The 101,765-nt window shown below is 44.9% G+C and overlaps 3 protein-coding genes across 6 annotated transcripts; 1 reads left to right on the top strand and 2 right to left on the bottom strand.

Moving 5' to 3' along the window:
• Positions 1-16,839: 16,839 nt before the first annotated feature.
• LOC121586692 (oxysterol-binding protein-related protein 3-like) lies at positions 16,840-50,723 on the bottom strand. 3 transcript variants are annotated; one of them, XM_041903610.1, is made up of 22 exons: positions 49,257-50,723; positions 30,708-30,888; positions 30,293-30,409; positions 29,483-29,536; positions 29,207-29,320; positions 28,946-29,122; positions 28,517-28,613; positions 27,816-27,916; positions 26,108-26,212; positions 21,938-22,106; positions 21,641-21,774; positions 21,349-21,480; positions 21,134-21,230; positions 20,745-20,992; positions 20,377-20,514; positions 20,072-20,135; positions 19,819-19,897; positions 19,100-19,244; positions 18,470-18,614; positions 18,208-18,334; positions 18,001-18,123; positions 16,840-17,445 (listed from the first exon to the last, which is right to left on the bottom strand). In XM_041903610.1, exons 2-22 carry the CDS (start codon positions 30,771-30,773, stop codon positions 17,349-17,351), a joined length of 2,529 nt encoding a protein of 842 aa, XP_041759544.1. In that variant the 5' UTR covers positions 30,774-30,888; positions 49,257-50,723; the 3' UTR covers positions 16,840-17,348. The 3 variants fall into 3 exon arrangements, with proteins under 3 accessions (XP_041759544.1, XP_041759546.1, XP_041759547.1); XM_041903612.1 differs by having other exon boundaries at positions 20,745-20,989; XM_041903613.1 differs by having other exon boundaries at positions 21,650-21,774; positions 49,257-50,722.
• Positions 50,724-60,017: 9,294 nt separating this feature from the next.
• On the top strand, positions 60,018-64,027 carry LOC121586691 (TLR4 interactor with leucine rich repeats-like). Its single transcript, XM_041903609.1, has one exon. It carries the CDS (start codon positions 60,354-60,356, stop codon positions 62,937-62,939), a length of 2,586 nt encoding a protein of 861 aa, XP_041759543.1. The 5' UTR covers positions 60,018-60,353; the 3' UTR covers positions 62,940-64,027.
• An 832-nt stretch (positions 64,028-64,859) lies between these two features.
• Positions 64,860-101,206, bottom strand: LOC121586690 (cyclic AMP-responsive element-binding protein 5). 2 transcript variants are annotated; one of them, XM_041903607.1, is made up of 11 exons: positions 101,150-101,206; positions 90,340-90,406; positions 90,079-90,169; positions 88,253-88,362; positions 86,802-87,022; positions 84,674-84,803; positions 84,353-84,433; positions 69,760-70,116; positions 69,187-69,423; positions 68,635-68,743; positions 64,860-66,383 (listed from the first exon to the last, which is right to left on the bottom strand). In XM_041903607.1, exons 2-11 carry the CDS (start codon positions 90,391-90,393, stop codon positions 66,262-66,264), a joined length of 1,512 nt encoding a protein of 503 aa, XP_041759541.1. In that variant the 5' UTR covers positions 90,394-90,406; positions 101,150-101,206; the 3' UTR covers positions 64,860-66,261. The 2 variants fall into 2 exon arrangements, with proteins under 2 accessions (XP_041759541.1, XP_041759542.1); XM_041903608.1 differs by having other exon boundaries at positions 66,299-66,383; positions 68,592-68,743.
• Between the last annotated feature and the right edge of the window lie 559 nt (positions 101,207-101,765).

Raw genomic sequence — 101,765 nt, 5'->3', positions numbered from 1 at the left:
GTTAAATTGTTTTTTTCCTTCATCAATCTACCCACAATACACACAATGACAAAGCAAAAAATTAATAAAAAACAGTAAATATTACATTTAAGTCAGTATTCAGACCCTTTACTCAGTACTTTGTTGAAGCACCTTTGGCAGCGATTACAGCTTTGAGTCTTCTTGGGTATGACGCTATAAGCTTGGCACACCTGTATTTGGGGAGTTTCTCCCATTCTTCTCTGAAGATCCGCTCAAGCTCTGTCAGGTGGGATGGGGAGCGTCGCTGCACAGTTATTTTCAGGTCTCTCCAGAGATGTTCGATCGGGTTCAAGTTCGGGCTCTGGCTGGGCCCCTCAAGGACATTCAGAGACTTGTCCCGAAGCCACTCCTGTGTTGTCTTGGCTGTGTGCTTAAGATTGTTGTCCTGTTGGTAGGTGAACCTTCACCCCAGTCTGAGGTCCTGAGAGCTCTGGAGCAGGTTTTCATCAAGGATCTCTCTGTACTTTGCTCCGTTCATCTTTCCCTCGATCCTGACTAGTCTCCCAGTCCCTGCCACTGAAAAACATCCCCACAGCATGATGCTGCCACCATTCTTCACCGTAGGGATGGTGCCAGGTTTCCTCTAGACGTGACGCTTGGCATTCAGGCCAAATAGTTAAATCTTGGTTTCATCAGACCAGATAATCTTGTTTCTCATGGTCTGAGTCCTTCAGGTGCCTTTTGGCAAATTCCAAGCGGGCTGTCATGTGCCTTTTACTGAGGAGTGGCTTCCGTCTGGCCACTCTACCATAAAGGCCTGATTGGTGGAGTGCTGCAGAGAGTGTTGTCCTTCTGGAAGGTTCTCCCATCTCCACAGAGGAACTCTGGAGCTCTGTCAGAGTGACCATCGGGTTCTTGGTCACCTCCCTGACCAAGGCCCTTCTCCCCCGATTGCTCAGTTTGATGAGAAAACATGTGTTTTCAAAATGTAACAAATGTGGAAAAAAGGGAAAGGGCCTGAATACTTTCTGAATGCACTGTACATTCCCAGTGTTTAATTTGTAACTCGGGAGATGCAGGAACAAAACGTGAGCGCAAGAGAGGGGTGTTGGAGTTCTGGCCAGAACTGCATGAGAAAAAATGTATAATAATCACCTAAAAAAAATAAATATATATATATATTTCACCTTTATATAACCAGGTAGGCCAGTTGAGAACAAGTTCTCATTTACAACTGTGACCTGGCCAAGATAAAGCAAAGCAGTGCAATAAAAACAACAACACAGAGTTACATATGGGGTAAACAAAACATAAAGTAAAAAATCCAACAGAAAATATATATACAGTGTGTGCGAATGTAGTAAGTTATGGAGGTAAGGCAATAAATAGGCCATAGTGCAAAATAGTTACAATTTCGTATTAACACTGGAATGAGATGTGCAAAAGATGATGTGCAAATAGAGATACTGGGGTGCAAATTAGCAAAATAAATAACAATATGGGGATGAGGTAGTTGGGTGGGCTAATTTCAGAAAGGCTGTGTACAGGTGCAGTGATCGGTAAGCTGCTCTGACAACTGATGCTTAAACTTAGTGAGGGAGATAAGAGTCTCCAGCTTCAGAGATTTTTGCAGTTCGTTCCAGTCATTGGCAGTAGAGAACTGGAAGGAATGGCGGCCAAAGGAGGTGTTGGCTTTGGGGATGACCAGTGAGATATACCTGCTGGAGCGCAGACTACGGGTGGGTGTTGCTATTGTGACCAGTGAGCTAAGATAAGATGGGGATTTGCCTAGCAGTGATTTATAGATGACTTGGAGCCAGTGGGTTTGGCGACGAATATGTAGTGAGGGCCAGCCAACAAGAGCGTACAGGTCACAATGGTGGGTAGTATATGGGGCTTTGGTGACAAAACGGATGGCACTGTGATAGACTACATCCAATTTGCTGAGTAGAGTGTTGGAGGCTATTTTGTAAATGACATCGCCGATGTCAAGGATCGGTAGGATAGTCAGTTTTACGAGGGCATGTTTGGCAGCATGAGTGAAGGAGGCTTTGTTGCGAAATAGGAAGCCGATTCTAGATCTAACTTTTGATTGGAGATGCTTAATGTGAGTCTGGAAGGAGAGTTTACAGTATAACCAGACACCTAGGTATTTGTAGTTGTCCACGTACTCTAGGTCAGCCCCCCCGAGAGTAGTGATTCTAGTCGGGTGGGCGGGTGCAAGCAGAGTTCGGTTGAAGAGCATGCATTTAGTTTTACTAGTGTTTAAGAGCAGTTGGAGGCTACGGACGGAGTGTTGTATGGCGTTGAAGCTCGTTTGGAGGTTTGTTAACACAGTGTCCAATGAAGGGCCAGATGTATACAAAATGGTGTCATCCGCATAGAGGTGGATCCGAGCGTCACCAGCAGCAAAAGCGACATCATTGCTATACACAGAGAATAGAGTCGGCCCGAGAATTGAACCCTGTGGCACCCATGGACTTTAGTGTCCCAAAACTTTTTGGAGTTAGTGCTACAGGATGCACATTTCTGTTTGAAAAAGCTATCCTTTGCTTTCCTAACTGATTGTGTATATTGGTTCCTGACTTCCCTGAAAAGTTGCATATCGCGGGGGCTGTTCGATGCTAATGCAGTACGCCACAGGATGTTTTTGTGCTGGTCAAGGGCAGTCAAGTCTGAGGAGAACCAGGGGCTATATCTGTTCTTAGTTCTGAATTTTTTGAATGGGGCATGCTTATTTAAGATTGAGAGGAAAGCACTTTTAAAGAACAACCAGGCATCCTCTATCCTGGTAGGTTCGTTGATAATTTGTGTGAGATTGAGGGGATCTAGTTTAGATTGTAGGTTGGCCGGGGGGTTAAGCATATCCCAGTTTAGGTCACCAAGCAGTACGAACTCTGAGGATAGATGGGGGGCAATCAGTTCACATATGGTGTCCAGGGCACAGCTCGGGGCTGAGGGGGGTCTGTAGCAAGCGGCAACAGTGAGAGACTTATTTCTGGAAAGGTGGATTTTTAGAAGTAGAAGCTCAAACTGTTTGGGCACAGACCTGGCTAGTATGATAGAGCTCTGCAGGCTCTCTCTACAGTAGATTGCAACCCCACCCCCTTTGGCAGTTCTATCGAGACGGAAAATGTTGTAGTTGGGGATGGACATTTCTGAATTTTTGGTGGCCTTCCTAAGCCAGGATTCAGACACTGCTAGAACATCAGGGTTGGCGGAGTGTGCTAACGCAGTGAATAACTAAAACTTAGGGAGGAGGCTTCTGATGTTAACGTGCAAGAAACCAAGGCTTTTATGGTTACAGAAGTCAACAAATAACACCTGGGGAGTAGGAGTGATACTTGGGGCTACAGGGCCTAGGTTAGCCTTTACGTCACCAGAGGAACAGAGGAGGAGTATAACAAGGATACGGCTAAAGGCTTTAAGAACTGGTCTTCTAGTGCGTTGGGTACAGAGAAAAAAAGGGGCAGATTTCCAGGCGTTGTAGAATAGATTCAGGGCATTATGTACAGACAAGGATATGGAAGGATATGAGTACAGTGGAAGTAAACCTAAGCGTTAGGTAACGATGAAAGAGATAGCATCACTGGAGGCACCGATTGAGTCGGTCTCCGCGTGTATGGGGGGTGGGACAAATTAGCCATCTATGGCAGGTTGAGCTGGACTGGGGACTCTACAGTGAAATAGTACAATAAGAAATAACCGAAACAGCAATAAGCAAGGCATATTGACATGGGAGAGAGGCATAAAGCAATCACAGGTGTTATTCGAGAGAGCTAAGACAACAGCTGGTAATGTAGACAAAGTTTGGGCTGAGGCTAAACATAAACAGGATGCGGTACCGTATAAAGGAACAGTCCAGCAGGCATCAGCTGTATAGCTGAGTTATCATAAGGTCCGGTAAACAGCAATAGAAGAGTTCGGAGGTAGTTCGGGGGCTCCTACAGCACTGGCGAGCAAGAGGCATGGCTTGCGTGTGGTAGCAGGCCGGGGCTAGCAGATGGATCTTCGTGGTCGACGTCGTAACGGGAAGCCTGTTGAAACCACATCAGATGATTTCGTCGGCAGACCAGTCGTGTTGGATCGGCAGGGCTCCGTGTCAACACTAGGAGGTCCCGTCCAGTTGACAGAGAGGTAGATAGCCAGGAGATGGGCCTGGCTCGAGGCTAGCTCAAGGCTAATTGGTGCTTGCTAAGGGGCAATGGTAATTAGCCAACGACAACAGCCATTCGGTTGCAGCTAGTTAGTTGCGATGATCCAGCACTAGGGTCCAGTGATTCCGGCAGAAAATCCGATATACTCTGGGTCGATAGCACGCTGTGCAGACTGGCCGACAAATTGCCCAGGCTAGAGCTAGAGCTGGCTGGTGGGTAGTGCAGGCCACGGACAATGGTGTAGACCGCTAACGGTGGCTAATAGCAAGTTGCTAGCTAGCTGGCTACAACAGCCATTCGGTTGCAGCTAGCTAGTTGCAATGATCTGGCGCTAGGGTCCAGTGATTCCGGCAGAAAATCCGATATGCTCTGGGTCGATAGCACGCTGTGCAGACTGGCAGACAAATTGTCCAGGCTAGAGCTAGTGCAGGCCACGGACAATGGTGAAGACGCTAACGGTGGCTAATAGCAAGTAGCTAGCTAGCTGGCTACCACAGCCATTCGGTTGCAGCTAGACTAGTTTCAGCTTAAGGTTCTTGATAAAAGTTATAAAGAAATAATAGAACCCTTTCCACATTGGGTGAGGCGGGTTGCAGGAAAGTATATTTAGTTAAAGAATGAAAAGTAAAATTGAGAAATATATACAAAATAGACAAAAAACACAAATTGGCTATTTACACAAGGACACGACAGAAAACACGACCGCACTGCTACGCCATCTTGGACCTTTATAATAAAGCATTGCATGCATATCATCGCATTTGCGTAGTGAAACATGTGGCCTTTTATAAATGCATTTCATGCAATTCTACGTCATTTTACATGACTGGAGACATTGGCAGAATCTTTTTTAATACAGCACCAATGATCGAAATGGCAGGCTACTTTAAGACTGATAAACTGAGAATCTGAGATCAATAAGAACATGTGTGGAGACGCTTAATGTAGGCTACAATAAGAGGAAAATACAGTCTTAAAAATGCTTTCCAGTTTCACTGACTCACCCAATGACGTGCAGCTCACTCGCTGGTGGTGGCGGATGCGCTCGTGCCAAAAAACCATCTCGCTCTTGTTTTACTTTGTAAAATGTTTTGGAAGTTGATCAAATATGTTGGTAGCCTACAGCATAGAGTCTTCTCTTTTCAGCAGGAGCCATTTGCTTTCCAACCTGTGTTTTCCCTCGATTGTATTTGAAATATTGCGTAAGGCCCGTTTTGTCTGCATGCTGTTTGTTCACTGACAGATTGCCGTGCGTTCCCGACTGTAGGCCATTCCTTGTTATTGGGCTACAATCCACAAGAAGCTCTTGATAATCTGTGGCTAAATTACAGGCCTTCTCATGGTGTAGTAGGCTATTCTGAATGATTTCATTGCTTTCTGAACAGACAGCAGTAATTCTATAACTTTGGTAAATGTATTTCAATTAATCAGGGGTGCTGCAGTTCCTTCAGAACCCTCCGCGCGGCAATGACTCTATACGGAAATAAATCATAGTGCAACGCTGGAGGGATGGGAGTTGCAGGCTCAGGTCTATACACAAGTTTTTGAGCCGTTTCCGCTCTACTTCCTGAACTCCTCCCGTCGATGCAATCCACTTCCGTTCTGCCGGGCTGGGTTTGTTTTGCTAGCTAGCTCCGTTATGCCGACAAAGCACTGATATCGCAGTGACAAAGAGGATATAAAAATTACAATTACAACATGAAGAAAAGTGGTTCGGGAACGACGTGTGCGGTAGTTGGTTGCAAAAACTCGAGAAAGCACCTGAACGAGTGGTTAGATAGAGAGTGCTACGACCACAAACCAGCTACGAAGAGGCAATGTCCATGCGCTCCATTGTTTACATTTTTTCGCAAGCCTGATACCGACTCGGAATCAAGGACCTGGCTGAAGGCATTGAATCTAAAGAAACCACCCCTCAACGTTTTTGTTTGTTCCTATCACTTTGTTGACCAAAAACCTACCAAGGATAATCCTTTCCCAGAGTTGTGGTTGGGATACAATCGCCCTCCCCAGCCAAAGAGGCGTCAACTCACCCAGCGGACCACTGCCTCCCCCAGATAAAGAAACGCAGACTTGAGTCTGAGGGTAAGTTCAGCAACTTTAGCTATGAAGCTGACAATACTGTTAATTATGAAGAAGTTGTCATACATTAACATTGCTACCGGTATTTTGCTAAGGCAGTTGATTGTTTTGGAGATGGGACAAACAATGCCCACGATAGCTACATCATTAATTGTGTGTGTGTGTGTGTGTGTGTGTGTGTGTGTGTGTGTGTGTGTGTGCCTGCCTGCGTGTGCCTTAGTCTACATCATAAATACAATGCAAGGTGGCAGGCTGTTGTGATGATGATTGTGTGTGTGCGTGTGAGTGCAATGTTGTAGTACACATTTTTCCATTGTGATGTTTGTAGTGAGAGGACTCTATGCCTGCATTAATTTTGCTCCATCCATGTTTTCTCTTCCCCTTTTTAGATGCTCCAGAAACCTGTCAGCCTGTCTGTGAGGCCGAGCCTGCTACACCAAAATTTCGAGATGCCCAGACCCAATGGGAGGATCCATCACATATTGATCACATTTACTGTTCAACAACACAGTCTGTTAAAGTAGACAAGGCCACACAGTGCGAGGCAGAAATGGGTCCTACTGTGACCAGCACCACGGTCATTGATGATGCTAGGTCCCGGCTGTATACAGGAGTGCTTATGGTTCAATTCTTCACCCTGGTGACGGTGTTGTTGCCTTCTAGTAAGCCATCAATTACCCTTCCTGTTGTTGACCAAATACTTATGACGTTGATGAAACTAAAACTAAACCTAATATTAGGAGATATTGCTCACCGCTTCAATGTGTCTACATCCATGGCAAGCATTGTGATTAGTCACTGGATTGACGTGATGGGTGAACAGTTCAAAGTCCTGGTCCCCTGGCTTCCAAGAGAGACCATTCGTGCCACCATGCCCTTGATTTTATCCCAGACTGTTCCCATCAGCATGGCACCGAAACTGGACAACATCTTAACCATCTGTGCTGGCCTAGTTAACCTGAAGAGTCCACTGATCAGTGAGGTTTAGAATCTTGCCCTGTGTCCCTGTCTACCAACACCCAGCCATGTTGTTCATTAAATACAGATAAACACAACAAATACTGCGTGCATTGTATTTTTTAATATTATATATGAATATTTTCATAGTGATGTAATTGTGTGGGCTGCTTTTGTATTTTATTTTTTAATACCTGTTAAGATTAAACACGCAATCTTTCTTGTTGAAGCCATTTGTTTAGTTTCCTCAAAACAATTAATTAATCCAGTGTTAATTATGTACAGTATGAGTTTACTATGAATTATGAACTGTGTTAAAATAAATTGTAGCACTCTAAGGATTGAAATTACATCTAACTTTATTTTCACTTGTCGTAGTAAATATAATTGGTTATAGATTGGTCTGACTAAAATGTTGTGCAAAGACCCATTTGGAGCTTGTTTTCAATAAATGCTGTTCCTATGCAAGAACAATGGACAGAGGACCATATCTTGTCACCAGGTGGCCAAGGACAACACCCACGCCACAGGCCACAATCACTTGTTGCTCCCCACGAGTTTCCCTTGAGACACACACACACACACACACATCTCACTGTGGACGCACACTCATTCTCAACTCCCCTTCTACTGGTCGGGTGCCAAGGGCAGAGGACTCTGCCGTGCACCAATGGGGCATCTGCTCTGGACAGAGCAGACCCGCCTCCTACGCCTCGGGAACCAATCAAGGGACTAGAAGAAGGACCCCTTCCTTTATGTTACATTCTATAAAGTAATGCTGTAAGCTCTTTTTAATGGCCCTTCTCAACTGTCTCCTTAAGAGGCAATTGGTTGGGACCATGCATGTAGCTTGAAGCAGTACCAGCTATCTCTGTTTTAATAAACTGCCTTTTGCTTAAGCAAATTCCTCTCTGTCTAGCGTCGTTGGTTTTGTACTTCCTCTCCAATTATGTGTTCACCAACAAATTGGTAGCAGAGGATGGTTAACTAATTCGATCTAAAGAGTTGGTGCGAGAGGAAAAGGCAAATCATCGATTTAAAAACAGACGGAAGAGTGACCTGAAATCCAGGAGACATCAACTATTCGTCTTGCCTCAGGAACCTGATCAGAGCGCGCTCTTCTAAAAAGGTAAGCAGAGCCTGTTAAAACAAAATCTTGCATATTGTATTATAGACCAATACCAAATTTTGATCAGTAGTACTGAGCGTGAGTATGAATACTTGTTAAATAATTTCCATCCTAAATGATTCAAGGCATAAGTGAGATATCTGGTACTGTGATTTACGTATAAGTTTTCACAATTTAAAAGGTCCTATTTTTTGGATAGGTTGTGTGGAAGTGTGTAGTCACATGTATAAGTTTTCACAATTTAAAAGGTCCTATTTTTTGGATAGGTTGTGTGGAAGTGTGTAGTCACATGTATAAGTTTTCACAATTTAAAAGGTCCTATTTTTTGGATAGGTTGTGTGGAAGTGTGTAGTCACACGTATTAAGTCTTCACATTTAAAAGGTCCTATTTTTAGATAGGTTGTGTGGGGGAGAATGTTTTGACGTATGAGTGGATGAGATTTGACCCATCATTAGGTGGGGGAGAATCACCGAAATTGACCAGAGGTACTAAATTCCCGGAGATGCCAGCTATCTCTGTAATTTCACATTTAAAACGTTCCTATTAAATGGTTGTGTGAAAGGTGCAGTTAACCTGAGACAAAAGTCTCTAAGGGATCCAGTTGCTTCTGTGACTTCACACATAAAATCGGTCCTGAATAAGGTCGTGTGAAGGGTGGCAGTCGAACTGAGAATATGTTTTAGGACGCTCTGAGAACCTGAATTTATTAAGCATTGTAATTCCAATTGGCTTTTGGCTGTGTGTTTTGATGTATTATAACGTGTAATGGATGATGGGAAGTTATAGTGAGACTTATGAAACTGAATACTAATCTGTGGAATTGAGTGAATTTGACTTAGGCTTTCAGGAACCAGGGATTGGGGAGACTGATATTGGATCTGTGCATATTCTTGAACAAGAACTGAGACAATTGAAGCGTGTTGTGTGCTGTGGAGGAATTACTGCATTGGTATATGTGACTGGAATTCTGATTTTTATGATAATGATTGCATTACAAATTATATAAATTAACCCTTTATATATGAGGGTGTCATACATGAGATAAGTCTGTATTGATACCGATAATACATCCTTGGAAATAAAACACCAGGGACGGGATAAGTGTATAAAGATAGAGAAAGCAAGATGGCAGGGCCAAACCCAACCAAACCCAAATTCAATGAATACTTAGAACAACGAATGACAGGGAGAGTAATGCCAGGTACACCAAGGGAGGGAGGTCATATGCCCGCCCTTGATGTACAACAGATAGAAATGACTGATTATGTGAAGAAATTGACGGAATTTTCTGCAGCGCTCTCTTCTCAGGTGCGGAAGGCCCAAGAGGGGGAGCTGTCGGGAAACACGCCACCACTGAAGGTAAAAGTGGGAGACTGGGTGAGGGTGAAAGTCCACAAAAGAAAGTGGCTGGAACCCAGGTGGACTGGACCGTACGAAGTGAAGGAGGTTACTTCACACTCAGTCCAGGTCAGAGGTAAATCAGGAGCACCCTGGCACCATCTAACACATTGCACTCCAGCCCCCACTCCTTCCAGACCATTGTCTGAAGTAAGAGCTGATTTGAGCAGCGAGAACCAATCCTGACAACACAATGAAGAAACCCTTATGGGAACAACAATCTCACTCAGGGAGAAGGAGAACTTTTTCCCCCTGGGAGAGATTGGGAGTGTCTGAATGTTTGTATGTATGTTTTCTGATAGGAATTGGACTCTGCTGGGCACTCCTTATGAGGTGTTGTTGTGTGAAGCTATTTTGAATTACTTGTTAAATTGACTTGTAATATAGAAGAGGTGGCTAAGGGATTTTTAACAGTACCAACCATGGGAGGGGCAAATCCTCACAAGAGGTCCCAGAATTTACTGGGGACGAGAAATGCTTGATGTAATTAAAATGGAATCCAGGGATAGAAGAAATCTCCATTATATAATCAGGTGGAGGGAGAGGTATGGTTTTGAGGGACGTCTGGACGCAGATAAACTCGAATCCATGCTTAAAACAGATACATAAGGTGTGTAAAGGAGAAATAAGCAGTGAGAGAGAGAGAGAGAGTAGGAGGGGGCCAGTACCCACTGATAGCCTTACCTAATCTATTGGCGGGGAATGAAAGGGGCCCCAGCAACCTTAGATGTATACAGTAATAATAATAATATGCCATTTAGCAGACAGGCCATGAACACAGAGGACGTGGCCAGAGCGGTAGAAAGAATGACCCACCCCAGAACAGGAATAGTAAGGTTTGGGCTGCCGTTAGAGGGCAGTGGGTTTCAAGGGATGCCCAGAGGACACTTTTGCCATGGGCCGATTACGGAGAGTATGTTGGGAAAATAACTGAATTGTGTAATAGCCTCAGAGAGACATGCAATCCATCATGAGAGAAAGTCAGACAGGAGTGAGTGGAAGTGTTACAATTGTGACAAAACGGGACATTTTGCTAGAGAATGTGAGGAACCGTGTAGTTACTGTGCAAGGAAAGGGCACCAGTTAAGAAACTGTAGGCAGAAGGGGAAGAGAGAAATCAGGAGTCCTCATGACCTGGCTGTTTGGTTGTTGTTTTATAATTGGGTTTTTCAAATAGAAAACAACACACCTAGTATGATGTTTATAAAGCCTTGTTGTTTCAATTTTGGAGGGTTTTCAGCAGGTCAAGGGTGATAGGTCTTAGAGGAGCACACAGTGAATTTTATGGAGTTTTTTAGGTTTTGGCTGAGTTTGGGGTATATATGATTTCTTATGAGAATGAATGTCATGAGGATTAATGAACACTTGGGATAAGTAACATGTATTAAATATTTAGAATAATGGTAATGTTTGTTTGGTATACTATGGGATGGAATTTCAATTGCCTCTGAACTCTGTTTTAACTTTCTGATGTTAATTAATCATCCACACTGGTAAATTCTAAAAGCATGAGAGGAGGACTTTAAGATAGTTTATTTTACCAATAAATAAAAATAAGGGATGGCAATTGGATGATAAATTACCAATATTACCTAAGTGATTGTTAGGTAGGTGATAATATTGACACATGGGCAGTGACATGTGTCAAAAGGAGGGATGGATGGTAGAACAGATTAGACAACACTTTGTTGCACATGGGATTACTAAAAAAAAAAAAAAAAAAAAAAAAGATTTGTTTCTGTGCTCAAAATAATCACCAGGGCAGACAAAGGGCACCTCAGGGTGAGTATCCTCCGGCTAAGTACCCTTTCCAGCAATTGGAAATGGATTTTATAGAGTCATCACGGAGTGAAGGGAAGAAATTTAGAGTAACCCCAGATAAAGATGGGTTATCCCCCTTTGAGAAAGTGTTTGGAAGACCTTACAGAATGCCACAGTTGGCAGGACCAGACAGGCAGACATAGAACTAGAGAGCACCCTAGCAGAACACGTGAGAAGGTCGTTTATTAACCACACCTGTATGTCAGAGGTTTTGTGCCCCCACAGGTGAATTAAAGGAGAAGGTGACCCACTCTATCTAACCAGGAGACTGAAGCAGGCCTGGCGGGAAGGGCCCTACCAAGTACTGCCTTTGCCAGCAGAATAGCTGAGAGATCCATCTGGGTGCATGTCACACACTGTAAAAAGGCAAAACCAGCTACACCTGACGAACAAACACAGAGTTAGGAGAAAGATCCGATCACCACTAGGGCTCGGGGTTGGCTCCTTAACGAAGATTCCCTTACCCTGTCTGATCATCCCTGTGTGAGTTCGATAGAAGGTAAAGCAATGGGTTGGCCTCTGGCATCTGACATGTTCTCAGGGCGAGGTGGGGATTCACAGGTCTCCCGATGGTAGGTAGCTGTCTGATTGTGGGGGGCCATATTCCTAACACACACGGACCCTCCTGTTTCAGCCAGAAGTAGTAGTTAACCTAACACAAGTTGAAAAGGCATAGGAGACAGCTAGACGTAGGGAAAGGGGAAATACTAGGGACTTTAGGGAAGGACATCACCAATCTCCATACACAGTTTAGGGTTGTGAAAGTAGGGAATTATCAGAAATGGCAGTGCGACCCATATGAGGGTAGGTACTGTCTGAAAGTCTGAATTATGCTAAAACAGATTACAGACCTGACAAGTGAGATATCTTCTTCAACTGGGGCACCCTATAGAGTAAACCTCTCTGAGGGAGGTAGTGAGACAGTGCAAACTATAGACCTGAAGGAAGTAGTACAGATGGAGATGGAGTAAATAGATTTTAACCTGTGGTTGGAATGGATTCAGTATACGGTCTAAAGAGGACTGTTATGCCTGTAGGACAGCCAAACCAAGGTTAACAACTACTCCGTTCCCCTTGACAGGCTTTGACTCTCTGTCAGGTTTATCCTCCATGCAAGCCACCTGGGAATGTGGTGAAAGAGTCTTATGGTAACTTGCACTATCTGTTTCCCCCGATAACAAAGTCATCTGCTACTGACTCTGAGACCAAGCTGGATGATCCATGTTTTGCCTAGTAAAATACATACACGCATTTATTTTCAGTTCTTGCTCATTTATTACCTTATGTTTTTACTAACCACTGTGATTGTTTATTCCTCCTGAGGTGAAGGTAAAGGATTCCTGGGTGGCTGGTAGCCAACTCAGTACATGTTAGGTGTAGGGGAGGAATAGAGGGTTAAAATTATTATTTTTATTTTTTATTAACATTAAATGTTGTGATTTAATTTCCATATCCTGTTATTCTTAAGGGTGATTATACTCTGTTTAGAGTGACACCATAAAATTGTTGGGTTTTATTTTTAATTGGATCTGTATGTGATGAATAGCTTGGAAGGAATGCATTAATGAGGAGCACTGTACTGATATGGATTGTTTCACATAACAGGCTGATAAGAATACTCTCTCTTTGTTGTCTGTGAAACTGTCCTTGAACATGGGTACATGGAGTACAGTGGAATGGTGTCTTTTGGGTGCTGACTGTTGTACCATTAATAAAAACGTCGATAGAATTAACTACATACATTAATGTCCAGAAATTAGAAAACTGGACTCAACAAGGTTTTGAGGCTGTTCATGGACAACTAGCTGCAACTTCATTAATGGCTTTTCAGAATAGAATTGCTGTTGATATGTTACTTGCTGAAAGAGGGGGTGTGTGTGCTATGTTCGGGGAACAATGTTGTACTTTTATTCCTAACAATACTGCTGCAGATGGAAGTTTGACAATTGCTCTAGAAGGTTTGAGGACTCTTATTGGTAAAATGAAAGATCATTCTGGGGTTGATACCTCTATGTGGGATTCCTGGATGGATGTTTTTGGTAAATATAAAACCCTTATTTCATCTGTATTGATTTCTATTGCTGTTTTTGTATCAATTCTTACATTGTGTGGATGTTGTTGTATTCCCTGGGCCCGCACTCTGATTAACCGTATAATAACCACTGCTATTGAAACAATTCACAATGACCAAGCCCAGATGTATCCGCTTTTGGGAACTAATGATTTGGAACTGGACGATTTTGAAAGTGACTATCCTCCCTTATGTAATATTAAAGGTGGACCTCTTGATTGTCCTTTTGGGAATCCTGAATGTCTGTATGGTGTTGTCCCTGGGGGTGGATGGGCCTGTCATGATTACAAACCTGAACAGCGACAATTGGAGGTTAGCGATTTCAAAGACCAACTCTGATTGTTGTGTTCACTCACTAGAGGGGGACTAACATTGTTTAATTAACTGGCCATATAATTAGTATGCTAGAGGGGGATGGTTGAATTTTTTTACAATTGCATTATGCGTTATCATGTTTTGTTTTCTTTCCTGCATTATTGTTTTTCTTTTAAGACTGATTCAACTATGCTTAATGCCAACATAATTAATGGATCACGTCTAGAAGACGTGAAGAGGGGGATTTGTCGTAGTAAATATAATTGGTTATAGATTGGTCTGACTAAAATGTTGTGCAAAGACCCATTTGGAGCTTGTTTTCAATAAATGCTGTTCCTATGCAAGAACAATGGACAGAGGACCATATCTTGTCACCAGGTGGCCAAGGACAACACCCACGCCACAGGCCACAATCACTTGTTGCTCCCCACGAGTTTCCCTTGAGACACACACACACATCTCACTGTGGACGCACACTCATTCTCAACTCCCCTTCTACTGGTCGGGTGCCAAGGGCAGAGGACTCTGCCGTGCACCAATGGGGCATCTGCTCTGGACAGAGCAGACCCGCCTCCTACGCCTCGGGAACCAATCAAGGGACTAGAAGAAGGACCCCTTCCTTTATGTTACATTCTATAAAGTAATGCTGTAAGCTCTTTTTAATGGCCCTTCTCAACTGTCTCCTTAAGAGGCAATTGGCTGGGACCATGCATGTAGCTTGAAGCAGTACCAGCTATCTCTGTTTTAATAAACTGCCTTTTGCTTAAGCAAATTCCTCTCTGTCTAGCGTCGTTGGTTTTGTACTTCCTCTCCAATTATGTGTTCACCAACACACTCAAACAGTAGGCACACTGATATATTGCACAGCATAAAGAGATCATGTAAACAATGGACATCTGTTGGCATGACCTAAATAAGGCAGTTTATTTTGGTTTTAAAATGCTGCGATATTTACTGCAGAACTGTAACCTTCCCTCAACAAAATCATCAACAATTTTCGGGAGCATGTGGGCAAAGTAGAATGTGCGCAGCCTTATGATATGCCTCTGGACAAAGCCTTGGTCGTAGGGTACTTCGATTTCTAGGTGCTCAGTTTTGTTCCAGATCACCAACTTGGAGTGCTGAAGCCCTGTGCAGTGCATCCCAATTTGTACCTGCATGTAGTAGCCTTTTGGACCATTGCAGGCAATATGGTAATCTACCCTATCTCCGTTTGCCACAGTTGTGATTTCGCAGTTCTTTGTTGCCGTGTTCCCAAGCTAGCGTCGACATCGCTGTGTTTACACCGGCAGACGTTGTGCAAACAACTTCTGGCGGAAATGAAATGCATTTGTGTAGAGTTATGGCGCCAACCGGGATACAGCGCGTAAACTTGTGTATCGGAGCAGAGAGATCTTAGAAAGTGAACCTCATTCTAGTTATGTGAGAGATACAGGCAGTGTTGCCAACTCCTCAGTAAGGAAAGTAGCTATTGGCTGTCCTAAAGTCGCTAAATGACATCACCTAATTTGCATAATTGGCCATGTGCATGTAATTGTGATGGATGCTGTAGGAGAGAGGAATAACGTTGTGGGAGAGACAAAAAGTGAGTAAGAAACACCCTAAATATGTTTAGAACTACAAATGAAACTTTCTTCTGTCGATTCTTGTTTTTAAAAAATGTTTTACATTTACATCCGTCCCTGAATGTAAGCCAGGGCGGGATCAGCCAGCGGCGGCTTCCCACATGCGCGATTCATTTGCAGTCTGGACGCGGAGGGGTGAACATCTCTTGCTCTGACTGCAGCTGGGAGGGACTGCTGCGCGAGGACTGGGCCGCCTGTGAGTGCTTTGGGACGGGGGTGGGGCCCATGGCAGCACCCACTGCAGCACCCGCTGCTCGTTGAGAAGAGTAAGAACAATACGTGCTTTCACGTCAGAGTCGCCAAAAGTCTCCAATAACACCAGAAAAAGTCACTAGATTTGTCGCTAGTCGCTTTTTTGAAAATGTGTCGCTAGAGGGGTCTGAATACTCGCTAAATATAGCGACAAAGTCGCTAAGTTGGCAACACTGGATACAGGCGCACTTCTCACACAGCCACCCGTTGTTCTCTCACATACAATAGGTTACAATGTTGCGCAAACCTAGAACTCGGGCCGGCCCAACCCCAGGCAGCTCTTAGAATAAAGGCCCAGGCTGAAAATCTACTTTTTCACATCATGTTTTTTTGTGGTGGCAGGAGAATTAAGAGGCAACTCGAATATACTTTGATCGCTTTTATTATAATTTGTACATTGCAAAAATTGAAAATAATTGTTCATGCCATGAGAGTTACCGGATCTGACCAAATAGGTTCCGGAACAAAACAGTCCAAAATGGAGAGGTGCCGGATCCTGTTCCGGCAGGATCCGGCTCAAATTAAGCACAAACGAACACACGCCCACACACACAAAATGCCACAAACGAACACATGCCCACACACACACAAAGTAGTCATTCTGACTATAGTATAACAGTTCCACTGTTTTATTGTTCATCTTCATAGATATTGCTCTATTCTTTACTGATATACAGTATCATCTCATCAACAGCACACAGGCTTTAACATGAGGCCTTATTTCATACGTTCTGTCAGCCAATGGTTGAGGAGTTTTAAGACAGTATTGTGATTAGACAGAATCGTACAGTAGAGTGTTTGACCTTTAGAAAAAGTTAAATCCCCTAGTTACAAGACTCCATCAGTGTGCTTCTTTAGACTACATTAATACGAGTGGCATCACAACAATGACATCATAAAAGTGCGTTGAGGCACTTTAACCCACCAATAGTGAGTGAGGATTTGCATAATCATCTACAGCAGGTTTTCCTGAGTAGTAAATCATTCCATATTATAAACTGTTCTAATTACATTTGTAAGCAGTTTATAATAGCAATAAGGCACCTCAGGGGTTTGCGGTATATGGCCAATATACCACGGCTTATGGCTGTATCCAGGCACTCCGCATAGCCGTGGTATATTGACCATATACCACACCTCCTCGGACCTTATTGCTTTATTAAGACACTTTGGTGTCTGGACTGCATCCGAACTACAGTGACAGCATAAAATATACATTTGACAAATATCCAGAGAAAAGGATAACATTGAAAGAAGATACCCTGTACCTGATAGACTAAAGTAATGACAAAAACAAAACAAAAAAGGAAGCGCTCTTTTCTTTTAAACACAGAGTCAAGTGAAAGCTCTGTCTTAGGTTAGCTCCGTCTCCGCCTACAGAAGCAGGAAGCCCATATTCAGCCGTGGGCCCTGACACTCGGCGGTCCATAGTCACCGGGTCAGAGTGTTGTCTCCAAGTGCTGACCTAAGGTCAGTTTTTAGTTTTCCCTGTATTGGTTAAGGTTTGTTGTGGGTGAGAATAATCTGACCCTAGATCTGTGCTCCCGTGGGGTCACAGGGTTATAGGTAAGGTCAGAGGTCACCACAGCACAGGGAAGTCCTCTCTGCTGAACCCGGGGTTCTTCCGCTGCTCCCAGTATATATTGGAGCTCAGCCACGTGTCATCCTTTGATTTCCTGATAAATAAACAAAACAATAGTCACATACTTCATACCACACCCAGGGAGGCAGGTAGCCTAGCGGTTAAGAACATTGGGCCAATAACCGAAAGGTTGTTGGTTCGAATTCCTGAGACGACTAAGTTAAAAATCAGTCGATGTGCCCTTGAGCAAGGCACTTAACCCTAATTGCTCCTGTAAGTTGCTCTGGATAAGAGTGTCTGGTAAATGACTAAATTGTAAAAATGCTAACTGTATAACCCCCAGTACAACCTAAAAAGGAAAACTGTGAGATCTCATAAATCCACTGAGAACAACTGTTAATAGTGTTGTTTTGACCAGTCAGACAGTGAGGCTAATGGAGTGTTATGCACATGACAGACCAGTGAGAGTGTGGTAAGTTATATAGACAGACACAGACAGGTGCCATTCCGTCACACGTTTTCGATATTGTATAGGATACTGAGCAGCTAAGAAGCAAGACTGACTTGTTCTGTGTTTGAGGCTAAAAGTGTGAGCAATGAACTCCCTTGTCTGCTAAAGTTAGACAGAAAGAGACACACGGTTGCGTACTTGAAGAAGCGTGGTTTGTGTGTCACGTTGTTCTCCTCCAGAACTTTCCTCCTCTCTCTCTGGAGCTGCTCTATCCTCCGTTTCTGCTCCTCAGCCCCCTCAATGTTCCCTTCTTCCAAACATCTGAGAGAGAGCGAGAGAGAGAGTGTGTGAGCGTGTGTGTGTGTGAGAGAGAGAGAGAGAGAGAATCCCGAGGGTGTGTCGTACCTCTGGTCGAGACGGAAGCGTGTGTCTGTGGGGGGTAGGAGGGGCTTCAGGGCAGCGTCAAGCTCATTCAGCTCCACAGCAAACTGAGTGAAGCCATAGTACTGGTCCTGGTCCACAGGCATGGGGTCTACACACACACTTTTATTATTAAATTACACAAACACATTTTTTACTACTCTTCTGGCAAAGCACAACATATCAAGCTATAATATTTACTGTAGAATTGAGTTTTGACGGACAGTCCAAAGAGCCAGTCACTCACTTGCTCTCCAGATGCAGATAGCAGAAGGTGGGTCTCCTTGGTACACGCCCTCATGCCATTTGCCAAAGAAGGAGTGGATGACACGCCCCCCTGTGTCCGTGAGCACTCCCTCTATCTCGTTAACCGTTGAGCTCCACGATCTCGCCTGCGGATTAAATACGCAAAACGTATTAATAATAAACAAATGTATTAACAAACCAAGGACACAAAAACAATGTCATGTCACAATCGGAAACGCATCAAACCCTGTTAATCATGTTATAAATGATTTAATATAAATTCCTACAATTCTATACCCAACACATGAATCCATCCACCACTCATCAGCTTTCCAAGAAAATAGTATCCAGGATGTTGTTCCTCCCATCCCCCAGCAGATGGAGCTGTTACACTTGATAATACCCTCAGATAAACCTCCACCGAGTGCCTAAGGGTTCATATGTGTTGTCCAATTGACATGTTAGGCAACGTCTCAAATAACACCCTATTCCCTATATAGTGCAGTACTTTTGGCCAGAGCCCTATGGGGAGTAGTACATTATATAAGAAATAGGGTTCCATTTGGGACACACACTTAGTGTAGCTGTGCACACAGGTATGGTCTTCACTGTATATAGTCCCTCTCCTCACCTTGATGAAGGTCACTTTACACTGGCAGGCATCACTGCTGGTGTTTTTGATTGACATCTCTCCGTAGTGTTCTATCCAGCGCTGGCCACTCAGGATGTTGTGGATGCAGGAAGTTACCTTGTTCCACTCATAGTGGTCCCCAAACCTGAGGATGACAAACACACCTGTCACACACCCCTTTCACATGACAACACCCACCCCTCTTTCATATGACACCAGACCTGTCACACCTCTCTTTCACATGACACCAGACCTGTTACACACCCCTTTCACATGACACCAGACCTGTCACACCCCTCTTTCACATGACACCAGACCTGTCACACACCCCTTTCACATGACACCAGACCTGTCACACACCCCTTTCACATGACACCAGACCTGTCACACCCCTCTTTCACATGACACCAGACCTGTCACACACCCCTTTCACATGACACCAGACCTGTAAACACCGCCACACTCTCTTTTGCATGAAAGCAGTTCTTAGATGCACACACACACGTCCGCACCAGTGGAGGCTGCTGAGGGGGGGACGGCTCATAATAATGGCTGGAATGGAGTCATTCATGGAATGGCATCAACCACATGGAATCCACATCTTTGATGCCATTCCATTGACTCCATTCTAGACATTATTATGAGCCGTCTTCCCCTCAGCAGCCTCCACTGGTGTGCACACGGCCCACACACAAATTCTATAGATCAAAGAGACTCACGCTGGCAGGGTCACATGAGTGGTTCCCATGCGAACAATCTCCATGGATTTCCCCCAGAACTTATTCTTCCACTGGACATCTGAGAGACAGACAGGAGACAGACAGCGAGACAGACAGGAGGCAGCGAGACAGACAGGAGGCAGTGAGACAGACAGGAGGCAGCGAGACAGGAGACAGACAGGTGTAAGTAGGTCGGTGGGGTGGGTAACCCTCACAATAACAATCCCAAATAGAAAGGTGGTGATATGTTTACCTTGCCAAAAAGTGAAGTTCTTAGAGTCACAGTGACATGCTGACACAGGTGGGTGATGGCTCACCTGAGAAGGACAGGGGGTACAAAGTTACTGACAATGTTATGAGAGTTCAGTCATCCTACACAATGGTTGTGTCCCAAATAGAACCCTATATAGTGCATTAATTTTGACCAGATCACTATGGGCCCTGGTCAAAGGTTGTAGACTGAATGGGAATAGGGTGTAATTTGGAACACAGAAAATGAATTAGCCCAGTGATTCTTGGTTTACTGTATGCGAGTGACGTTAACTTGTTCCTGTTTACCTGTTCTGCTATGAACCGGAAGCCCTTGTCAGGTCTGTCACACTCGTATGTCTCTCCCAGGATGGGGTTAAAGGGTTTACTTCCTGCCCGGTGGTAACTGGAGGCGTACGCAGACACCGCAAACGTCGCCACATACACCTGCACAGGAGACACAGTGAGGGAGAGAGAAAGAAAGAGGTGTGTTACTCACCATGTGTAGGTAGAGGTTGCGAGGGTGTGTGGGTTCTCACAATGCATCATAAGAATCATGGAGCGAGTATGTTTCAATTCTCTCACCATGCGCTGCTATGGACTGTGCGTGTGTGTGTGTGCGTGCATGCGTGCATCATGTTTGCGCGTGCATGTGTACTGGCATCTTATACCCTCACCATTCTCTGGTACGGGTCCTGTGTGTTGTTGGCTGTATCCAGCAGCTCGGAGTACTCCACCTCCTCACACAGCCTCTGTAGTGTGTTGAGAGGCTCATTGAGCTGAACAGGCATGGCTACCTTGGACAGGTCCTTCCCTATGTTGTTCTTGAGGATGTTCCATAGACTGACACTGCTGCTGCTGGGCTGGGGGGAGGGGAGGGTAGTCCGCCTGCGGGCCACCTGAACACCACTTCCTCCTGAGCCTGCTGGGGGAGAGAAACGGGGTAGAGGTGCTGGTCTTAAAAATGGATGTACATAGGAAACTGGACAGACATTTGCTCACTCATACAAATTGTTATGCTCGTCATACAAATACTCATACAAACCCGCACACACAGACGGGATACCTGAGTCATGTCTCTCGCGTCCTCCCTCGTTGCTGTAGCCATTGTCCATGGAAACGCTGTCGCTGACATCGCTGATATATGAGTCATCATCGGAGGCCTGGAGACAGAAAACGTATTTAAACTGATTCAGGGTCAGATTATTGTTAATCTCCCTAATGGTTATGGTTGGCATTGGGGTTGGGTAATCTTCTCCCAGATCTGTGGTTAGGGCTCACCTCGTTCTCAGAGGAGCTGGAGGTCAGTTGGTACTCCTGAGCATCAAAGAACTCTGACATGGACTCAGGGATGGACGCTCGACTCTCATTGGACACCTGGTGGACAAGGGGGCGGGATCCATCTGGGAGATCCTGATTGGTAGAAGATGTTGATTGGCAGCGGAGGTTTAGGTCAGTCCCAATGGCATGTTTGGTATATAAACACCATCTCTTGAAATCAACTTGATAATACATTTTACAATACAATGATATGTGCAATATTGTGGAAAACAGCACATGCACACTCTCACACCTTACTCACCGAGCCATAGCCGGTCTTGAGGCTCATGACCTGTGCTGGAGGAGGGGCCTTCAGGTCAATAGTGTGTCTCACTCTGTCCCTCTCTGCTGATAGAGAACTGTAGGCTGACCGCAGAGTGGAGTGAACTAGAGAGGGAGACAGAGAGGATTGTGTGGGGGAGGGATGGAGAGGGTTGTGTGTGTGATAGTGAGTGAGTGACAGAGTTTTAACCACTATACCCAGCCTTCCTCTGGGAACTGTAAAATACCTATATTGAACCAGGAGTGTGATCTGAAACCAGGGACTCACTGTTGTTAGCCAGCCTGCAGAAGTCCTCCTGGAGGCGGTTGGCATCAGTAGGTGAGTCTGGGGATTCCAGGAAGGCAAAGGCCTCCTGGATGTTGGCTTCAGCAGTAGAGAGGTTTGGATGGGAGGTATGGAGATGAGGAGAGGCAGGTGGTGAGACACAGCCAGGAACCTGGTGGAAGAAAAGAGAGAAATCAGGGTTAAAGACAATTACAGGTGGGGCATTCATTTGGTGTCACACTGAACACAGAATACTTCTTTAAACAACAGTTGACAAGTACACTCCCCTACGTATTTGTACTCAACATGTACATAAAATTGCAGGCCTATGTAACACTCGTAGAATACACATACACTACTTGACCAAAAGTATGTTGACACCTGCTCATCGAACATCTCGTTCCAAAATCATGGGCATTAGTATGGAGTTGGTCCCCCCTATAAAAGCCTGCTTCCATTCAGCCACAGGAGCATTAGTGAGGTCGGGCACTGATGTTGGGTGATTAGGCCTGGCTCGCAGTCGGCGTTCCAATTCATCCCAAAGGTGTTCGATGGGGTTGAGGTCAGGTCTCTGTGCAGGCCAGTCAAGTTCTTCCACACCGATCTCGACAAACCATTTCTGTATGGACCTCGCTTTGTGCACGGGGGCATTGTCATGCTGAAACAGGAAAGGGTCTTTCCCAAACTGTTGCCACAAAGTTGGAAGCACAGAATCGTCTAGAATGTCATTGTAGGCTGTAACGTTAATATTTCCCTTCGCTGGAACTAAGGGGCCTAGCCCAAACCATGAAAAACAACCCCAGACCATTATTCCTCCTCCACCTGCATTGGGGCAGGTAGCGTTCTCCTGGCATCCGCCAAACCCAGATTTGTCCGTCGGACTGCCAGATGGAGAAGCGTGTTTCAACACTCCAGAGAACACGTTTCCACTGCTCCAGAGTCCAATGGCGGCGAGCTTTACACCACTCCAGCCGACGCTTGGCATTGCGCATGGTGATCATAGGCTTGTGTGCGGCTGCTCGGCTATGGAAACCCATTTCATGTAGCTCCCGACAAACAGTTATTGTGCTGACGTTGCTCTAGAGGCAGTTTGGAACTCGGTAGAGAGTGTTACAACTGAGGACAGATGATTTTTACGCGCTACGCACTCGGCGGTCCCGTTCTGTGAGCTTGTGTGGCCTACCACTTCGCGGCTGAGCCGTTGTTGCTCCTAGATGTTTCCACTTCACAATAACAGCACTTAGTTGCCCGGGGCAGCTCAGCAGGGCAGACATTTGACTGACTTGTTGGAAAGGTGACCACGTTGAAAGTCACTGAGCACTTCAGAAAGGCCATTCTACTGCAAATGTTTGTCTATGGAGATTGCATGGTAGTGTACTCGATTTTATATACCTGTCAATAATGGGTGTGGCTGAAATAGCCGAATCCACTCATTTGAAGGGGTGTCCACATACTTTGTATGTAGGCTGTCTCGTCATTTTCCAACAATGACGAGACAGCCTACAGGGAGGAGGTGAGGGCTCTGGGAATGTGGTGCCAGGAAAATAACCTCTCACTCAACGTCAACAAAACAAAGGAGAGGGTGCACCCCCCTATCCACATCGACGGGCCCGCAGTGGAGAAGGTGGAAAGCTTCAAGTTCCTTGGCGTACACATCACCGACAAACTGAAATGGTCCACCCACGCAGACAGTGTGGTGAAGAAGGTGCAACAGAGCCTCTTCAACCTAAGGAGGCTGAAGAAATTTGGCTTGGCACCTAAAATCCTCACAAACTTTTACAGATGCACAATTGAGAGCATCCTGTCGGGCTGTATCACCGCCTGGTACGGCAACTGCACCGCCCGCAACCGCAGGGCTCTCCAGAGGGTGGTGCGGTCTGCCGAACGCATTACCGGGGGCAAACTACCCGCCCTTCAGGACACCTACAGCACCCGATGTCACAGGAAGGCCAAAAAGATCATCAAGGACATCAGCCACCCGAGCCACTGCCTGTTCACCCCGCTATCATCCAGAAGGCGAGGTCAGTACAGGTGCATCAAAGCTGGGACCGAGAGACTGAAAAACTACTTCTATCTCAAGGCCATCAGACTGTTAAATAGCCATCACTAGCACATTAGAGACTGTTGCTGCCTATTGAAATCACTGGCCACTTTCAGAAATGGAACACTAGTCACTTTAATAATGTTTACATATCTTGCATTACTCATCTCATATGTATATACTGTATTCTATAATATTCTACAGTATCTTAGTCCATGCCGCTCTGAAATTGCTCGTCCATATATGTACACTACCGTTCAAAAGTTTGGGGTCACTTAGAAATGTCCTTGTTTTCGAAAGAAAAGCAATTTTTTTGTCCATTAAAATAACATCAAATTGATCAGAAATACAGTGTAGACATTGTTGTTAATGTTGTAAATGGCCATTGTAGCTAGAAACGGCTGATTTTTAATGGAATATCTACATAGGTGTACAGAGGCCCATTATCAGCAACCATCAGTCATGTGTTCCAATGGCACGTTGTGTTTGCTAATCCAAGTTTATCATTTTAAAAAGGCTAATTGATCATTAGAAAACCCTTTTGCAATTATGTTAGCACAGCTGAAAACTGTTGTGCTAATTAAAGAAGCAGTAAAACTGGCCTTCTTGAGACTAGTTGAGTATCTGGAGCATCAGCAATTGTGGGTTCGATTACAGGCTCAAAATGGGCAGAAACAAATAACTTTCTTCTGAAACTCATCAGTCTATTCTTGTTCTGAGAAATGAAGGCTATTCCATGCGCTAAATTGCCAAGAAACTGAAGATCTCGTACAACGCTGTGTACTACTCCCTTCACAGAACAGCGCAAACTGGCTATAACCAGAATAGAAAGAGGAGTGGGAGGTCCCGGTGCACAACTGAGCAAGAGGACAAATACATTATAGTGTCTAGTTTGATAAACCGACGCCTCACAGGTCCTCAAGTGGCAGCTTCATTAAATAGTACCCGCAAAACACCAGTCTCAACGCCAACACTGAAGAGGCGACTCCGGGATGCTGACCTTCTAGGCAGAGTTACAAAGAAAAAGCCATATCTCAGACTGGCCAATAAAAATTAAAAATTAAGATGGGCAAAAGAACACAGAAACTGGACAGAGGAAGATAGGAAAAAAGTGTTATGGACAGACGAATCGAAGTTTGAGGTGTTCGGATCACAATAAATAACATTTGTGAGACGCAGACCAAATGAAAAGATGCTGGAGGAGTGCTTGATGTCATCTGTCAAGCATGGTGGAGGCAATGTGATGGTCTGGGGGTGCTTTGGTGGTGGTAAAGTGGGAGATTGAAGAAGGAAGGCTATCACTCCATTTTGCAACGCCATGCCATACCCTGTGGACAGTGCTTGATTGGAGCCAATTTCCTCCTACAACAGGACAATGACCCAAAGCACAGCTCCAAACCATGCAATAACTATTTAGGGTAGAAGCAGTCAGCTGGTATTGTCTATAATGGAGAGTCCAGCACAGTCACCGGATCTCAACCCTATTGAGCTGTTGTGGGAGCAGCTTGACCGTATGGTACGTAAGAAGTGCCCATCAAGCCAATCCAACTTGTGGGAGGTGCATCAGGAAGCATGGGGTGAAATCTCTTCAGATTACCTCAACAAATTGACAACTAGAATGCCAAAGGTCTGCAAGGCTGTAATTGCTGCAAATTGAGGATTCTTTGACGAAAGCAAAGTTTGAAGGACAATTATTATTTCAAAAAAAAATGTAATCATCATTTCTAACCTTGTTAATGACTACATTTCCTATTCATTTTGCTATATTTCCTATTCAAACTCATTTCATGTTTGTTTTCATGGAAAACAAGGACATTTCTAAGTGACCCCAAACTTTTGAACAGTAGTGTATATATTCTTAATGTTGTGAAATTGTTAGATATTACTTGTTAGATATTACTGCACTGTCGGCGCTAGAAGCAAGCATTTCGCTACACCCGCAATAACATCTGCTAAACACGTGTATGTGACAAATACAATTTGATTTGATGTATATCCTGCCACAGTATTAAAAACTCCATGAGACAGTAGTACAGTAGTAGTAGTCAATGCAACACTTCTCTCAAGTGGTCGTAGGTGTGACAATGACCGGTAGCAGGTACTGCTTTGAGAGAAAGTAAAACAGTGTGTACCTGTAGTGTGGCTATGATATCTTTTTTGGCATCTTTGTTGTAATTTTTTGAACGCCATTTCCTGGGACCCTTCTTCTCCTTCTTGGGAATGTCGTATGTTGAGGCCTGATGTCCCAGAGAGAGAGACAGAGCGAGGGAAGGGACAGACAACTGTTACCATAGAGAGAAAACGTAGAGGTTAGGGTTATAGTCTTGGGGTTAGTTGAGGTGTGCATACCTGCAGTGTACTGATAGCAGGGGCAGAGTAAGAGGAAGTGTAGTGTAGGTCAGGGTTATAGGTCGTGTTACTATGAGGCTGATGGCGGGGGCAGAGTAAGTGTAGGTCATGGTTATAGGTCATGTTACCATGAGGCTGATGGTGGGGGCAGAGTAAGTGTAGGTCAGGGTTATAGGTCATGTTACCATGAGGCTGATGGTGGGGGCAGAGTAAGTGTAGGTCAGGGTTATAGGTCATGTTACCATGAGGCTGATGGCAGGGTAAGTGTGGTGTAGGTCATGTTACCATGAGACTGATGGTGGGGGCAGAGTAAGTGTAGGTCAGGGTTAAAGGTTGTGTTACCATGAGGCTGATGGCAGGGTAAGTGTAGTGTAGGTCAGGGTTATAGGTTGTGTTACCATGAGGCTGATGGCAGGGTAAGTGTGGTGTAGGTCAGGGTTATAGGTTGTGTTACCATGAGGCTGATGGCAGGGTAAGTGTGGTGTAGGTCAGGGTTATAGGTTGTGTTACCATGAGGCTGATGGCAGGGTAAGTGTGGTGTAGGTCAGGGTTATAGGTTGTGTTACCATGAGGCTGATGGCAGGGTAAGTGTGGTGTAGGTCAGGGTTATAGGTTGTGTTACCATGAGGCTGATGGCAGGGTAAGTGTAGTGTAGGTCAGGGTTATAGGTTGTGTTACCATGAGGCTGATGGCAGGGTAAGTGTGGTGTAGGTCAGGGTTATAGGTTGTGTTACCATGAGGCTGATGGCAGGGTAAGTGTGGTGTAGGTCAGGGTTATAGGTTGTGTTACCATGAGGCTGATGGCAGGGTAAGTGTAGTTCAGGGTTATAGCTTAAAGCTGAAATATGTAACTTTTTGGGCGACCGACCAAATTCACATAGAAATGTGAGTTATAGATCTGTCACTCATGGAAAGCAAGTCTAAGAAGCGGTAGACCTGTTCTATGTGCGCTATTTCTATGCTTCCCGTTCTTAAGTTTAGTTTTTGCGTCTTTTACGTTCGGTTTTCTACACCAGCTTCAAACAGCTGAAAATACAATATTTTTGGTTATTGGAAATATATTTCACAGCGGTTTAGATGGTACAATGATTCTCTACATTATACATTGCTTGTTTTGTCAAAAACTGAAATTAAAGGGGCTGACTACAGTATGTGTACTGGGTCAAGGTTAGGGTCAAGGTTAGGGTTATAGGTTAAAGGGCAAAGGTTATGTGTTACCATGAGGCTGATGGCGGGGGCAGAGTCAGTGTAGTGTAGGTCAGGGTTATAGGTTAAAGGTTATGTGTTACCATGAGGCTGATGGTGGGGCAGAGTAAGTGTAGTGTAGGTCAGGGTTATAGGTTAAAGGTTATGTGTTACCATGAGGCTGATGGTGGGGCAGAGTAAGTGTAGTGTAGGTCAGGGTTAGGGTTGTAGGTTAAACGGGCCGAGAACTGTGTGTACTGGGCCAAGGTTAGAGTTATAGGTTAAAGGACAAAGGTGATGTGTTACCATGAGGCTGATGGAGGGGGCAGAGTAAGTGCGGTGGAGAACCTCCATACTCTTCAGCAACAGGTTGAGTTCCAACAGGTAAGACTCACACTCCTCTAAATCTGAGAGAGAAGGATGACAGATGTATGAATGGCAGAAGTTGAGGGAGGATCAATGTAGAGACAGTAAAGGCGTCTGCATGCGTCCCAGTTTGGAAGAGTTTGTGCATATATTATGACGACATTTTGTGACGTTTGTGTTCGCTTTGGACTTTGGTAAGGATAATTTTTTCCTTTTTTGGGCACACAAATATTTTTCTTAAGCCAAGCTGAAGTTGGTAGCCGAAGTGATTGACCAATCACTTCGTCAGTGATTGGTCAATAGTATGGATTGTAACAGAGTATGCGAGCCGACTTCGGCTAGCCGCCAGCCGAAATGAAGCATGCTGACGCCTTAAGGCTGTGTCCCAAATGGCAACCTATTCACTATATAGTGCCCTATGGACCCCTGGTCAAAAGTAGTGCCCTATGGACCCCTGATCAAAAGTAGTGCCCTATGGACCCCTGGTCAAAAGTAGTGCCCTATGGACCCCTGATCAAAAGTAGTGCCCTATGGACCCCTGGTCAAAAGTAGTGCCCTATGTATGGTATAGAGTTCCAGCAAGTACGGCGAGGTCCATCAGAATAAGTATGGCAGACAGGTGAGAGGTTTCACCTCCATACCTCTGCAGCACCTATCCATGTCTTCTGAGGAGTGGAGCCAGGCAGAGACCTTAGCCTGCTGGACAACAGACGCCTGCTTAGCCAGACTGGAGCGGCACTATGAGATGGAGGGGGGAGGGATAGATCGAGAGATAGAGGACAGAGAGAGATCCAGAAAGGAGTGGAGAGAGGAGTGGAGAGAGGGAGATCGAGAGAGGGGTGGCGAGAAGGAGATCGAGAGAGGAGTGGAGAGAAAGACAAGGAGTTGGAATATGCATACAGATTCCTATCAAATACGCTATACAGTACAATAATGAAATGATGATTGGTCAGTTTAAAAGCTCCAGGAAGAGGTTGCTCTTAGGCACAGATGTAGGATCAGCTTACAATCCCCAAAATCCTAACATTAGCCAAAACGGATCATAGATCAGTGTCTAGGGAGACCCGTACCTGTCTCATGGAGTCGTTGAGGTTGGGAGAGAGGTGTGAGGAGGGGTGGAACAGAAGCCTCTCGTGGGGGTACATCGCAATCTCGTTCTGACGGAAGACGCGGTGATGTCGCAGCTTCGACACCCAATCATCAAACAGCTGCTGTGACTTCACTTCCTGAGACTTCTCAGACTTCACCTATAGAACAGCGAGATGTGATGTCATTCAAGTAGGAGAGAGAGAGAGAGAGAGCGTAAAACAGAGAGAGACAGAGAGAGACACCTTGAGGTGATAAATGTTGTTGTTGGTGTCCAGATCGATGGCCTTGGTTTTCTTCTTGATTGACATGACAGACAGCCCCACATCAATGCAGCCATGCAGCTTGCCCTTCTTCAGCTGGAAACAAAAGTAAAGGTCAGTGTGTGTGTTTAATTGACTAAATGAGCAAATGCTTGCTACTTCAATGACACATACTGTACATTAACTAAATTCTGTGTGTGTGTGTGTGGGGAGGGGGGGTGATGCATCTGCCTGACATACTTTTGAATAGGTACTTACATCAGCTCCACGTTTTGAGTACTTCAGAATGCCTTTTTCCAGCAAGAAGTATCTCTGTATAACAAGAGACACAATAGCAACTGTTTTAGCCGCCCGTCTGTCAAATTCAAACTACCTTAACGCATTACTGCTGTGGACAAAAGTTTTTTACATTAACATATTATCCATTCAAATGCTCCACTCAAATGTCACCTCCAGCTCAACATAACTAGTGTCTTATCGGAGCTTTAGATAAACACCAGGTATGTGTCGGGTAGCACACTTCTCCCATTTCCTCCCCATTTCCATGTGCCAGCCCTAATTGAGAGGTTAAGGGAGGGGCAGGGTGTCTCTCAAGTGTCTCTCCTTGATTCCTCACGTCCTCTTCTCATCTCCTTCAGTCCGTAAGAGGAGAAGGTCTGAAAAGATCCTCTGATTTTCTCCTCTAATGCATTTGGAGGATTCAAGGAAAGACACTTGAGATTTACCTGCAGTGAGAGGTAAGGAGTAAAAAGCCAGCTGACGTAGCTAGTTGGTTAGCTAAGCTAGCCACTGTAGCTAGCCAGTAACTCTTCCAGTATGTGTTGATGCCATTTCACAGGATTTGTTTTTGGACAGAAGCTGTAGATATCGGTAAGAAATGCTACTTCTGTAGCCAAATATAATATTCATATATAAAAAAAAAATTAAGCATTAAATGACCTGGTATGATGATGTATAAAATCAGTTACACAGTTTAACGCCGTTATTTTAGAGTTTTTGCCCAAAGTCAACCTTTAAGGGAGGTGCCCACCTTGTCAGGTGGTCAGGGGTAAGGCATGTAGTACCCACCTTTTGCCATCCTTTCATGGGCCATTTCCTCCTCTTGAGCAAGAATCCCTCCTGTTTCTCTGGCTCCTGGATGTTGCCAGGGTTACCCTTCAGGCCCTCAATGATCTCCCAGCTGTCCTGTAGACAGAAACTCATGGGGTTACACACGCATTCACACACTCACACACTCACACACTCACACACTCACACACTCACACACTCATACACTCATACACTCATACACTCATACACTCATACACTCATACACTCATACACTCATACACTCATACACTCATACACTCATACACTCATACACTCACACACTCATACACTCATACACTCACACACTCACACACTCACACACTCACACACTCACACACTCACACACTCACACACTCACACACTCATACACTCATACACTCATACACTCACACACCTGATGGCTGTCATGTTTGGACGAGCTGGCGCTGCTGTCACTGTGGGTAGGGGACATTGATGTCATCTTCCTGTGACTTGGCAGTTCTGCTCACAATCGTCTAGTCTCCGTAGAAACCACAGAGGTCACCAGGAACATCACTTAGCATTCCGACATCAAGAGACTGTCACCATGACTACCACTGTTAGAGAGGAAGAAGGGAGAGAGAGAGAGGGAGGTGGCGAGAGAGAGGAGAGAGAAACAGAAGAGAAGGAAGCAGTGAGAAAGAGAACATTCAGTTATTTAATTTTCTGCACGTTTGGAGACAGACAGGTGAGCTGAGAGAAATGAAATTGCATTCCACTGTGGCGTTGCTTTAGTGAAGCAGCAGGACATAACAAAAGGAGGTGTGACTTCTGAGAGAACAGACAAACTATTCTATGCCCTCATAAAACTAGGAGTGCTTTTAGGTTAGGCATGATAACCTCACGTGTTCTTTATGTTGGCATGATCTCTGACACACACACAAATGCACGCACACACAGTACAGAGTACACTTCCTGCAGCATACATCCTGTGTATGGGGAAATGCCAGTCTCTGTATTTGAACTAATGTATAGTGCCGTGAGCCAGTGGCAGCAGCACTGTAAAACCCACATGACCCCCAGCACAGTCAGTCATTGCTGCTGTGCTGACCAGCAGAGTCCACAACAAATGAGTCATCAATACTGGGTTACACAATCAGTCCCAGCCAAGTCCTTCAAATCACAGCAGAGGACTAAGCTAGCCAGTAGCCACACACTACACACGGAAATACTGGGAGAGACATGGAATTCTGCTGCTTGGTATTTGCTAGTAGCATACACAGTATTGGCACACAGTAGTCAAATCTCCACATTCCGTGATACTAAGGCTGGCACAATGACTGTATAATCCTGTAACCGACAATTGTGGATGAAGACAGTCATGAAAATAAAATAACGAACAGCTGACTGAGGACAAGACGGCCGGGCATTCGTGCGGTTGAGTGAGTTTCCGCAGTTACACATGGACTCTTTACAACGTGATGAGACTTTGTTGCTCCTTGCTGAAACAAACGTGTTGTAGCAAACAAGTATTTGGTTGCCTAGGCAACACCCCATTCCTGCAGCACCAGCACATGAGAAAATGTGCCTAGAACAAGCTGTTCAAACTATTATAACGGTGACCAGGACAGTCACAGCCCTACGTGATACCCTAGACCAGGGCTCATTCAGCCACGGGACAATTTTTTCTTGAGCGGATGGTCGGAGGGCCGAAACATAATTATAAATAATTAGTACTCTGCAAATTGATGCAAGAAGCCCAAACAGATATTGTATTTGACAAAAATAAATCATTTAAAACCTTGATTACATTGGTACACGATCACATGTCTATTTTTGAGTGGAAATACTTGGGAATAGACTACCTAAATTCAAATTATTTTTAGGTGAATTCCTAGTGTCATGGGGAAATAAAACAAACCGCGGGCCATTAGTTGACGATCCCCGCCCTATACTATTAAGTCTACTACATAAGGAGACAACAAGGCATGCTTGGTAGGTTCTAGCAGCGCAAAGTAGTGCGATGTGAGCTCAATGTTCACATTTCGTAGACAAAGGCCCCATGCCAAAATATTTCAATGTATTTGCATAGTATGAGTTTTTCCCTTTTTTACTTTTGTAGACATTACCTTGGCTTAGATTACAGCAATGCAAACACCTGGGTCGTATTTCACTAGACACCAAACTAAGGAAACATGGAGGGACTGGCTGAACTTGTTAAACAAAAGAAAAGCTCGTTTTTGTTTTCCGTTGCATAATGTTTTTTGACGGTGTGCACTAATGAATGCTTTTTGCAAGGCTGGTTTTGCAACCCAGTATGGTACAGGAACGGTATGAAAGTATGAAAATCTGGATACCACCCAACCCTAATGTACACAGCGTGTCAATGGTTAATGAGAAGTGAACAATATGTCCACATTCTTACTGTGATGTAACAACACACATTCCCCCTGTGTGTGTTAGAGACACTCCTTGATGGCAGCCAAAATACACACTCTGCACACTGTATAAGCAGTGTTTCCCCAACTCCAGTCCTCCGGTACCCCCAACAGCTCACATTTTTGTTGTAGTTCCGGACAAAAACACCTGATTCAACTTGTCAAGGGCTTGATGATTAGTTGTAGGGCTGTCCCAGATTAAAATAAATCTTGATCGACCGAAAGTAGTCTGTTCTTACAACCAATCGATCGGTCTAAAGTTTTTAAACTTTATATATATTTTCCATATATAGACACACCCTATGTGTTTTAATAAACTCAACTATATGCATTGAGCTTGTCTGACTCTTTAAGCTTACTGTTTGATGAAATAACACACAAATGACTCAAGAGGGAGCCAGAGATCTAGATAACCAGAAGAAAAAACCTTAACCTGACCCAACCATTCTCCTCCCGCTTCTGCTGGCTTTCAATCTGCCATTTCTCTCCTGAAGTTGCCGGTAATAGGCTACACGAGGAGTCGGCAACCTTTCTCATGTGGAATGCCAATTTATCTTACCATTCCTACCGATCTGCGTGACAGTTATGGTTTTCATATGCACATTTTTGTGGAACAGTTTCATTTAATTTATAATAACGTCATATATATCTCAAAATCATTGTAATGTGGTTAATCAAAATTATATCCAAATCTAAATTAAAATTATACAAACCTAATTAGGTAACTTCTATTGCCAATTATGTAAAAATAGCCTACATAAAGCCAACAAATAAAAACATTGCAGCCTGCAGGTAGAAAATATTATAATAATACATGTAAAAAATACTATAAATCACATTGGCTACGCATGACCTGTCTGCAACAAACTTGAAACATTGTATCAACTATACATTTGGGTCCAAAGCTAACTTGCAACATTGTATAAAATATTTTGGGCCCTCAGAGTTTCCCCCGCCAGTGAGCTCGTGACAGACACAGCTGTAGGCTATTTGCGCAAGGGATAAGAAGCATTGCTTGACTTGGGCAGGAGCTCACCAGAGCTGAGTACCGGCACCTCACATTTTTTACTGCTTGAGCTCCTGTTCCTCATAGAACATTAGCTCAAAAGTATTGTGGAGCTCCTGCACCTAAATATAAACAGTACCAGCACCCAAAATGAGTACCGGAACCTATTTCAGTCCAAATCAAGCACGGATAAGAAGTAATCAGGTAGGCCTATTTTATGACGTTTGCACTGGATCAGAGCATTACATTTTTCCCTTTCACACTGACTGGTTATCAAAAGGGAGAGAGCTGGATTTTTTTTTTTAAATGCATTGAGGAACTATTGTCATTCTCAGATGTAAAAACAGACTTTGTTTGCTTGCTGTTTTAGGTGAAGAGAACATTAATTTGAGAAGCTCCACAGCTTATTAGTGGTGGTGCGTTAAGCCAAATCAGAAATACTCTCAGATCCCAGAATGGGCACATTTATATGCCTATATTTGCACGCAGGCTAGGTAGCTTATAGGCCTACAGTGCACTCGGAAAGTATTCAGACCCCTTCTCTTTTTCCACATTGTTACGTTACCGCCTTATTCTAAAATGGATTAAAAATAATAATCCTCAATCTACACACAATACCCCATAATGACAAAGCGAAAACAGGTTTAGACATTTTTGCAAATGTATTACATATAAAAACAGAAATACCTTATTTACATACGTATTCAGACCCTTTTTGCTATGACCTCAGGTGCATCCTGTTTCCATTGACCATCATTGAGATGTTTGTACAACTTGGAGTCCAACTGTGGTCAATTTAATTGATTGGACATGATTTGGAAAGGCACACACCTGTCTATATAAGGTCCTACAGTTGACAGTGCACTTCAGAGCAAAAACCAAGCAATGAGGTCGAAGGAATTGTCCATAGCGCTCCGAGACAGGATTGTGTCGAGGCACAGATCTGGGGAAGAGTACCAAAAATATTATGCAGCATTGAAGTTCCCCAAAAACACAGTGGCCTATACCATTAATAAATGGAAGAAGTCTGGAACCACCAAGACTCTTCCTAGAGCTGGCCGCCCGGCTAAACTGAGCAATTAGGGGAAGGAGGGCCTTGGTCAGGGAGGTGACCAAGAACCCGATCGTCACTCTGACAGAGCTCCAGAGTTCCTCTGTGGAGATGGGAGAGCCTTCCAGAAGGACAACCATCTCTGCAGCACTCCACCAAATCAGGCCTTTATGGTAGAGTGGCCAGACGGAAGCCACTCCTCAGTAAAAGGCACATAACAGCCCACTTGGAGTTTGCCAAAAGGCACCTAAAGGACTCTCAGACCATGAGAAACAAGATTCTCTGGTCAGATAAAACCAAGATTTAACTCTTTGGCCTGAATGCGTCACATCTGGAGGAAACCTGGCACCATCCCTACGGTGAAGCATGGTGGTGGCAGCAGCATCACGCTGTGAGGATGTTTTTCAATGGCAGGGACTGGGAGACTAGTCAGGATCGAGGGAAAGATGAACGGAGCAAAGTACAGAGAGATCCTTGATGAAAACCTGCTCCATAGCGCTAAGAACCTCAGACTGGGGTGAAGGTTCACCTTCCAACAGGACAATGACCCTAAGCACACAGCCAAGACAACGCAGGAGTGGCTTCGGGACAAGTCTCTGAATGTCCTTGAGTGGCCCAGCCAGACCCCGGACTTCAACCTGATCTAACATCTGTGGAGAGACCTGAAAATAGCTGTGCAGCGACGCTCCCCATCCAACCTGAGAGCTTGATAGGATCTGCAGAGAAGAATGGGAGAAACTCCCCAAATACAGGCGTGCCAAGCATGTAGCGTCATACCCAAGAAGACTCAAGGCTGTAATCGCTGCCAAAGGTGCTTCAACAAAGTACTGAGTAAAGCGTTTGAATACGGGGGGGGGGGGAGATTTCATCCATGTTAGAATAAGGCTGTAACATAACAAAATGAGGAGAAAGTCAAGGGGTCTGAATACTTTCTGAATGCACTGTATATACTTCTATGCGTAATCAGGTGCGCGTCCTTACTCAACATTGACAGGAGCGCTCCAAACAAAAAGAAAATGACTAAATTGAATTGACAGAACACGTAAACGGAATGAAATAAACCAAAACTTGTTTCTCACAAGTGTAGCATAGGTTGTGCGCTCTGCAAACAATGTGTCCACTCCAACAATGAGAACGGTAAGACTGGAATAATAATATATTGAATGGATAAACATAAATTATTATAACCAAACAAACATTGTAAATTATAAATTAACGTTAAATGTACTACTGGTGATATATGTAATGGGGAAGTGATATACACTAACAATCAAATGCAAACAATTCACACAATTAAGTTATGAAAAATGAATGTGCACATTCTGGAGGGAGAGAGCACATTCTGGAGGGAGAGAGAACATTCTGGAGGGAGAGAGAACATTCTGGAGGGAGAAGTGTACTGTGCATCTGGGCGCTGCATGGTCAATCCGACGTCTGCATTGGCCATGCAGCATTTACGGTGATATGGCCTCTACAGAAGTCAGGGCATTTATACTTCTTGTAGTCGTGGAAAAGTACCCAATGGTCATACTTGAGTAAAAGTAAAGATACCTTAATCGAAAATGACTCAAGTAAAAGTTACCCAGTAAAATACCACTTGAGTAAAAGTCTAAAAGTATTTGGTTTTAAATATACTTAAGTATCAAAAGTAAATGTAATCTCTAAAATATACTTAAGTATAAAAGTAAAAGTATAAATCATTTCACATTTCTTATATTAAGCAAACCAGATGGCACGATTTTCTTGTTTTTAAAATGTATGTATAGCCAGGGCCACACTCCAACACATAATTTACAAACTAAGCATGTGTTTAGTGAGTCCGCCAGATTAGAGGCAATTTTTTTTAAAATATATATATATTTTTTATTTCAACTTTATTTAACCAGGTAAGCCAGTTGAGAACAGGTTCTCATTTACAACTGCGACCTGGCCAAGATAAAGCAAAGCAGTGCAATAAAAACAACACAGAGTTACATATGGGGTAAAAAACAAAGTCAAAAATACAACAGAAAATATATATACAGTGTGTGCAAATGTAGCAAGTTATGGAGGTAAGGCAATAAATAGGCTATAGTGCAAAATAATTACAATAGTATTAACACTGGAATGCTAGATGTGCAAGAGATGATGTGCAAATAGAGATACTGGGGTGCAAAAGAGCAAAATAAATAACAATATAGGGATGAGGTAGAGGTAGTTGGGTGGGCTAATTTCAGATGGGCTGTGTACAGGTGCAGTGATCGGTAAGGTGCTCTGACAACTGATGCTTAAAGTTATTGAGGGAGATAAGAGTCTCCAGCTTCAGAGATTTTTGCAATTCGTTCCAGTCATTGGCAGCAGAGAACTGGAAGGAATGGCGGCCAAAGGAGGTGTTGGCTTTGGGAATGACCAGTGAGATATACCTGCTGGAGCGCAGACTACGGGTGGGTGCAGCTATGGTGACCAATGAGCTAAGATAAGGCGGGGATTTGCCTAGCAATGATTTATAGATGGCCTGGAGCCAGTGGGTTTGACGACGAACATGTAGTGAGGACCAGCCAACAAGAGCGTACAGGTCACAGTGGTGGGTAGTGTATGGGGCTTTGGAGACAAAACGGATGGCACTGTGATAGACTACATCCAATTTGCTGAGTAGAGTGTTGGAGGCTATTTTGTAAATGACATCGCGAAGTCAAGGATCGGTAGGATAGTCAGTTTTACGAGGGCATGTTTGGCAGCATGAGTGAAGGAGGCTTTGTTGCGAAATAGGAAGCCGATTCTAGATTTAACTTTGGATTGGAGATTCTTTATGTGAGTCTGGAAGGAGAGTTTACAGTCTAACCAGACACCTAGGTATTTGTAGTTGTCCACATACTCTAGGTCAGACCCGTCGAGAGTGGTGATTCTAGTCGGGTGGGCGGGTGCCAGCAGCGTTCGATTGAAAAGCATGCATTTAGTTTTACTAGTGTTTAAGAGCAGTTGGAGGCTACTGAAGGAGTGTTGTATGGCATTGAAGCTCGTTTGGAGGTTTGTTAACACAGTGTCCAATGAAGGGCCAGATGTATACAAAATGGTGTCGTCTGCGTAGAGGTGGATCTGAGAGTCACCAGCAGCAAGAGCGACATCATTGATATACACGGAGAAAAGTGTTGGCCCAAGAATTGAACCCTGTGGCACCCCCATAGAGACTGCCATAGGTCCAGACAACAGGCCCTCCGATTTGACACACTGAACTCTATCTGAGAAGTAGTTGGTGAATAGGGATGTTATCTTGGCAATAGGGATGACCAGGGATGTTATCTTGATAAGTGTGTGAATTTGACAATTTTCCTGTCTTGCTAAGCATTAGAAATGTAAAGAGTACTTTTGGGTGTCAGGGAAAATGTATAGAGTAAAAAGCATATTCTTTTTCTTTAGGAATGTAGCAGAGTAAAAGTTAAAGTTGTTAAAATATAAAGAGTAAATAAAGTAAAGTACAGATACCCAATAAAACTACTTAAGTAGTACTTTAAAGTATGTTTACTTAAGTACTTTACACCACTGACTCCTTGCACTTCGCGGAGCAGTGCAGAGCTGTTGTGAAGGAAGTTGTCAAGGAAGTGAGTTTGTGTTTATACAGGATGTACTGCCCCCACCTACCGTCAACCAAGCATGTCAATGCGGAGCTATACAGAGCCCTCCACATGGTTACAACATTTGGGAGGCGTATGGCGATGCGGTACTGAGCTTGATTTGGCCTCAGCATGCCTCTGGAGGCTCCGTAATTGCGTCACACCCTCCATATGGAGCCTCCAACCACATTTTCTGATCAAGCATAAATTGGCTTTTAGTCTCCGTAATGGATTAGTTCACTGAGATGGGCACATACATATATATACGTACGTTAAATATAACATTAATAATTTAGCAGATGCTCTTATCCAGAGATACTTACAATAGGGAGTTCATACTTTTTTTCGTACTGGTCCCCTGTAGGAATCGAACCCACAACCCTGCCGTTGCAAGCGCCATGCTCTACCAACTGAGCCACATATGCTACTGTTCAACTACTCAACAGACTATCGACCAAACAATCGACTAATTGGGGTCAGCCCTAATTAGTTGACAAGTAGATTCAGGTGTGCTCGTCTGGGGCCACAACAAAAAGATGTACTGTTGAGGTTACTGGAGGACCACTGATATAGAGCGTGTATACTATGGAATGTTACACTGTTTGAGTGCCTATGGCTAGATGTGTGTGTGAATGCATGCATTTGTGTCTGTGTGTACGCAGTGGGATTTCCCCAACATGCTGTCTAGTTCCTCCAAAAGCTCTATAGAGTTTGTTTTGTGTGCGAGTGTCAGTGTATACTGTCTGGTTCCCCTCTCTCAAGAGTCAGTGCCATGCTTAGGACATGACTCAACAGTAGGAAGGAATGTTCCCCGTCCAAGACCCAATACTATAACACCTCCAACACCCTATGTCCCAAATGGCACCCTAATTCCTATTTAGTGCACTACTTTTGACATCCCTTCAAATTAGTCGATTCGGGTATTTCAGCCACACCTCCAAACAGGTGTATAAAATCGAGCACACAGTCATGCGATCGATCGATCGATAGATAGATAACTACTGAGTTTAGATATCATATCAACACATGCTGTAGATTCTTACATTGGACTGCATGGATACCCTTTACTATGGCAGAATACTCTGCAACTGCTTTAGGCCTGCTGAACAGCAACACTTTCACAACACTGCCCATTAAAAAGCTATGTCAGTGTACACACCTTCTACACAAGAAACCCTTCTCCAAATTGACTGTACTGTATCCAGCAGCAGTGTTACCCTCTGTTTCCATAGATACTAAGTACTAACTAAATAAACACTGAGTCAGACAGGGGGAGGGTGAGACTGGGAGGAAGGGGAACACCATTATAACACACCAATACCACTCCACAAAACCAAAATGCTGCTTTTCAGTTTTTCTGCAGGCATAAACGCAAGTTGCAACTCAAAATAACAGGCATTCAAGTACTCGCCTGGAAAGTGAAACAGTATGGATTTCCAGGCCAGTTAATTGCAGTAGAACTGGGTTGAATACCTCAACACAAAACCAAAACGTTGCTAAATAGCAACAAGTTGACCTATATTCCAGAGCACAGTCTTCATTGTGCTCTACAGAATGTTGACAACAATCAGACAAGAACAACACATCAGTTAATTTATTTACCTCAGCTGTTTGCTAAGTACTGTACACCCCTTGAGGCGTGTCTGGTTCGGCCTGGAAGTTCTAGGGTGGCCTTGTGTCTTATGTAACCAAGTCAATGATTAAAGCCATTATACCTTGTAAAATGACCTGGCTAAAGTTATGACAGGGTCAACGCTACCGTATTGTCACGAGAAACACTATGAGGATATATAAAAGTTATTTTATTTTTGTGAAAGCAGCTATTCAAACTTTGAATGGCCTTCAAGTTGCTGATGCGTTCACAAAAATACAATAAAAAAATTAATAAATCCCATAATGTTTCTTGTGACATTACAGTAGCATTGACCCAAACGCGTCACACCTGAGTGATAAAAGTTAGCCTAAACCAGTGATCAAATTTAGTTAACTCCGCCACAGTGTTGACAGAGCAGAGGCATCCCTGCTATGCAAAGCCAGTCAGCCAGGTAGCTCAGGACCATACAATGACATTTCCATTTACACAGCAATCTCCCTGATTAAGATGGGGAAGGGCGTGTTCATTTGGCATGCTATCCCAAAATGCTTCAGATAGAAATAGAATGAACAGAGCAAACCAGTTGAGCGTTATAGTGTAGCGTAGACGTGTCAGTCCTGTAAATCCAATGTCTTGGATTCTGGAGCGCTTGGCGTGAGGTGTGACACTCTATAGATAGAAGTGCTGCCCTTGGCACTGATCTAGGATCTGAGTGACTAACGCTCTCCAGCAGCAACCGGCTACTGCTCGCTCTGCCCCCTGGGATAGCAACAGTCCTCCACAGAGGCAGCTGCCTGCTCCCATCCGTCGCTAGCTGTAACGTTAAATGCTCTACCAAGTTCCAAGAGGACATGCACTAAGCCAACGCAACAACCTTTATCGCCTCTGAGGAGGCGGAAGAGTTATTACAGTGTTTTACTTCTGAGTTGCAATGTCGCATACAAAACATGTGCAGGTCAATCAACTTTCTGAGATTTCAGATAAGGAAGTGGTAGTGAAAAGTGAAAACCTCTGCCCCAATGTTTAATGCATAAGAAAACACTCATTATAATCACACAATGACAAACTGTTACTATGACAGCCAGGGTTTCCAGACTAGAACCTTGGATGGTCCATCTCTAGCTAGATGATGCGCTTCAATAGATGCATTAGACTAAAATAAAAGCTCAACCATCTCTGTTAATGATCAAGTGAATGGCTGCGTTGACACAGGCAGCCCAATTCTGATATTTTTCCCACTAATTGGTCGTTTGACCAATCACATCAGATATTTTTCAAAGCTGATCTGATTGGTCAAAATACCAAATTAGTAAAAAAAAAAAAGATCAGCCAAAAAAACCCCACAATCTCTGTATTCCAGAGGCAAAGTGGACCATCTGTAACTCTTCCTCCTATCAGCATATATCCTTGACATCATCTGTAGCCCTGCCACCAACAGATACGATCAGCATTGATCATCTACCAAAGAGCTCTGGTTCATATAATTAGAATTGTAGAGCTATATCCATTCTATTCCATTCATTCTAATTCTTAGGGCTGACAGATGGAGTTGTTGACCCTGCTTTGACCCCATGACCTTGGCTCTGATTCGCTGAGCTGGCCTTTGCGCTCTATACTGTAGTACAGTAATTAACTATTTAAGGGATGACTCCTGCTAGGTACATAAATGCAGTTCACCAGTGTCACTTCAAATCCATTATGCTTACATTGCTCTACATATCGACATGTTCTAGAACTGGTTGAGAGCATACTTTAAAAACAGTTCCAAGTCGTCACAGACTGTAGCCTATACGGTAAATATATGAAGCAAATAGGCCAAATCAGTACTTTTCTACAGAAACAGGTACTGTAGGGTTAGGAATATAATATTATCACGATACTTAGGTGCCGATACGATATGTATTGCGATTCTCACGATTCTCATAATTGTATTGCGATTCGATACTGTGATTTTATTGCGATTTTATGTTCCAAGCATATTGCTCACTATATGTCGGCTGCAGAGACGAGAGAGCATGAGAAAACAAGTTATCAGTCAGGGAAACAAGTGCTGAAAACATGTTGGCTCACTATTTAAAAATAAAATGGAAGCACTAGCTAACGCTACCTACAGATATTTGGAGTGAAATATTGATAGAATATAATTCCAAAATAATATTGCGATATGTAACTATCGATTCTCCGAGAATCACAGCGCTGATAACATAAATTATTGCAGTTGATATGCAGCCATTGTCAATGGTAGAGGATGTCGGCTTCATTGCCCTGATGGCATATTTAGAACTCAGACAAAGATCCCATGTCGAAAAACCATGACGGCATGGATGGAGAAACTGTCCAATGATTGCTCTGCAAGTACAAATCGCAAGCTCTCAAACACCATACGTGGCGTTAACAACAAATTGTTGGACGTCTATGAACACACCGTCATACATCACTGCAACGAGCCTTCGCCTAGATTAAATGAGAAGTAGGACATGAAGTCACATGTACTTACAACTGAGAACATGGAGGAGAGGGACACAGCAGAAAACCTAAAAACGGCATTAATTACTATCGTTGCTGAGTGGATGGGGGACTGCCGTAAAGTGAGCACCGTCTGTTAGGTAGCCAGGACTGCGGTAGACTGAACTGCATTGCCCTCGTAGCAGTTATACCAATGGTTTATATACATCATTGGGTCATACGCAGGCCAATTCTGAACGCACGTCATTTTATGATGAAGCGAAAAAAATAATAATGGCAGTCTAAACATTAAGAACAATTGTCACATCCAGCTGCGAGAAGTAGGGATGATGAGGGTGCTGCAGCACCCCCTGCAAAAACAGAATAAAAAACAAATATTGATCAAAACTAAATATAAGTTGTTTCTTCACAAAAGTAGTGCACTGGTCTTTACTAGTCCTGTATTAGCAGACAGATACAGCAGTGTATAGTGCCAGCAATTATTATTTTTTTGCAGCAGCAACACCCCCAAACATCTTCCCGCAGCTATCCCTATTAAAAAGCAACTTTTCTGTGTTTGAATGGTGTTTATTTTATTTAACCTTTATTTAACCAGGTAAGCCAGTTGAGAACAAGTTCTCATTTACAACTGCGACCTGGCCAAGATAAAGCAAAGCAGTGCGATTAAAAACAACACAGAGTTACATATGGGGTAAAACAAAACAAAGTCAAAAATACAACAGAAAATATATATACAGTGTGTTCAAATGTAGCAAGTTATGGAGGTAAGGCAATAAATAGGCCATAGTGCAAAATAATTACAATTAGTATTAACACTGGTGTGGGTGTATACTGGTCATAAAAAATATTCATGAAAGTAAACGGCTGATTGGCCAGCTCAACCAATGAGCCAACCTGATGTCACCTTATATTATACAGTGCCTTCAGAAAGTATTCATACCCCTTGACTTAATCCACATTTTGTTGTGTCACAGCCTGCATTAAAATGTATTTCCCCCCCTCACCCATCTACACACACACAGTACCCTATAATGACAAAGTGAAAACAAGTTTAGAATTTTTTTGCTAATTTGTGACCGACCAACTCGATCTTATGTAGCAAAATTTGAAATTGTGTTTTTTTTACATTGGATAAAAGTAGAGACTCAGAGCAAGAACATGTTATATCATACACTACAGTTGAGGAACAATGGGAAAGTAATTATGCTTTGAAAGTTGATAAACTTGTAACCCCACTTTTGAGAAAAAATTGAATGTTAATTTCTCTACCATAAGCCGCCGCCAATGTCGTTTTAGAGAATTTGACAGTACGTCCAACCAGCCTCACAACCGCAGACCACATGTAACCATGCAAGCCCAGGACCTCCACATCCGGCTTCTTCACCTGCGGGATTGTCTGAGACCAGCCACCCGGACAGCTGATGAAACTGTGGGTTTGCACAACCGAATAATTTCTGCACAAACTGTCAGAAACAGTCTCAGGGAAGCTCATCTGCGTGCTCGTCGTCCTCACAATGGTCTTGAGCTGACTGCAGTTCGGCGTCGTAACCGACATTAATGGAAAAATTCACACCTTCGATGGCCACTGGCACGCTGGAGAAGAGCTCCAGCGTGTATGGCGTCGTGTGGGCGAGCGGTTTGCTGATGTCAACATTGTGAACAAAGTGCCCCATGGTGGCGGTGGGGTTATGGTATGGGCAGGCATAAGCTACGGACAACGAACACAATTGCATTTTATCGATGGCAATTTGAATGCACAGAGATACTGTGATGAGACCCTGAGGCCCATTGTCGTGCCATTCATCCGCAATCGATAATAGACAGTACTGTGCAGCCGTTTTCATTGACCTGGCCAAGGCTTTCGACTCTGTCAACCACCGCATTCTTATTGGCAGACTAAATAGCCTTGGTTTCTCAAATGACTGCCTCGCCTGGTTCACCAACTACTTCTCAGATAGAGTTCAATGTGTCAAATCGGAGGGCCTGTTGTCTGGAACTATGGCAGTCTCTATGGGGGTGCCACAGGGTTCAATTCTTGGGCCAACTCTTTTCTCTGTGTATATCAATGATGTCGCTGTTGCTGCTGGTGACTCTCAGATCCACCTCTATGCAGACGACACCATTTTGTATACATCTGGCCCTTCATTGGACACTGTGTTAACAAACCTCCAAACGAGCTTCAATGCCATACAACACTCCTTCAGTAGCCTCCAACTGCTCTTAAACACTAGTAAAACTAAATGCATGCTCTTCAACCGAACGCTGCTTGCACCCGCCCACCCGACTAGAATCACTACTCTCGACGGGTCTGACCTAGAGTATGTGGACAACTACAAATATCTAGGTGTCTGGTTAGACTGTAAACTCTCCTTCCAGACTCACATTAAGAATCTCCAATCCAAAGTTAAATCTAGAATCGGTTTCCTATTTCGCAACAAAGCCTCCTTCACTCATGCTGCCAAACATGCCCTCGTAAAACTGACTATCCTACCGATCCTTGACTTCGGCGATGTCATTTACAAAATAGCCTCCAACACTCTACTCAGCAAATTGGATGTAGTCTATCACAGTGCCATCCGTTTTGTCTCCAAAGCCCCATATACTACCCACCACTGTGACCTGTACGCTCTTGTTGGCTGGTCCTCACTACATATTCGTCGCCAAACCCACTGGCTCCAGGCCATCTATAAATCACTGCTAGGCAAATCCCCGCCTTATCTTAGCTCATTGGTCACCATAGCAACACCCACCCGTAGTCTGCGCTCCAGCAGGTATATCTCACTGGTCATCCCCAAAGCCAACACCTCCTTTGGCCGCCATTCCTTCCAGTTCTCTGCTGCCAATGACTGGAACAAATTGCAAAAATCTCTGAAGCTGGAGACACTTATCTCCCTCACTAACTTTAAGCATCAGTTGTCAGAGCACCTTACCGATCACTGCACCTGTACACAGCCCATCTGAAATTAGCCCGCCCAACTACCTCATCCCTATATTGTTATTTATTTTGCTCATTTGTACCCCAGTATCTCTATTTGCACATCATCTCTTGCACATCTATCATTCCAGTGTTAATACTAATTGTAATTATTTTGCACTATAGCCTATTTATTGCCTTACCTCCATAACTTGCTACATTTGCACACACTGTATATATATTTATTTCTGTTGTATTTTTGACTTTGTTTTGTTTTACCCCATATGTAACTCTGTGTTGTTGTTTTTATCGCACTGCTTTGCTTTATCTTGGCCAGGTCGCAGTTGTAAATGAGAACTTGTTCTCAACTGGTTTACCTGGTTAAATAAAGGTGAAATAAAAATAAAAAAAATAAAAAAAAATGCATGGCCCCATGTCGCAAGCATTTGTACACAATTCCTGGAAGCTGAAAATGGCCTGCATACTCACCAGACATGTCACCCATTGAGCATGTTTGGGATGTTCTGGATCGATACGTACGACAGCGTGTTCCAGTTTCCGCCAATATCCAGCAACTTTGCACAGCCATTGAAGAGGAGTGGGACAACATTCCACAGGCCACAATCAACAGCCTGATCAACTACATGCGAAGGAGCTGTGTCACGCTGCATGAGGAAAATGGTGGTCACACCAGATACTGACTGGTTTTCTGATCCATGCCCCTACTGTATTCCCTGTCATGTGAAATCCATAGATTAGAGCCTAATGAATTCATTTCAATTGACTGATTTCCTGATATGAACTGTAACTCTGTAAAATCTTTGAAATTGTTGCATGTTGCGTTTACATTTTTTGTTCAGTGTATATTTAAGTCAAAACTAACTCCGCCACTCACGAACATTCACTGTCTTCTTGGTTAGCAACTCCAGCGTATATTTGGCCTTGTGTTTTAGATTATTGTCCTGCTGAAGGGTAAATTCATTCATTCAGACTGAACCAGGTTTTCCTCTAGGATTTTGCCTGTGTTTGGCTCCATTCCATTTGTTTTTTTATCCTGAAAAACTCCCCAGTCCTTAACGATTACAAGCATACCCATAACATGATGCAGCCACCACTATGCTTGAAAATATGGAAAGTGGTACTCAGTAATGTGTTGTATTAGATTTGCCCCAAACATAACACTGTATTCAGGACAAAAAAAGTAAATTGCTTTACCACATTTGTTGCAGTCCTACTTTAGTGACTTGTTGCAAACAGGATGCATGTTTTTAGATATGTTTTATTCTGTACAGGCTTCCTTTTCACTCTCATTTAGGTTAGTATTGTGGAGTAACTACAATGTTGTTGATCCAGCCTCAGTTTCTCTCCTATCACAGCCATTAAACTGTTTTAAAGTCACCATTGGCTTCATGGTGAAACCCTGAGCGGTTTCCTTCCTCTCGGGCAACTGAGTTAGGAAGGACACCTGTATCTTTGTAGTGACTGGGTGTATTGATACACCATTCAAAGTGTAATTAATAACGTCACCATGCTCAACAGGATATTCAATGTCTGTTTTTTGTGTGTTTTTTACCCATCTACCAATAGGTGCCCTTCTTTGCGAGGCATTGGAAAACCTCCCTGGTCTTTGTGGTTGAATCAGTGTTTGAAATTCACTGCTTGACTGAGGGACCTTACAAATAATTGTATGTGTGGGGTACAGAGATGATGTCCATGCAAATTATTCTGTGACTTGTTAAGCAAATTTCTACTCCTGAACTTATTTAGGCTTGCCATATTGCTTATTGGACTCAAGACATTTCAGCATTGTTTTTAATTAATTTGTAAACATTTTTAAAAAACATAATTCCCCTTTTAAATTATGGGGTTTGTGTGTAGGCCAGTGAACAAAAAAGCTCAATTTTATCAATTTTAAATTCAGGCTGTAACAACAAAATGTGGAAAAAGTCAAGGGGTGTGAATACTTTCTGAAGGCACTGTATGAGGAAATAGCAAGCACTTTTTAAACAGCCTGCTTGACATACAAGTTTGAGGTGGGGTATTTTTTAAGTTTTTTTTTTTCTTCTATAATTTATGCTTTGGCCACAAATACGAGTAAAGAACGAGTCAACAACATGATTTGGCTACGAGTTAACAGATTATGAACTTTTAAAAATGAGATTTTCATTGACATCATTATTTTGAGAGCTCACAGAGTTAGAACGACTAGTCTATAGGCCTACATTAGTCAAGGAAACCACAAACAATCATAAAATAATGTTCCTATTTAGCAACATTTCAGTGGGTGTTCTGTCAAGAGAAATTAGTCATTAGGCCAGTGTTTCCCAAACTCGGTCCTGGGGACCCCAAGGGGTGCACGTTTTGGTTTTTGCCTTAGCAATACACTGCTGATTTAAATAATCAAAGCTTGATGATTCCTTTATTATTTGAATCAGCTGTGTAGTGTTAGGGCAAAAACCAAAACGTGCACCCCTTGGGGTCCCGAGGATCGAGTTTGGGAAAAGCTGCACAAAAGGCTCTGCATGGTAAATCTAACTTCTGCAGTAGCCGGCCGTACAGCATTTACTGCGATACGGCCTCTGCACAAGTCAGGGCATTCATACTTCTTGTGCTTTGCAGAGCTGTTGTGAAGGAAGTGAGTATGTGTCAATACTGGACCTCTCCCCCCACCTACCGTCAACCAATCAGATCAATGCGGACCTATATGGAGCCCTCAGCATTGTTACAAAATTTGGGAGGCGCACTGCGATGCGGTACAGAGCTCAATTTGGCCTCTGTATGTCTCTGGAGGCTCCGCAATTGCGTCACACCCTCCATACGGAGCCTCCGACCACATTTTCGGATCAAGCATAAATTGGCTTTTAGGCTATGTGGGATATTTCCGCACTAGACAAGACATGTCTCAATGAAAATTCCATGAAGTGACTGATAAGGAGTGTGTTACTGATAATTTAAGACAGACCTATGCTGCATTCATATGCTAGTCTGAACTAGGAAACGCGGACATTTCTGACTTGCTGATTAGTTAAACGCTGCACGAGTATAAGTACAACCAGTTAACACATTTCCGACTAGCATGTGAACGCGGCACTATGACTAACCAAAATGTCATCTGACAGGCTAATGAAATAGTCCCGACTAATGCAGCGTTCATGTGCTAGTCAGAACTAGGGAACTATATCCAGTTAGCAAGTCGGATATTTCGGCAACTGACAGAAAAGGTCACCCTTCACCCCCACGACTGCTCGTCTTTCCCAATTTTCTATCTCACCAAATCCCGACCTTGGAACCACAAGGAGCAACTCTGCGCAGCAGGAATGTTCATTCATACCATTGAGAATATTTCAGAAGGGACAGCACGCACCATATGGCCCAAATTGCTTGTTGGAATGTGCGTTTTACAAGTTTAGGCTACCACCACGTCTTTAGGCTAGGCTTCCTACAATTTTAGAATATAAAGAATAGAAGACATGCCAAGACAATCTAAAGTTAGTCAATTAAATGTAGCCTAGCCTAATCAATTAAATGTAGTAGGCCTAGGTCTAAAAATTGTGAAATTAATTCTGATGAGGTTGCCAACTTCATCCATTCCAATTTATCAGCGCAAAGACAATGTTCCGATAAACATTCCATCTTTGGAAATACTCCATGCAAATAAAACAGATTAATCATCTACAGAAACTGAGCTCCGTCCTTTGGACTTGCTTGAAAGATGATCCAAGCAGTTAGTCCCTCCCATTAGTAATTCTATCGAAATGGATATGTTCGCAATTAATTAACACCGCGACCAAAAGCAAGAGACGCGGCGAGAACAGACAACGCTGTCGCTGCAATTCAGAAAGAATAACATGGTAGCCTCCTGCGAAAGCAAAGTAAACAACATTTGGAGATGCCTAAATAGTCAATTGAATACAACAATCGCTTACACTTTCGAGATGAAAACTGCATTGAATGAAATCCAGCACAAGTTGAAGGAAAATATTACTCCGCGGCTTGCTGTGTGAGCGAATGAATGCCAGCGCTGAGGTGGGGAGGCTGGGAGGCTGGGATGCCTTTTGATCCAATGACTCGCGAGTGAAAAAAGCAAACGTCACTCAACCGGCAGTGACGAGATAAAAACAAACAGAAATGTCCAGGTGGCAGGGCCAACCATTGAAGTGTAATAAGAACTGGAGACTCCTTGCAAAAATGTCCGACCGGTTTTTCAAGGTAATCCACTCAAGGTCGCCTTAGGTCTTCGCATAAATGTATATGGACCAACATCACATGTGCACTGGTTCTGTTGTTGCCATGGCGCGGTGAGGAAGACTAGGCAGAGGGCTCCTGTACTTTTGTAAATGTTTTGTTGTTTTAAGTATTTTGATTGCATTTTTAAGCAACTATTTGTTTTTATGACTGCTTGAATGTTTCTGAATATTGGGTGGTTTTGACCAATTGAGTTGCTGGACTAATTGCAAGACAGTTTGTTTTTGGCTTGGCTAGGTAGTTATGTAGCTGGCTATTCAATAATTTGAATGATGCATCAATACAGCACAAGCTTTTTTCCACCTGTGCTGGTTGCATCAATTATATGGACTGCAGTTTGACTGCAGTGTGAGGAGTTGATTACTGTATTGTTGGGTTTGGAGCTTGCAAGAAAGGCATTTCAGTGTACTTGTGCACATGACATAAAACATGTGAAACTTGAGAGAGGCCCGCCTCATAGAGAACTGTTTCCTAACTACTGCCGAGGTGTGGTGGTCTTTCTGGCGTTTATAGCTGCCAAGCATCACCCAGGTGGGTGCTACACTTCAGTAGTGGACTATCCAGCCTACCTACAGAGGAGGAGGAGGAGACAACGAACGAGGTGCCTGATGAAGAGCTCCGGGCTTGTCTAAGTAACTGACTGGTGCTCCTTCTCTGTGCCATCAAAGCTCCATCCACTTAAACTACTGCCCAGCCTTTCTGAACTGCCTGTCTGAACAACACCTTATCATCTGAATCTGTGGAAGACCATCACCCAAGACCTGCCAGATCTTTACATTTGTTTTGTTTGTTTTTACAGTGTCTTTGAGATTCTCTATAAAATAAAAAATAAAGCACTCAGTGCGCACAAGGAGCAGGGCAAGCAGCGACGACATCATCACGTCATCCAAAAACATGACAGACATTGATTGGATGAGTAGAAAATGTTAATATCTTCGTTGTGAGTGATGAAAAAATAATAATCCTCAGCGACCATTATTTTAATAATTTAATGGATGATTTGTGCACAAAGTTGATGACTAAAGTGTGTTATTAGAACTTTTCAAATCTGACTTCTCTATGTGGCCGTCAATGGAAATTGTCTTTCTGGGATGGGCGTCAGTTAAATTGCAGTACTGAAGCAAAACTGTAGGAGCAGTAGAAACCGTGCGCCCCTTGGGGCCAGCCCAGCAAGGTATCAAGCGGTGTTAGCTCAACAAATGTAATTAAAACATTGCAATTCCGGTAAGACATATGTTGGTGTTCGGAAGTTTAGATATTCGTAATGGGGATTCAACTGAAATTCAAAAAATATCTTTATTAACCCGAAGGGCAATTCTTGTGATTGTAGCGATTCCTATCGTGCACAGGTTAAGAGCAGTTCATGACGTGTCCACATAGAAATGGTTTTCTAGACACAAGTCTTTGTTTGGGTGATGTTCCCATTTAGGCCTATTGCAGAGTATAAAATACGGAGTTCCAATAGGCCTACATTTGATTACAGTACAAACATGATAAAGAGCGTTCTAGTGAGACATAAGAACCGCATGCTCTCTCCTCTCACCTGTGCTAACACTTCCTGGTCACCGGTTTGTGTAACGTGACCAGTGGCCTATAACCCCATGTGAAAGTGCCCCTACAGGGATTGTCAGAGAGGAAGAGGCGAAGCGAGAGGGTCCACTCCCGTCAAAATCTGCCTTTGAGACAACGACTCCCATTGTTAGGGCGGAGAGAAGAACATCTCATCATTATATACAGTATCTCTGGGATTGTCCATAAGTCATCTATACACTTGAAGTGTATGTGTAAGAGAGAACCTGTACTACTTGTATAAGACGGTGCCACATGTTGAGCTGTGCACACGTACTTTATGCTCTTGACAAGCGGTTTCTTCGGGACTTTCTCTTTTGGGAAGGAACACACACTTTGCATATTAGGGTTTTTCCCTAGCACAGATATTTCCCTACAGTGGTTTAGTCTGCTTTAGTCAGCCTCAATCCTATATTTGTTTACTCAACAAAACAAATGTCCTCCTTTGCATGGCATGAATGACACTTCCTGCCCTAGCCTATTGCTATGACAACACACACAGGGAAAACAAAAATCTGAAAAAATCTGATCTGAAAGGCTAGCTGCTGTTGGGTGGGGCCGCTGCCCTAGCCTACTCTTGGCTTGGTCTAATGGTGGATTACCGCTGCCCTAGCCTACTCTTGGTCTAATGGTGGATTACCGCTGCCCTAGCCTACTCTTGGTCTAATGGTGGATTTGAGCTCCCTGTGTGCATAGCTATTATCGTGTGTGTGTGTGTGTGTGCAAATCAGAGATCATTCTCCAGACTCACCATGGTTAATCTCCACATACCTGACCAGAATGATTGTCCCCATGGTAACGACACACCCTAACCACCGCCTAATGCAGAGTAGAAACACCCTTAGCTACAGTGGTCTACACACACACACACACACACACACACACACACACATAGTGAACTAAGTTATGAATGGCATCTACTTATTAACTGCTGATGTGTTTTGGCGATGACACACAATGTTATCACCAGCAGAAAACCCAGCTAACACCCCACCCACCCTTACAAAAAAAGATTGCAGTTTTGTAACAGCGGTAAAAGTGCAGTAACTGCAGTCAACTGTGGTATTTTGGACGCAGTACTTGCAGCATACTGCAGTTATACTGCACTCTAACTGCAATCTTTTTTCATAAGGGCCCCTATCCCCCCTCATCCCCCATCCCCTCCAACCAACCCCTCCTTAGTCTTTCGTCAGAGCAATGACACGGCATTGTTACCCTCTGTAGCTCAGCTGGTAGAGCACAGCGTTTGTAACGCCAGGGGAGTGGGTTCGATCCCCGGGACCACCCATACACAAAAATGTATGCACGCATGACTGTAAGTCGCTTTGGATAAAAGCGTCTGCTAAATGGCATATTATATTATTATTTATCTATGCACATACGTTACTATTGTTACAAACATTTCTGCATAATCAGACTCCATTTCAATAGTCTATGGTGGCTTCGTTCCTGGACAGGGCCAATAACCAATCAGCAGCCACCACATTTGTGCCACCTATCCTGTGTTCTTTGTTAAGATGCACCCCTTCACCCTAAACTCCTGTGACTGGCCCTAAACTCCTGTGACTGATCAAACAAGCTCATCTACAATAAAACAGCCCAAGATCACACAGGTGCCCTGTACACTGAGTGTACAAAACATTAGGAACAACATTAGGAACACCTTCCTAATATTGAGTTGCACCCTCCCCTTTTGCCTTCAGAACAGCCTCAATTCGTCGGGGCATGGACTCTACAAGCTTTCGAAAGTGTTCCACAGAGCTGCTGCCCCTTGTTGACTCCAATGCTTCCCACAGTTGTGTCAAGTTGGCTGGATGTCCTTTGGTTGGTGGACCATTCTTGATACACATGGGAAACTGTTGTGTTCTTGACACACTCAAACCGGTGCGCCTGGCACCTACTACCATACCCTGTTCAAAGGCATTTAAATATTTTGTCTGCCCATTCACGCTCTGAATGGCACACACACGATCCATGGCTCAATTGTCTCAAGGCTTAAAAATCATTCTTTAACCTGTGTCCTCCCCTTAATCTACACTGATTGAAGTGGAGTTAACAAGTGACATCAATAAGGGATCATAGCTTTCACCTAAATTCAACTGGTCAGTCTATGTCATGGAAAGAGCAGGTGTTCCTAATGTTTTGTACACTCTGTATATTGAGGAAAGGTTGCCATCTACAGGTTTAGTGCAGTCACTGCAGTCTAGATTCCAATTCTGCACCACTTCCCCATAGTGATTCTCACAGAGTCAGTGGAGGGTGCTGTTGTACCAGGCCAGTCCTAGAATGTGTGTTAGTCTTGCTTGTCAGGCTTGTAGCAGTGAAAGCAGAGATCCTTCACAGCTGCACTTCAGATGTTATGGTCCCTAACTAACCTACATAGTAGCTTGCTTCAGTGTTGAAAACACAATGACATCGAGGCTAAATACTCCTCTCTCTGTAATCAACCACAACCGGTCTATACTGGTCTGTTACAGCTTGTTCTTGAGTAATGAGGATGTGAATGCATGAATGTGTGAGTGTGTCTAGGCTGTCTTCTCTTTCAGCATGTATTAGTATGTGTGTCTCACACAACAATGGAATAGAGTCTAGAGTTTATAGACATAATGTCCCTTTAGTGTAATTATGTGATTGAACTCCATTATGTGTGCAGACATGTTATATCAAACACATGCGGTGAAAGGTTTGCTCTCCCTCTCCCTTTCTTTAACCCCTGCTCTCTCTCTCTCTCTCTCTCTCTCTCTCTCTCTCTCTCTTCTCTGTACTCTCTCTTCCCCTCATTTCTCTATCGCTCCCCACATTTTTTCTGTACTGTATTGCTTTCTCCCTTTCAACTGAGAAACAGTGTGCTCCATAATGTTTTCCAGATGTACCCCCCCCACTCTGTGTTCTCTGTGTTCTCAGAAGGCTAACTGAAGTCCTGATAGGTTTGCCACCCCGCATACCACGCCACCCCCCTTACTCCCCTCCTCATCTATATGTGAGGTGGTACCCAAAACGTCAAGGGTGACTGGAGTTCCCCCAAAACAGTATTGAGAGACTAGTAAATGCATATTCCTTATGGGTGATCCTCATGAAACCAGCTTTAAAATGTCACCAGCAAATTGAGTTACAATACCATGATTCATTTGCAAAAATCAACTATCATTCTAAGGACTACAATGTCTAGTTTTTGGGAAACTGTCTTATTTTAAATACATTTTACATTTTCGCCAGAATTCTGTATATTTTCACCCCAAATTCTCATTACCGAAATGCGTCTGGATTAAATTATCAGGTTTTACAATTATTATTTATTTATTTATTAAAGGACCTAATTTATTTGAATAAAACACAAAATATGTTGCTGTAGTTTGTCCATAAATCCTAACAATGGTATACTAGTTGAAGTTCACATTAAACTATAATATTTATTACGTACAAACAGTGTCTGTGGAAATGTCTCATTACCATAACACTTTTTCAAGTTCCTGTAAAACCTCCAATCAGTTTTTAAATAAAGTTTTATTCACCCATGATGCATCATCCAGAGGAGTCGTCCTTATATGAGCACAAGTGAAGTTATTAGCTTATATGCCTTCAGAATTAGGTTCTTATTTTCAAATACCCCCTTTACCCCACTTGGCCTTCTCATGGCTAAAGGCTAAAGAGCTCAAATTGGGAAAAGTCCGTTTTAATTTTATAATTGTATAATTTCATTTGAAATATTTATATTTTCAGTGTTATTTTTAACTCAGTCAGGCCTTTTCATTACGGGAGCAATGTTTAAAAATATTAGAAATATTGATTTGTTTAATACTTTTTTTGGAATTATGGTAATTCTAATTTTGTCAACATTTTGATCAAATGCATTATCTGATAAAAAAACATAAGAATAATTATGAAATAGATAAATACAGATCCTAATCTCAGTGATTCAAGAGGAAATTCAGTGAAAAATAACACTTGAGAATGTTGTGGTTTTTTGGACAATTTTGTGAGAATGACCCCCCTGTTGCAATAATGTTATAAGCCCTTTGAATTTTTTTCTGTTTTTTTCTATGTCATTGTAACATTGTAGGAGTGTTGCATGTGAGATGAGACTGATAGTCCAGCAAAGTCTTCCTCACCCTATCCTCCTCTCTCTCCCTCCCTGCTTCTCTCCCTCCCCCTCTCCTCTCCTCACCCCTTCTTCCCTCACTCGATGGGAACCAGCTGGGCCGAACTGGGGGATGTGTGGTGGGATGGGGGATGGGGGAGAGCAGGCATGGGGCCCAGGTTCTCCCTGCACTCTCATAATACAGGTCTAACTCAGACACACACACACATGCATGTTTAGACACTCACTGGTTTAGACTTGCACACAGTAACACACACACGCAAACACTTATACATACACGCAAACACGCTCACTGAGCCAGTGGGACCAAAGAGAGTTAGTGTGGTTTAGATCTGTAATCTCTGGTTTGGCTTAAAGCACTTAACGATCCAAACAGCTGCTGCTCATGTAAACTCTCCAACCCTCTTTCCCTCCTCTCTGTCTCAGTCGCTCTCTGTCTGTCTCACTCTCTCGCTCACCCTGTCCCCCTCTTTCTCCAACTACCTCTCCCCGTCTCTCTCCCTCTAAATCTCTGTAACTTCCTTCTCCCAAAGTCTTTTACTTTCTCTATTTTCTCAAGCTGGTTAGATGTACACACATGCACCCAACAGATATGAAGTATTGGAGTATCTGTTATTTGTTGAGTTTTCTCTATTGATTAGTCTGCCTGTTGAAGATTAACCAAAAGCACAAAGGGATCATCTATCCACTTCCTGTACTATCATCTCAGTTAATCCCTGTTGAGTCTTGAGGTCCTCTGAGAAAAGCAAGCTGTTATGATTGCAGAACTGTTTTCAGACAAAAAAACGCCATGTGTGTCCAATTAGGGGACTTCCGCCATTTTGTGTGTGTGAGGCAGATCATTACTTCAGAGCCCCCTCTCACCCCGCTGTGTGTGTGTGTGTGTGATCGCGGGGAGCCCAAAGGCCACTAGAGCTGTTACAGACCTAAAGACTTTGTGAACTAGTTCAACTCAAACGGTCACAGTTCTGTTAGATAATGATAGATGTATCATGCGGATGCATAAGGTTTTCAAAACACACAAACAGAGATGCTCTACTTGTCTCACACACACATACCCACAGATCCTGCAGAATCACTCAATACAGGTACACATACACACAGATCCTGCAGAATCATTCAACACAGGTACACACACACACACACTGCTAGGAAGAGTGCTGGCAGAGGTAGGCTTTTTCAAACCTGAGCTGTACTGCCGGGAAACCCAACACTCCCTAGACGACCTATATACTGCACTGTCTCATTCTCTCACACACACACCCTCATGACCTAAACATCGGCACACATGCACTCGCACACGAACATTAAATAACCTAGATGTCATCTCACTTACACACTTAATGCCACATTCACAGAAACAACTTTTCTTTCTCTCTCTCTCTCTCTCTCTCTCTGACAGAATGAGTCCTCTCTGTGTGTTGAAGGAGTGAAATGTCACTGCGCTGGTGTTGATTGGACGGTCCAAGGCTGTGAGGAATAGAGGGGTTGATGGGAGAGAAGGGCTGATGAAACCAGACTGTGTCCGTCTTTGTGCTCAGGCACACTGACGGGCAACTCTGTCCGGGGTCCTGAATGGACCTCTTTGTGAAAGCCTGGAATTGGGTCAACACCAGAAGACTATAGCTGACTGACAACAGGGTCTCTGTCTACAAGTATATATGTCTCTTCTCTCTCTTTCCCTCCTTCTCCTTCTCTCTATCTCTGAGTTAGAAGGGCTAGACAGGATTTGATTTGATTTGATTTGATTTGAGTTTATCTGTCTATTCTCTCTCTTTCCCTGTTTTCCTCTCCTTCCCCCTCTCATCAGCTCTCTTTACTGAATATCTGTTTACCCTCATAACTAACATCGACTAACTCTGCATTACGAAGAGGCTTTCGTATAGGACTACTACACTCATTTGTGTGTAATTTACAAAACCATGCAATTACAGAGGATCTGTGAGAGTGAAATATGCAATTATATATATATAGATCTGACTGACAGTGTAACTCGTGAGTGTTCACGGACACGCTCAATGATCCAGAGCTCTCAGACAGAGCTCTGGGCTTACAAAAATGCACAGAGAGAGAGAGAGAGAGAGATTCCTCCCATCAGAGTCTGTCAGACTGAGAGAAAAATTCATGTGAAGGGCTAGACAGGAAATGACCTCGCTGGGGCAGGGGGGTTCCCAGATGGACTGCATTTCACAAACACACACACACAGCTGTATTTCACACACACACACACAGTTTCATTACTCACTCATAACAGAGCGCCCCTGATCCTAGTTCTGTGGAGAGCCAAGACACACTGTGATCTCTAACAATCTAAATGCATGAGAATGGGGATAATGCTCTTCTCTAACTCAGGGTTCTCTCTCACTGTTGGCAATCCTTGGAGTTTACCGCTACAATAGTCAGAGAAAATTAATTGTCCTGGAAAAATTGCATCACTTGCTTTTCTATAATCTGCGGTTCAAAAGATAAGAAGAAAGGTCCTAAAAAATGCTTCTCTGTGACATCACAGGGTAGGATTAAAAGGAAAACACTGTGATTTTCAAAACCTGCAATGAGTTTCTAACTGCGAATCTCAGTGTTTGAAAATCACTGTTTTTAAAATGTTTTAACTTTAGATAATGACATCGGGTGCAACCTTTTAACTTTTTTAATGTTTTTCTACAAACTTAGAAATGCGCAGTTTTCACACATGTTTAGACTGGTAATGTGCTGGAGATGATGAAAATGAGGTTGAAAGTGTTCTGGATAAGGGTGTCTGCTAAATGACTAAAATGTGAAAATGTAAATGCATGTGGTGTATGTGCACAACTGTCTGGGTGGGCGTGTGTGAGCACTATTTTATGACAAATCTGCAACCTTGTCTCCAGAGTCAGTGCTCCTGTAGGATTTATTGCATGTTCTGCTGTGAAAGATTCTTATTCCACTACTTATTTCACTCTGGTCTTCTACAAGATGTGGAGGTTGTGGTTACTCTGCAAGTGTGGTCCTCTGTAGCTCAATTGGTAGAGCATGGCGCTTGTAACGCCAGGGTAGTGGGTTCGATCCCCGGGACCACCCATACGTAAAAATGTATGCACACTTGACTGTAAGGCGCTTTGGATAAAAGCGTCTGCCAAATGGCATATTATATTATTATATTATTAAGTGCACTACCTCTTGTGCCATCAATATCCAGACCTCTTGATACAAGCTGTTGGGCACTAAAGACTGCGTTTATACATGCAGCCCAATTCTGATCTTTTGCCTAATTATTAGCAAAAGATCTGATCTGATTGGTCAAAAGACCAATTAGTGGCACAAGATCAGAATTGGGCTGCCTGTGTAAACGCAGCCTATAGGGGAAGCAATGCTTGTAGGGCTCTTACACACAGATTAGACCTAACATAGTAAATGTAAATCCATGACTCTCAAATTAGTATGATATGTTACGTTTGGTATGGTTACATAAGACAGAAAGTAGGGTGGTTGGGTGGGCGTATAACACAAATGTCTAGCAACGCAGAGGTCAAATCTCATCACGGACAACTTTTGCATTTTAGCTAACTAGCAACTTTACAACTACTAAGTACTTTTTAGCTGTTTAGCATGTTAGCTAACCCTAACCTTAACCCTTTAACCTAACTCCTAACCTTAACCCTAACCTTAACCCTTAACCCCTAGCCTAACGTGGCCACAACAAATTGGATTTCATAACATATTGTACGAATTTCAATTCGTAACATATTGTACGAATTTCAATTCGTAACATATACAAATTGTAATTCATAACATCATACGAATTGTAATTCATAACATCATACGAAATGGATGATGGACATCCACAAATTAATACATACCATACGAAATGTAACATATCATACTAAATGGAGTGTGTCGTATTTACATTTACTATGTTACGTCTACCCCTGAGTCCAGGTTGACAGTATACAGACTAGACTAACCTACAGCCTACAGTCCACTACATGGCTCAGTGCACTGAACCCTCACTACATAGACCATGCTTTGTACCCAGCCTTTCAAGTAGAGATCCTAAACAAAGATTTGGCACCCCGCCTGTGTAGTCTTAACACAGGCACCATGACCTGAATTCCTCTTGCATTAATGTGAACCATGTTTGTTTGAGCCTCAACCCTCCCTAAGGTACCACCGACCAGCCATCTTGAATTAGCTGGTGTTCATTGATGATGGCATGGGGGTAAATGACTGTCTGCAAACAATTTGAATGCTAGCAGTAACATACCCGAATTAAGTGTTTATCTTCAGTGCAACATTTGAGATCCTGTGGAATGAGAACGTTTTCTTTTACTGTCTTTTCCTCTGGTGCTAGGCCTATGCTGCCTTGACAGATCCATTATGCACTTTGAAACGTGTGCAAGGAGGGAGTCCAAGACTGAGTCACTCAGTCCGGGGTCCCCCGGGGACCCTCGTGGCCCGGGGGACCCTCGTGGGAAGGAAGGCTTCCCGTCTGCTTTCTCCATACCGAGTATCGAATCCCACCTCGCGAGTCATGGGGGGTGCGGGGGCACGCGGAAAACTCGGTCAAAGGGTTCGGCCACGTATCTCTCTCTCTCTCCCTGCCTCGAATACAACAAGATACAGTATATGCGTGCCTATCTCCCACGCATTTGATTCGTTTTAGAGGACGTGTGTGTATGTTCATGCGCGCGCAGCTCTGTATCCTATGCGCCAGGCTCTGTACACATCTGGTGGTGGCGGGGACGGGAGTTGCGGGGGAGGGGCTGAGCGTGTGTGTGTTGCATGTGCTCTGCGCGTGAACCCTGCGTTTTGCGGAGGTCTGTAATTTGCTCCAGATGACCACTTGAGGCCGGGATATGGATCATTCTGGCGAGGTGAGCGTTTCCTCACACGGCATGACAGCGCAGCGCACAAATTAACTTATTCTATGGACAGCACTGTTTAGCCATGGATCCAGATACCTTTTCACACTAAACTAAGTGCAGGACAACTTTCCTCCACAATGACGCAGCAACAAGTGGATAATTGACATAGGTATCGGACGCCAAAGTGAGAGTGGAGAGTCGGGGTAACTGCACTTGAACACAAAGGGGGGAATGCCGCATCAGAAGCTTGTGCCAACTGCCGTTTGGGAATGGATACTGGTAACTTCGTGGGTTTCATCTGCTTTCTCCTTTTCTCTTGTGACGGGTTCCTCTCGCCTTCACCCGCCAGCGGCTTCTGTCCTGAGCGCTGCGACTGCCAGCAAGCACAGCACATCCTCTGCACAAACCGGGGGCTGCGCGCGGTGCCCAAGGTGCACTCCTCGCGGGTCCCAGAGGACGTGCTTGTCTTCAGCCTCGGGGGAAACTTCATCGGTAACATCTCCGCCTTCGACTTCACACGGTATGGAAATCTTATAAGGTTGAACTTACAATATAATCAAATACAGACCATTCACCCTAAAGCATTTGATAAGCTCTCCAAATTGGAGGAGTTGTATTTGGGCAACAATCTGATATCAACAATACCCCCAGGAACGTTACAGTCACTGACAAAACTGACAACTTTGAATGGCAATAACAATTACATTAAGAAGATCACTCCAGAGCTGTTTGGTAACTTGGAGAGCGTTGTGAAGCTGAGGTTGGATGGGAACGCCATAGAACTGTTACAGGACTCGGTGTTCAAGAGCTTGACTAATCTGCATTATCTCCATCTAGAATCGAACCAGCTGAGTCACATTCACAGAAATGCCTTTTCCAAGCTCACCAAACTGCGCTTTCTCAACCTGGCGCAGAACAAACTGACAGCCGTGCTTAATGTGTTTACGTTCTCCCAGCTCAGGTCACTGAATACCTTGCTGCTCGCTGAAAATGAAATACAACTCGTCGGAAACCACGTCTTTCAGAATCTGAAAAAGCTTTCTAAACTATCCCTCAGCAATAACAAAATCTACCATTTGGAAAGCGAGGCTTTGAAAGGACTGTCGAGCTTGACAGAATTTCTGATTGATGGGAACGAGCTGGAGGATCTTCCCGCAGGACTTCTCGACCCGCTGGAGAGAGTCGAGGAGCTGGACTTTAGTCGCAACCAAATTTCCACCGTGGACCCCTCGGCTTTTGAACAACTGAAGCACTTGAGTGTTTTAAAACTCAAAGACAACCGGCTCACGAGCCTCTCCGGTAACATCTTCGCCCTCAACAGCGGCCTTTACGATTTGGATCTCCATGGCAACAACTGGACGTGTGACTGCCAGCTGGGCGAGCTGAAGCAGTGGATGAAGTCGGCACACTCTCAGGGGAAGCTGCTGGCCGTTTTCGTGCAGTGTCATCACCCTGCTACACTGAGGGGGAAGTATTTAGATTATATCAACAGCTCCCAGCTGCAGCCCCCGGGGAACTTGAGCCACTTGTGTGAGACCCAAACTGGGCCTGAGGAGAGCAGAGGAGGGGGTGTCCTGGAGAAGGAGCTGGAGGACAGGATGATGAGAGAGGGAGAGGAGAGGGAGAGAGTGCAGGGTGAGGTGAGGAAGGAGATAGAGGGGGAGAGGAGAGGAATAGAGGTGGGTAGAGAGGGAGTGGAGATGAAGGCAATAGAGAAGGTGAGCAGGGGTAGAGAGGAAGAGCATAGGAAGGAGGGAGAGAAGGAGGTGGGTATCCAAGGGGACCAGGGAGGGCAAGAGGAGCGGGACAAATCCCTGTCGTCGGAAAGGAAGAGGAGGAAGAAAATATCCGCCAGCCCCAGGTCGCGACCTTCTGCTGAGGCTTCTGGGAAGCGTGAGAAAGGGAGGTGGGATTCCGTTCCAGGCCGCAGCGTTCCTCAAACACAAGCCCCTCCCCTCAACAACCCCACGCCCCCAACCACAACCACAACCCGGCCTCAGACAGTTGACAACCAAAATAGCCATGGTAACCATCTCAGTTGGCCAATCACAGAGCTCCTCACCACCTCTCCTCCCACCCCTCGAAAAGAGGAGCGATTCGACCTGCTCAGAGGGGGTCCTGGGGATGGTATACCTGCAGTGACAGACCCCTGTGTGTTCAACCGCCACTTCATCACCAACGTGACCGTCGACCAGGTCGCCTCCAGCACGGCCACGGTCCGCTGGACCACACGCGACTATAGCCGCTTCACACCGGGAGCCGGACCGGGAATAGAAGAGGTCCACTACCGAGTGCTGTTCGACCGCTTTGGGTCGTCTGACCGTTTCCCTCGGTACGTGTACGCCCGTGGCGGGGCGCGGTCGGTGATGTTACGAGAACTCAGCCCAGACGTCACCTACATGGTTTGTGTTGAGGGGGTGGTGGGAGGGTCTGTGTGTCAGGTGGCTCCCAGGGACCACTGTGCCGGATTGGTCACTCTCCCAGAAGAGGCTCATCACCAAGAGACACTGACCTCTGACCTCCAACTGGTCACCGTGGCAACACTGGCCGGCAATGCCGTCCTCCTTCTGGTGATTGGAGGAGTCTGGCTGGGGCGGGGTTTGAGGCGGAAGCTGAAAAGGAGGAAGTCAGCGGTGCACGTGCGTCACATGTACTCCACGCGGCGACCGTTCCGCAGCTCCATGACAACAACGGCGGCGGTGTCAACAGACTTCACAAGCTTCCAGAGCAGCCGGCCACCATGGCTCGGAACCCTGGAGGAAGGGGGCGACCTTATAGAGTTCCCCTGCGACCGTTTCCTTGACAACAGCCCCACCCGTAGAGACAACAGTGACATGCAGAGGTTCTCTGATTAATAGAACCCCAGAGACCTAGAACTTGAAAACATGTTTGCGCTGTGACCCTCTTAAGCTCTAGACTATAAAATGTTATTGTGAGCCATTAGATAATCCAACAGTAGAACCCATATCTAGACCCTGAGAACACCAAGACGCCATCACAAGGAAGGAACATCCTCAGGAGAATGTATAAGATGCTGCAGAGACAGAGACAGAAGTGGACTGGTATTTAACCTGCACTCTAGAGCACTTCATGACCATAGCAGGACCACAGCCAGGGTTGTGTTATGACTATAGAACCACAAGGTTATATTCATGACCACAGAACCACAGTAAGGTTGTGTTCAGGCAATATGACCATATGACCACAGTTATAGTTCTGTTCATGCGTTATGACCATAGGACCACAGCTATAGTTGTGTTCATGGGTTATGACCATATGACCACAGTTATAGTTGTGTTCATGGATTATGACCATATGACCACAGTTATAGTTGTGTTCATGGGTTATGACCATATGACCACAGTTATAGATGTGCTATGACCACAGCAGAACCACAGTTATAGATGTGTTATGACCAAAGTTGTCTTTATGGGCGACCAAATAGCTGAGCTCATCAGGGCTGATTCAGACACTACAGGAAGTCAATCCCACAGACTTCCTCTAATCCTCATGCATTTCCTGTTCCATTGCCTTGCACCTGTATGTGTGTGTGTGTGTGTGTGAGAGAGAGAGAGAGAGAGAGAGAGTAAATATTACCTGATTTCATCTGGTGCTAATATTAGACTAATAGACATTCATTTTTGTACAATTGCGTATAAAATGTCATTTCTAATGTGCCTGAAAATGCAAGAAAGGATAGCTGCTGGTTGGCAGAAATAATTATCCGGTTTTATATGTTGTTTTTATACTTTTATACTCAACTATGTATTGTGCTATGAGTACAAGTAAGTAACCATGCATTTCCTGACTGTGTGACTGTTGGACATATGACCCATTTGTCTGAATGAAAAGAAAGACCGATGCCTTTGCAAATAATGGTGTAAGTCCTTTGTTCATATGGTTCCGATACAAATAAAGAAACAGATATTACAGTTGTGGTATTTTTACAGAAAGGCAGTAAGTTTAACATTCGTATTAATACTGTATATTCATTCATTAGAGAACATGTTTGTTTGTGTGTGTAATGTATGCCTGCGTTTGTGCAAGTGTGTGTGTGTGTGTTTCATCATGTACTGTAAGCGTGTGTGTGTGTGTGTGTGTGTGTGTGTGTGTGTACGTATGTACGTGCGTTCTTGCAAGTGTGTGTGTTTCATCATGTACTTTAAGCGTGTGTGTGTGTGTGTGATTGTGTGTGTTTCAAGACGAAAGTCTGGCAATAGTTAGGTGTTTGTTTGGGTAGACAGGGTTGAATACCTCAAACTCAGGCCTGATCTTAACTCCAAGCCTGTCAACAGTGCGTTACCATAACAACAGCAGACACAGACAGACACAGACCAGGAAACACGGTCTGAGATATGAAACAGAAACATAGCATAATCCACTTCAATATCCTAGTCACAGGTTAAGACTTATATGTTGCTTCTTAAGTTTTTGTTAAACTATAGTGGATTGGGCCTGCCCTCTACTGATAGTGAATAAAAGTCATCACTACTGACTTTGGCTAATTCTTGGCCCTCTCACATCCATTTTCTTTCACTCAACCTGCTAAAGCTAAGTTATAGACAGGTAAATAAATCAAAATCTGTGATCGCTGACCTTTGACTCATTCAATCAGGGTGGCTCAAACTGTCTTCAGTTCCAGAAAATATTGCTAGGGGGCAGACTAGACCATTCATCTGACTGAGGCCCATTAGATCAAATTACATTTTCTCCTCAGATCTCCTGATGGAGGAGGCAACCAAACCTGAGTAAAAATCACAATAAGATACCAGAGAATAAGTGCTTTTATTTTCGTAGTAGGTTTGTAGCGATTGTCAATGTCTGAAGAAGAAAAAAATACATTCAACAAAACACAAATCACAATACAGACACAGAAGGATACAGGTAACAGGTTATAGGCCAACGTACTGTTTGAGCCTAATTTACATGATAAATACACTGTAGGAAACTAGTAAGTGCTTTACAGAGGTTAAACAAAGGGCCAGGAGTTATCTTGGTCAAGTGACATGGTCAAGGAAAACTCTGGGCCCAACTTAATATATGTACAAACATTGTAATACTTTCAAAGGGAAAAGAGGCTCTGCATTACATTGTTACAAAACAAGGCCATCCTATTCATAGGACTTGATATAAATTTGTATAAAATGTACATTTGTATTAGTTTTCATTCACGTTCTGCATTTCAGAGAGGCCTATGTTACACATACAACCACACACACACACTGTAGCAAACATAAACTAATACGCAATGTAGTAACATTATTTAGTCATGGTTAGAGCCAGGAGTTAGACCTGACCCAGTGATCTGTCTAGGTAAAACTCTGGTCCCTAGTAACAGGCTATTTTTAAGCCCAATAGTTGTTCCTGGAGAAACTCCTGGTCCTAGTCACGGTGTAAGTTACAAGACCTAACTCCGACGCATTCAGAAAATAAAATGCCACTAAGAAAAAGGTGCTATGATAACAAGTATGTTTGCAGACACATCGCCATGGAGCAGTCCTGGAATAGATAGCACAGTACTTGGATGTCTGATTTCCCACTAACTGAGACACATTGATCGACTGATTCCCCCAGACACAATAAGATCCAGTTCACAGGTGACTATCATCACAGAGTTAGAGAGACAGAAACTAGGGTAGCAAAACTCTGGTAACTTTCCCAAAATTCACAGGTTTTCCAGAAATCACGGTTGGACTCAGGAGGCAATAAGCCGGAAATCCGGGAATACTCCAACAGGGATTTATGGAAAACCTCAGAATTTTGGGAAAGTTACCGGAATTCTGCAAACCTACCAGAGATGTAAGGCTTATAGAGACCAGTCCAGTTTTGCCATACATGTGTCCATAGAGGCTAGGAGACCAGGAGAGGGAGCCATTTAAGACTACTGAGATGCACCCCACCTAGGGTTTAATCCCTGATTCCAGGTAGAAGTTGCCTCTAACCACAGATCAAGGATCAGCTCACCCTTCCCCATCCTAACCTCAACCATTAGGGGGGAAACACATACCTGACCTTAGCTAAGTGTTCAGGAGCAACTACATCCTGTACTCAATTGGAGGGGGGTTGATTCTGAACCATAGAGATGCACTAGAGAGTTTGTCTCCTGGGACATTATTGGAAGCTCTCTATCCAATAATATGTTCCAAACCACAGACGCACCCACCCGCACTTTACTTTTTAATTCCTGTGCGCTCCATCGCCCCCTCCAGCTGAGGAGGTGGAGATGCTGTTGGATTGGATGGCCTGCTGCTGCGACCCGGGACACAGGGGGGAGGGACTTCCTGTCGAACTCCCTGGACCTGGGGCACAGAGACAGCTGTCAATCAAATTGACCTGGCTAGTGTTTGATAGCTCCCTCTCTCTCTGTAAGATCTGGGTCCAGAGGAAAGTAATACGTTATATAATTAATGACAACTCATGTACAGTTCATATAAGGAAAATAGCTCTTTTATTTGGACATTTGCATTACAGTGGAGCAAATAGAGCAAAAATTGAAATATACCAAATAAAGCACATCGGTCTGTATAACTCCCAAGAATGTGCTCACTGGTTACATCAATTATCCTTCTTACAAGAATAGGCATCATAGATGTTTAAATTCAGTCATCAAGGTGAAAAGGGTTTTCCATCTCACTTTTTAACCGTATATGCCAACCATTGCGAGACTGTAGCCCTGTGTTTCTGAGATACCTGTATTTTTGACTCTGGATGTTTCTTGAATTGGGGAGACCCTCTCACAGGGGAGCTACACTGGGGCATCAAGAAAACTTTAGGCTTTAAGCTGCTACCCTGGACGTGTAACCTTTAGCCGGTGTGCGCAGAGAACACTTCAAGTGTTCTTGGGCATGAGTCACGCCTTGAATTCATGAAAATAGAACCAGAGCGGAATTTTACGCAGAGCAGCACGAGTCTCTCACAGAGCCATCCCACTGGGCACAATTCAACGTCTACTCTACGCTGGTTCAACCAGTGGAGGCTGCTGAGGGGAGGACGGCTCATAATAATGGCTGAAACGGAGCGAATGGAATGGCATCAAACACATGGAAACCATGTATTTGATGTATTTGATACCATTCCACTGATTCCGCTCTAGCCATTACCACGAGCCTGTCCTCCCCAATTAAAGTGCCACCAACCTCCTGTGGGTTCAATGTAATTTCATTGAAAAGACGTGGAAACAACGTTGATTAAACCAGTGTGTGCCCAGTGGATTGCTGCTTACACCCAGGTTTCATAAAAAACTATAGGCGTGTCTCACGCTCTGCAAAAGTGTCCTATGTAGCAGGCCCATCACACTCACATGGGACCGCGTCCAGACAGTGCAGATGGTACAGTATGGGATAGGAGTAGGAATCTGTGTTTTGGGATAGGAGTAGGAATCTGTGTTTTGGGATAAGAGTAGGAATCTGTGTTTTTGGATAGGAGTAGGAATCTGTTTTGGGATAGGAGTAGGAATCTGTGTTTTTGGATAGGAGTAGGAATCTGTGTTTTGGGATAAGAGTAGGAATCTGTTTTGGGATAGGAGTAGGAATCTGTGTTTTTGGATAGGAGTAGGAATCTGTGTTTTGGGATAGGAGTAGGAATCTGTGTTTTGGGATAGGAGTAGGAATCTGTTTTGGGATAGGAGTAGGAATCTGTGTTTTTGGATAGGAGTAGGAATCTGTGTTTTGGGATAGGAGTAGGAGTCTGTGTTTTGGGATAGGAGTAGGAATCTGTTTTGGGATAGGAGTAGGAATCTGTGTTTTTGGATAGGAGTAGGAATCTGTGTTTTGGGATAAGAGTAGGAGTCTGTGTTTTTGGATAGGAGTAGGAATCTGTTTTGGGATAGGAGTAGGAATCTGTGTTTTTGGATAGGAGTAGGAATCTGTGTTTTGGGATAAGAGTAGGAATCTGTTTTGGGATAGGAGTAGGAATCTGTGTTTTTGGATAGGAGTAGGAATCTGTGTTTTGGGATAGGAGTAGGAATCTGTGTTTTGGGATAGGAGTAGGAATCTGTTTTGGGATAGGAGTAGGAATCTGTGTTTTTGGATAGGAGTAGGAATCTGTGTTTTGGGATAGGAGTAGGAGTCTGTGTTTTGGGATAGGAGTAGGAATCTGTTTTGGGATAGGAGTAGGAATCTGTGTTTTTGGATAGGAGTAGGAATCTGTGTTTTGGGATAAGAGTAGGAGTCTGTGTTTTTGGATAGGAGTAGGAATCTGTGTTTTGGGTGGTCCTCTGTAGCTCAGCTGGTAGAGCACGGCGCTTGTAACGCCAAGGTAGTGGGTTCGATCCCCGGGACCACCCATACACAAAAATGTATGCACGCATGACTGTAAGTCGCTTTGGATAAAAGCATCTGCTAAATGGCATATTATTATTATTATTATTTTGGGATAAGAGTAGGAGTCTGTGTTTTGGGATAGGAGTAGGAATCTGTGTTTTGGGATAAGAGTAGGAGTCTGTGTTTTGGGATAGGAGTAGGAATCTGTGTTTTGGGATATGAGTATAGTAGAGGGTAGGTGTATACCTCTGGGTGTTTTCGGGATGGGCGGGGTAGGGGTGTTACTCACTGAGGTACCCCTGTGATTCTCTCTGGCGGGCGGTGACGGGACAGTCTTTATGGGTCAGCAGGATCTGCTTCAGCTGGCCAACCTCTGACCTCAGAGTGGTCACCTCGTTCTGGAATGGCCAGAGGGACAGAAAGGTTAGTGATAGTGTGACAATGTGTGAGTGTGTGTGTGTGTGTGCGTAAACTTGTGTGTGCATGTGCATGCGTGTGTATAATAATAATAATATAATATGCCATTTAGCAGACACTTTTATCCAAAGCGACTTACAGTCATGTGTGCATACTTTATTTAACGTATAAACTAGGGTTGTCACACTAGCAGTATGGCAGCACTCAGAGGTATCGTGGCAAGGAAACATTTCCTGAGGAAAACAGTCCTAATGTTAGAAACAAACAGCCTCATGTCACCCAGAATCACGTTTTTATTTCCAAGCTATAGCACACAATATTTTACATAAAGTAGGTTTTTAAAGGACCAAAGAGTTTAGTCTGCTTTGAGTTTAACTTTTTGCAAGGGAGAACTGGTATGGTGACAACCCTAGTATAAACCTACCTGCAGCTGCATGTTGTTGTGGGTGAGCTCCTCTGCCTTCTTCTCCAGAGCAGACACCCAGACCTTCCTCTTCTGTCTGCATCGCGTGGCCGCAGCTCGGTTTCGTTCAAGGAACTTCTGCCTGCGCTCGTCTGGGTCCTGGTCCACAGACCTCCTGCGACGTCCTCCAGTCGCCTGGCCTGCATGCAGGGAATGTGTCTGCTGGGATGAATGCATCTGCTGCGTTGCTGGAGACAACTGCACAACAGACAAACACGGGTCATGAAACAATATTTACTAAGAACCAGTAAAACTTTGGATCCTCTGTGATAAGGGCTGTCTTCCAAATAGCACCCTAATTCCTATTTACTTTTGAGTGCACTACATAGGAAACAGGGGTTCATTTGGGATGCAAACGGTCTAAGCAATAGTGCCATAATGTTGATGTAACAGTGGTTATGAACTGTGATGACAGTCGATGTTACAGATGTCAGATTACAGCAATTGGCAACCACCCTCATGTTAAACTAACAAAACTTGATACAGAGTGGTTGTCAGAGTGGTTGTCATGACAATACTTAGGTAATACTGTACCTGAGCAGCTATGGAGTGGAGGGGCAGGTGAGGCGAGGTCTGGTGGGTGTGGCTGGCCTGCAGGTGCGAGGGAGGTGATTGGTGAACCGGATGATGCGGCACGTTTCCTGATTGGTGGCCCTGGCTGTGGGTGTTTCCTAGGTGATGTGGAGGGGCGTGGCAGTGCTGCTGGTAGGAGATGGGCTGAGCCTGCTGCAGGTGCTGATGATGCTGCTGCTGCTGCAGGTGAGTGTGCCGTTGCCGCGGTGACATCTCCATCATGTGACCCATGGTGGGACCCATGTTGCCGTTGGCGACAGCTCCCGGGTGTGGGTGTTGGTGATGGTGTTGGTGGGGGTGACCCACGGTTTTAGCTCTCTGAGGAATAAAAAATTAATCAAAACATAATACCATCAAATTACAATTAAAACTGATGTCTACAGGCCCTTTCTTACCAACTTATTTTATTTTTGTCCAAAATTCGGACTTGATCCAAAAAACAGACTTGGTGTTTAAAGGCCTTAAAGCATTTCCAACAAACATATCACCACTGAACTGAGCAAAGGAATACAACTGAGGTTGTCATTGCTTTTCTTATTCATTCTCTTCTTTCACAGCTGTGAAAACAGTTAGTGGTCAAGAAGTGCCAATCATCAATGACACTTGATATCTTAAGTTAAGTTAACAGTGTATCACTTGCGTGTATCACCTTATAGGGGCGGCAGGTAGCCTAACGGTTAAAGAGGCGAGCCAGAAACCGAAGTTCGAATCCCAGGTCCAACGACGGACCTGGGATTCAAACGAAAAGTGAGCTGGCAACCAGGGGGTTGCTGGTATCAAATATTAGATGCCATTGCCTGCCGTTGTGCCCTTGAGCAAGGCACTTAACACCCCACAACAACAGCTTCCTGTGGCAGCCCTCTGCACCTCTCCAAAACCTGTATGTGCTGTATGTGTGTCCATCGGAGGGGTTGGGTTAAAAGCGGGAGTCAAATTTCGGTTAGAACTTGTGTGAAATTGACCCATTAAGTGATCTTAATCTGAATAGTAGGCTACTTTAAACTACTTGAAGGGTTTATTTCCAAAACGCTACATCCACAAATGTTTCACGTGGTTTTTCATCAGAAATAATTGCTTATGGCTACCTTCATGTGTGTGTAAAATATTACTGTTCTCAGATTTTTCATTCATAGATTTTAGATGTGTATGAATTTATTTTATTTTTTTGCAAAATGTAATTCATGTACACTGAACAAAAATACTGTATAAACGCAACATGTAATGTGTTGGTCCCATGTTTCATGAGCTGAAATAAAAGATCCCAGAAATAACAATAAAAGGCCTGTCTAAAATGTGCAGTTTTATCGCACAACACAATGCCACAGATGTATCAAGTTTTGAGGGAGCATACTCAGTAAAATCTTTGAAATTGTTGCATTGTTTTGCTGGAATGGAATGTTCGTATCCTGTATATGTGACTGTGATATGTGGTCGTCTCACCTAGCTATCTTAAGATGAATGCACTAACTGTACAGTAAGGGAAAAAAGTCCCACTCCTCTGCAGATTTTGTCCCACTCCTCTGCAGATCTTCTCCAAGTCATTAAGGTTTCGAGGCTGACGTTTGGCAACTCGAACCTTCAGCTCCCTCCACAGATTTTCTATGGGATTAAGGTCTGGAGACTGGCTAGGCCACTCCAGGACCTTAATGTGCCTCTTCTTGAGCCACTCCTTTGTTGCCTTGGCCGTGTGTTTTGGGTCATTGTCATGCTGGAATACCCATCCACGACCCATTTTCAATGCCCTGGCTGAGGGAAGGAGGTTCTCACCCAAGATTTGACGATACATGGCCCCGTCCATCGTCCCTTTGATGTGGTGAAGTTGTCCTGTCCCCTTTGCAGAAAAACACCCCCAAAGCATAATGTTTCCACCTCCATGTTTGACAGTGGGGATGGTGTTCTTGGGGTCATAGGCAGCATTCCTCCTCCTTCAAACACGGCGAGTTGAGTTGATGCCAAAGAGCTCGATTTTGGTCCCATCTGACCACAACACTTTCACCCAGTTCTCCTCTGAATCATTCAGATGTTAATTGGCAAACTTCAGACGGCCCTGTATATGTGCTTTCTTGAGCAGGGGGACCTTGCGGGCGCTGCAGGATTTCAGTCCTTCACGGCGTAGTGTGTTACCAATTGTTTTCTTGGTGACTCTGGTCCCAGCTGCCTTGAGATCATTGACAAGATCCTTCTGTGTAGTTCTGGGCTGATTCCTCACCGTTCTCATGATCATTGCAACTCCACGAGGTGAGATCTTGCATGGAGCCCCAGGCCGAGGGAGATTGACTATACTTTTGTGTTTCTTCCATTTGCGAATAATCGCACCAACTGTTGTCACCTTCTCACCAAGCTGCTTGGCGATGGTCTTGTAGCCCATTCCAGCCTGTGTAGGTCTACAATCTTGTCCCTGACATCCTTGGAGAGCTCTTTGGTCTTGGCCATGTTGGAGAGTTTGGAATCTGATTGATTGATTGCTTCTGTGGACAGGTGTCTTTTATACAGGTAACAAACTGAGATTAGGAGCACTCCCTTTAAGAGTGTGCTCCTAATCTCAGCTCGTTACCTGTATAAAAGACACCTGGGAGCCAGAAATCTTTCTGATTGAGAGGGGGTCAAATACTTATTTCCCTCATTAAAATGCAAATCAATTTATAACATTTTTGACATGCGTTTTTCTGGATTTCTTTTTTGTTATTCTGTCTCTCACTGTTCAAATAAACCTACATAATTAAAATAATAGACTATTCATTTCTTTGTCAGTGGGCAAATGTACAAAACAGCAAGGGATCAAATACTTTTTTCCCTCACTGTAAGTCACTCTGGATATTTTATTTTTTTAAATATATTGTCACAAATGTTTAATTTGTACAGTTCTTTATAAAAAATGTAGTTATTTGTTATATTTGACTGTGTAAAACCTAGCAGTACTACTTATTTCCCTGAGAGTGAGGAGGATATTGTAACGATCCCTGCAGTCTGAGTCGGTTTCTGTCTGGGTACTAGTTTTTCTGCTCGGGATCTCCAGTTTCCCGAGGGTTCTGGAACGCTCCCTGCCTGGTTGCCGGGCAACGTTGCTAGGCGGGAGCTCTCTTGATTTCCGCACCTGCATCCCATCAGCAATCTGCACACCTGGTCCTGATCATCACCCTTCTTAGGCTCTGTCCTAACATCCATTCCCTGCCGGATCGTTAGCCATGAACAGTATGTTTGTCCGTGTATCAGCCTTGGAACTTCTAGCGTTAGTTTTGTTGTTTTGCACCTTTTTGACTTGCTGTATACTTACCTCCGTTTTGTTCTATCTGTAGTCACTCACCCGGAACCTTCACCCAACCTCTGCCTGATGGTCGGGCGGCTGCCGAGCCATTACTGGACCTACCACTGCACCCTCAACAACCCATCCACGCCACCCGCTCTGTTCCCTGGATTATTCAGCCTCACTCGTGGATCTATTAAATAAACACTCACCTTTGTTTCAACTTACCTTGTCCTGGTCTGCTTCTGGGTTCTGGCTTAGTAAACCGTGACAGAACGATCCGGCCAGTAATGAACCCAGCGGACCTGGACTCTGTTCGCCATGCCATTACCCATCAGGAGAAGATGTTGGGCCATCATAGCACGGTACTACAGGAGATCGCGTTGTCAGTTCGGAACCTTTCTACCGGTCTGACGGAGGTCCAGAACCAGCGCAAGTTTCCGGTGGAGGATCCACTACCGGTTTCACCCATCTCGCCTGCCGCTTCTGGAGCTGTGTCCTTCCGTGAGCCCAAGGTTCCGACGCCGGATAAATATGAGGGGGAGCTGGGAAGATGCCGTTCCTTCCTTATGCAGTGTGGGTTAGTGTTCGATCTACAGCCCTACTCTTATGCCACAGACAAGGCTAGGATAGCCTTTGTGATTGAGTTGCTGCGTGGTCGAGCGCTGGAGTGGGCTTCAGCCGTTTGGGAACGACAGGATCCCTGCATGGCTTCATACCAGGGGTTCACGGCCGAGATGAGGAAGCTCTTCGACCATTCCGTCCGAGGGAGGGACGCAGCTAGGCGCCTGTTTTCGCTTCGCCAAGGAACTCGCAGCGTGGCCGACTTCGTGATCGAGTTCAAGACGTTGGCTGTGGAGAGTGGGTGGAATGAGGAGTCTCTGCAAGCGGCCTTTTACCAGGGTCTGTCGGAGCAGCTCAAGGATGAGTTGATCTCCTATCCGGAGCCTAGTGACCTGGACAGCTTGGTAGCCTTGTCTATTCGGGTGGATAATCGAGTCCGAGAGCGAAGGAGGGAGAAGCAATGGGTCCCTTCCAACCGATCAGCTTCTCAGGTTCCAGTCGGGTCGGGGATTGGACCAGAATACGTCGATCATCGTCCACCACACAGGATTAGTGGAGAGGTCCTGTCTCCCGATTCTGAACCCATGCAAGTGGGGCGGCACGGGTTAACCAAGGAGGAGCGCCAACACAGACGTAGGACTAACTGTTGCCTCTACTGTGGTGGTTCGGGACATTACCTCGCCACTGGTTCCCGGCGGTCGTCAAACTGCGCGGCTCGCTAAAGTTGGGAGGACTTTTAGCGAGCCAGTTTCGACCTCTCAATACCTCTGTCAGACCCCGTTTCCCGGCTACCCTTATGAACAGGAATCAGAGCTTAGCGATTAACGCTTTATCGATTCAGGTGCCGATGGAAGCTTTCTTGATGCCGAGTTGGTGGAACAGCTGGGGCTTTCCAAGGAGCAATTGCCGGAAGCCATTGAAGCTACCACTCTGGACGGCAGTAGTCTGGCACGTATCACGATGAGGACTGAACCGGTTAAGATGCTGTTGTCGGGGAATCATTCTGAGATGATTTCATTCTTCATTCTGCCGTCTTCCCATGTTCCTCTGGTCCTTGGATACCCCTGGCTGAAGGAACACAATCCCACGTTCGATTGGGTGACGGGCAAGGTAACGAGTTGGAGCCTTGATTGTCATGCTAACTGTCTCAAGACTGCCTGTCCCCATTCGGTTCCCAGTCAGGTGATTGAGGCTAAACCCCCAGATTTGTCCCTGGTTCCCGAGACATATCACGATTTGGGGGGAAGTGTTCAGTAAGCAGAAGGCTCTGTCACTCCCTCCCCACCGACCATATGATTGTGCCATCAACCTGTTCCCTGGAGCTGTCTACCCCAAGGGAAGGTTATACAGTATCTCCCGACCTGAACGTGAGGCTTTGGAGACCTACATCAAGGAGTCCCTAGCTGCTGGTCTCGTTCGTCCCTCGTCATCACCCCTGGGGGCAGGATTCTTCTTTGTGGGTAAGAAGGATGGCTCTCTTCGACCGTGTATTGATTATCGGGGGTTGAATGACATCACGGTCAAGAACAAGTATCCCCTGCCCTTGATGAGTTCTGCCTTCGACTCCTTACAGGGTGCTACGGTGTTCACCAAGCTAGACCCTACGCAATGCGTATCACATGGTCCGGATCAGAGAGGGGGACGAGTGGTTGACGGGTTTCAATACACCGATGGGTCACTTCGAGTATCAGGTGATGCCGTTTGGACTGACCAATGCTCCAGCGGTATTCCAGAGTATGGTGAACGACGTCCTGAGAGATATGATCGGTCTCTTTGTGTTTGTTTACCTGGATGACATTCTGATCTTCTCGAAGGAACCTTCCGACCACGTCCAGCATGTCCGGCAGGTTCTGCAGCGATTGTTGGAGAATCGCCTGTTCGTGAAGGCCGAGAAGTGCGAGTTTCACGCCCACACGACATCCTTTCTCGGGTACATCATCTCCAGGGGAGAGATTAGGATGGACCAGGAGAAGGTTAGAGCGGTTCTGGAATGGGCCCAGCCCGGTACGAGATTGCAGCTCCAGAGATTTTTGGGGTTTGCGAATTTCTACCGCAGATTCATCCGGGATTACAGCCGTGTGGCCGCTCCGTTAACTGCCTTGACTTCCAGTATCAGGACCTTCAAGTGGAATCCGGAGGCGGATCGAGCGTTTCTGGATTTGAAGAGGCGATTCACCAACGCACCGATTCTCTCTCAACCGGACACGGCCCGTCAGTTCGTCGTTGAAGTGGACGCGTCTGATGTGGGAGTTGGCGCCATCCTGTCGCAGCGATGCTCCACGGACAGTAAACTCCATCCCTGCGCCTACTACTCGTCGCCTTTCGCCTGCGGAGAGGAATTACGATGTGGGTAACCGGGAGCTTCTCGCGGTGAAACTTGCCTTGGAGGAGTGGCGCCACTGGTTGGAGGGGGCGGAGCAACCGTTTATTGTCTGGACTGACCACAAGAATCTTGCTTACGTGCAATCGGCTAGACGTCTCAACTCCCCGTCAGGCCAGGTGGGCGTTGTTTTTCGGACGATTCAATTTTTCCCTGACGTTCCGACCTGGATCTAAGAACGGCAAGGCGGACGCCTTGTCCCGGATGTTCTCCAAGACGGAAGAGAGTGGGTCCAAGACCGAGACAATTCTCCCCCGGAACTGCGTCGTGGGAGCAGTTATGTGGAAGATTGAGGAGGAGGTGATGGCGGCCCTTCGGACGCAGCCCGGTCCCGTAACGGTCCACCCGGTCGGTTGTTTGTGCCTGAGTCGGTTCGTCCTGCTGTCCTCAAATGGTCCCACGCCAGCAAGATGGCTTGTCACCCTGGCGTGGCTCGGACGATGGCGTTTCTTCGCAGACGTTTTTGGTGGCCTGCCATGGCCGAGGATACTCGGGGTTTTGTTGCTGCCTGTCCAGTGTGTGCGCAGAATAAGAGTACCAATCGGCCCAGCTCTGGACTACTTCACCCCCTTCCTATTCCCCGCGACCATGGTCGCATCTGGCCCTGGACTTTGTCACTGGGTTGCCCGCTTCTGAGGGGAACACGGTCGTTCTGACTATCGTGGACAGATTCAGCAAGTTCGCCCACTTTGTGCCAATTGCCAAGCTTCCCTCTGCCTCGGAGACGTCCGAGATCCTGGTTAGGGAGGTTTTCAGGGTCCACGGTTTGCCCAGTGATATCGTTTCCGACCGTGGCCCTCAGTTTACCTCTGCTGTCTGGAAGTCCTTCTGTTTGGCCATTGGAGCTACAGTCAGTCTCACATCTGGTTTTCACCCCCAATCTAATGGTCAGGCGGAGAGAGCCAACCAGAAGATGGAATCCACGCTACGCTGCCTGGTCTCCTCCAACCCCACCTCCTGGGTCTCTCAGTTGCCTTGGGTTGAGTATGCCCACAATACTCTCCCTACATCTGCCACTGGGATGTCTCCCTTCCAGTGCCTGTATGGCTACCAACCTCCCTTGTTCCCTTCTCAGGAGAAGGAGCTCTCAGTGCCCTCTGTTCAGGCCCATATTCGTCGTTGCCACCGGACCTGGCATCGGGCCAGAAAGGCACTCCTTAGAGTTTCGGACCGGTATCAGCTCCAGGCGAATCGTCGCCGGATCCCCGCTCCCACCTATACCATCGGAGATAGGGTCTGGTTGGCCACACGGGATCTTCCTTCTACGGACTGAGTCTAGGAAGTTGTCACCGAAGTTCATTGGTCCGTTTGTGGTGGAGAAGGTGATCAATCCGGTGGCAGTTCGACTCAAACTACCGAGGACGCTCAGAGTCCATCCCACCTTTCATGTCTCCTGCCTCAAGCCTGTTCTCCTCAGTCCTCTGTTGCCTCCTCCGCCTCCTCCTCCTCCTCCTCGGATGATCGGAGGTGGTCCTGCCTACACGGTGCGACGCATCATGGATTCCAGACGGCGGGGCCGGGGTTTCCAGTATCTCGTGGACTGGGAGGGTATGGTCCTGAAGAGAGGAGTTGGATTCCGCGGCGACAGATCCTAGATGCTGACCTCATTCGTGACTTCTACCGCCTCCATCCTGGCGCTCCGGGAGTCCGCCCGGTGGCGTTCGTCGGAGGGGGGTACTGTAACGATCCCTGCAGTCTGAGTCGGTTTCTGTCTGGGTACTAGTTTTTCTGCTCGGGATCTCCAGTTTCCCGAGGGTTCTGGAACGCTCCCTGCCTGGTTGCCGGGCAACGTTGCTAGGCGGGAGCTCTCTTGATTTCCGCACCTGCATCCCATCAGCAATCTGCACACCTGGTCCTGATCATCACCCTTCTTAGGCTCTGTCCTAACATCCATTCCCTGCCGGATCGTTAGCCATGAACAGTATGTTTGTCCGTGTATCAGCCTTGGAACTTCTAGCGTTAGTTTTGTTGTTTTGCACCTTTTTGACTTGCTGTATACTTACCTCCGTTTTGTTCTATCTGTAGTCACTCACCCGGAACCTTCACCCAACCTCTGCCTGATGGTCGGCGGCTGCCGAGCCATTACTGGACCTACCACTGCACCCTCAACAACCCATCCACGCCACCCGCTCTGTTCCCTGGATTATTCAGCCTCACTCGTGGATCTATTAAATAAACACTCACCTTTGTTTCAACTTACCTTGTCCTGGTCTGCTTCTGGGTTCTGGCTTAGTAAACCGTGACAGATATATAGCATATTGCAAAAAAACATGATTATTGGTCTCGCTGAAATGAAACCATCAAGTGATAGATTTTAAACAAATACATGCCTGTCATTGAACAACCCCATGCCATGATTTGATAGTGAAAAAACACACAATTCCATTAAACAATAAAAGCAAATTGACCAACATTTCTGAAAATGAATATATAGCGATTTGTAATGAAACTCTTTACTGCTATTTTACATTTTATTGTGTTACAAAGTGGGATTAAAATTGATCTAATATATTGTTTTGCCAACAATCTACACAAAATACTCTGTAACGTCAAAGAAAAATTCATAACTAAAATATAGTCGTTGCATAAGTATTCAGCCCCTTTGTTTAGGCAAGCCTAAATTAGTTCAGGATTAAAATTGCCATTACAGTCGTCCATTACAGTCGTCCTTCTGAATTGAGCTGCAGGACAGGAAGTAAACTGCTCAGGGATGTTACCATGAGGCTATTGGGGATTTTAAAACAGCTACAGAGTTCAGTGTCTGTGACGGTAGAAAACTGAGGATGGATCAACAACATTGTCGTGACTCCACAATAATTACCTAAATGACAGAGTGAAAATAAGAATACAAATTACATTAAAATGCAAATCAATTTACAGTGGGGAAAAAAAGTATTTAGTCAGCCACCAATTGTGCAAGTTCTCCCACTTAAAAAGATGAGAGAGGCCTGTAATTTTCATCATAGGTACACGTCAACTATGACAGACAAAATGAGAAAAAAAATCCAGAAAATCACATTGTAGGATTTTTAATGAATTTATTTGCAAATTATGGTGGAAAATAAGTATTTGGTCAATAACAAAAGTTTCTCAATACTTTGTTATATACCCTTTGTTGGCAATGACACAGGTCAAACGTTTTCTGTAAGTCTTCACAAGGTTTTCACACACTGTTGCTGGTATTTTGGCCCATTCCTCCATGCAGATCTCCTCTAGAGCAGTGATGTTTTGGGGCTGTCGCTGGGCAACACGGACTTTCAACTCCCTCCAAAGATTTTCTATGGAGACTGGCTAGGCCACTCCAGGACCTTGAAATGCTTCTTACGAAGCCACTCCTTCGTTGCCCGGGCGGTGTGTTTGGGATCATTGTCATGCTGAAAGACCCAGCCACGTTTCATCTTCAATGCCCTTGCTGATGGAAGGAGGTTTTCACTCAAAATCTCACGATACATGGCCCCATTCATTCTTTCCTTTACGCGGATCAGTCGTCCTGGTCCCTTTGCAGAAAAACAGCCCCAAAGCATGATGTTTCCACCCCCATGCTTCACAGTAGGTATGGTGTTCTTTGGATGCAACTCAGCATTCTTTGTCCTCCAAACACGACGAGTTGAGTTTTTACCAAAAAGTTCTATTTTGGTTTCATCTGACCATATGACATTCTCCCAATCCTCTTCTGGATCATCCAAATGCACTCTAGCAAACTTCAGACGGGCCTGGACATGTACTGGCTTAAGCAGGGGGACACGTCTGGCACTGCAGGATTTGAGTCCCTGGCGGCGTAGTGTGTTACTGATGGTAGGCTTTGTTACTTTGGTCCCAGCTCTCTGCAGGTCATTCACTAGGTCCCCCCGTGTGGTTCTGGGATTCTTGTGATCATTTTGACCCACGGGGTGAGATCTTGCGTGGAGCCCCAGATTGAGGGAGATTATCAGTGGTCTTGTATGTCTTCCATTTCCTAATAATTGCTCCCACAGTTGATTTCTTCAAACCAAGCTGCTTACCTATTGCAGATTCAGTCTTCCCAGCCTGGTGCAGGTCTACAATTTTGTTTCTGGTGTCCTTTGACAGCTCTTTGGTCTTGGCCATAGTGGAGTTTGGAGTGTGACTGTTTGAGGTTGTGGACAGGTGTCTTTTATACTGATAACAAGTTCAAACAGGTGCCATTAATACAGGTAACGAGTGGAGGACAGAGGAGCCTCTTAAAGAAGAAGTTACAGGTCTGTGAGAGCCAGAAATCTTGCTTGTTTGTAGGTGACCAAATACTTATTTTCCACCATAATTTGAAAATAAATTCATTAAAAATCCTACAATGTGATTTTCTGGAAACAAAATTCTCAATTTGTCTGTCATAGTTGACGTGTACCTATGATGAAAATTACAGGCCTCTCTCATCTTTTTAAGTGGGAGAACTTGCACAATTGGTGGCTGACTAAATACTTTTTTTCCCCACTGTATAACATTTTTGACATGTGTTTTTCTGGATTTCTTTTTTGTTATTCTGTCTCTCACTGTTCAAATAAACCTACATAATTATAATTATAGACTATTCATTTCTTTGTCAGTGGGCAAATGTACAAAACAGCAAGGGATCAAATACTTTTTTCCCTCACTGTAAGTCATTCTGGATATTTTTTTTTATATTCTATAATTTTTTTAATATATTGTCACAAATGTTTAATTTGTACAGTTCTTTATAAAAAATTTAGTTATTTGTTATATTTGACTGTGTAAAACCTAGCAGTACTACTTATTTCCCTGAGAGTGAGGAGGATATATAGCATATTGCAAAAAAACATGATTATTGGTCTCGCTGAAATGAAACCATCAAGTGATAGATTTTAAACAAATACATGCCTGTCATTGAACAACCCCATGCCATGATTAGATAGTGAAAAAACACACAATTCCATTAAACAATAAAAGCAAATTGACCAACATTTCTGAAAATGAATATATAGCGATTTGTAATGAAACTCTTTACTGCTATTTTACATTTTATTGTGTTACAAAGTGGGATTAAAATTGATCTAATATATTTTTTTGCCAACAATCTACACAAAATACTCTAACGTCAAAGAAAAATTCATAACTAAAATATAGTCGTTGCATAAGTATTCAGCCCCTTTGTTTAGGCAAGCCTAAATTAGTTCAGGATTAAAATGTGGCTTAACAAATCACATAAGTTATATGGACACATAGTGTGTAAAATAATAGGGGTTGACATGATTTTTGAATTACTAACCCTTCCTCTGTTCCCCATACATACAAAATCTATAAGGTCCCTCAGTCAAGTATTGCATTTCAAGCACAGATTCAACTACAAAGACCAGGGAGCTTTCAAAAGCCTTATAAAGAATGGCAGTGATTGGTAGATGGGTAACAATAACAAATCAGACATTGAATATCTGTTTAAGCATGGTCAATAATTATGCTGTGGATTATATATTAAACCACCCAGACACATCAAAGATACAGTCGTCCTTCTGAATTGAGCTGCAGGACAGGAAGGAAACTGCTCAGGGATGTTACCATGAGGCTATTGGGGATTTTAAAACAGCTACAGAGTTCAGTGTCTGTGACGGTAGAAAACTGAGGATGGATCAACAACATTGTCGTGACTCCACAATAATTACCTAAATGATAGAGTGAAAATAAGAATACAAATATACAGAATATATTCCAAATATTCCCAAACTTGCATCTTGTATGCAGCAAGGCACTAAAGTAATACTGCAAAAAAGAACGGCAAAGGAATACACTTTTTGGCCTAAATGCAAAGCCTTGTGTTTGGGGCAAATCCAACACATCACTGAGTAACTGCCTCTTTATTTTCAAGCATGGTGGTGGCTGCATTATGTTATGGGAATGCTTGACATTTGCAAATACTGGGGAGTTTTTCAGGATAAAAAGAAACGGGATGGAGCTAAACAAGCACAGGCAAAATCCAAGAGGAAAACCTGCTTCAGTCTGCTTTACACCAGAGACTGGGAGTGGAATTCAGCTTTCAGCAGGACTATAACCTACAAGGCCAAATCTACACTGGAGCTGCTTACCAGGAAGAGAGTGAATGTTCCTGAGTGGCCAAGTTACAGTTTTGACTTAAATCTGCTTAAAAATCTATGGCAAGACTTGAAAATTGCAGTCTAGCCATGATCCCCCAACATCTTGACAAAACTTGAATAATTATTTGAAAAGAATAACAGGCACATATTGCACATTCCAGGCGTGAAAAGCTGTTATAGATATATCAAGTAGACTCACAGCTGTGTTTCTAACATGTATTGACTCAGGGTGCTGAATAATTATGCAACGACTATATTTTAGTTATTTAATTTCTAATAATCGTTAAAAAATATATATATATAATTTTTCTTCCACTTTGACAGAGTATTTTCTGTAGATTGTTGACCAACATTTTTTATTAAATCAATTTTAATCCCACTTTGTAACACAATAATATGTAAAGAAATCCAAAGGGTCTGAATACTCACACATTCCCGACTCTTCACAGCTGTGAGCTCTCACACTCAGCAAGAGAGGCCGGGCAGTGGATGTGTCCCAAATGGCACCCTATTCCCTATATAGTGCACTACTTTTGACCAGAGCCTATAGAAAGCCCATAGGGCTCTGGTCAAATGTAGGGAATAGGGTGCCATTTGGGACACAAACAGAGATTGTTTCTGGGGCATGACATCATCCAACATTACTATTGCTGTCGGTTACGCAATATTTCTTTAAGAGAAGTAGTTTATTTTTTCGTTCCATTCACCAATGAAAAAAGGGAGTACATTTAGAGAGTGCCAACGATGAGGTCATGTAGCTGTCTGGGCCAGTTTTGCCAGCCACACAGACACTCTCTCCCTCTTTCCTCTCTCACACACACACACACACACATACAAACACACTCAGCAGCGACAGTATAAGAGTCCTGGAGCTCTGTTTACTACATAGAAACCCTGTAACACTGTGGATTATATGATTCCGTCACAGATCTATACTGGTACATTACTCCAACAGGTTGATATTTCTGTCTGGCTGATCACCCTGAAACCATGCCGTACAGTACTCTACCTCATGTGACAGAGTCAAACAGATATCCTTCACTGTTCCACACATCCAATAAGTCCCAAATGGCAACCTATTCCCTTTATAGTGTACTACTCTGGTCATACGTAGTGCACTTTATAGGGAATAGGGTGCCATTTGGGATGCACTGAAGGCCTCACTGTTTAACTAGCAGAGTTGTTGAATTCTAGAACGGAGCTAACTTGACCTACTTTCAGTAAAGCTAACCCAGATGCTATACAATTAATAACCCACAAGTCTCATTCTCTAATCTGCTGAGCCATTTGTCAAGCTAAACGATAAAGAGTTTAAAATACATCAACTTTACAAAACACTCTTTCTATATCTTTTTCCCAATACAAAGTCCAGAAACGAGTCATTCAATTCATTATAAGATTCCAAGACAAGCAACAGTTGTACGTTGGCCATGTCAAATTCCTCAAGTCAAAACAGGTATAGATATGAGTCCATAGAGAGAGCTACTAGTCAGAGGAGAGAAGGAGAGTGCTACAACACAAAGACCAACCAACCCCAGGCTGTGGGTCAGATGTTAGCCAGAGACCTTTCTGGTTCAGAAACATGACACCATATAGTCCCCAAGCACAGGGTCAGCACGTGAGGCCATTTCCTGTGTGTGGCTGGGGAGTCTCTTGGAGAGTCTAGCGCCTGTTTAAAGTTGTAGATTGTGAAGTGGTTTGTGTGTGTTTTGTGTGCTGGATTTTACTTAGAGCAAATTCTTCAAGACAGCCTTTAAAAACCAAAAAAGGTGAATAAGTGAGAAAAAGGTAAAGTAAAATGGAGAATCACAAAGATATAACTTTTGAGTGAATTACAGGGGTAAAGGGATAGAGGGATAGAGGGCTAGAGGGAGAACATGTAAACTGTGACTTCCTCTGGTTGGGGATAGTGTGTGTAAAGGTGTAGAGTTACACTCCATTTCCTCTCTGTTCCAGCCTAGGAGGAATGAGAATAGCCAGAGGGTGAATGGGGCCCCACAGAGAGAGAGAGAGAGAGAGAGAAGAGAGAGAGTGTGTGTGTGTGTGCGTGCGTACATATGTGAGAAGGAAAAGGTGAGAGAGTGTGCAAGAGCATAGGCAGCATGAAAAACATGACATACATAAGAGGTGAGTATCTGTTCCTGTTTTTATTGGAAGAAATAGTTCAGGATAACAAGCCCAAACAACAGCTCCTTTAATCTCTGTCACCATAGAGAACCATGCAGAAACATGAACATCATGTGAAACAAGAAAGAGCCTTCTGATTGGTCGGTACCATGAAAGAGAATTCTGATTGGTCAGTACCTGAGGTGAAGAGCAGGAAGTGTTTTGGGCGGGACCTTGGATGCTCATCATACTGGATCCCATAGACATCTGTCTTTCCATCTGAGGAACATAACAAATCACTAATTATTTCTACACAATTTCACCTTGAAAACAAGTCAAATCTATTGAAATCTATACAGCCGGTAAATGCTTCCTACTTCAATCAGTTCCAAAGGGTAATCACTAGATAATTACAATGTAATACTAGGACTTGGTAATAGCAATGTAACAAGAAATAGGTATTTCTCAAGTATAGGCTCATTAAAGAAGGCCAGTGTCAGTAACTTTGTATGTACTCACAGACATGTGCTGGGCAGATGCTCCCTGCATGGCTGGGTCTGGTAGGGTGCCAGGCATGGAGGCGGCCAGGGGCTGTCTCTGTCTGTTGTTCCTCAGGTGCAGTAGGGAGGAGAGGGGCCCAGGGACAGGTCTGAGATCAGTGGGAGAAAGACATAGTGAGATGTCAGAGAACCTCAGTAACCAGCCTCTACACTGGTCTCAGATCAGGGACAGAGAAAAGAGAGAGAAACATGGGAGAGCGGTAGAGTGGAGAGGATGAGGGAGAGACTGAAAGAAGAAAGAGATTGAGATGTAAAGGGAGAAAGTTCGATGTAGCTGAGAAAGAGATGGAAAGTACGGTGAGATAAAGCAATAGAAAGAGAGATGGAGGTTCAATAAAAGTGATAGAGTGATAGAGTGAGACAGAGACAGAAAGATGGAAAGTATAGGGGGAAAGAAAAGCGAGGGGAAAAGTAATAGATTGAGCGGAGGGAGAGACATGCGCCACAGAAGGGGCTGGGGTGCGATGTGATGATGTAATGTTTTTGGCTCTCAGGCAATCAGACTGCGTTGTCCTCCCTCGCTGCGCTGAGGTCATCCCTGGTGATGTCACCACTGACTCTGTAGCAAGCAGCGATTTAAACGTGCAAAAAGAAAAGAACGAACCCGAACCAAAACAACGCCTCCTAACGTAACCATAACAGTCCGCCCGGGCCAACAGCCAGACACTCGGAGATGGGGTCGTCGTGGAAACCAGTGGTAAACACAGGGAGAAACAGTCGGATCCCCGGAATCCAACACGGATCACCTCATTGCTACAGCAAGCTCGGCCTGGGCTACAGAGGAAGACGTTGTCTGACTTTAACTGGCCATGTAATATGGTCCCTTCCCTTCCTTACTCAATGTACTCTACTAGGCAGTACTATGCTGTAATCAACTGGACTGTAATACTCAACTGTCCTATGCTGTGTTGTAGCTAAGCCCACTCTAACTCTTCTGAAGAACTTCTGTTACTTCTGAAACACTAGGGCTGTGTCCCAAATGGCACCCTATTCCCTATATAGTGCACTACTTTGACCAGTGGCCTATGGGCCCTGGTTAAAGGGAATAGGGTGTCATTAGGGACTGAGAATAGACCTCTAGCAGCAGTGTCTTCAAGTTCTGAAACATAGACTCTGAATCAATCAATGAACGTCACCGATTGGCCAGAGAGAGAATGTAAGGGTTCATAAAGGTACGTTAGAAGGTATCAATAACACACCCTCTTTCCAGCACATGGACTGACTAGACAGCTCAACTCTCTGCCTCACACACCAGAGATTAGTAACTGTATGTGTGACAGGTTTCAGAAAGCAGGGCCAGATGTCTGGAGTTGAGACTAAAGACAGAGCCATGCCTAATCTCCATGCTCTGCAGTGTGATAGCCACGGCCATGTAACCAACACCACCACCACCACACTGCCCTGGTCTCGGACTGCAGCAGGGGCTGGAGTTGGTTGGGGCCGGGGCTGGAACCTGGGACCAGATGACTGGTTTGTGTCAACGGCCGAGGGAGAGATGACGGGTGAGGGGAAATATGGGGAGAGAAATAGAGAAAGAAAGAAAGATAGAGAGGCAAAGGGAAAGACAGAGTGATAGAAAGGGGGGAGGGGGTTGAATGGGGACCAATGGTGTATTTTAATAGCCAGTAGCCCCATCTCGCTCCCCCCATCTCTCTCTCTCTCTCCATCTCTCTCTCTCTCTCTCCCCCATCTCTCTCTCTCTCTCTCTCTTCAATTGTTCTCTCTCTCCCCCATCTCTCTCTCTCTCTCTCTCTCTCTCTCTCTTCAATTGTTATCTCTCTCCCCCCATCTCCCCACCCCCCCCCTCTCTCACTCCCTCTCTCTCTAATTCATTAAGGCCTAATAAATTAGACTGTCTGGGGAATGACAGCCTGCTCCAGACAGAATGAGTTATGGTTATGACAGCAGAAGGGGAGGGGTGAGAGGTACAGGGAGGGAGGGAGAGAGAGAGATGAGAGAGAGGGGTGAAAGGTAGAGGAAGCAGGCAACAGTAACATGTTGAAGAGATGTGTGTGTGTTTGGCGTGTAATTGTGTGTGTGTGATTTTGTGTGTGTGTGTGTCTGAATCTTTTTCTCTGTGTACTTACCCTGAGTGTGTGAGCATGGAGTGGGCCTGTGTGATGACTGAGTTGGACTGGGCAGAGGGCAGTGCTTGCTGTCCAGCCATGCTGCAGCTGAGACCCCTCATACCACCATGGGACTGTGGTTGGTGTTGGGACTGTTGTTGGTGTTGGGACTGTGGTTGGTGTTGGGAGTGGGGCTGGGGCTGGTTTGCACATGATGATCCATTCTGAGGGAGACTCTGAGTCTGAGAGAAGAGGAAAAGACGACTAGTTTTAATATGTACTCTGAAAGAATTCACACTTCTACATACCAATTTTACATCTTGGAGTGTGTGGCATTGTGTGTGTGTGCATGAATGCGTGCGTGTGCACACGTGTGTGTGTGTGTGTCTGTCCGTTGTGTGTCAGTCTGTCTGGCTGCTTACCATGCTAATAAGAATGTGATCGCATGGTGTTTCTTACCTGCCGCACCTGTCAATGGTGTCTGTCTGTCACTAACCTGTCACTCAATACTTCCCTGTCAGTCAAAATACCTGCCAGACCTGTCAATCAAAATACCTACCAGACCTGTCAATCAAAATACCTGCCAGACCTGTCAATCAAAATACCTGCCAGACCTGTCAATCAAAATACCTGCCAACCTGGTGAAGGACTCATATTTGTTTGTATGTTCCATTTGCTAGTTTCATACGAGAGCCTAGAAACCTTGCTTGCTCTTTCTGGGTATCGGTAGAGCACTTTGTGACATTTGCTGATGTAAAAAGGGCTTTAGAAAATAAATGTGATTTGATTTTAAACCTAGCATGCAAGACAATCAGTATGCTCTCTGGCTATGGTTATGGCTTAATGTGCTAGTACAGTAATTACTGTCATGATAAATGACAGTTTTGTAGTTCAAGTCCATAGAGATAGAAGACTCTATTTGAGTTGAGGACTTTCACCATTTTGAAGTAGGCTAGTCAACTGGGTGGAACTTCCTATGGGTTAAGGAAGGACCACATAATTCCATCCAGGTCACCAGGAGGGATCAGCCAATGAATTACTCTTGAGCAAATATTCCATTACTGCAGGTGGCAGTAAATCGCCAACCTTGGCTTTATACCTGTTCAAACAACACACTCCAGGTGGCAGTATGCACCCTTTCAGAATGTTTGCCAACTCATAGAGATGGCCTCAATGGCCCTGCAAGTGCTCTTACAAATGCCATAATTGGACAGATACAATGATGCAATGTCTATCTAAGTTTATTGCTGCGTTCACATGCTAGTCGGAACTAGGAAACTCTGATGTCGGAAACATTTCCGACATGCTAACTGGTTGTAGTTATACATGTGCCGCGTTCAACAAATCAGAAAGTCTGACATTTTGGAGTTTCCTAGTTCCGACTAGCATATGAACGCGGCATATGTTAAAGTCTCATCCGCTTGCTGTATATGTCTGAGATTTCATGGGAATGTAGTTTTTTTGTGTGTAACCTGTTTAATGTTCTGCTCCTCCTGTGCCTGGCGGAACTCCTGTTCAATCTCATTGAAGAGGCCCACCTCCTCACAGTTACGCAGGAAACGGGTCGGCGTTGGGGTCTGGTCTGATTACACACAGCACAGAGAGAGCAAACAGACATTAAGCATCAAACAGAAATCATAACAACCATGATATTGCTACATTTACATTGTAGTCATTTAGCTCTTATCCCGAGCGACTTACAGGTGCAAATTAGGGTTGAGTGCCTTGCTCAAGGGCACATCAACAGATTTTTCACCTAGTTGGTTCAGGAATTCAAACTAGCAACCTTTCGGTAACTGACCCAACGCTCTTAACCACTAGGCTAAACGCCCATGTCGAAGTACACAGAGAGGTTTTGGTTATGGCAGAGACAGATCTAAACCAGCACCTCAGGCAGCTTACAGCTAGCATGGTTTCAACATCACTAGAACTATGTTCAACCTGCTTTGTGTAGCCTTCCCTACACCACCATGACAGCCTTCCCAGCCACAGGCTCAGGAGCAGATCACCATGGTGTAGGTTGATGTTGCCCATAGCCGCTGTAGTCAGTTTTACATCTTCCTCACTAATGGTTAAGGCTAGGATTGGGGGCGGGGAAGCTGATCCTAGATCTGTACTTAGGGGAAACTTCACCCCAGAGCGATCACCATCGTAACCGAGATAAGATCAGACAGAGACTGATTCTCTCACCTGTAGTCTAAACTATCAGGGTTGAAAGGTTGCGAGGTCAGGAGTCAAGAGTCACAGGCTCGGCACTCCTTTGTTTTGACAGGAGATTTCCTCCAGGGCTGAGTGTCTACAGACCCCTGCAGGATAGAACCTGACTGGTGGGGGTCAAAGGTCAACAGAGATGTTTAAGCCCAGAGAGACAGACAGCCATTGCCACGGTAACAGCCAGACAGGGCTTTCCCCTGGCCTGCACGATTGAGAGTGTGTTTTTGTCTGAGGCTGAGCCTTGGCCACTAGTGCTCTAGTCTGTTGTGAACCAACCGTTCTCTTCTCATCTCTGTATGTGCTGCAAATACTATAGTATCTTACCTCTACTTGTTATCACTACAAAAGCAGGTACAAGTCATCATTTTACTGTACTGTTCTGTATGTCATGCTACTGTACATATGGGATCCAGTTCCATCTGTTTGTCAGAGATACAGCTTATCTGGTTTCATACTGTATCCTCTCATCCTCACATTTCATCAGCCACTGAAGAGAGGTCACACGCGCATACAAGCACGTAAGCACACACACACACACACACACACACACACACACACACACATAGACGAACATGCATGCACATGTTCACACACACACACACACACACACATACGCACACACACATACGCACACACGGACATACACACACGGACACACACACCTGAACCAGACAACACTAAGCTTGAGTGACAGACAGCTGGTCAGAGAGGTGAAGGGGGGAGGAATGGGGGAGGGAGGAGGGGGGAGGGATAAGACTGATAAGGACACTCGTATTCTACTGGCCGGAAGGGACGAGAAATATTGTCAGACACACAAACTCTACACTAAAAAATCCTGACAGACTGAGCACATTAGTGAAACACAAATAAAGAACTCTGGGTAATAAGTTAATAAGGGTGAAACAGGGGGACAGAGAAAGTGAGAAAGAAAGAGTCAGGGTGAAACAGAAAAGGAAAAAGAGGGACAATCTATGGTAGTGGAGATTATCCTTGACTGGAAACAGAACAAACAGAATATAAATAATCATCATTACAAAGCTAATGTCCTCTCTATGCGGTCTACATCTATACATGTTATTCTCACCTGCGAGGGGATCAGCCTTGGTGCAGGAGAACTTCAGGGTCATCTCATGCTTGTGTCTGTGGATCATCAGGTGGTCTTCTCTTTGGAACCGCTGTATGGGGCGAATAGAGAGAGAGATCAACTTAGCATGCTCACTAAAACATAGATTTATGAAATTATTTGTTAAGTGGCATAAATGTATAAAATCTGACTAAAATAAGATATTAGATATCAAATCATAATGCGGTGAGGAGATTCTTTACTAGAGGTCCACACACACACCTGCGAGCAGCCAGGAGCGCTGCATCCATAGGGCCGGTCCTGTTCATCATTCATCGCTATTACAAACCTACAGTCAGAAAGACAAGAGGAGAGACAAACCTACAGTCAGAAAGACAAGAGGAGAGACAAACCTACAGTCAGAAAGACAAGAGGAGAGACAAACCTACAGTCAGAAAGACAAGAGGAGAGACAAACCTACAGTCAGAAAGACAAGAGGAGAGACAAACCTACAGTCAGAAAGACAAGAGGAGAGACAAACCTACAGTCAGAAAGACAAGAGGAGAGACAAACCTACAGTCAGAAAGACAAGAGGAGAGACAAACATAAATAGTCAGCATTTTAAGACTGACTTAAAGTCAGCAACAATCTGGACATTATTTTGGTTTAAGATCAAGTCAGATGCGATCTGACATAATCAATTCCCAATAACACTGACTGACTTATTCCTATACAGTATATAGGACTAATAAAAATTGAAACTAATCCAATCCTAGCAGTAGTGTCTCATATCCATACCACATCCCAACCCACTGATGATGGATGACTGTTGGGACGGAACCTTATCTCAGAGACAACGATGCAGTCAGGGTCAGTGTGAGTGTGACACATCGAAGGGCCCTGAGCTTTTCCTAATCAGGATGTGATAGAGAAGATTCAGGGCAACATTTTCATAGTGCAAAAGAATTGTACAAACTGCAAAAATGACCATAAATCAGAAACTTTTCTTCAACAATGTGCGTTATAAACAGACACAAATGGCTGTTAATATGTCTGCTACACCTGACTGAATGACACTCTACTCTTAGGTAGAGGTGGGCGTTATGGACAAAACAACACGGTCATAACCATGTCCTAATGTCATAACAGCTGACATAACATGGTCATAACACTGTCATGACCCATATAGTTACACCTGTTGTGACATGTTGCATTATTTTATGGCTGGTTATGACACCTACATAGGAGTGTCAAAACCCACATACTGTATATTCAAATGTGTTTTTTCCCTGCCAAGAAGTTTCCTTTCGTTTGAAAGTTTGTTTCTTAATTATTTTGTTGTTTTTGTAATGAATTTTGTAATTGTTTTTTAAATAACTTGTAGAAAAAACACTTTGATACTGTCAAGGAGCATTATGACCATCCTGTGTCACTTTACTTGGACTAAGAAAATATACTTTATGACACTGTCAAGAAGCATTATGACCATCATAATCTTATAAGCCAGATAGGCCTATCACATACATGCCCTTATGTCAGACATCAGTCAAAAAGAGGGTGTCTTGTCCTGCTCCTGAAATCTGCTCCTGCATTCATCCCAGTCATCAGAAACAGAGCATTGGGGGTAGGTGCATGTCTGACATCAATGTGTGTGCAATTACAATTATAATTTAATATGGTCAATTTCAGAAAATGTTATATGACATAAACATACTGTTGACAAGTAGGCTATGGTGTAATGGAATGTATTGCCTTGTGTGGTAGGTTTTGTGAGTTTTGACACTCTTATGTAGGTGTCATAACCAGCCACAAAATAACACAATATATGTCACAACAGGTCTAAATATATGTGTCATGACAGTGTTATGGCCATATTATGACAGGTTATGACAAGTTATGTCAGCTGTTATGACATTATGACGCTGGGTGTCAAGTGTTACCCAAAAATCCATATCGCAATAAATTGCCTGAATTTATGTAATAATGATAAATAGAAGGATAAGTTTATAACATCAATGTGCACAACAGTTCTTTAAATGATCCTTTAAACTACTACTACTAGATTGATGGTTGTAGCCATCAATTATCCCATCAACAATCACCCATATTAGCAAACTTATTTCATTTCAAACTTCACATTGTCTGCGATAAGTGATCGGTATAATCTGTTTATCATCCCAGCTCTACTCTTAGGCATAATCTTGACTTGAGACGTGATTTAAGCTTCAGTATAGTGTAGGCCTATGCTGTGATTGCCTTTGTTAGAGAGCACACAATAAGTCCCATTTCTGAACAACACAAGCATTGAGACTTGAGAGAGACTTGTGAGAGACTTGATAGAGAGAGGGACAGAGGGTTCATGCCAACCCCCAGCTGACCCCTACCACAGCAGTGAAATTAAGATGGAGGAGGGGATATGATGGGGGTAATTATGACTTATTAGAAGTGCTAGCCCTTCATTTTCTGAGACCAGGACCTCGTGAACTCTGACACCCCAGACATTCCTCACAGCCATGTCAAACGCGTCCCACGGCCCGGGGCTCTGGTCAACAGTAGTGCACTATACATATGTAATAGGGGGCCATTTGGGACGGAGACAGAGCTGTGTCTGAATCAGGACACAGAATTTCAGGAGAGCTGATGCCTGGGTCTTATGAGGTCTTATGAGGAGAGCTGGGTTGGTTGGTTGGTAAACTCCTTGAAGGTGTTTTATTTCTTACCTGGCAGCGCCCTCTGAGAAAGCTGTTCCAGTCAACTTTATAAAGACAACAGAAAGGCACCCACACATTATGCTGCCAATTGCCATCTTTACTGACAACGTTTTGATCCACAACGATCTTCGTAAGGTCACTTTATATCAAGGCCATTATGGTTTCAGCTTGAGCTCTTTAGACCTGGAGTCCTTCATGGTCAAACTGCCACATCTGTTTGTGATATTACAACAACAAAGACTGCAAACAACCAACACAGTTTTTTCCCTCGGACATCATTGCATGTGTCATAGAACAACAGCATATGTACTGCAATTTTTTTTACCTTAATGCTCGACACTCCCCAGCTCTGCTTCATCAACAAAACAATAACAACGACCGTGGGGTGGACAGTGGCGCTGTTTCCCCTACTGCGGATTCCATCTTTAACCATCAGTGACCATGATGACCAGCCCTGAGCCTGGATGCAGAATACACCGGTCGTTGTCTAACCATAGAGGTTAGCCACCATACTTGTCGTTCGGCCACACTACAGCCGTCACTAAGGCAACTATTGTCCCCCCCACACACACACACACACACCAACCAACATACACTACATAACCAAAGGTATGTGGCCACCTGCTCGTTGAACATCTCATTCCAAAATCATGGGCATTAATATGGAGTTGGTCCCCCCTTGCTGCTATAACAGCCTCCACTCTTCTGGGAAGGTTTTCCACTAGATGTTGGAACATTGCTGCGGGGACTTGCTTCCATTCAGCCACAAGAGCATTAGTGAGGTCGGGCACTGATGTTGGGCAATTAGGCCTGGCTCGCAGTCGGCGTTACAATTCATCCCAAAGGTGTTCGATGGGGTTGAGGTCAGGGCTCTGTGCAGGCCAGTCAAGTTCTTCCACACCGATGTCACGGATTCTGCCGAGGCTGCTCCTCCTCCTTGCTCGGGCAGGCTTCGGCGTTCGTCGTCCCCGGAGTACTAGCTACTGCCGATCGATGTTTCGGTGTTTGTCTTGTTTTGTCTTGAGTGGTTACACCTGTTGTCTATTATGTTTGATTGTAGATCCTATAATTACCCTTGTCTCACGTTTGGTATTTGTGTGTTATTGTTTGTGTCTAGGCGGTATCGGCATCGCTTTTGTCATATGTCATGTATGTTGTTTTTTCCCTCCCGGTTCGGAGGTTTTGTTTTGTTCTTTACTATTAGTAAAATACGTCTGCTAGTATCTCTGTGTCCTGCGCTTGACTTCACTCACCGCATACACGTCGCTCCTGACAGAATAACACAACTCACCATGGAGTCAGCAGGATCAGCGGTGCCAACGGGATCACTGGAGGAGCGCGTAATCCACCAAGACGCCATGATCCAGAAACTGGGCACCGCCATGCAAGATGTGATGGACACCTTGAGCCGATGGGAGAGAGGAGGTTTGCCCACACCTCCTCCAACAATACCACCACCCTCAGCCATACCCATCGTTCCATCTCCGGAGTCCAGTGGGATTCGGCTCTCGCTCCCGAGGGCTTATGATGGCACCGCGGCCAGGTGTCAGGGTTTCCTGCTCCAAGTAGGACTCTACCTGGCAACCATTCACCCGGCGCCCTCGGGATACGAGAGCATTTCCGCCCTCATCTCCTGTCTGTCCGGCAAGGCACTGGAGTGGGCCAACGCCGAGTGGAGGGGAATAGACGCCGCTACAGTCAGTTATGCGGAGTTCTCCCGCCGCTTCAGGGTGGTTTTCGATCATCCCCCAGAGGGGAAAGCGGCGGGGGAGCGTCTGTTCCACCTCAGACAGGGGAAGAGGAGCGCGCAGGAATTCGCACTGGATTTCCGGACTCTGGCTGCCAATGCGGGATGGAATGAGAGGGCCCTCATCGACCACTATAGGTGCAGCCTACGGGAGGACGTTTGCCAAGAGCTGGCCTGCAGGGACACCAACCTAAGTTTCGATCAGCTGGTGGACATGTCGATTCGTCTGGATACCCTGTTGGCTACCCGCGGACGTCTGGAGCTGGGGCCGTCCATTCCATCCCTCAGCACCTCCGAGCCGAGCCCTATGGAGCTCGGGGGTGCTGGTGCTAGAGAGAAGAAGAGAGAGACCAGGAGAGAGGCCGTCCCCTGCACCAACTGTGGCCGCAGAGGACACACTGCGGTTCGGTGCTGGGGAGGGTCTCCTAGGGATCGAGGCAGCAGGCCACGCACTGATGAGTCATTCCAGGTGAGTAAGCGCCCAACTCACCCAGAGCTCTCTGTTGTCCACATGTGTATCCAAGTTGTGTTTCCCGAGGTTTCTTCTCACTCCCAGCATAAGGCGCTAGTCGATTCAGGCGCAGCTGGGAATTTTATTGATCGCAGTTTCTCGTATAAGTTAGGGATTCCCCTCATACCAGTTGATGTGCCCTTCCCTATCCATGCCCTAGACAGCCGCCCTTTGGGGTCAGGATTGATTAGGGAGGTCACAGCGCCACTTAAGATGAAGACGCAGGGGGTTCATGAGGATATTATACAGTTGTATTTGATTGACTCTCCTGCGTTTCCTGTAGTGTTGGGACTTCCCTGGTTAATATCTCATGACCCCAACATTTCATGGCAACAGAGGGCTCTCAGGGAATAGTCTGATCAGTGTGTCGGGCGGTGTATAGGTGTTTCCGTAGGGGCAACGACGGTGGAAAGTCCGAACCAAATGCCCGCACTGCACATTCCTCCTGAGTATACAGATTTGGCACTCGTCTTCAGTAAGAAGAGGGCGACTCAATTACCACCTCATAGACAGGGGGATTGTGCGATAGACCTCCAGGCAGGCGCTGCACTTCCGCGTAGTCATGTGTATCCTCTGTCTCAGGAGGAGACGGCGGCTATGGAGACATATGTCACCGAATCTCTGGGACAGGGATACATACGGCCATCCACTTCTCCTGCGTCCTCAAGTTTCTTTTTGTGAAGAAGAAGGATGGGGGTTTGCGCCCGTGTATTGATTACCGTGGTCTCAATCAGATTACCATTAAATACAGTTATCCTCTCCCTCTGATTGCGAGTCATTACACGGGGCGCGATTCTTCACAAAATTGGATCTCAGGAGCGCTTACAACCCGGTGCGCATTAGGGAGGGAGATGAATGGAAAACAGCATTTAGTACCACCTCGGGTCACTATGAGTATCTCGTCATGCCATACGGGTTAATGAATGCTCCTTCAGTCTTCCAATCATTTGTGGACGAGATTTTCCGGGATTTGCATGGACAGGGGTTGTCCGCGTCAGGGGTGGAGATGGAGATTGACCGCGTTTCAGCCGTGCGTAATTGGCAGACTCCCACCACGGTTAAGGAGGTGCAGCGGTTTTTGGGTTTTGCCAATTACTACCGGAGGTTTATCCGGGGTTTTGGACAGGTAGCAGCTCCCATCACCTCCCTGCTAAAGGGGGGCCCGGTGCGTTTGCAGTGGTCGGCTGAGGCGGACAGGGCGTTTAGACATCTGAAGGACCTGTTCACCTCGGTTCCGGTGCTGGCACATCCGGACCCCTCTTTGGCGTTCCAAGTGGAGGTGGATGCGTCCGAGGCGGGGATTGGTGCTGTACTGTCTCAACGCTCGGGCACGCCTCCTAAACTCCGTCCCTGTGCCTTTTATTCTAAGAAGCTCAGTCCGGCGGAACGCAATTATGACGTGGGGGACAGGGAGCTGCTAGCGGTGGTTCAAGCTCTGAAGGTGTGGAGGCATTGGCTTGAGGGGGCTAAACACCCTTTCCTCATTCTGACTGACCATCGTAACCTGGAGTACATCCGGGCAGCGAGGAGACTGAACATGGCTAGGTGGGCCATGTTTCTTGCCCGGTTTGTATTTAAGCTCACGTATATACCAGGGTCACAGAACGTGAAGGCAGACACCCTGTCCCGGCGATATGACATAGAGGAGAGGTCCATTGAGCCCACTCCCATACTTCCGGAGTCTTGTCTAGTGGCACCGGTGGTGTGGGAGGTCGATGCGGAGATCGAGCGGGCGTTACGTACCGACCCTACTCCTCCTGAGTGTCCAGAGGGGCGGAAGTACGTGCCGCTCGAGATCCGTGATCGACTGATATATTGGGCTCACACGTCACCCTCCTCTGGTCATCCGGGTATAGGTCGAACGGTGCACTGCCTTAGCGGGAAGTACTGGTGGCCCACCTTGGCAAAGGACGTGAGGGTTTACGTTTCTTCCTGTTCGGTGTGCGCTCAGTGTAAGGCGCCTAGACACCTGCCCAGAGGGAAGTTACAACCTCTACCCGTTCCACAACGGCCGTGGTCTTACCTATCGGTGGACTTTGTCACGGACCTTCCCCCCTCCCAGGGGAATACCACGATCTTGGTCGTTGTGGATCGGTTTTCTAAGGCCTGCCGTCTCATTCCTATGCCAGGTCTCCCTACTGCCCTACAAACTGCTGAGGCCCTGTTTACACACGTCTTCCAGCACTACGGGGTGCCTGAGGATATAGTGTCTGATCGGGGTCCCCAGTTCACCTCTAGAGTCTGGAGGGCGTTTATGGAACGTTTGGGGGTCTCGATTAGCCTTACCTCGGATTTTCACCCTGAGAGTAATGGGCAGGTGGAGAGAGTAAACCAGGATGTGGGTAGGTTTCTGAGGTCCTATTGCCAGGACCGGCAGGAGGAGTGGTCGGGGTATATCCCCTGGGCAGAGATAGCCCAAAACTCACTTCGCCACTCCTCCACTAATCTTACTCCTTTTCAGTGTGTGTTGGGGTATCAGCCGGTCCTGGCACCCGAGCCAGATCGAGGCTCCTGCGGTGGATGAGTGGTTTCGGCGCTCGGAGGAGACATGGAACGCTGCGCATGTCCATCTGCAGCGGGCTATCAGTAGGCATAAGGCGAGCGCCGATCGCCACCGCAGTGAGGGTCCAGTTTATGCACCTGGAGATCGGGTCTGGCTCTCGACTCGAAACCTGCCCCTTCGCCTGCCCTGCCGGAAGCTGGGTCGGCGGTTTGTGGGGCCATTTAAAGTCCTGAGGAGATTGAACGAGGTATGTTATAGGTTACAACTGCCCATAAATTACCGCATTAACCCCTCGTTCCATGTGTCTCCTCAGGCCGGTGGTAGCTGGTCCACTCCAGGAGAATGAGATACGAGAGGCTCCTCCGCCCCCACTAGACATCGAGGGGGCTCCGGCGTACTCAGTCCGTTCCATCGTGGATTCGAGACGTCGGATGGGGGGTCTGCAGTATCTCGTGGAGTGGGAGGGGTACGGTCCGGAGGAACGGTGCTGGGTCCCTAGGAGGGACATCCTAGATCCCTCCCTCTTGACGGAGTTCCACCGGAGTCATCCGACTCGCCCTGCTCCGCGTCCTCCTGGCCGTCCCCGAGGCCGGGGTCGGCGCACGGCTGGAGCCGCGCGTCAAGGGGGGGATACTGTCACGGATTCTGCCGAGGCTGCTCCTCCTCCTTGCTCGGGCAGGCTTCGACGTTCGTCGTCCCCGGAGTACTAGCTACTGCCGATCGATGTTTCGGTGTTTGTCTTGTTTTGTCTTGAGTGGTTACACCTGTTGTCTATTATGTTTGATTGTAGATCCTATAATTACCCTTGTCTCACGTTTGGTATTTGTGTGTTATTGTTTGTGTCTAGGCGGTATCGGCATCGCTTTTGTCTTATTACGTGTATGTTGTTTTTTCCCTCCCGGTTCTGAGGTTTTGTTTTGTTCTTTACTATTAGTAAAGTACGTCTGCTAGTATCTCTGTGTCCTGCGCTTGACTTCACTCACCGCATACACGTCGCTCCTGACAACCGATCTCGACAAACCATTTCTGTATGGACCTCGCTTTGTGTATGGGGGAATTGTCATGCTGAAAGAGGAAAGGGCCTTCCCCAAACTGTTGCCACAAAGTTGGAAGCACAGAATCGTCTAGAATGTCATTGTATGCTGTAGCGTTAAGATTTCCCTTCACTGGAACTAAGGGGCCTAGCCCGAACCATGAAAAACAGCCCCAGACTATTATTCCCCCTCCACCAAACTTTACAGTTGGCACTATGCATTCGGGAAGGTAGCGTTCTCCTGGCATCAGCCAAACCCAGATTTGTTTGTCGTACTGCCAGATGGTGAAGCGTGATTCATCACTCCAGAGAACGTGTTTCCACTGCTCCATTGTCCAATGGCGGCGAGCTTTACACCACTCCAGCCGACGCTTGGCATTGCGCATGGTGATCTTAGGCTTGTATGCGGCTGCTCGGCCATGGAAACCCATTTCATGAAGCTCCCAACGAACAGTTCTTGTGCTGACGTGGGTTGCAGATGCAGTTTGGAACTCGGTAGTGAGTGTTGCAACCGAGGACAGACAATTTTTACACGCTACATGCTTCAGCACTCGGTGGTCCCGTTCTGTGAGCTTGTGTGGCCTACCACTTCGCGTCTGAGCCGTTGTTGCTCCTAGAAGTTTCCACTTAACAATAACAGCACTTACAGTCGACCGGGGCAGCTCTAGCAGGGCAGAAATTTGACGAATTGACTTGTTGGAAAGGTGGCATCCTATGATGGTGCCACGTTGAAAGTCACTGAGCTCTTCAGTAAGGCAAACTGCCAATGTTCCTATGGAGATTGCATGGATGTGTGCTCGATTTTATACACCTGTCAGCATTGGGTGTGGCTGAAATAGCTGAATCCACTAATTTGAAGGGGTGTCCACATACTGCTGTACACACACTTCACTTAGGTAGTGTACACACACTTCACTTAGGTAGGTTTAGCCTGAGAGAGAGTGGGGATATGTTTTGGTTGAGGGAGGAGGGGTTGAGTTATGATGTTAAAGTTATGAGGGAGAGGAGAGAAAAGGAGGAGGAGGGGTTGAGAGATATAAAAGGTGAGTGACAGACAGAGAGAGGAGGAGGGGTAGAGATATAAAAGGTGAGTGACAGACAGAGAGAGGAGGAGGGGTAGAGATATAAAAGGTGAGTGACAGACAGAGAGAGGAGGAGGAGGGGTAGAGATATGAAAGGTGAGTGACTGACAGAGAGAGGAGGAGGGGGTAGAGATATAAAAGGTGAGTGACTGACAGAGAGAGGAGGAGGGGGTAGAGATATAAAAGGTGAGTGACTGACAGAGAGAGGAGGAGGGGGTAGAGATATGAAAGGTGAGTGGCAGACAGAGGAGGGAACATAAAAAAGTGAAGAGAGGCACAGAGAGAGAGAGAGAGAGAGAGAGAGAGAGAGAGAGAGAGAGAGAGAGAGAGAGAGAGAGAGAGAGAGAGAGAGAGAGAGAGAGAGAGAGAGAGAGAGAGAGAGAGAGAGAGAGAGCAAGAGAAAGAGACAGCAAGAGAAAGAGACAGCAAGAGAAAGAGAGAAAGAGAGAGAGAAAAATAGAGAGAGGGAGGGCGGAGGGAGGGAGATCGAGGGAGACAGGGAGGGGACACACATCCTATTCCCTAAGTGCACTGCTTTTGACCAGGGCTTTGATCAAAAGTAGTACACTATATAGGGAATAGCTGCCATTTGGGACGCATACAGAGCGGTGTCAGAGTCAGGACACAGAGAGGGAGGGAAGGAGTGTGCTGGGGAACAGCTCCGGGCAGGCTGAAACCTGCTCTGAAGCAGTCACCATATTCCTCCCCTGCTCCACATGTGCGGAGAAGTGACTTCATAGGTGTGTGTGTGTGTGCATATGTGTGTGTTACTGTTGAAAATAAATCAACCACCCCATTCATCATCATCATCATCACTACAACCATGAAATATTAATAGGAATACTAGTTTTGACCAGGCTACTAGGCTACTGAAATTGTATTACAAACTCAAACATGGGCTATAGTATGATGTGTATTGTTTTTGTTTAACAAGAGTTTAGGGCTAGATAATGGTTGCACTAATGCAAAAGACAATAACGTTTAACAAATCACTCGGCATCATGTGGAAACACACACACACACACACACACACACACACACACACAACACTCTGAATTCACCTGTCAGTTTGTTTGCCCAAAATGCTTGTCGTGCGCAAAAACTTCAGCAGTTGTTTATGAAACAATCAACTTCCAACTTCCCTTTTTCTGTAGTCTGTACCAAGTCCTCAATTAACTAAAATCAGCACGGATAAACTGCTACTTCACGTACAGATAATCTGATAGCCTTCAGTCTAACGTGAAGAACATGACCCGCGTTATATCAACCTGAGCCCCTCATAAACAAGCCGACACCGCTGCGGATTGCGGTCACACCCCCCAAATAGACATGCAGCTCGTTGATGAACCCAAGCGGGACTAGCACAGCACACACCAAACTTTAACAAGCAAAATAAAAAATGTATCGCAAAATCTACCAAACGCTGAATTCGTTCCAATCTAAAAATATGTTTTAATCCACCCGAACAGTTGTGGGCTATAGAAAGTTCGTTGTGATAAACTTACCTAACAAGTGGAGCGGACAAGCGGCACTGAGTTGAGAGGAACCACGTTGGACTGAGGCAGGATTACAATACATTCTATTTACAGAAGCATTACATCACCCCTAGGGTGACGTCACGTGGGATTCCTGAACTTCTAAATCATTGCGGTCCGGCTTCGGAGGGGGCGTGGTTAACTACTACCGGGGCTCGGAGCGAGTGTGTGGGTATTATAGGCAACGTTAGGCTGGCATCTCGATCAAACCGCAACCGCCTTCAACAGTTGTCTGTCTGCCTGGGACTGGGTGCGCGGGACGCGACGGGACACCAGACAGATTTTGGGGACAGAGGAATTGAGGGAACTGGGAAGGAGGTCAGGGAGAATGGGGAGGAATATGGCAGGGGGAGGTTTGTCTTTGCGCAGAGCCGTACAGGACGTCCCAGCGGGGTCTACCTCTGGGCAGAATGTGTTGATTTGCTGTAGGCTATGTGAATTAGTAAGATATTGTATTTCGAGTTACTTTCGAGATTCCATAATGGCTTTTTATGTCAATAAACACATCAAACAGACAGGAAGTCAAGTCCACATTGATTCCGGAGCCCAGTGGTAATGTAGAGGACCCCATGTCTCTAAAACAAAA

This window comes from Coregonus clupeaformis, chromosome 17, assembly GCF_020615455.1.
Source record: "Coregonus clupeaformis isolate EN_2021a chromosome 17, ASM2061545v1, whole genome shotgun sequence".
In the NCBI taxonomy this organism is placed as follows: Eukaryota; Metazoa; Chordata; class Actinopteri; order Salmoniformes; family Salmonidae; genus Coregonus; species Coregonus clupeaformis.
Note: the sequence above shows the minus strand (reverse complement) of the source record. Positions and strands in the feature narration are given on the sequence as shown.

Bases quoted from the DNA above. Each gene is read 5' to 3' on its own strand.
- LOC121586692 (XM_041903610.1), bottom strand. From the start codon at position 30,773: ATGACATCAATGTCCCCTACCCACAGTGACAGCAGCGCCAGCTCGTCC. The intron at 26,213-27,815 runs GTAACACATCAC...CTGGGACATCAG, and splicing joins CCCCCTCCATCAGCCTCATG to GCCTCAACATACGACATTCC. The intron at 19,245-19,818 runs GTGAGTCTCTTT...TGTCATCCTCAG, and splicing joins ACTCATGTGACCCTGCCAGC to GTTTGGGGACCACTATGAGT.
- LOC121586691 (XM_041903609.1), top strand. From the start codon at position 60,354: ATGGATACTGGTAACTTCGTGGGTTTCATCTGCTTTCTCCTTTTCTCT.
- LOC121586690 (XM_041903607.1), bottom strand. From the start codon at position 90,393: ATGAATGATGAACAGGACCGGCCCTATGGATGCAGCGCTCCTGGCTGC. The intron at 90,170-90,339 runs GTGTGTGTGTGG...CGCCCCATACAG, and splicing joins GCGCTCCTGGCTGCTCGCAG to CGGTTCCAAAGAGAAGACCA. The intron at 69,424-69,759 runs GTACAGTATTAC...TCTGTTGTGCAG, and splicing joins TCCACTCCATAGCTGCTCAG to TTGTCTCCAGCAACGCAGCA.